At 41.7% G+C, this 144,179-nt stretch overlaps 3 protein-coding genes and 2 long non-coding RNA genes across 15 annotated transcripts; 3 read left to right on the forward strand and 2 right to left on the reverse strand.

Annotated features, from left to right (window-relative positions):
• Positions 1-15,992: 15,992 nt before the first annotated feature.
• TCAF2 (TRPM8 channel associated factor 2) lies at positions 15,993-40,494 on the reverse strand. Of its 7 annotated transcripts, none has more exons than XM_013045657.2 (9): positions 39,392-40,494; positions 37,579-37,729; positions 36,565-37,201; positions 23,790-24,766; positions 23,400-23,497; positions 22,121-22,334; positions 21,565-21,804; positions 20,376-20,713; positions 15,993-18,735 (listed from the first exon to the last, which is right to left on the reverse strand). In XM_013045657.2, exons 3-9 carry the CDS (start codon positions 37,185-37,187, stop codon positions 18,487-18,489), a joined length of 2,739 nt encoding a protein of 912 aa, XP_012901111.1. In that variant the 5' UTR covers positions 37,188-37,201; positions 37,579-37,729; positions 39,392-40,494; the 3' UTR covers positions 15,993-18,486. The 7 variants fall into 7 exon arrangements, with proteins under 7 accessions (XP_012901111.1, XP_044919044.1, XP_012901109.1 ...); XM_045063109.1 differs by lacking the exon at positions 39,392-40,494 and adding an exon at positions 39,183-39,253; XM_013045655.2 differs by lacking the exon at positions 39,392-40,494 and adding an exon at positions 38,962-39,064 and having other exon boundaries at positions 36,565-37,198.
• LOC123387058 lies at positions 39,252-84,628 on the forward strand. Of its 2 annotated transcripts, none has more exons than XR_006601432.1 (4): positions 39,252-39,392; positions 71,207-71,294; positions 81,006-81,951; positions 83,931-84,628. It is a non-coding gene; the product is annotated as an uncharacterized LOC123387058 (long non-coding RNA). The 2 variants fall into 2 exon arrangements; XR_006601433.1 differs by having other exon boundaries at positions 81,006-81,110.
• On the reverse strand, positions 50,691-95,670 carry TCAF1 (TRPM8 channel associated factor 1). 4 transcript variants are annotated; one of them, XM_004772065.3, is made up of 9 exons: positions 95,495-95,670; positions 75,031-75,664; positions 60,089-61,083; positions 59,723-59,820; positions 58,221-58,434; positions 57,669-57,908; positions 56,352-56,689; positions 54,806-55,056; positions 50,691-52,595 (listed from the first exon to the last, which is right to left on the reverse strand). In XM_004772065.3, the coding sequence occupies exons 2-9, from the start codon at positions 75,648-75,650 to the stop codon at positions 52,586-52,588; spliced, it is 2,766 nt and encodes a 921-aa protein (XP_004772122.1). In that variant the 5' UTR covers positions 75,651-75,664; positions 95,495-95,670; the 3' UTR covers positions 50,691-52,585. The 4 variants fall into 4 exon arrangements, with proteins under 4 accessions (XP_004772122.1, XP_004772121.1, XP_012901105.1 ...); XM_004772064.3 differs by lacking the exon at positions 95,495-95,670 and adding an exon at positions 84,251-84,361; XM_013045651.2 differs by lacking the exon at positions 95,495-95,670 and adding an exon at positions 82,073-82,238 and having other exon boundaries at positions 54,780-55,056.
• LOC123387059 lies at positions 95,502-98,660 on the forward strand. The gene is made up of 3 exons (XR_006601434.1): positions 95,502-95,587; positions 95,769-95,870; positions 98,298-98,660. It is a non-coding gene; the product is annotated as an uncharacterized LOC123387059 (long non-coding RNA).
• A 25,799-nt stretch (positions 98,661-124,459) lies between these two features.
• On the forward strand, positions 124,460-125,413 carry LOC101680247 (olfactory receptor-like protein OLF3). The gene has a single exon (XM_004772075.1). The coding sequence runs from the start codon at positions 124,460-124,462 to the stop codon at positions 125,411-125,413; it is 954 nt and encodes a 317-aa protein (XP_004772132.1).
• The last annotated feature ends 18,766 nt before the right edge of the window (positions 125,414-144,179 follow it).

Here is a 144,179-nt window from a genome sequence, read left to right on the forward strand (position 1 = left end):
AGGTAATGGAAAGGAAACCTTGGCTGATTCCTGGAGGAAGGGGATTTAGAGGAAGTAATTTGGGCAGCTGTCATAATTAATGGTGTGTATGGAGAGCCAGGAGCTAGATGTTCAGAACTGCAGCACAATTTCTACCTCAGGAAGTTTAGTTAAGGTGCAGCTGCTGTGACCACTAGCCACCGGATGCTACCAAAAGAATTAATTCCATACTTTTATCCTCCCCTGGTGCATCCACTTGGTATTCAGTGTCCCAGTGGACGTGACTGACTGCTCTGGTTTCAGGCTTGAGAGGAAGAGAGATATGTATTTGGCATTTTTACCTAGTGTACTGTGAAAGAGGACCTTATCCTCCACTCTGACATAGACAGTTTGAGGGGGACCCCAGGCAGAACCAGGATCCGAATGCTGATCAATCAGAACAAAATGAAACCCCCAAACAACTAAACATCCCCTGTGTCTGTTTAAAATTAAACAGCACTGAATGAGTTGAGAATAAATAGTCAATCTGTATGAATTTGGTCAGGCTTTCACTTCTTCATCTGTAGAAGTAATTAGTAAGTCTGTTGTCAATATGGCTTCATCCTAGATACCCAAGGATACATTGAGAAGTAAGGTGTTACTATTAGGGGGAAGTCCCCAGATATTTTATTGTCATGAAGATCATCTGAGCTAATTATATGTCTTTGAAAGAAAAAATATCTTTTATACATTGGTCTCTCAAGCAGCAAGCATGTAAGAAATTTTAAGTCCAGTCAAGATGAAAATCAGTTTGGCTGTGCCGTGGATCATGTTCTGTCTAATCTCTTTTCCTTTATTTGAAAACTACTTTATAATTTCATATAAAACCAAATGCATTTATTTCCCCCACCCCTTTGAAACACATAATTTTGAAGACAGCATTTCTCCCTCTGTACTGGATTAGTCATATCTTCAAACAAATATTTTCTAGTATTTCATTGTCTTAAAAAAAACTCTTTAGACACATGAAAAGATGCCTATATCACTAATAATCAGGGAAATGCAAGTCAAAAGCACAGCGAGATGTCACCTTGCGCTTGTCACAATGGCTAAAATAAAAAAAAAAGATAAATAACAAGTGTTGGCAAGGATGTGGAAAAAAGGGAACACCTGTGTGCTCTTGGTGGGAACAAAACAAAAATTGCGGGTAGCCATGTGGAAAACAGAATGGGACATTCCTAAAACTAAAAAAATGGAAATATCATATGATGTAGTGATTTTACTACTGGGTATTTACCCAAAGAAAACAGAAATACTAAATTGGATAGATATATGCAGCCCTGTGTTTATTGTTATTATATATAAATGTTATTATATATAGTGAAATATTACTTGGCCATAAAAGGATGAGATCTTGCCATTTGCAACAACATGGATGGATGTGGGGGGTTTTATGCTAAATAAATAAATGAGACTGGGAAGCCATATACCACATGCTTTTATGCACATGTGGAATCCAGAAATCCAAACAAAAACCAGGCTCAAACCTACAAATACAGAGAATAAACTGATGCTTGCTGGAGGGAGAGGGGTTAGGGGATGGGCAAAGGGGTGATGGGTAAAATGGGTGAAGGGGAATGGGGGGTACAGGCTCCCAGGTATGAAATGCATAAGTCGCTGGAATAAAGCATAGCATAAGCAATGCAGTCGGTGATACTGTGTTGTGTGGTGACCGTTGGCGCCTGCACTTGTGGGAGCGCCGCATATGGTGTAGAGAAGCTGAGTCTCTATGGTGTACACCTGAAACCAGTACAGCATCATGTGTGTGACCCATACTGAGAAATCAAACAAAACAAAAGAACTCTTCGCTTAATCCTTTATCCCTCCAGTTGTCACCTCTTTCTTTGTTTCCTTACCAAGAAAAATTTATCAAGAGCATTTTGAATATAGGGGGTCAAATTCTTCACTTCCCACTCCTTGAAGCTACCACTTTTGGGTTTCTGATTCAGCCACCACCTCCCTTGAGAAGATCATCTCCACCAGGACTGATCCCAAAGTCACCTCTCCACCCTCCTTTTACACAACTTTTTCATGAGCAGTCAACACCCCATGACTGTGGATGTCTCCCTCTTCTCTGCTTAAAAAAACTTTTTTTTTTTTTTTTATTTCTTGTAGGTCTGTGATACTAGAAGTAGTTTGGATTTTTCTCTTATCTTACCAGGCTAGTCCTTGCCAGTCTCATCCACTTGTCTCAAAATGTTGGCTGGTAGCATTCTCAATGTTTTTCTTAAGGAGTTCAGTGTGATCTAAGTCTTTGAATACCATCCATAGTCTGATGAGTTCTAAACTTCTATTTCAGACCTGACCTCTTCTGTTCTGTCAGACTGCCTAGTTGATACTTTTCTTAATCCCATACGCCCATCTCGCACTATAACAGTTAAAGATATGAAAAACACTGAGGGCTCAAGCCAGGAGCCCAGGTATCATGCTTGATCTCTCTTCCCTGTCCCTGCCACATCTGAGTCCTCAGGCAAGTCTTTTAGGCTCACCCCCAAAATATAGAGGGTTGTATTTTCTGAAAATAATGACTGTTTTGTTTCTTCCTTTCCAGTTTGTGTATTTTTCTTATCTTCATACGTTAGTAAGGACCTCCAGGGATATACTGATGGGAGTACCAAGAGTGAACATTCTTCTCATGTTCTTGAATTTAATGTGAATTCTTCTGACTTTTAACTATTGTTAATCTTTTGCCAGAGGTTTCTAGTAGATACACTGTTTGTTATAGAAAGTTTCTTACTACTCTACTGTGCTGCAAATGTTTAATCCTGAGCAGGTCTTCAGTTTTTCAAGTTATATTGTCTCAAGGTTATGATGTTTTCTCTTATAATCTTTGAAGTCAGTGAACACATTAGTTGTATAGAATTGTATCATTCTGCGTCCTTGAGATTTATGGATTCTCCCAATCTTCTAGACTTGGAGAATTCCTATGGCTACTCCTATTCTGTAAAAGCACTTTGCACCAGGCAGGTTCTTGGTTATTTTTTACCATGTAATACCATCTTCCTGGGTCTTTTAGTGGGGAGCTAGCCTCTGGCTTTCCAATAATGTGTTGGAGTTTTAGAAAAGATCTTGTCTTTCTAGTAATTCAGAGCCACGTTTTTTGGAGAGGTTGGAGCCTGTGCTTAGTGTGCCATCTTGAGGACAGACAGGGAAGGACTGGAGCTTTTTGGTTTATGCCTTAAAGAGATTTGGGAATCATCCTCATTTAGAGGAGTGCCTTTGATCCACAATGTAAAGACCTACAGCAGGACCAGTGAAAGTGACAATTCAGGAAAAAAAAAAAAAAAAAAAAAAGAGCCTCTCCAAAATTAAAGTTGGTTGTAGTTCAGGTGAGGAGAAACAGGTTTGGGAAGAAAGAAAGACAGTATAAAAACGTCAAGACCTAAGGAATTTAATTAAGAGCTGATTATTTTGGGTTGCCTGGGGACTCAGTTGGTTAAACATCTGACACTTGGTTTCTGTTCAAGTTGTGATCTTCGGATTATGAGATTGAGCCTCGTGTGTGTCTCTGGGTTGGGTTCAGAGTCTGTTTGGAATTCTTTCTCTCCCACTGCCCCTCCCCCTGCTCTTGTGCAGGAGTGCACTCTCTCTCTTTGTAAAATAAACAAATTATTATTATTATTTTTTAAATATGATGATTTCCCTTAAAAGTTTCCATCATTGGGGCTGCCTGGGTGGCTCAGTGGGTTAAGCCTCTGCCTTCAGCTCAGGTCATAATCTCAGGGTCCTGGGATAGAGTCCCTCATTGGGCTCTCTGCTAGGCTGGGGGCCTGCTTCCTCCTCCCCGCCTTTCTCTCTCTCCCTCTCTGCCTACTTGTGATCTCTCTATGTCAAATAAATAAAATATTTTTTAAAAAAGTTTCCATCATTGTCCCCCACAAAATTTTTGCTGAAATCATTCTTATTGGTACTGAATCTTGAATATATAGAAGGGGTGGAGGAGGAAATCAGTGGAAAGTTAACTTCTCATCTGATCTGATAGCCAGTATGACCAACATCTATGTAGCAAGGAATGAGGTAGAAAAAAATAGGAGAAAAATTACAGTCATATTGCAGCTCCCCTTCTAGAGGAATGGAAAAATGTCTTTGAATTTCATTAAATATCATAGGCCTGTATAGGATATTAAGTGGAGGTGAGAGTTGGGAAACTCAGTCTTATTTAGCTTCATCTAGTCAACAAATACCTTTTGGTGTGCAAGGCCCTGTGGTATGAGTTGGGGGTAAAGCTCTGAGAAGTACAGACATCAGCCCCACCTTCATGAAATGTACAAGCCAGTTAGGGGAGAGAACATCAAATGAACATTGCTGCAAATGTGTTGAGAAGTAAGAAAGGAACCAGGGGTATGACCGTAGGTATGAGTGTCTATAGTCAGGACACAGCTGGGTGTAGACTTTGCTCTAAGAAGTGGTTTTTAAATTAAGGCCTGTAAGAGGAGACAGAACCATTGGCTAGCCTTACTGACCAGACTCCTGTGTTTACAAAGCAGGAAAAAAAATCTTTACCTGTTTGAAGATTCTTTCTATCCAAGGCTACCTTTAAAATCAAGAGTGTCTCGTTTCATAATCATGGAATTCTAGAGGTGGAGCCCGTGGTCCTCATTGTCTCTCTTTACTATCAGCAAAAAGCTGGCTTGTGTTTTCACTGTGTAGACTGGGGTTGTGGTGGCATACATCCATTGTGAGTAGAGGAAAGAGATGTGACACCAGAGCAAATCGTTGGTGAGAAAAGACAGGAGTCACACTGCTCTATCAGCAAATTGGAGGAAAGAACAAATACTTCAGCTGGACTTTTAGGAGGACTTTTAGGAGGTGATGAATGCAACTCAAAATGGAGGAAGCAAAAGGAAGCAACTTGCTTGTTTAGGAAACAAAAAAGTAAGTGAGTTTAGGTGGACTATTGGTCCTAGACCCTGGAGCAATATCCTTAGGGACCCTGGAGAATCAAAATCCTATGACAAGTGAAAGTGGAGTGTCTCAACTGGCACCACTGTCATTCTTCATTATTGCTCAGCTGTGATCAGTCTGTCATTAGGAGATATCTCATACTAATTATAACCAAGCCTTCATTGAACATCTACAGGGCTCCACGTCATGGAGGTGGAAAAGGGGAAGGGTCCCAGGAATGGAAAAGGAGAAGTCTCTCTTATACTGCCTGATAAGAGAGACCACTGCTTAAACAAGCAACTGATAACGTGGTGTCATTAGGACACAAAAGTAAAATGGGGAGCAAGTAAATAATATCTCAAAGGAACACATTCAGGGAAAGCTTCTTGGAGAAGGTGACAAATGAGCTCAGCTTGAAAGATGAACGGGAGATTTCCTGGTGTATAAAGAAGGCAAAACTATTTCAGGGAGAAGGAGCAATATCTATAACCATACAGAAATGTGAACCATGGTGATGTGTTCTGAAGAGTAGAAACAAATTGGAATTGCTGGAGAATGAGAGGGTGGGAGCTGGAACTCGGGGGAGGAAGATGGGAGCCAGAAAATGAAGCGTCTGACATGCTACCTGAAGGCAACAGGGGGTCACTGAGGGCCTTTTAACTGAAGTGTGTGGTTTATTTGACAACAGTTTGGAAGACATGTCCGCTGGGATCATGCCTAGAGGTAGGAGCCCAGGGATGAGGCTACTGGAATAGTTGAGATGAAGGATATGGAGACTTGAATTTTGACCATGGTAGAGGGAGTGGAAGGTGGGGAGTCAGACTGATGGTGACCTGGCCGTGCACAGGAGTCTCAGCCCAGAGTGATGGGAGTCTAGACAGAGAGCACTGAAGGAAGTCTGTCCCCAGGGACTTTGATTTTCACTTGCCTGTCAATCTTCTGGCTGTTACTGGGACTCTTTCCTCCTGATGCTCAGATTCCTTACTGCCAGGGGGAAATGGTGTTAAGTCCAAAGCTACATGGCCGTCTGAAGTAATCCCAGACTCTTTCGAATTGTGAAGGCAGTGAAAATCTAGAGACAGTTTCCTGTAAGACAAAAAGCATGGGATCAAGAGTCAGAACACTGTCTCTTTCTGGTTAGTTAAAAGGTTGATGGCAAACTGCTTATGCTCTTAACCTTCAGTTCCTGCAGCTGTAAAATGAGGATTGTATTTTCTACAGCCGGCAAGGATTGCATTGAAAAATGGAAGGGGCCGTTTCAGAATGCTCTAAAACACTGTGTACATATTATTTATTTTATAGTGAAACCAGAACTTGGGATTTGAGAAAAGATACCATTTTGAGAAACTTGCTACAAGGTTCCTCTTTCCAAAATACACCCTTGTAATGCATTGTGATAGTGAGGTGAAGTCATCATCTTCTGAGCTATAAAGATAACTCAGGAGAAACCACTGATCTTGCATTTGGCAAAGCTGAAACTCTACCTGAAAGTTGTCTGGTCAGAGCTGTAAAATATTATGGTGTATTTTCAGTAACTCCACCCACTTACATTTCTTTCCACAGAGTTTGTAGGTAGAGGAGAGGAGCAGGACAAATATTATCCATTTAAAACATTTAAAACTGGACCACAGAGAGACACCACCATGCATCCCAGACTCCCTTGTCAAAGGGAGGTTGTGTGCCGATGGCTAGTGTGGGTGACACAGGAGTAGAGGGGCTTCTGAGGTCACAGAGATGTTATATTCCTTAGGAGGGTGGTTTGAAGGTTCCCATACCCCTATTTTTGCTCAATACCTGAAGATATGTTTCCAGAGCTATCTACATGTTCCATCATGCAGGGGTCTCCCTTGTCCATGTGGCTTTTGATCCTTGGCTCCCCACTTAGATCTCAGGGTACAATTAGTCTGAGCCGGGGATATCCAGGACCGTCTCATGAATATAGACTGGGGAGAAGTTGCACATGGAGTCAGTGGTGGGGGAACAGATATCCCATCCAATCACTGCTGGTTGTGGTCCAGCATGTGAAAGGGAACCCAAATGCCTTCGGACATTATGATCCTCTCATCAGGGAACACAGGCACCGACCATTCATGGCACATGATGGGATATCCTGAATGCATCCAACGTGAAGAAAACAAGAGGAAAGAAGAGATGATGTGATGTCCAATATTCTTTATAGAGTACATCTCCCTTCCTAGTCCAGGAGACCTAAAACATCTTGAACAATTCCAGATCAATCAGAGATGCATTTGACTTTATCTCCCTGCCCAAGTTTATTTGCAACCTAACTGGTCTCCTTCCAAGTTCCTTAGAGTTTGATACTCTAATCTCCACTTGACTCTGAAAAGTACACCAAAGAAAAAGAATCAGAGTACAAGGAATCAGAAACAGAAAACAGATCAGCAGCAAGGAATCTTCTCTGATGCGCTCCAGATACCGGAGGCTCCAATTCAAACACATACAGTTATGTTCTTGATCAGTACAAGCACCCGATAGCTACATCCTCTCAGTGTTGCCATAAGCTCTAGGCACACAATCCCAGTTCCAACACACAGGGAAGGAAGTTCAATAACACCTCCCTCCTCCATGCCTGGGACATTCACATTTCAGAAACAGCCAGAGAAGTCCACCTGGTCATCTTGTGACTATAGCTGAAGTCTAGTATGACGGAGAGGAGTCATTTGTGTAGCAGGGTGATGGATGGTCTGGAGATGCTATACATAGTGAAGAAGTTGCGATTATCTTTTGGAATCTCCTTCCTGCTTCCTTTTTGGGAAAGTGGTGCTTGGGTAGACAACATCCCTGAACATTTGAGTGACACTCAGGTGGTTTTTGTTGGATTTGGGTCTGTAAGTGAGACTGAAATGATTTAGGCTGAGACCTTCCCAGTGTCCTCAAGTGTTCTCTTATGTCACCATCATGCTCTGCATGATACTATTTCCCTCTGTTGAGCAGGGAGGTCTGTGAGGGTCTCTGTAAAACTTCTGTCATTTCAATGAGAAACATGATCCACAATGATAGGAAATGGTGACTGGCTGAGGAAAACAAAATGAGGGAAAGCAGAGGTCAGCAACTGCTCTTGGCAAGCCTCAAATCCTTGGAGATTTGAGTTTTCATTTTTGTTCTTTGATCCTGCGTTAGGAACTTGGAAGATCACTACTGACCATATGAGTTCAGAGTGGACATTCTGTGTTGGGCAAGTTGCTTCTGGTGAGAGGCAAGGCAGTGCGTCCTCATGCAGGGCTCAGGCAGCTGTGAGGCCTCACAAGATACCTGGGCTTAGTGCTGCTGATTTGGGAAGAGCCATAGAGCTGAATGCTAATGTTTCAGTGGAAGCCAGGTGCTGAGTGATGAGTTTGGTGAATTTATATGTTCCTTGTAGCTGTTAGTACAGTGTGCAGCATTTTGTATCAGACGGGGATCAGTTTTAATGGATTACAAAGAAATCTGTCTAATTTAAGGTTTGGTTAGTTTTTATTTTAGTTTATGACAGCATCTGAAAGAATTTTCATTTGTCCTTTTTTGCCAAAGCCTTGCTGCTGTAATGGAGGGAGACAGGGCAGAGAGAATGAACTCTGCTTGGGAAAGATGGAGTGAAAAAGTGATCATTGAAGAATGCACATCCTTCAATATTAATAAAAGAGAAGAAAGACTGAAAATAAATTGAACAAAACATCAAGTTAATAACTTAGAAAGTGGTAGCAAAATATGCCTCCCCCAAGAAGCAGAAGAAAGGAAATAATGAAACTAGGAGTAGACATTATTTAAATAGAAAAAAAGTGGAAATAACCAAACTTGAATGTCTGAAAAGATGAGTCTTTGGTGAGACTGATCAAAGACAAAAGAGGTGAGTGCCTGGGTGGCTCAGTGGGTTAAACTGCTGCCTTTGGCTCAAGTCATGATCTCAGCGTCCTGGGATCGAGTCCCTCATCAGGCTCTCTGCTCAGCAGGGAGCCTGCTTGCCTCTCTCTCTCTGCCTCCCTCTCTGTCTACTTGTGATCTCTGTCAAATAAATTTAAAAAAATCTAAAAAAAAAAAAAGACAAAGGAGGTAAGTGAAGGACAAATAATAACACTAGGAATGAAAAGGATGAGAAAAAGAGAGGGGATGTGTAGAATAAGTAATCACACAAGGATGTTCTAAACACCTTGAAGCCAACACATTGGGAAAGTTACAGACATAAATTGTTGGAAAGCATAACTTTCAAAACTGAATTGAGAAGGAAGTTAATAATTCTCTAACCATCAAGGAAATCTTATGAAAACTTCTTAGAAAGAAAATTCCAGACACAGTGTCTGGTGAGTTCTTTCAAACATTCAAGGAACAAATAATTTTAGTCTTATGAAACTTATCGAAGGAAAACAAAAGTAGGAATATTCAATAACTTATTTTATGATGTGGATGTTAATTTGATAAGAAAATGTGTCAAGGACACTAAAAAAAAGGAGAATTGTAGCCCAGTCAAAGGTGTGAATAGAGATGTGAGAATCCTAAGAACACTATTAAACTTATAAATAATAACTTTAACCTGTCACAATGCACATAACTAGTTAGGTTGATACCAGGATGCCGTATTGGTTAAACATTAGAAATTCAATTTATGAACCCACATAGGTTAACAGATGAAAAAAGAAAAGGTAGCATCAGTTGAACAAATGTTTTTTTATTAAACTCCAAGTTCATTCAGTAAAAATCTCTTAGAAAATAAGGAAGGAAAACAAAGTTTCCTAAGATAATCATGGATATGTACAAAACCTATTGTTAGACATCGATTATGTGATGAAATATTCAAACATTTCCCTTTGAGATTAGAGTAAGAGAAGAATGTGCACTGGTACCATTTTTATTCAACATTAAAGGTGCTAGCCAGTACAGACTGTTAAGGTGAAAATATATAAACAATAAAGAAAGAGACAAGTAAGTGTTATAAGGACTGGAAATACATTTTAAAAATGTTTAGTACTAACAGGTGATATGAGTATGAATTTGGAAAATTCTCAGTTTTAAAAGCTATGGAGTTTAGCAGTATTGCCAGAGTTAACACAAATACTAATATTTTGTGATATTGCTGGAGTTAATATATGAACATTAACTGTATTCCTATATAGAATCAATATTCCAGTTGTGAAATGAATATTTTATTCATTTGGAATAATGGAAAAATCCACTTACATTAAAAATGATGGTAGGATTCAAGGGACACTTGGGTGGCTCAGTCGTTAAGCATCTGCCTTCTGTTCAGGTCATGATCCCAGTTTTGGGATTGAGCCCCCACATGGGGCTCCCTGCTCAGTGGGGAGACTGATTCTCCCTCTCCCACTCCTCCTGTTTGTGTTTCCTCTTTTACTACCTCTCTCTCCACCTAAGAAATGAATAAAATCATTAAAGAAACTATGAAGGAGTCAAGAATGAAGTAACATATCTAGAAAACCTAAGGAGATGCTGAGGTAAAGCATGATCATAGACTGAAAAACTAATTTCTTAAAAGATGTCAATTCCCCACAAATTGATCTATATATATATTTTAAAAATTGCTTAGAATCAAATCACAGCAGGGTTTTATTGTAGTAGTAGTTGTTTGCTTCTTTGTTTCGGTAGAACACAGTGAGCTGATTTTAAAATCGAAAGGGAAGCAACAAAGAACCATGAATAGTGTTCTAGAAGAAAAATAAGGATGAATAAATATAAAAATATAATAATATCATAGGATTAACACAGAGATAGAAAAATAAATCAATAGAAAAAGCAGAGAGCCTCCAAAAGACCCACAGTATACAGAACTTGGCCCAGCAGATGAGAAGAAAAGAGTAGACTTCAATGAACCATGCTATGATAGCTGGGAATCCATATTTTTAGACAGTGAAGTTGTGTTTCTATTTCTTGTGATTGAAAAAACATTTGAACTTGAAAATTGCCAAACTCCTGGAAATTAATATAGAAAAGTATCTTCATGGAGTTTGGATAAACAAAATATTTTTTAATGGAGATAAAAGTAGCATTAAATATAAGGAAGTGATTAATAACTTTGACTTGTAATGTTTATCAGAAAAAGTAAATGTTTATCAGATGATACCAGAAGAAGAAAGGGCAGCCTAGAGTGAGAGAAGCTATTGGTACACACGTAACTGACAGTTATATAAACAGAATATCATGACATGTAGAAAACCCAACAGAAAAATGCACAAGAGGAAGAAACAAAATCTAAGTATCAAATTAATCTTTTGAAGCTGCATAACCAGCACAACATAAATTAAAGCCACTCTAATATGCTATTATGTACTCTCATTTTGGCAAAAAGTTGGGGGGGGGAGCAATGCTAATAAGTGTCCTCAGGATCTAGGGCAATGGAAACTCCTCATATATTCAGAGTAGTACAACTTGAACTTGCCATTGTTTGTAACTTGTTTTCATCTAGTACAGTTGAACCTGTGCATATCCTATGGCATGGCAGTTCCATTCTTATGGAATACCAGAGAGACCCTTTCAGATGTGTAGAGACTCATAGACAGTCACAGTAGTATATAGACACAAATAAATCCAATCAAATATCTATCAAGAGCAAAACAGATTGTGTTTTGTACAGTAGAGTATTAGGCAGAAATAAAAATAAACTATAGCTATAGGTATCAGTGCAGATGGATTTCACAAATATAATATTGAATGAAAGAGGGAAGCCATAAAAGTTACATAAAATATAATCTTATGTTTACATAAAGTTCAAAAATCAGTTAAAAGTATAGTATGTATATATATATATATATTTTTTTTTTGAGTGCACTCATTTGTGTATGGGGGTGGTTGGAGGAGTAGGGTGGGGGAACACAGAGGGAGAGAGAATCTTTTTTTTTTTTTTTTTTTTTTAAATTTTATTTATTCATTTGACAGAGATCACAAGTAGGCAGAGAGGCAGGCAGAGAGAGAGAGGAGGAAGCAGGCTCCCTGCCGAGCAGAGAGCCCGATGTGGGGCTCGATCCCAGGATCCTGGGATCATGACCTGCGCCGAAGGCAGAGGCTCTAACCCACTGAGCCACCCAGGCGCCCCTCTTTTTTTTTTTTTTTAAAGATTTTATTTATTTGAGAGTGAAAGACAGTGAGAGGGAACACAAGCAGGGGGAATGAGAGAGGGAGAAGCAGGTTTCCTATTGAGCAAGGAGCAGGTTTCCTATTGAGCAAGGTTTCCTACTGAGCAAGAATCCCGCAGGGATTCAGACAATGTCCATGTTTTCTTTTAACTTGGTCTATCCCAGGACCCTGGGATCCTGACCTGAGCTGAAGGCAGATATTTAACAAAATAACCCACCCAGGTACCTGAGTGAGAGAATCTTAAGCAGTCTCCACGCTGAGCACTGACTCGAGGCAGGCTTGATCTCATGACCATGAGTTCATGACCTGAGCCCAAAGCAAGAGATGGACACTTACTAACAGAGCCACCCAGGTGCCAATAAACTATATTTTTGAAGGTTGTGCATAAAGGGGAGGAAAACTATAAAGGAAAGCATGGGAGGATCACAGATGTCAGGTTAGTGTTCCACCTTGAGGCAAGGAAGGTGTTTTGTTCTTAGAAGGACATAGGAGGGGCTTTAATTCCTGGTGATACTCTCTTAGCCTGGTGCTAAGCCTGAAGCTTCACTTTACAGTCATTACATATGTAATTGTACATATCTCTTATGCACTTTTTTTGGTGAACATGACATATTCCAAAATAGCAAGAATGTTGTGGGGTTCTGACTCTAAAAGATCCAACTTCAGTTATTAGCACACATTATAATTATGTAGATTATAACATGACAGTGTTCCTAAAACTACTTTTATTTTCAGTTTTAAAGTCTGTATTATAACAAATGGATTATGGCAAGTAAAGTTCAAAGTTCTGCGTGCTTCTGAGTTGTAACGTGTTGCTTCTTCTGTCAAATTGTCTGGGTTTAGCAGGATTCAGACAATGTCCATGTTTCCTTTTAACTTGATCTTTAAAAGCCTTAAGACAGTGTCCCAACTCCAACCCCAGACTCGTTATCTCTGGAAGGGTCCAGGAGGATGGAATCTTTTTGACAGAAAAATCATAATATCCTAGTCACGTTAAATTAAATCACTTATTACTTGCAACTTGGAAGTGCCTGCACCAAAGAATCTTGCTTCAAGTATTTTCAGAGAAAAATAGGGTCGAATCTCCCCAAACACTGTTTTTCTTTTCTTTTCTTTCTTTTTTGTTTTCCCTTCTGAATGTAGGATTTAGATGTAATTAGAGGGAAACATTGGCTCTAGTCCTTTAAGGGCAACCACCTGTCCACATTCATAAACCAATTTCCTGCCATTACAGGAGTAGCTGGAGCTCCCCATGGGACATCAACTCTAATTAAGGTATCCACTGCATAATTCTGCTTAGAGTCTTTAAAACCCTCATGTACACACACACACACACACACACACATACACACACACACACAGTTGTCATCAGTATATGATACTAAAATTTTACTTCATCTGGTTATTTGGCCAGTTGTTTTCAGATTGATTTGCTCTGTATTACTTTGGATCCAGTATACCATTTCCCATGGCCCAGAGCTTGACCCCTGCCAAGTTACTGGAAGTGGTTCAGGAGTTCTCTGTGCACTAAGTATTTTATCCTGGAGCCTTTCAAGATCTTCAGGCCTAACATAGTTGCTGCCTTTAAGAGCCCTCATTTAGTCCTACAGCAGGGTCAGAATCCTTGACAGGATGCTTGAAAACAGAGATTCAAAAGAAATAAAGATTCATGAGGACTGAGACTCTGGTTTTCAGGGTAGAGTCAGAATTCCCTGATTGCGGCCCCGTTTAGTGACGTGATTTTGACCCAGATATGGGTGAAATCTCTGGTAAATTGAGTTTTATTTCCTAGTATGCCTTTTAAAAGGGTTTTTTTTTTGTTTGTTTTGTTTTGTTTGGGGGCAGACTTTTGTTAGTCTTAACTATCTTGTGACTGACTATTGTATCATTATTCATTTTTTTTTTTTTTAAAGATTTTATTTATTTATTTATTTGACAGAGAGAAATCACAAGTAGACGGAGAGGCAGGCAGAGAGAGAGAGAGAGAGGGAAGCAGGCTCCCTGCTGAGCAGAGAGCCCGATGCGGGACTCGATCCCAGGACCCTGAGATCATGACCTGAGCCGAAGGCAGCGGCTTAACCCACTGAGCCACCCAGGCGCCCTCATTATTCATTTTTTGATAAGTAGTTTGTACCACTTAATATTCTTTTGTTTTTTGTTTTTTGTTTTTTTGTTTTTTGTTTTTTTACTAAGTGGCCAAGTTTCCTTCTCTGTATGGTTTGAGCCAAGCGGGAAGGCAGACTATACTGGGATCTGACGAGTATCTTATTATTTCTTTTCTCCAGTGGGTGGTCGCTATTTCATTTGTGTCCTAAATGATTAGGCTAAAGAAGCCTGCCCTATGTCGAATGGGTTAACTCCATCAGTTGAAAAGGCTACTCATCTCTAAACCTCTTTCTTAGAAGGAGGGGACTAAGTGAGACAAAGGTAATGTTCATTCTGGAAGGATATTTCTCTGTGGTCTAGATGCCTCTATAGCCAAAATGGTATCTTTGGGGAAGGTTCTTGGGCTTGTTGTAATGATCATCTATTTTATGAAAGTCATAGATTTGATAAGAGGTACTAATTAAAATTTCATATGTGTAGTTGATAAAGGCAGTGACTCTGTTGTATGCCAGGAATCTAAATTCATTCTAACAATATTCCGAGCTAAACAGTAGAGAGAATTTGTTTCTATTTGAGTAGGAGTGAATTGATTTGGGAGATTTTTCATGGATAGGACAAGCAAAACATGACTCCCTTTGTGTATCTCTTTTCAAAGATCAAGAGCCATGGGGTCTTTTGGTGAGACATTTGCCTTGGTAATAAAGATAAACTCTCAAAGGCCTTAAAGATTTGGATAGTAGGTTCCAGTTACACCTTCAGGAAATTGGTGTATTTGTCCTCTTCTAAAAGTTTTATTTCTTGGCTATAAAAAATTCATAGAATATTTTTTAAAAGGTGAAGAGCATATTGACTGTCAGTTGCTTTATGGGAAGAGGAGCCTGGATAGCTCTTTAAATCCAGAACTAGGTAGGGCAGGGACAGAGTTTGCCGCTATGGGAACAGTACAAGGATAGTAGTTGTAAATGCTTCTGTGTAGCCACAAGGAGGAGACAAAGAGCGATATAGGTGACCACAGACTCTACACTGCCTAAGGTCCATTCAAGATAGAAATTACTTTAATTCTGTTTAACGGGGCTTGTTATTTCATTTTAACAATATTTGCCAGAAGTAAGAGTCTTTATGGTGCATATAGTGTGACCACCACTAAAGCTTCAGTGGTTTTGAAATTAATTGCCCATTCTTCTAATAAGGCCGTGGTTCTGTAGTGCTGAGGGGAGATATAACAGAGTCCTTCTTATTGCCTTTAAAACTGTTAGGCTGGAGACGCCTGGGTGGCTGAGTAGGTTAAGGCCTCTGCCTTTGGCTCAGGTTGTGATCCTGGGGTCCTGGGATCAAGCCCCGCATCGGGTTCTCTGCTCGGCAGGGAGCCTGCTTTCCCCCCTCTCTCTGCTTGCCTCTCTGCTACTTGTGATCTCTGTCTGTCAAATAAATAAATAAAATCTTTAAAAAAAAAAAAAAAACCTGCTAGGCAGCCATTACTACTTCCCTAAATTACTCCAGGGTGAGTCTTCCCTTTGGAATTTATCCAGTTTTCTAGGAACGTGGGTATTTCAGATATTGGATTGAATAGCCTATAAGAGCATTTGTGGTTCCTTGCCCCACACTCTGAGATGTGAAATACCATGTTGGGTTTTTAGCAGTTTGAATCTGGTTGGCCATTTGTGGTCAGTAGCCATATACACGTAAGATTCATGCAAGTAGAGCTCAGGTTGCAGCAGATTCGGTAAGCCTGTGTAGTGTGTTGGCGGAAAGTATGAGCTCTGGAGTCCCAGAGAACAGGGTTGGCTTCACCACTTAGCTTTGTATCTGTGCTTCCTTCTCTGCAGAGGGGAGACAGTAATAGTACTTATTCTGTAGGACTGTTGTGAGCATAAATAAATAAATAAAAACACTTAAAACAGTTTCTGGTAAATAGCATTTATTTTTTTAATTAATTAATTAATTTTTGGCAAACAGCATTTACGGTGGCTACATTCACATCCTTGTGAGCAAATATACTCTGAATGCCTGAGATTGTCACAGTGACAAGTAACTGTGAACTTAGAAACAGGCATCAGAACCACTTGTAAGAAGGTGAAGGCTCCAGTTTCCACTACAGGGACTGTGGGGAGAAGTCAGGTTTTTGGCTTGGTCTCTAAGGCAACCTCTTAAACCCAGTATTAGCCATCCATGCACTCCTCCTTAACATCCTGGTGAAGAACTCCAGTTCTGAAGTTGAATTTCCTGGGCTCAAATCCTTCCTCTGCCTATAGGGAGGCTAATCATATGCTGAGACAACCAGAAAATCAGGTACCAGTATCTTTGGAAGTTGAACTTGATATTTAATAAAAATTCCGTAGTTAACATGAGATAAATCAGAAGTTTGGTGAGCTTCCATTTTCTAGGTGAATTTTTGTTTAAATTCTAAGTCTTCATGGAGGGTTTTTCTAATTGCTGGGGTTTTCACTCAAGCCCTGACTCTTCCTCTTACTTGCTTCGTTACTTCCGAAGTTATTTACTTTCCCTTTACATCGTCTTCTCAACTATGATGTGGGATAATAATAGTACCTACTGCCAAGGTCTGTTGTGAGGATTCCATGGGATAAAGCGTAGAAAACACTCCACCCAATGCCTGGGACTGACCGACTGTCATTGTGTGCTCCGTGTCATCACTGTTCTCTCCATTCACACGTTTTTTGAGCGCCTTTCATGGGAAAAGCCCTTGGCAGAGGATAATAGTGGAATAAAAGGAAATTATCCGAGAATCAGGAGGAGGAGGAAGGGACTCAGAAAGACATTCCATAAGTCACTTCTTCCGAGGAGCTATTCTGCTCTGAATGCAGCTCACGGGATGATGGCCAACAGAACAAAAATATGGTTTGTAAGCAAGCTAGAGAAAAATGGTCACACCCCATGGTTAATCCCGGAGACAGAGCCCTAATGAGAACTCCATCTAGGCAAAGAGTTGGGATGGGTTGGAATGGATAATGTGAATGCTCAGGGAGGCTGCATGGTGAGTTAATTTGGTCTGCTGTGCCCAGAATAATCTTGGTCCCGAGTGAGGCCTGTCGTGCAGTCTCATCTCGGCTGCTGTTAACACCAGACACTGCCTTGATTCTGTGGTGACCAGAGGGGTCAGTCACCTCTTCTGTGCAAAGAACAAACAGGCTGGTGGACTTGATAGGCTTTGCTATTGTGACATCTACTTTTGGTTGAAACAAAAGTATTAGAAGATGGAAGTAACCGAGAAGATGAAGAGGCTTTGTGACATCCAGTCTGAGTTTATAGCGTCTCTCTCTTTTTTAAGATTTTATTTATTTGAGAGAGAGAGAGAAGGGGCGAGTGAGCAGGGGGAGGAGCAGAGTGAGGGAGAGAAGCAGGCTCTGTGCTGAGTGTGGAGCCCGATGCGGGGCTTGATCACAACCTAAGCCGAAATCAAGAGTTAGACACTTAGCCAACTGAGCCACCCAGGTATTCTTCTTACCCTCTCTTTTGAGTTTACACAATTATTTGGGTTAGGTCTCACCTAAGAATCCTTCCGAGTGGGAGAAGGGACATAAGACAGGCTAGGATCTCAGTAATGGTCATGCTTGGAAGAACACTGATAATGCATTAAAACTCTTACACAGACAGAGAGTGCGTGCCCACCTCCAGGGGGCCAACTCTGAAATGGGATCCAGTTTGCAGGCTGTCCACACAGACAGGCCACCACGGGCCCTGGTGAAAGCTAAAGAATACCCTTGCGTGTGTATGCATATTGCAGCGGACGAACATGTTTACCGTTATCCAACAGCAGACTTTTATCCCCTTCTCATGTCATGGATGAGAACAGAACCACAGAGACTTTAAGAGATTTTCCACAGAACCAAAGCCAAGTTCAGGGCTCTCTATACCAGCCTGTCTCTCTTGCTATTAGAAAAGTTCTCAAAGCATAAGCAATTAACAGCCATGTTTAGGGCTGGCAGGGGTGAGATCACACTATTATGTAATGCCATAGTCTTTAGAACTGTTGGTCAGGGGGCACCTGGGTGGCTTGGTCAGTTAAGCATCTGCATTTGGCTCAGGCCATGATCTGACTCCCTGCTCTTGGGATGTCAGCTTCTCTCTCTCCCTCTGTCCTTCCCCCTGTTCATGCTTGCTCTCCTGTGCTCGCTCTCTCTCTTAAATAAATAAAATCTTAAACAACAACAACAACAACACTGTTGGTCAAAAGTAGGAGCCGAGAGCCCACGGGACCTTAAGACGCACAGATGTTAAGATCCTCTGCTGGAGGATTAGGATGCTGAAACAAGTCAGTGAGAGCAAAAGTATAAACCAGGGAACAGTAATAAGGGATTTTCCTGAGAATGTTGGTGTCATTTTGTCTTATGACTTAGCTGCCTCTCCCCCCACCACCTTGCTGCACATCTCTTCCTCCTAACGATGCATATATGCCAGCATGGGGTTTTCCTGCCACTCGGGCAGATGGGCCAGGCTGGTCGCCACTTCCTTCTGGACAGGCCACCCCCAGGCCTCAAAGAATGGAGCCAGATTCTTCTGCACCTTTTCCGAAAACTTCTGCACCCACAGATTCATCTTGCCAGTGTTGTCTTTGGGGATGCCAGAGAGCGTCTGGTACTCCGCAAAGAGCTGGGTGAATGGCTCCCACCCAAAGGCCTCCTGGAGCTGAGAAGAGAAGGAAGGGACAGGATGAGGAACCAGTTTGTGGAAGTACCTTCAATACGCACGTCCAGTGTTTATCAGTCATAGTGAGTCTTTCCTCTTGATCATTCATGAGCTTCCCTTCCATGACTTGCCCCCGTGTCTCCACTCTACCCCTGCACATCAAGACAAGCCCATTGGCTCATTCCATCCATCTCTTGACCACAGAACCTGCACACCTTGAATTTTTTAGGGGACTTCACAGGGAAGCAAATATCTGAATAGACATAAATTCTCAGCAAATGAAAGTTATTATAATTACCTCTAACTTAAAAAATTATATTCCCAAGTCCCAAGTGTTTTTCTAGGCATCAGATAGGTCTGAGCCTGATTGAGATGGGAAACCCGGATATCTCACATTTTTGGTCTTTTGAACCCTAAAGGCTGGGAACGTCCAACACATTTCAGACAGAATAAAATCGCTGTTTTTATACAGCCACCTCAGATCTGTAATGATTTTCAAGGCTACTGTTTTGCTCTGTTGTACACTCCCTTTGAGGCAAAACCAGGATAACCACCACGCACATGATAAGGAGCTCAGAAGGAGAGTCTCATGTTCATGGAGGGATAGCCCACCAGAAAGCCACAAACAAGAGGCCCCTGTCAGCTACGATAATAGAGGTACAGAATGAGCAGGGGTCCTGGGTGTCAGACCACTTGCCTTTTTGTGGAGGAGAATTCTGACTCTGGGGTGTAAATCTTAAGGACAGATGACATCTGGGGAACAGGTTTGACAAATCAGTTATGTTAATGTTCAGAGCAGTTTGTTGGAGAAACAGGGCTTTGTGCATATTTCACAGGAAACCCACCTGCCTCTGGACTTCAGTGTTCTTCAGTTGGATTGGTTGGTTATTCATTTCTTCATTTTAAAAACATTTTCAGGTTCAAATGGGGTGACTAAAGTAGAAAACCTTGACAATAGTTATCTCCTAAAAAGCTTCCTATAATGCTGTTGTCCCAGAGACACACCACTGTTCTCATGAAGGGATGGATGGATGCAACATTCACTTAATCCACAGAACTGAGCTGAAGAGAAACAGCCCAACAAAACAACACCCACTTCTGAAGCACTTATTAGGCGACCATGGTCAAGACTGGGGAATGGAAGCGCTGTGCTCCAGCCTAAGGAATGACTAACTCAGAACTTCTGTTCATGACTCGTAGACTAGTAGGCTGTATTTTCTCCACTTGTTTTCTAGATACTTTTCATTTCTTCTTAGTTAATATCACAAAGTACAGGAGGCCAGTAGGACACCTTATTTCCTCAAACTTAGAGAAGTCCCACTATCCAGGTCTTCTGTGCCCAGGCTGGAGGGGGTGGCAAAGGGGGTCCAGGATGCTACACAATGGAGGTCTCTGCTGACCCTCACCTCCCTGCCTTCCTTTTTTTTTTTTTTTTTAAACTTTATTTATTTGACAGAGAGAGATCACAAGTAGGCAGAGAGGTAGGCAGAGGGAGAGGGGGGAAGCAGGCTTGCCGCTGAGCAGAAAGCCCGATGTGGGGCTCGATCCCAGGACCCTGGGATCATGACCTGAGCTGAAGGCAGAGGCTTAACCCACTGAGCCACCCAGGCGCCCCACCTCCCTGCCTTTCTGCTCCATACCTGTAGGTATGTTTCCAGCGCTGTCCACACATTCCAGTCATTCAGGGGGGCTCCCTTTCCCAGGTGTGTTTTGATTCTCTTCTCTCTTTCTGGAGGGCTCAGAGCAGGGTGGGCCTTAGACCTGGGGATGTCCAGGACCGTTTCATGCACATAGACAGACCAGAGGTTGCAGGTGGCCTCAGTGGTGTGTGGTGGGAACTCCCACACCTGTCGCTGCTGGTTGTGACCCAGCTCATGGATGGGTCCCCACAGACCTGTGCTCCTAATGCTGGCCTCATTGATGAGCTCTTGCACTGACTCCAGGTGGCACATGATGGGGTAACCTGAGTGCATCCAGCCTGAAAATGCAGAAGGAAGAGATGAGACATGGTGAAAGTGGGGAGCACCCAGACTATCTCCCTTCATGCCTCTCTGCTGAATAACTTTTCCTCAGCATCCTGCCCCCATTAATGCCAGAGTCTCCATGCTGGCTGGAGTGTAGCTGGCTTGCTCTGCTTGGTCAGAAACGCAGTGGTCCCAGCCCCCTTCCTAGCCTTTCATGTCAGGGTTATGCCCTCCCTGCTCTGGCCCTGAAGACGATGAATACACATTACACAGCCACGCTCAGTACATTCAGGGCTTCATTTTGTGTGTTTCCTCTCATGTGAGTCTGTGACACTATGTCCTGTGTCTGAATTTGAGATCCCTTAGGCTAGAGCAATGTCAGTTCTTCTTCTGTCATGTAAGCCACTGTTGTACAGATTTATGCTCTTTAGCACAGATAATCTTCTTCTTTTAAGGAGAAGAAAACTGAAGTCTAAAGGAACATTCTCACATTTCCTTATTTTTCTCTCATGTAAACCAATCAATACTTAACAAAAACTTTTTTCCTTACTCTTTCCTTCCATTGCCAACTCTGACTTCCATTTGAAGGAATATTTGTTTCTCCTTGAAACAAGGAAGAGATGGCTCATTGTTATCTATGAACTCCTAGTAGCACTATTTAAATATCATTCTACCATCCTGTGAAATCTTACTTTGTAGGTATAAATGATTCACCTTTTCATATGGGAACATCTTTTTCACCCCCATCAAGGTCTATGTCTGTTACGTCTTTTTCCTTTACTGGTAAGATTATGCCTTCCACATATGGGGCATTAAAAAAGAGAAAAGAATGAATAAATGGTGTCCACTGACTAGGAGCACCCACCAGCTGAGATCTGCACATCAGCAACAATCCTCTCAGGACGGCAGAAGGGGAACGGCCGGGCTGCTAGCTGGGCTATAGCGTGCATCATCTCATCCCAGAGGTGGAGTACAGGCTCGGGGTCCTCCAGGTCTTGCAGGTTTGCCGTCGGCACGGTCAAGATGATATTGTCTGTTGCCAGCTCTCCCCAGGGAGCCTGCCTCTCCTGGATACATTTTTTCCACTCCTCCAGAGATGTCTTACCTGGGAATAAATATCACCGGCTTGTCTCACTTTTCCCCAACTTACTTTGAACTCCAGGAGAAGGACACTGAAATAATGAACTATTAACATGTGGATCTACATGCTATGAAGTGAAGGACAGGCCTCCAGATCTCCCCTCAGTTCTGCCCGAAGTCTCCATGGACATGGTATTCCACAGCTCCTGCCTCTGCTTCCATCTTGAAAAGCTCTTCCCCTTCTGTCTGCCAGTCCCTACCCCACCCTTCCTTCGCAACCGGCCCGTAACTATGGTGGCATCCCCAGTGCATCCTCTTCCCTCAGCATTCAGTCCACTCACCCAGCTTGTAGTAAGGGGCAGGCACAACCCTTTGGATGGTTACAGATACAGGGCCCAGTTTGCTGCTCTTTGGCACGATGACATAGAGAAGGCCACCCCAGAGGCAGGAGACAGATTGTATGCTCCTGTCCAAACAGCACTGATGAGTCACCACAGGGGCTCGAGACAGCTTGCTGGCTTTGGTCAAGTTATCTGTGTGGCAGCCAATCTGTACCTGGGGAGGAGAGTCCACCATGTGTAGGAGGAACTCGGTCCCTATGGTGTATGGGTGGGGGCAGGGGTTCGTGTGTGGGCTGCTGTGTGCGTAGTGTTGGTGGCTGTGTTGTGCTGGGTTAATGGCAGGTACTAGAAGAACACCAGCTCCCTTCTTCAATGAGCTATGCATGGAAACCTATGAAATTTTAGTACTCTGATAGTCATCGGGACTAAAAGTCGTATGGAGCCATTCTTCCAGGGATTTAAATGGCTTCACAGAGGATTGTCACCAGACAGATGAGGGAGGATAACCCTGAGGCTGATACTGACTAGGGCCCTACAAAGCCCCTGTACTGGGTCAAATCCAGGCTCTTGTGGCAGGGCCAATGCTAGTGTGCTGATTCCAAAGGCAGGATGAGCCAGAGGGGATCCTGGTCACTGCTTGTGCACCAATAGGAGACCACCCATCCAGAGGCGGTAGGATCTGGCCTGAGTGGGGAAGACTGATTACTGCTTCTGCTTTTGCTGAGGATTCCCCTTTCTGGTCAGATGGGGCTGTTTCCTGTTTTCTGGTCAGGGCTGTTCCCTGAGGTTGCTTTTCTTAGGTTTAATGTAAGCGAGCTCCAGAAAGGCAGCTGACACGGGAGGTACCCTGTAATAGGAAGTGACCCTCAGAGCTAAGGGAGGACAATTTTAATTTTGCCTCTAGAGCCTATCTTTGTGACCAAATGAAGCACACCCCTCAGGTGTGAAGGTAGTGACGTACAAGGCAGAAAGGCCATGTGCTGTTGGCCAAGCCAGTGATTGTCCTGAGGCTGTGACAGGTACTCCTGGCCCCCCTCACATCACCATGGGGAGGTATCATCATGACTCATGGAAATCCAGGGGCTTAGGTTTGAGTACCTGAAATTAGCTCTGGCATTCAGTCCCTCCTTTAGGTTCACTGAAATTGTGCTGCTTTGTCTATGAAATCTGAAATGGGCAGAATAGTCCCTTCTCGGCCTTCTGGTAGCACTGCTGAGGGCTGAGGAAAAGGAAGTGGCTGTGTGGTTTGGGGTTTCTGCAGTGGGGGTTCTGGCCTTACCTTCAGGCCGGCAGAGGCTGCAGCTTCAGACAGCGAGACTTCTGCACTCTGTCCACGTGGGAGGTAGAGCCCCGTGCTCACCCAGGCATCACAGTGGCCTGACAAAAGCCATAGGAAAGGCTGAGTTCTTTACTCACCTGCCTCTGCTGCTCCTGGAGTCTCAGAGCCCCTCCAGGAGGCACAGCCCCTGCCCTGCCTACCTCTGCTCATTCATGCTTTGGGCATGCGTCCCTCCAAAACCCTCAGCAGAACCTCAACGCTGTCTTCCCCAAAGTACACCACAGAAAATGAAGCTGCCCACCGGTACTTCGGTACCTGCAATGTCCTGTGAGCCTGGAACCCCACCTTCCCCCAGGTTCTGATGCTCTGTATGCACTCCCCACTCTGTACCTGGGTTGTTCCCATCGATCTCCACCGTGATGGGGTGTCCTGAGCTGCAGGTGCAGGTTCCAAGTTCCTGCACCAGCTGGGAGCAGTCAGTCCCAGAGCGTGCCAGCTCCGTGGCCAGGCAGAGCACTGCAGCCTCAAAGGAGTCGCCAGCCACAGGGTGCTCCCGGCTCACAGCTGGGAGGCCCGACAGATGCAGCATCTTCTTTATGAATCGGTGCAGGGATATGTAAGCAGGGACTCCCTTTGCTGGGATCTGTAGGAAGGCTGCACCATCTGCTCCCAGCTTTGCCAGCCATTGCTTTTCCAAATTCCTAGCCCCATGGCTCAGTGCAGCCTGGAATTCAGACAGTGCCTTGCGGAAATGGTAGCTCTGCATCTCGGGGGTAGGGGCAGGAAAACAGCCTGCGTGGAGAGTCTGAGCTAGGACACTGAGGCCAAAGCAGTTGAGGATGATGTTACCGGGGAAATGAGCCAAAGCAGAGCGGCCTGGATTCTGGCTGGCCCACCACCAGGCCTGGCCCCCGATCAGCAAGCCCCCACCCTCGGCCACAAACTCCTGCAGCTGCTTAGCCTCCTTGTCACTGTAAGCCGTGCAGCAGTAGACACGCAAGTCCTGCGTCAGATGGGGTTGCAGACTGCACTCCAGGCCATGTTCTGACAGGAGGGTACACAGGTTTTTTAGACTTGTGTTTACCCCAAGTTTACCTGTCTGGCCTCTGCCCAGCCAGCGCACAGCATTGAGCAGAAAGGGCCCCAGCTTGGGATAACAGAGGATGGCCTCATGGGCAGCCAGGACCACCCGGCCCCGGCCATAGCGGGCAGCTGCCAGGAAGCAGCCGAGTGAGGCATCTAACCCCAGCGGGAAGGCGAGAGCCCCGTGAACCAGCAGCTGGGAGGGGACTCCTCCCGTCTTGATGTCCAATTCTGAGATCCCTTCCAGGAGCTGCTGCTGATCCTGCCTGAGATCCTCCCCACATCTGCAAAGTGACAGGGGACAGAGGGGCTACAGTCAAGTCGGAGAAGCACTGAAATAAGCTCACTGGTTGGGGAAATCTGTGTGGGGGTGCAAAGATGACCTTGTTCACACCCATTTCCTCGTTCTCACTAATAACTGCCAGGGTTGGAGTATGTGATGCCATTTACTTTATTGAGTCTACTTTATTGAGTCTTTTAACAACTAACTGATGGCATACCCTTGTCTAATTGACAGTGTTTGTTCTTACTCTGTGACACATAACATAATGGTGCTTCTTATAACTGATGTGGTCACAGACTTGATGGGGTACTGAGGAGTGTGGTAGTGGCCTTACGTGCAAATCTTAAAATCCATGTTCTCCAAGTCAACCCTTCCAGGAATTCTTCCCATGCTAGTGGGTGGTGGATATTCTGGCTTGACTTTTATGTCTTAAGTAATTACACACATGAACAAGTTAGGAAAAAATAGTCCATTCCTAGAGAAAGTAGTTCTACTTCTACATTTCTCAGAGCTAATTTTTTGCCCCCCAAAAAAGCTGTGAAAACATCAAAGTGCTAGCTCTGAGCTAGAAACACAAGTAGATTGTTTAATACTGCACTTAAAGATTTATGGAAACCCATACTCTTTTAACATTCTCACTTATATCTGATGAGAATATTTACCACTTTTATTGAGAAATGGCCTAAGTGTAATTCAGAAAAAGTTGTATTTCAGGATTTTCTAAAAAGATGTTCATTATGAGAGAGAGAGCAGGGGGGAGGGTAGAAGGAGAGGGAAAGTGGACTCCCTGCAGATCAGGGAGCCTGATGAGGGACTTGATTCAAGGACCTAGGATCATGACCTGGGCCAAAGGCAGATGCTTAACCACCAGTCTGAGCCACCCAGACACCCACCAAGATTTTTTAAAAAACCAATTTGTAGATACCTTAAATGTCAAACAACGGGAGATTGGTTAAATAAGTTACAGGTTAACTATAAATGGCATACCATATGGTAAATTAATTAACTATTAGATAATATTGGAAAATGCTTAATGGAAAAATTCTAAAATCAGATTCCAAGATACTGTGCCCTAAATAAGCCAAATTTTGTGAAATGAACCATCAAAAACAAAGCCTAAAACAAATAGAAAACACAAAACCAGACACAGAAGCAGAATCTAAAGAATATTAATCAAAATGTCTTCAGTGGCCATCTTGTCTAGTGGGATTATACCAAATTTTAATTAGCTTTGTAAAACTTTATTGTCTCATAATAAAAATCAAATGTTGTTAAAAAATAGTTTATTTAAGTAGCAAAACATTATTAAAAAAGTACCTCTTGTACAGTTTCTCCTTAATTTCCCTTCAGCATAAAACAGGAGCAAATAAAAAATTGGCATTAATTATATCATGGCTTGCTGTTTATCAGTGAAAAACAACAGGTAGATGTATAAATTAATGTGGACAGGTGTCCAGAACATTCTGCTGAGCAAAAAAATTCTAAAATAGCAGAAATGGCAATGCGGTTTATATAAGACAAAAATAAAGACAATATATGTTAGTGTAAATGTCAAAAAACTCAGGGTAAAACCACAGTAAACTTTTGGGTTATGGGATAGAGAGAGCTGTTATTGAAAGTGATGGTCAAAAGAACTTTAGCCTCACTGGCATTTTTTCTTTTTTCAAATAAGGAGAATGTACAAATGTAATTTCTCAGGTAATTAAGAACTAAAAATTAAGTTTAAAGTGTTAAGGTAACTGCTAGAAAAATAGAAATGAAATATATAATCTCAAATGTGTTGGGGAATTTAAGGAATAGAGAAAACTTAGTCAAGAAGGAAACAAAGAGAACATAAAAATAAAAAGAAGGCAAGAGTAAGAGATACACTATAGTTATCACTATATATGAATGGATTAAATTTCTATATAAAAAGACAGAGGCACCTGGATTAGGCTAAGGTCATCTAGGTATAAGCTGCTTATAAAGACAGACTTGAAACTGACACAGAAGGACTGAAAATGAGGTAATCTACATATCAGCAAAACTGTATCTGAAAAACACAGCATAAAGAAAGCAGAAGTACCAGTATTAATATGAGATGCAACTGAATTAGAGGAGGAAAGATAAAACTTTCATCAGTTTTTAGGGTCCTAAAAACAAAGTGCTGAAAGCAAAACCACTAAAAAGCAAATTAAAATTTGATGAACTTATAATTGTGTTTGGGAAGGTAATGGCTCTCTAGTTTCCAGTGGGTCAGCTACATTAAAAAAAAAAAAAAAAAGAGCATAGAGATGATTGAGCAGAATGAAAAACACACTTGATTAGAACAGAGGATAATGGGTAATATTCTCCTGGACTCTGAGGACAAGACAAAGCCTAGAATGCCATATTTCACTAATTTGTGGCATAAATATACAGAAAAAGCAGACTTTCTCAAACAGGATACGTTAAGTAAAATACCAGTTTTCAGCTCACACACACGCACCGAAGAGCAGATTAGATGATCTGTATCAAGCTTCTCAGAGTGGTAGCTCCCTCAGTCCTGAGGTGTGAGAATGGGGACAGCAGTGTAGGAGGGAAGACAACCTGCCATTCTTCTCTATACATTTCTGTGGTCTGTATGTTTTCACTGAAAGCTTGCATCCCTTTAGAAATATTTTTGTGCAAAGATGGGGTGTTTCCCAAAAGAAAAATGAAGGAAGGAAAGGCAAGCATAGTAGAACATAGTAGATGAGACACCAGGTAATTCTTAGCAGACTGACAATGTTATAAGGGCAATATTAATGATCTTAGGTATCTATCTACCAATATTTAAAATCTTGTATATGATCTATTTACAATACTGAAGTCTGAAAAATAAAGTAGCTATTGCTTTATGAGGCTTAATATATGCTAGGCTTTTACACATATGGATTATCTCTTTTAAACCTGAAATATATTATTCTTGCATTACAAATGAAGCTTAGAAAAGTTGGGCAGCTTGCTCTATGGTTCTTAGCTAATACCTGGTGGAAACAGGAAGCAAATCCAGGGTGGTGGTTGTCCACACAGCAGAGACTCTCCTTTAATTATTGAGTTTTTGGATTAAGCCCACGACTGGGTATATGTCAGGCAACACATATAGGTTGTACAAAGGAGGCTTTAAATAGATGTGAAAGTTGGGGTGCCTGGGTGGCTCAGTAGGTTGAGTGTCTGGCTACTGATTTTATGTCAGGGTCCTAGGATCAAGTCCCACATTGCACTCCAGGCTGAGCAGGGAGTCTGCTTGGCGTTCTTTCCTTCTGCCCACCCCCTTCCTCTCTCTCACATAAATAAATAAAACCTATAAATAAATAAATACACAAACGAATGAATGAATAACAGACATATAGATGTGAAGGTGCAAACAATACAGCATTTATGAAAAAGGAAACACTGTTTCCTCAGAGCTGACAGCACAGGTGGCACTGAGGAAGAAAGGAAGTGAGACTGCTGGTGCTCAGGAAAGACAACAGATTGATGCAGGAAAGACGTTAGGGTTAGAAGCTGACGGCTTTTCAAGAATTCTTGAGATGTCTTTGGAGCAAAAAGATGGTTTTATTAAAGCATGGGGACAGCACCTTTGGGTACAAAGCTGCCCTGGAGTTGTGAGAAGCAATTGATAATATACTTGGAGTTGCAGGAGGTAAGGGAAAAGGGAGGCTTTCAAGAGAAATCTCATAAGCTCCAGAGGACCTACAAGATCCTGGAGGCCTTGCCATTGTCAAGGTTATTTTTCCCTCTAGTCAAACATTAACATTAAGGCCACTGGGAGTTTCCTTCTGGAAGTAGGGTTATTGGTAAGAATGCTTTTTTTCTTGAAAATCACTAAGACATTTGTAAACCGAGGGAGACTCAGTCCTATAGGACTGAGATCCCTATTAGTTAACCATTGGTTTTCCCCTTTCCTTAGTGTTAGAGCGGGCAGGAGCGCCTGAAGAATGTCACATGGATCACGCCTGGAAGTGGGGAGGGGGTTTGTGGGTATGAACTTGTGATTTGGCCTCAGCTTGCCTTTGGCTCCCTCATTATAGATCACAGCTGAACAAGCAGGCGATAGAGGGAGCGGCTTTGTGAACACAGCGCAAAGAGCCCTCCCAGTCCTGACAGCAAGGACAAGAAGGCTCAGTGGAAAGTGAGTCACTGTCCCCTTCACCATACCATGGCCTCATCTGTTCTATTCCTCGTGATGCCGAATTGGCTTATTTTTCTTGAGGTGTTTGGTTCTTAATTCGTTTTCTTTGCTCTGAAATCCTCCCTTTTCATCTCATTCTGTCACTTATTTAACATTTATTTTTAGAAAGGTCTAAACAGAACATTCAGGGAATCTGCGTCTGTTCACTGGGTCACGTGTTTCTTCAGACATGACTGATTCTGTTGTCTTTCCATACTAAATTTCTGTCTCTCTTCTGCTTCCCTTTTAAATTTATTGCAGTGTTTATTTATAGAGTCAGCGTATGGATTTTTTTTTTCCCTGATTAGCGTCAGCAGATCCTTCCTATGCTTTCTAACTTACCCAGGCCCCATGTGTTTGTACGCACACCTCACATCCATCCATCTTCCCAGATAACATGGAGGTTGGTATGTTTCTGCTTTCCACTTCCTTGTGGCCTGAGGGTTGTAGCACAAACTGAAGGACAAAGGTCACCTGGGCCCACTGCTGTGCTCGCTGGGGGCTAGTCCCTCCACTCTTTGGGGACCGGAGGTAGACCTACTCCACCCACCAGGAGTGGAGCACACTGCAGGAGTTCCAGCCACCACCCTGCGGGGACGATGGAGCTCCAGCATCCTTTTCGGCTTCCACCAAATCCTGAAGTAGCTTTGCTGCTTTTGTGCTTGTGTGTAATCTCACCCACTGTGTTCATTCTTCTAGAACATGAGAAGACATTAATGATAGTTCTAGGATTTGTGGTTTCCACTTCTTTCTGGCCTCTGGGGTGGGGGTGGGGTCAGGCGATGCTGCATACCTGCCCTGTACCTGTCAGCCTCACAACTGCCACCTTCCGCTCTTTACTTAGCATTTTTCATTCATTAGTCAGATTGGTGGAGACTGCAACTCCATGGTCCAGCCTCACCTCACACAACGTGGAAACTCTTTGGTACTGTGGTGAGGATCACTTGACTGAACACGAACTCTTCAAGAAATGCGTAAGCTGCCGGCAGATGTTTACTTCTTTGTAAGCAGTTCCCAATATATTCTCCACCTTTTAGGTTACGCCACATGTAAATATATTGAGGCGTTGTTCTAGGAATGATTTTGTTTGTTTGTTTGTTTTTTTAGGAATGATGTTTTTGCTAGACTCTTCTGTGTCTTGGTATTTTGCGTCTGAGTGCCTTTGGATCTGACTTTGCATATTAAAGCAAGTGCCGTGTCCTCCTCAGCTTTATAAGCATAGGTGTGCAGTCAGCTCTTGCCCTTGGGGACAGGACAGGGAGAGTATCTTCTGTTGGCTTTTAGAGAATGCCCCTCCCCTTTGCAGACAGAGTATTTCCTGTCTCCAGCAGGAATTTGAAGTTAGCAAACCTGTTGGGTCAGTCCAGGAGCATTTGACAAGATTTGCTGGCAGGAAGGTTCCCTAAAAACCTCTAAGGGGTTGCCAGGTGGTGGAGGAACAAATCTGAGCCAAGGGACTAGGCTTAAAGTAATCAGGCCTTCTTAGACTTCAGAGCTGACCTGGTTGACCAGATTCAGCTCATTTTTTGGCTGAGCTCCCCCGGCAAAACATTCCTTAACAAGAAGTTAAGTGTGGGGTTAATACTGTATACTAGGCTACCCTTTCTTTTTTATGGTTTTGGATATGTACTCACGTATTCATTAATTTATATAGCATACAAATAATCTCTTGCTCTCTACTACGTTTCACACAGCAGGCACTGAGAATAAAGCAGCAAACAGGACAGGCAAGATCAAGGCATACATGCAGCTTTATTTCCTGGCTGCTGGGCAGGCACTCACAAGGGCACAGGTGGGATATGATGTGTGGATTGTGATCACTGATGTTTAGGCCATAAATGGGGAAGAGTGACATTGGAAGGTCAGTCCTAGATTCAATAGGGTCATGGGAAAGGCTCCTCTTGAGGAGGGGGTTTGAGCTGAAACTGAATAAGGAGAATAAACTGACTTTTGAGAGCTGAGGGAAGACCCAGAGTAGGAAGAGAAATATGAAAACCAGGGTTTAAAAATAACTTTGCTGGGACACTCAGGTGGCTCAGTCATTTTAAGCCGCTGCCTTCGGCTCAGGTCATGATCCCAGGGTCTTGGGATTGAGTCCCACATTGGCTCCTTGCTCAGTGGGGAGCCTGCCTCTCTCTCTGCTTCTGCCTGCTTGTGCTCTCTCTCTCTCTCTGACAAAGAAATAAATAAATAAAATCTTAAAAAAAAAATAACTTTGCCATCAAATTGCCAGTGTTATTTTTTGAATAACTGGATTTGCAAATCTCCTGAAAGTACGTAACAGAAGAAACCTAATGTTACACTTATGGTCTTTAAATTTTTGAATGTGTGTGGCTGATGTATCAGCTACAGCTCCTCCTTGAAGTACCCAAATTAGAAAATACCTAAGTACTCAACAAAAGGACACAGTTAAACAAACGATGGCACATATACTATGACTAGAAACTCCCATTAAAAGGATTGTTGTTAAAAACAGAGAAATGGTTGGGGCGCCTGGGTGGCTCAGTGGGTTAAAGCCTCTGCCTTCGGCTCAGGTCAAGGTCTCAGGGTTCTGGGATGGAGCCCCGAATCAGGCTCTCTGCTCAGCAGGGAGCCTGCTTCCTCCTCTCTCTCTGCCTGCCTCTCTGCCTACTTGTGATCTCTGTCAAATAAATAAATCTTTAAAAAAAAAATAGAGAAATGGTTTTAAACAAATAGAGAATAGCAGTACACAATCGCAAGTAGCAAAATTGATGTATGATGATGGAAGTTACAGAAAGGTCAAGATTGTGATGGGGAGATAATGAGAAACAAACATATTCAAGTGCTTTAATGTCACATTGTTACTTCAGTAATAGTTTTGCAAATAAGGAACGAACTCCAATAACGTGGAAGAGTTATTTTCATACATTACCTGAATGTTCCCAGCACTTCTGTTGGTGATTCAAGTAGAGACTAAACACTACCATAATGAACTGTGGAAACTATAGTTAACACTACTGTAAGCCCTGTGCCCAAAATAGTGTCTAGAACTTAATAGGCACATAGTATGTTCTATCTATCTATCTATCTATCTATCTACCTATCAATTTTTATTTATTTTGAGAGACAGAGAGAGACAGTGTGTGTGCATGGCAGGAGGGACAGAGAGGAGGAGAGAGAATCTTAAGCAGGCTTCTTGTCCTGAAAGAGTCTGTCATGGGGTTTGATCTCATGACCCGAGTTGAAATCAAGAATTGGAGCCACCCAGAGCCCCAAAATACATTTTAGGTGAATGAAAGAATGGACAGGTACTAGAAAGAGGGAAGGAAAATTGACATGTTAGGGGAATTTGCTTCTTTATCTATTTTGTTGCCAATTTAATAAAACAATACAAGATGTGAAAGAAAGACATAGTATAATTTGAGGAAATTTCTGTGTTGTTTAAGATTTTATAAAAAGGCATAAAAAGTAATGTAAAAAAGTCTTCTTTGGGTTATAATTATAGATAATTTGAAGAATACAGAAATGTTTAAAGATAAAATAATCACCTATCACTATTAATATTTTGTTGTATTTTCTTCTAGTGTTTTTTTCTACTTATGTATGTACACATGTTTTATTATATTTGGCATCAGCTGAGTATAGTTTTGTATCTTAATTTTGTCTATGATGAGTATTTTCTTATTCCTTATTGTAATACATCTTTAAGGAGCTGAAGAGTAAGATATGCCATAGTAATTTAAGCAATGTTCCATTTACTAGACACTTAAGAGTTTTCCCAGTGTTTTACTTAACAGTGAAAATATCACTAAAAGTATTTGCTACTAATGGCCCAACTTCTGTCTGACCCTTCCATCTTCCCTTCCCCCAGAGACATTGATTTGGAGGGTCCCTTCCTGTAAACCTCCTGCACATTGTATTGGTCTTTGACTTGGGCTCCTGGGGATCCCAGTTCTGGGGAATTTGGTAATGTTTAGCTGAAATTACATTTACAGTTCTGCTTTGACTTGCCAATTTCATTTCCAGTGATATGGCAAAAATACGAAGACATATGCACATAGGCATTTATTGTAGTATAGATGTAATAGTAAGAATACTGGGGAAAATATTATTAGAGATATTATTTCTAATATTATAATATTAGATATTATAATACATAATATTATATAATAACAAATAATAAATATATAATATTATATATTTATATAATATAAATTATAAATAATATTAAAAACTTGAATGTCTGTCAGTAAAAAACTAACTGGATAAACTGTGCTGCACCTGTACATTTCAGTGTAATAAAATATGTAGTGTATATCTATCGGCTATTATGAAACCGTAATATAATCTGCTTTTTAAAGCTTTTTTTTTTTTTTTTTTGAGAGGGGGTGAGAGCAGAGTGAGAGAGAGAGTGAGCACGAGCTGGGGAGGGGCAGAAGGAGAGGGAGAAGCAGACTCCTCGCTGAGCAGGGAGCCCGACAAGGGGCTGGATCCCAGAATCCTGGGATCATGGCCTGAGCCAAAGGTGGATGCTCAACTGACTGAGCCACCCAGGCATCCCCAGAAAGTAAAGTTAAGTAAAAAAAGTAAGACGTAGAAAGTATGTGTAGCATACTATTATCTTTTTCAAGTGTGTGTGTGTGTGTGTGTGTGTGTGTGTGTGTACATATATAAAACAACAGTGAAGTAAAAATAATTTTTTTTTAGAAAGGGAGAGAAGAAAATTATATAAAGGGAATAGGGACAGAAATTGACTTCTTAAGGTTTTACTTTAGATCCACACAGCTGTGTTACATAATTATAAAATAATATTAATTCACAAAAGCAACTCCTGAAAGCAACAGGAAAGTATCCAAATGAATCTACTTGCGTATCCACTCAGTGGTATTACCACAAAGAGAAGGGCTAATATAAATGTCGTTAAAGGATGGTAATTTGACTTTATGTACCTCATAAAAAATATCATAGGGATGAAAGGAACTGGAAATAATCTTTAACTATGCTGGTAGTACTGTTATTTTGCAACTGTTACATGTGTGTTGTGGCATAAAGTCAATGAGTTATTAAGGTGCTTTCTGTCAGAGCTAAGCTTTCTCATCACGGGAAAATAGGAGACAGATATATGATTGTTGAAATAAAATAAAACTTTGTAGCCCAGAAGTTGAATTTGAAGCAACAGTATGAACTGTTGATGTGTTTTTAAAATACTTACTTTAAAATACTTCTTAGCTCTGCCCACTCAAAAGCCCTGGAAGCAATGATCAACCCAGAAGCAGTGAGCACCTCAGCAGACTTTGGCTCCTAAACACCATTTCCCACTCAAAGAAGGCAGGCTCCTTGGAGAAATGGCTGGTCTTGGGCCTGGGGCAGGAATGTGTAATGTGAGACCTAATCAAGTCCATTACAGTTGTGTCAAAAATTTCAGGAGTTCGGGAGCCTTTTTGTGACTTGGCTCACAATGGCCAAACATCAGATGACCGACAAAGCTACTTCATCATTAGCACTGATAAAAATAAATGAAACACATTTATTATGTGAGTGTTTCAATCCATGCTTTGGAGACCTCTAGAAGATTCTAGGGATCCACTCCAACCAGTGTTTTGAAAACACTGGTTAAAAAGGGGAGAAGAGGGAGAATCCAGGATTTAATTGTGCCTTCCCTACACAGATTGTACCACAGGGCAAGCTAATAATGGAAGAATGAAAGTTCATTTTTTGTTTAAAGATTTTATTTATTTGTCAGAGAGAAAGAGCAGAAGCAGGGGTGTGGCAGGCAGAAGGAGAAGTAAGCTCCCTGCTGAGCAAGAAGCCTGATGTGAGAATGGATCCCAGGCCTCTGGGATCATGACCTGAGCAAAGGCAGGTGCTTAGCCAACTGAGCCACCCAGGCATCCCAGGGAAGTTCATTTTTATAGAAGTATTCTAAATACTAAATGAAAAAATGCTAGAACTTTAAACCTACCATTTTATAACCACTAATGAATTAACAGATCTAGGGCTAGACAATGATGATTAATGACTGCTAATACCACAGTGGGAGAAATAGACATTGTGTCCCATCCTATGGGTAGAAGCCTGAAGACAGGCAGGCAGAGAGAAGGAGTCTAGGTCTCTGTCTCGCCCTTCTGGCTGTGTTTCTGACAATCACTATCTCTCCTCTGAGACCCCACCCAGGTCCCAGGGAGTGTCCTAGCAAGGCACCAGTGTCCACCAGGTGACTCAGCTCCTGGGCTCCAGTGACACTACCATCTTCCTCTGCAGGTGGCGCTATTGCTAAGCCTTTGGTTACCCTTAGAAAACCCTCTCTAAGGGTTTTCAGCCCTTGAATCACCGTAGTCAGTTCCATGTTCTAAGTCCCCCTGGAACACCAGCTAGTCCTGACTGGGTCTGACCGATAAGCCTTCCCCGATGATCTAAATACCCTCCACCCCCTTCTCTGTTACTCTGTCCACTTATCCTGCTGTGCTTTCCTTCTAGCTCTTATCAACACCTGCCAGATTTTCTATTTATTGGTTTCCTCAATTGCCTAATCCTGCACTGGAGTATAAATGAGCAGATAGTAGGACTTGGCCCGCTGAATGGGGCCCGGCACAGGGTAGTGCTCACACAGATAAACCAATGTTCTTTCATCTGTTTGAGAGACACGCATACACACTCTCACCAACCCAGGAACTAGACACCGGAGACAGAGAGGTGAATGAGATAAGGTTTTCTATTTGGCTGCAGGACTGAGTAGCAGGCAGAACCCAGCCTCTTTGGGCCTCAGTGCATTTTAAGAATCCTGTTTTTGGCTTGTGGTGGTTCCAAAACAGACTAGATAAGTATGTGTATTGAGATGAACCTGAAGGGCACCTGGGTTGCTCAGTTAGTTGAGTGTACGATTGAGAGAACCAAGCAGATTCCATACTGAGTGCAGGGCCCAATGCCAGGCTTGATCCCACACCCCTGTGATCACAACCCGAGCTGAAACCAAGAATTGGACACTCAACTGACTGTTCTCTCTTTCTCTTCTTTCTCCCAATCTCTCTCTTCTTATAAAGCCACTAATATCATCATAAGGACCCCACCAGTTAACCCCCCTCACTGAGCCACTTAGGCGCCCCTGAGCATCTGACTCTTTTTTTTTTTTTTTAAGATTTTATTTATTTTGACAGACAGAAATCACAGGGAGGCAGAGAGAGAGGAAAGGAAGCAGGCTCCCTGCTGAGCAGAGAGCCCGACATGGGGCTGGATCCCCGGACCCCGGGATCATGATCCGAGCCGAAGGCAGAGGCTTTAACCCACTGAGCCACCCAGGTGCCCCGAGCATCTGACTCTTGATCTCAGCTCAGGTCTTGGTCTCAGGGTTGTGAATTCAAACCCTGCTTGGGCTCCATGCTAGGTATGGAGCCTATTTAAAAAAAAAAAAAAAAAAAAAATGGAGGTGCTCGGGTGGCTCAGTTGGTCAAGTGTCTGCCTTCAGCTCAGGTCATGGTCTCGGGGTCCTGGGATGGAGCCCATTGTCGGGCTCCCTGCTCTGGGGGGAGTCTCCTTCTCCTTCTCCCTGGCTCATGCTTGAGCTCCCTCTCAAATAAATAAAATCTTTAAGAAAAAAACCTCATCAAATAGTGAGATGGATCTATTGTTAACATGTATTGGACTCCCTGTTGGGAAATACCACTCACCTCACATGGAATGGGATCTTGGGTATCTTCTTAGAGACCTTGAACCGGTCTATGTCCCCATAGATGTCGGTGAAGAATACTCCGGCCACACTTGTCACCTCATTCCCAGGGAACCGGGACAGTACTCTGTCAGGACCATGCTGACTGGCCCAATACCAGGCTTGGCCCCCGATGAGCAAGCCGCCTCCACTTTTCACAAACTGGATCAGCTCTGCAGTCATCGTAGTAATGTAGGCACTAATGCAGTAAACTCCCACGGGAGCCCCCACTTCCGGCTGCACTTGTGCCGGAACCCCAGAGGCTTGCAGGATACTTACTAGTGATGGCAGAGAGGGGTGCACTCCAGTGGGAGCCGCAGGTGAGGGACAGAGCCAGCCCACCGCATTACGAAGAAATGGAGCGAAGCCAGCATCCAGCAGGTAGCCCTCATGGGACACCACCACCAGGCGGCCTTGGCCATAGGAGGAGGCAGCAATGAGGACCTGGCCCTTGTCATTCACCATCACTGGGAAGGCAGCCTCCCCAGTAAGAAGCAGTTCACATGGAATGGGGCCCTTGGGGACATTCCAGCCGGTCACTCCGTCCATGAGAGCCTCAAAAGCACAGGCTGGAGTTGTTGCCATGGTTCAACTAGCTGCTGCAGAGAAAACCAAAGACTCAGCTTGGTCGGAGCTGATGAAGGACTGAGTAGAAACACAGCAACTAAATGCATGCAAACAAAAACCATTTTCTGGGTTCCCTACTGTGCACCTACCACTGGGGTGCAGCAAGGAACACCGCAGACGAGGGCCCCACTATCATGAGTCAGATATTTCAGAAGGGAAAGGACAATAATAGGTAGAGAAGCAGATAAATGCAGTAATGAATAACTATTATGAAAGTAAACCAGTGATGTGTTATCAAGCATCTGGAGAATTTAGATTGTGTGACAGGAAAAGCCTAGATGAGGATGTGACTATGAAGCTGGAACTAACATTTCAAGTGAGATCGAAGTGCTATAGGAGAAGAACACACCGAGTCCAAAGAAGCACCTGGCAGGGTTGCCAGAGAGCACCGGGCAGGGCAGAGCAGAACGTGAGCGGCTCAGGGAGGGGCTGGGTTCTGCAGGGCCTGGTATGAGGTGACAGCTGGTGTGCAGAAGTTGATTTAACATTATGCTGTATCTCTGTGGACAAAAAGATCAGGCAACCTTTCAGAAACTGCATTTTGGAGAGTTGAAACACCTCTCAGTTTATCATGTCTGCCCTAACCTGTATGTGGGTAGCATTCCAGAGGTCTTTTAAAATTCAGTGTGCCTAAAATTGAGCTTATTGTTCCCTTAAAGCAGCTCCTCTTGGATAAATGACTTAAGCCTCAGTTTCCCCACTTATAAAAAGAGAATCGTACACCCCTGGGGGGATTGTTTGTGAAGATTAAGAGAATGCATAGAAAAACACCCTGTTGTGAGTGCACAGTAAGTGTGGAAGAAACACATGGGTCTGCCCCTATGTTGACCTTTCTAGCTTCCCCAAGTGACAAGGGCCATGTCCTGGGTCCCCTGTCTCTTCCAGTCACCTGACTTCTAACTTCAGCAGTCGCCATGAAGGAATTTCCTGAGCGCTCAGATGCCTCCACCTCAGATGCAGGTGCACAGGGGCAGCTCTGAAGTGGTGAGGAGCTGACACCCGGGGGCAGTGGGGGGTGTCGGGGACACGCTCCATGGTGGTGGACCTCAGGTGCATTCTGGAGTTCCTTACAGGAGAAGCTGAGATCCAGCTGCCCGCAGTGGTAAAAGGCTCAGCCATGCACGCTTCACTGCCTTTCCCTCCTTCCTGGTTCTCCCTCCCCACCTCCTCACTCTGGCATTCTGGGCCCACTTCCCAAACAAACCACCCAACTCAAGTCCCTGTAGCAGGCCTCACTTTGGGGGAAGAAACTAAACTGAGACACCAAAGCTCTCCTCTACCTTTGGTTCCTTCCTGCCTCTCTCCTGCTTCCATACGCAGCCAGCGGCCCACCTCACTTTGCATCGTCTGTCCCTGGGGTCTCGCAGCCTGTAGTCACATCTAGACTAAGTGGATCTGGTTTTAGTGCCAGGATGGACTCTCCTTCACACTCTTCCTTAAGCCACCTTACCCACTTCTCTTCGTAATAACCCTCCAGTTTCATCCTCTCCCCATAAGGTAAAAGCTGAGTGCCTCACACTGGATCCAGGGGCTGGGCTCTCCGCCGTTTTCCAATGTTTTTCCTGAGGCAGTCTCCACAAACCTCTAGCAGGCTTGGCATCCCTGAACCTCCCCCGTATTTCCTGTACAAGCACAGCTCCTTTCCATTCCCTAACTTCCTTTCCCAGCCAGCCGCTTGTTTCTCAGTAATGCTCCCAGGAAAGGGAACTCACAAAAGAGAACCAATACCCACATGAGCATCAGAGGGCAGGTGGGTGATCTCCGCTTTCTGGTGCAGCCGTGGGGAAAAGCAGTGAAAGAGGTCAGGACTCCTGAGGTCAGGATCATGGTAACTACTTTTGAAAGAGAAACCAGGAGATGAACAATAGTTCCCCCGACTCTGACTGCAACTCTCTAGAAGTAGATGCGGGCGAGCGCGCAGACACACTCACACCCATCAGATTCCTGACTTACAAGTTCAAAGAGGCGAAGAAATGTGTTTTGAGACGAACAGCAAATAGCACCGGGCTGGCTAAAGGAAACGAACCCCTGGACCAGAGAAGAAAGAAACACGCGGAATGAGGGCATGTTCTTGGACATGCTTCCGACACCCCGGCCGCGCCCGCCTGCCCAGGTGCTCGGTCCCCGCCCCAACCGCAAAGCTCTGCGACTGGCAAACTCACGGTCAGTAGTCGGTTGTGCCGCGCTGGCTCCGGGCGCTGTCGACTTTTGAGGTGGCGCAGTGGATGGTCTGGAGGCTGGGTGGACGGGCTGGGGGCGCGCAGTTGGGGCGGTCCTGGTTCCAGGTGGAGGGGGCGCGTCGGGGCAGGGCGGGAAGCGGCGCTGGATCTGGAGGTGGAGCTGGCGGGGCGCAGCGAGAGGTCGGAGAGCCGGGCAGACAGGGTGCTGCGGCAGTCCGGGGTGGCGGAGTACGCCGGGAACTTTTGAGGACGGCGGGGCAGGGAGCGGCGCGGTTGGGGCGGTTCCGGGCGGAGCCGGCCCGGAGCAGAAGGCGGGCACTACCCTCGGGAGTCGCTTCCGCTAGGCGCCTCCCGACCGGATGCAGTTGGGGCGGTGTGGCGGCTTGCGGGGCTCCTTCGGGGTGCGTGGCTGGTCCTCGCAGGAGGCAGGGTTTCTCAGGCTGCAGGTTTCAGGGCCGAAAGTGGCCCTCCGAGAGTTCCGGGATACAAGAGGGAGGTTTGCAAAGTTGCTGTCACGCTTGACGCGAAAAGCAAATGCCAAGTCCCCAGTAAACCACATTCGGGGAAAACAACGCCCAACCGCAGCGTAACCCGGGGCCCAACGATCGTCGCTGGGAATCAGGCGCTCCCAAGTCCGGTCGTGGGGTGCAGCCGCAGACAACCGCGGCTCCTGCGTTGCAAGGCTGCCCCCTGGTGGTCAGCACCTGCCCGTGCTCCCCGTGTGGGCGGAGAGTGGAAGCTGTCCCGGGAACTCAAGCTAGAGCGCTGGGTTCGCCAGTGTAATAGAAATTAGTGCCACGGATATTCTTGTTGCAGGGTTTCCTTTAAGTTTATTCAACGCAACACTGCTTCCTATCAACGTGAGATTTCCTTCTAGAAAGCGACTCAGCCATCATTTGCCTAGAAAAGTATTTCAGAACCTCCAGACTATTCCAAATCCTCCACCCGACGACACCAAATACCCTGTTTCTGACTCTTCCCCAGGTTGCGAAGCCACACTTACTTGTTGGAGCGCCGATTAACGTCGGTTTCTCTCATAGGCTCTCTTGCTGGGAGTGTAGCGTCTGTCCCCGCTGTGTCCACCATGGCTAGTTTCATTTCTGTCATGTAGTAGGCTCTGGTTGCTTAAGATGTAAACATGTGGTTGGATAAATGAATAACCATCTGGAGAATGTTCAGAAGATGTCTGCTGAATTAGTAAATAACCGAGTCTTTGGAGGATGAGTGGAAATCTGATTGGCAGGTGGAAGTCCAATGTGAGCTGAGTTAGTTGAATTCTTAGGTTTCAGACCAGGAAACAAGCCTTTGGGAAGGAAAGTGGAGTCAGACACTGGGGGAGTGGGTCAGGAGAGGGCCATGTCAAATGCTGACTTTAGGGAGGGTCTCTATGGTTTTAACCAGACTCTTCCTACATCACTCTTTATGGTAAAGTAGCACTCTTCTAGAAGGACTCCCGAGAGTATTTTGGTGTTGATCTAATAGAAGAAAGGGCTTTAAACCAAGGTGGTTTTTCCATGGCCGGAGGGCGAAAAGTACCTGTGGTCATCCAGGTATCTGCCATCTGGGAGCAGGAGTTGGCTGAAGAATGGAAACAGAATAGCGTAGGAAACTGCATGACCATCCGTTTGTTTGTTTGTTTGTTTCAAATTTTTAATTTAAATTCACTTTACTTAGCATGGAGTGTATTATTATTTTCAGAGGTAGAATTCAGCGATTCAGCATTGTGTAGCGTTGTGACGGCCAGTGCTCATTCCATCGCGTACCCTCCTTAATGCCCATCACCCAGTTACCCCATCCCGCCACCCACGTCCCCTCCAGCGACCCTCAGTTTGTTACCTACACTTAAGAGTCTTCTGTGGTTTTGGAAAACAGTGTGGAGATTCCTCAAGAAATTAAAAATAGAGCTTCCCTATGACCCTGCCATTGCACTACTGGGTATTTACCCCAAAGATACAGATGTAGTGAAAAGAAGGGCCATCTGTACCCCAATGTTTAGAGCAGCAATGGCCACGGTCGCCAAACTGTGGAAAGATCCAAGATGCCCTTCAACGGACGAATGGATAAGGAAGATGTGGTCCATATACACTATGGAGTATTATGCCTCCATCAGAAAGGATGAATACCCAACTTTTGTAGCAACATGGACGGGACTGGAAGAGATTATGCTGAGTGAAATAAGTCAAGCAGAGAGAGTCGAGAGTCAATTATCATATGGTTTCACTTATTTGTGGAGCATAACAAATAGCATGGAGGACAAGGGGAGATGGAGAGGAGAAGGGAGTTGAGGGAAATTGGAAGGGGAGGTGAACCATGAGAGACTATGGCTGAAAAACAGTCTGAGGGTTTTGAAGGGGCGGGGGGTGGGAGGTTGGGGGAACCAGGTGGTGGGTATTGGAGAGGGCACAGAATGCATGGAGCACTGGGTGTGGTGCAAAAACAAAGAATACTGTTACACTGAAAAGAAATTAAAAAAAAAAAAAGAGTCTTCTGTGGTTTGCCTCCCTCTCTGTCTTTATCTTATTTTATTTTTCCTTCCCATCCCCCATGTTTGACTATTTTGCTTCTTAAATTCCACATATGAGAGAACTCCTATGGCATTTATCTTTCTCTGACTGCCTTATTTTGCTTAGCATGATACCTTCTGGTTCCATCTACATCATTGCAGATGACAAGATTTCATTCTTAATGATGACTGAGTCATACCACATCTTCTTTATCCATTCATCTGTCAATGGACATCTAGGCTCTTTCCATCTTTTGGCTATTGTGAACATAGCTGCTATTTTCTTAAAGGTCCATTTAAGATGTGGCAAATGAAAGATGCTGGCCATCATGGGTCTGACTGAAAGGTGTACAGGTGCAGCCCTCAGATCCTTGCTACAACCTGGAGAAAAGAGAGACTCCTCCATGAAAGTCAGCATATTCTCATTGGGCCGGAGTTCTGTGAGGTGCTCTGGGAGATGAAATGGTCCTGCAGTCAGTAAATCTCAGAAGACAGTAGACGTGATAGAACTGTAATACCACTAGGATTTATGTAGGTGTGAAAATGAGAAGGAGTGGTTTCTAGTCATCAGAGATGAACTTACAGGGAAGGGGGCGCTAACATTTAGCTTGGAAAAACATGAATGTTGTGTGCGGGCAGATAAGAGTGGAGGGCATTACACCATGAGACCACATCATGGTCCACAGCATGGAGATGTCAGTGTGAAGTCTGATTTGACAAAAACGTGCAAATGTTCACTGTGACTGAAACTTGGTAACAGCGATTGCAGGAGCGAATTAGGATGGTATCCCAGGAGGCTGGATTGGAGTTTGTAGTCTGGAGGGAAGTTTTTAATAAATGCCAGGTAGTGGGTGCCTGGGTGGCTCAGTCCTTAAGCGTCTGCCTTTGGCTCAGGTCATGATCCCAGAGTCCTGGGATGGAGCCTAGCATCAGGCTCCCTGCTCAGCAGGAAGCCTCTTTCTCCCTTTCCCACTCCCAGTGCTTCTGTTCCCTCTCTGGCTGTATCTGTCTCTGTCAAATAAATAAATAAAATCTTAAAGAAAAAAAGAATGCCAGGTGGTAAACACTGAGGCTCCCTCTTCAGCATCTATTCCCTTCCTCACCTCTACTGTCCTTTCTAAGCAGATCCCAGTTTTGTTCAGATAATCTACCTGACCCTTACGAGATCCAGTTGCAAGGGTAGGTATGTATTAGCTGAAGCCAAGCATGCTAGTCTCTCTCCTCCGTACTGCAATGACTGGCTCTTTCTGGGTCATACAAAATAAATAAGCATGAACAATATGATACTTAATTGTTAGGCCTCAGCAAGAGGCATACACAAATCACAACTGTTCCTATTAACCTGTGGTACATCAGCCCATTTTCTTCAAGCAGACAAAAATGCTTGCAGTAATTCCACTTTCTCACAAAGCCAAATGCGGGGGTAACTTCATACATAAGCTTTCTGATTATGGGCTACCATTAAGAGTCACGGGCTTTCTTCAGTTATTTTTAGTTATGAGTTAAACTTAATGTGGTCCCATATATCCTTTCCCTGAAGGGCCCCAAGAATCTGGAAGGGATTAGCCAGCGTCTAATTTAGGAATCAGGGTGGTTGAATCCACCTATGTGCTTTTGCTGGGATGAGTCACTGGAGAGGTTTACTAAGTCACTAAGATGACCCAGAACAGGTGCCTACAGCTGTCTTAAGAGTAAGTACTGTGGTGGCCATGAGAGTGCGCTGCTCAGATCTCCAATTGCGGGAAGCGGGCATGTACTTGACAGACAGCCCCAGCTGGTGCCTCTGTATCCTGGTGCTGGGGCCATGCTGGGTCTCTCCTGGCTGGTGATTAAGGGGACTAAAGGGAGGAAGCAGGCCCATTTGTGGGAGAGCTGGGACTTTTCTGATGGGCGACTGTGGTTGAGGGACTCCCTCCCACTGGCCTTGACGAGACTTTCTGAGACCTGCCTGCGGTGTGAGCCTTGCCTCTCCCGCTCCCTCCTTCATGAAAGGTACAACTACCTCAGTGTCTCTTGGCCCTCTCAGCCTCCTCTGGTCCCTCTCTGTTTTCTCTCAGGGATGTTTCCCTTAATAAATCTCTTGCACATCTGATCTCATCGTGGCATCTGCTCCTTGGAGGCTCCGGGCTAACACATATAGTGTTATAGTTATATCTCCCGAAGCTCACGTGCTCAAGTGCACGTATTAAATTTGTGTTATAATGGCAGTGAAGAGGAACGTCATTCCCTTGAGAGCACTTAGAGAAGCCTCACCCACTACATTTTCATTCTTTGGTACATTTATGATAACCTTTGTTCAAATTACATGGTCTTTCTCTAGGGCAAGTTCCTGCCTGCCTGTTCATCTAAAGCAATGAAGCTATAGTTTGCTGCTGATGTTGACAGGTGGCCAGCGCGTAATCAAACTCAGGAAAGCTTTCATATTCTCCTTTGGTGTCTTTGTGGAATTAACCTGGAACTCTGTTTTCTTTTTGGATCAAAAGTGTACAGAACACGTATGGTAGGAATGGGTAATATCGCCAAAAGGAACAAGCGAGGAGTTATCTTTTGTTTCCAAACTTGTCCCATCTCCAGTTCAGACATAGTGTTTGGTTTTTGACTGAAGAGTTCAGTTGTCTGGGAGCCAGAGGAGCTAACTTAGTCCAAGGCTGAGTGTGCATGTTTTTCTTCTGGCTCTGAAATATCAGAGCCACTGGGTAGGCACACAGCAGACCCAGTTTCTACAACTGCATGCACACCGGTGTGGTTTAGATGTCTTCACACACAAACCCACATATGTTGTCTGGATGTCAGAGGGGCTCGTGTTGGGAGTTGGGAGTGAGTGAAGGCCAATCTCTCAACAACAAAATTCCTACACAGAGTCTCAAAGCTCCTAGTCCTTTGGGACCAGCAACATTATTTTTTATGTTTCTTTACAACATAAACAATTATTTCCAAATGGATTATTCAGAGTTATATAACATTAAGGTCTTCCTTCTCAAGGCTTTTCATTTTATGCTGAGACTTGTGATCCAAGTGTCTCTTAATTTTGATTGAGGTTGAATTATGCAGCTTAATGAGGGAAGAGGGAAAATGGAGTAAGAAGCCAAGGATACCTGAAGCTATTTCTCATGACTCTCTGCACATTTGTCCTCATGGACAGCCATATGTAAGTCTGAGACCTCCATTGCTGTGCAAATTTAGTCAGTTGTTTCCACATCAGTTTTCTCCATATGAATGTGGTTCCAGATTCCACTTGTTACTGGGTCCATGACGCCATCATGAGGGGCCCAGAACTTAGAGGAACATCTTCATTCAATACCTTTGGTAGAGGGCACAGCAACTGCTGAGATGAGCCCCTCTTACTCCTAAATTCCACAGGCAAAATCTCCTATAAAGTGAAGGCTTCTTACCCAGCACAGAGACCAACATGGGGCTCAATCTCATGACCCTTAGATCATGACCTGAGTCAAATGCTTGATCAGCGGGCCACCCAGGAGCCTCTATTTTTTTTCATTTTAATGTTCAAAGTGGAAATAAGTACTATGAGGGCAGATGTTTTATTATGTTTATTATGTATTTCCCTCTGTAGCAGGAACTGGCCTTGTAGTATCTGCTCAATAAATGTCGATTGAATGAATTTATAGGTGACCCAATGACCTGATTGGATGCCCAAATTTGGGACATGTATCTTACGGATTTTATAAAAATTTTATGATTTTATGACTGTTAGGCAACATTTCCATGATCTTTTCATAAAAGAGGGCAGATAAAACATAAGGGATTTTAATTTAACTTGGAAAAGTATTTTCCTAGTGGCTTCAGCTAGTTTTTAGTGTTAAAAAATATTTAAAATTCAGTAAGGTCACAGATCTTTATTATCTTTTTAAAAATTTTTTAAATTTATTTTTTATTTTCAGCATAATAGTATTCATTATTTTTGCACCACACCCAGTGCTCCATGCAATCCGTGCCCTCTATAATACCCACCACCTGGTACCCCGAGCTCCCACCCCTCGCCCCTTCAAAACCCTCAGATCTTTATTATCTTATTCCCTGTCTCACAGAGACTGTAAATGCAAAAGGGGGAGTTTGAGCACTGGAGAAAATAGTTTCTGATACCCCTTTTATCAAAGCATTATGTATCTAATGTATAGGCATCTATAGTTTCTGTTTTAAATTCCAGTTGTTTTTTTTCTCCCCTGTATGGCTCAATTAGCAAGTGCATTTAAACAGATTGTGAAGATTAATGACTGTTGCATTATTCCTGCTAGGTAAAAAGCAAACTGCTGCCCTCGTGCCTACTTTCTGTTCCTCCTGGGAACACTCAGGGATGGGGTGTTTCATCTGAGCAACACTCAGACGTGGGGATGTTTCAGACAGTAAGTAAGTGACCCATCAGTATTGACTTGTGGTCCCAACTTCATCTTGAATTAGAACCAAGGCTTCCTTCCAGTCTAGGGAAGCATTAGGGAGTCGTCCTTTTCAGGGGTCTCTCTTGGGTACCTTGTGATATTAATTTTTTCCCTAATTTATCCCTGTGTTCAATCAAGAGGAATGCATATTTTCATATTGTATAGGAGGAACAGGGGCTCTTCATCCATTCTTTTGGGGTGAGAAAGAAAACAAAAGCAGCTGTGGACATGCAAGAGCTTGTCTGACACACTCACAGCGAGGCACTGTTATTCAATCCCCTGTGCATTAACAATTTATAGAACATCCACCTCAAACAAGAGCACTCTTGAGACCATGATGAAGCAAGACAAAAATGAGGTCCCTGGGCAACCACACAAGACCAAATCCCTCTTTCTTGTCTGAAATGAGGACCTGCTACTTTTTTCAGGAAACAATTATAGCTTTATGAGCACTTCAGTTAGCCCCACCAACAGATGAGATTTACTGAGATGATCATAGAGTTGCTTTTGCTTCCTTAGACTCTCCCCAAAATTATCCACCCAAAGCCCTTTGAACACCCTTTAACTGAGATGCCCAGTTCCTGCTGTGTTTAACCCTCGCTGCAATCTAACTTGTTGAACTACAGCTGTGTTGCTGGGGGGCTCTGGCTGGAGGGCAGGGATTCCATCATCTGTTATGACGTGGACATTCTCTCCACCCCATCGCGCTACACGCTCTTCTTTATTCAGTACCAGAGATCCACCTGGTGTTATCCGATGGTCGCTCCAACAGTACTGACACGACTCAGCTGTTTGCCTTTTTATAGTTTCATTTCAGTTTCCTATGAGGATTGAGATTTAAGTCCGCTCTGCATTTTGATTGTTCGCTACCAGTGGTCAAACTCACAGTGCCACAGGTTCTTGTGAATTGATGTCCAAAGCCTTGGTTGAGGCTTAGTATTGTTTCCTTGGTACCAGTTTGGTCTCAAGGCTGCTCTGACAGTGAGAACAAAAGGAGAAACTCGATGTTAAAACAAAAAACAAAAAGCAAAAAGTTGGCGTTGCCTCTCTCTCCAAATCTTGATAGAGGCTAAGGGAAGAGTTTATGAACTCTTTCAGGTACCTGGCTCTTATTGAAAGCACAGACACTTTGTAGATAACAGGAAGAGGCATTGATATAACCCGTTACATTTACTTGGCCCTGTATTACAGGTTGTGTTGAGGAAGGGAGGGATGTCTTCTGTGTTTGTGCGGTCTCTTCTGGACTGTGTGAGCTCACTGTTTTTATGTTGTACCTTTGATCATTTTGCCCTCCTGGTTCCCACCCTTCCCCTTACTGTCTGCCTCCCACCTATGTTATTTCAGATCTCAAAGTACACTAAATAATTTTGGAACTCTGTGAAAATGAATTTTATGTCAAAATTTAGGCCATTCATGCAAAGAAATTTTTGGCATCTACATGTATTTCTTAATTATGTATGTTTGAATTGGTGGGGCTAACTGAAGTGCTCATAAAGCTATAATTGTTTCCTGAAAAAAGTAGCAGGTCCTCATTTCAGACAAGAAAGATGAATAGAAGTAACATGTAATGGCCCTCATGTACACATATTTGTATTAATATAATCCTTGGCTTCTGGTACTGTCATCATAGCACAATGCATGGTTTATTTTTAATTTACTCATTCATTTATTCCATTTTTTCTAATATACTGAATACCTATAAAACTAAACATCCAACATGATGATAGAACATTAATAATAACTTACTCTACACAATCTTTCCTCACAAAGAAATTCTGCTTCTTTATAGTGTTCAAATATACAAGAATCCAAATGTATCAAAAGAATTTCTATAGCTCTCTTGAATTGGATGTGGAGTGTGTGTGTGTGTGTGTGTAATTAGAAGATGTCTGAAAAGACAAGAACAGACTCTTCTTCAGTGAAGACAAACAAATGGCTAGAAAACACATGAAAAAATGTTCATCATCATTAGCCATCAGGGAAGTTGAAATCAAAATCACATTGAGATACCTCCTTACACCAGTTAGAATAGCAAAGATTAACAAGACAATAAACAACATGTGTTGGAGAGGATGTGGAGGAAGGGGAACCCTCTTACACTGTTGGTGGGAATGCAAGTTGGTGCAGCCACTTTGGAAAATAGTGTGGAGATTCCTCATAAAATTAAAAATTCAGCTACGCTATGACCCGGCAATTGCACTACTGGGTATTTACCCCAAAGATACAGATGCAGTGAAACAAAAGGCCATATGTACCCCAGTGTTCATAGCATCAATGTCCACAATAGCCAAACTGTGGAAAGGGCCCTTCAACAGACGAATGTATGAAGATGTGGTCTACATATACAATGGAGTAATACTCAGCCATCAGAAAAGAGGAATACCGCTTTTTGCATCAATGTGGATAGGACTGGAGGAGATTATGCTGAGTGAAATAAATCAAGCAGAGAAATCAAATTATCATGATTTCACTTACGTGTGGAACATAAGAAATAACACTGAGGATATTAGGAGAAGGAAAGGAAAATTGAATTGGGGGAAATAGGAAGGGGAGACAAACCATATGAGACTGTGGACTCTGAGAAACAAACTGAAGGTTTTAGAGGGGAGGTGGATAGGGTGATGGGTGAGCCTCATGGTGGGTATTAAGGAGGGCACCTATTGTATGGAACACTGGGTGTGGTGCATAAACAATGAATCTTGGAACACTGCATCAAACTAATGATGTATTCTATGGTGACTAACATAACACAATAAACAAACAAACAAAAAGAATATGTCTGAAAAGTAGAAGATCCTTGTCTACCATACTTGGAAGATTGACTTCAAGGATGAGTGTCAAAGAAAGAAATATTTTTCAAAATGGAAGCTGAGCAGGGGACCAAAATCTTCAAAAGAATAAGCATAGATGTGATTTAGTCTTGAAAGAAGGGATAGCATGTGTTACTACTGTCAGCAAAAATAGTCAACATCTAAGACATTATTTGGTTATCTATTGGCTTGCTAAGCATACAGATTAGGAGAGGTTGGGATATCAGCTGGGCACATTGGTTTAGGGACTAAATAGAGTAATCTGTAAGGTCAGTATGTGAGAGCGGAAGGATATTCCTTAGGGAGCTCTATCTGGCCTTGGATTTGGACAATGGAAGAAAGTAAACAGACAGGGAAGGAAGAGCCACCAAAATACTACAAATAGCAAGACACAAGAAATCTGGGAGCCTAAAGATAATCCCCTAGATAGTTGGCTGCTTATCCAAAATATGGTGGGACAGGAGGGGGTAAACAGCAGAAAGCAGATTATGACGTTCAGGCAAAGTGGCAAAGAACATAACAAGGAGACTGACCAGTGGATAGAAATCCTCGGACACCATCTGGTCTCATATAGAACTAAAACTTGCTAAAATTGTAAATGAATAAGAATGCAGGCAAACATACAAACCCATTATGATCTTGAAATGCTTCCTGGAATTGGGACAAATATCATATACCTTTTTGGGAAAGAACACTGGTTGGCCAACTTCAGGCAACTCCTTTTCAGTGTTCTTCACTCAACAAATATTGAAAATCTGCAGAGAGTAAGCTTAATCTCAGATACATGGTGAGATCGGGGGCAGGCTTTGCTTTTTGTGGAACACATGAAGAATTGAGAACATGAAGTATGATTAGCTGGAAGATACTTGGTATGGCTAGAACCAGAGAGTAATGCGGAGATATGATGAACCGGGACACAGGTGGATCCCAATATTGGAAGGCATCATAAGCCATTTGAAGGATGTTGGTTGGGGCATATCTTAGTCAATATGAGGTCACTGGAGATTTTTATTTGAGTTTATTAAAAATTTTTCAAATACATGCACAAGGTAAAAAATTAAATAGTACAGGAGGACTTGAAATGAAAAACACAGTTTCCCACCCCACCCCTTTTAACCCTAGACCCATTTCCTAGAGGCAATGCATTTAACAATTTCTATTTTTAGATCTTCTGTTGACTAACTTGCTAACATTAAATAATATGTCTGGACAACAATTCTTGACTTATTAACTTTAGACAATCTTTAATAATTTCCCATTACAAAAGATAAGGATTTAACTGACACTACCCCTGGCTTTCCTTTGCTTATCCTTTCCCAATTTTTGATAGATACGCCATTTTTAGACTTCTATTGATTTAATTTATAACTTTGGACAGTATATTATCCTCCAGTTCTTGTCCCATCAACTGCAGACTTTATCTTCTCATTCCTACTGTGACTATCTAAGCAGCCCCAGTCTTCCTGCCACTTCCCTTCCACAACCAGTTTTCAACCTCTTTAATTCTTAACTTGTCAGAATTAATTATTTTCCATTTCAGTTCTGAACAAAACAGTAAGCCGTTCATGTTTGGTCTCTAGGCTGATCAGAACACTGAATACCAACAAACAGCATCTGCATTACTTTGGCTAAGTAAATCGTGTTTACTGAGAGCTGACATTTTCTCCCATACATATTCAGTGTTCATGAGCCTGTGCCACTTGTAAGGAGAGGTACCTACCGCCAATGTCCAACTGAGGCTCTTCTTACATCCTGTGAGTTTTTGTTGTTTCACAATTGGACCTGAATGTCTTGACACATTTCCATTTTCTTTTTGCTGAGTAAAGAATGTATGTCTCCATACTCTCAAACATTCCAGCTTCTCAAAGAAACTATGGAACAGAATGCACACTTTCTCCAAAGAGGCTGAGACGGTGTATTCTCATCTAAAATGGGTTGCTAAAATGACACATCCTGCTGGACAACTCTCACTCTAGAGTGAGACAGCCTGCGTGAGATGCATTGTTTTCTGGATTCTATATTTTCCTCTTTCCTTGGGTTTCCTTTTTATTTTGTCAGAGAACTTCCTCAGTGTACTTCCTCAGAAAGGATTCAAAGTAGGTCGACTGAAAAGTTGCATGTCAGAAAATGTCTTTATTTTGACACTACTTGAGGCAGTTTGGCTTGCAATAGTATTCCGAGTACAAAAATCTTCCTTAAGCGATTGCTCCACTGGCTTCTAGCATTCAGTGTTGCTAATGAAAAATCTGCTGCCAGTCTATTTCTTATTCATTTTTTGGATGAGCTAATGGTGATGACTTAACTTTATTTTCTCTGTGGACCCTTTTAATATCTTCCCTGTATACTTAATATTCCAGAAGTTCACAAGATTCTGTCTAGATACAGGTTTCATTGGGAACCCTCAATCTGGAGACTTAGTTCTTTTTGTTCTTCATTTTTTTCCATTTTACTTCTTCACCTATATTTTGTGTGTTCTCTTTTCCAGATAGTCCTACTGCTTAGATATTGATTGTCTAGATCTTTTCCTTTCCTCATTTTCTCTGCTATTTCTTTTTGTTCTATATCTAAGGGGCTTCCTTCAACTTTATTTTCCGGCCTGCCTATTGGATATTTTGGGCAGTTTAATTTCACTTTCAAGGGCTCTTTTTATTCTGTTTCTTCTTTGTTTGTAGCATTCTGAACTCGTCTTACAATTACACCTGCAATCTCTCTGAAGATACAGATTTTAAAATTATTCTTTCCATGTTCACTTTGTTTCCTCTAGAGTTCGTTGTATTTTTCAGGTCTCCAAATTCTAACTGGTCATTTTTCTTATCTGCTCCTCCCGTGTCCTCTCCCTTCAACCCCCGATGCCCAGAGACTGGGGATTCCTAGCTGACTATTTGCATTTAAGAATCAAGTAACTGTTAACTGTTACAGGGGTTGGCATGGGTATCCCCTGCCAGTGTATGGTTGGGTCTGTTTCCTCCAATAAGCCTCTTATCGGACTAGAAGCACTTGGGTCACTTGAGCAGGGGTTTCCATAGTCAGAGAATTAGCTGATAGGCTAGGGGGTCACGTATTTCGACAAAAAGAGAAATTTTATTCTGGGACACCAACTCCTACCTCTCCTCAGGCAGTTTATTCAATTTCTATACAAACAATTACAAGAACAGTAGATTTTTAATGGATACCAATAATGGTCTGCCTCTGTTCTAAGCACAATGGTTGGGGCAGGGTAGGATTGGTTTCACTTTTACAACTGGTATAATTCTTTATAGACTTTTCAGGTGCTCACTTTTCTTTGGGATTATGTTGTTCAGATCAGCTTCTATCTGAAAGATACCTTCAGTCTTTCATTCATTGTCATGCTTCATCCTCTTTCTCTCTTTCAGAAATGTGTTGAGATGTTCTTCACTTATAATCAAATCTGTTCAGTTTTCTTTGCCGAGGTGTTTTCACTTCTCTTTTGCATTTCTTGACTTCAATTTCAGTGGGGCCTGGGGAGGGAGGGGAGGTAAACTTATATGCTCAGTTCATCATCTTATAGTCAAAGTCCCACTGGAAGCATTAAAACAGGGGAGTGACATGAATAGCTTCCTATTTTAAAAAGGTCCCAGGGGCCATAATGCTAAAAATGAACTAAAGAGGGTCAGGGTGGATACAGATATTATTCTAGAGGACTAAGAATCTGATTTCCTTGCTGAGAACATGCAATGTCTGTTCTGGGGGTCAGGTGCTTTACCAAAATGACCCATCATTCAAATCCCAGTGCACTACCAGAATGCTTTCATGGTGCACTGGTGATGATAAATGAAACCTGAAAAAACAGGAATCTAAAAGACCTCATGATGCTAAAGTGGTCTCTGTCTTTGCAAAGTACCTTAGGAGCCTACCTCAAGTACTTTCTTTGAACTGGCATTTGGGAGACTCAAAGGGACTTTCTGTTCTGGTAAAACTCGATGAGGGGTGAGTACAAACAGGCAAAGAGCTGGCAAGTAGGGACATAAAGATCCTTCTGTTTGCTGGCTGGTCTCTTCACTGACTCATTTATTGCACATGCAGAGTACTGTAGTTACAAACACCCATTCTGTAATCAGAGTGCCCAGGTTCAAATCCCAGGTCTACTATCTATTGGCAGTGTAGACTTAGGCAATTTACTTGATCTCCTCAAAACTCAGTTTACTTATTTCTAAAATGGGAGCAATAAATTTCCATCTCATAAGACTATTGTGAAGATTAAATTAAATAATCTATATAAAAGAACGAGTATAGTATTTTGCATTGTAATCAAATAAAATTTTGGGTCAGTCTTATCCAGTTATCTGGTTCAGAAGTCAAGATTTCTCTCTGTGTGTGACTTTATCTGCCAAACTGGAAAGGAACTCTGGGCAGTGATAGGAATCTGTGTCGCCATGGAAACATAAACACCACACCTAAGCCAGATGCCCATCATCTCTAAAGACAAATGCTCTCCTGGATTTGCTCTGATTTTTCAAGTGACTCCCACTTCTGATTTAATCAAAGAAGGAATTCTACCTGAAAGATGGAATTGAATAAAGAGACCAAACTCCAAGTAGCTATTAAGGCCCCCGTTATGAATTTAGAGCCTGTGGATCCTGTCGATCCTAGAGCTTATAAAGCAACAGACCCCAATCCTTCCAGAAGCTGATGTATAATGTGTAGGGTGGGATGGATGGGTCACATTGCATCTGTGAATGCTCTCTAAAGGGGCAGTCTAGCTCTGAAATGCCTGATTAACGTTAATTAGTAATAACGGCAGCTGGCCTTTTCTCAATACCTACCAACGGCCAAGCACTCTTCTAATTCCTTTTAGAGGGAACTTAAATTTAATCCTCACAATAATTCTATGAAATAGATCCCATTTTATAAGGAGTTTGTCCAGAGTCATGTGACCAAGAGGTGGAAGAACCAGACTTTGGATGCAGGGAGTCTACTCTGAGAGATGATGGTCCTAACGTCCCAGCTGAGGCGAGAAGGGTTGTACTCAGCTCACTACTCTGTGGCCCAGCAGAACATATAAGAATCCCTCCACTCACAATCCTCTTCAGAACGATCAGTCTGAGTCTTCAGGACAACCCTGACAGGAAGGCATTTTTGTCCTCATCTCACACAGAAAGAAACGTGAGTAGAGAGAACAATGACTTTCCCAAGAGCTAATGCTAGCTGTGGGCTCTTTCTACTATACCAGACTGCTTTTCAAGCTCTTTGAGTACTGCCCAAGACACAGAATATCAAGGAACTGTCTGAGTATCCTGGTAAATTTGTGTTTCAGTGGATTCTATGGTCAGGTTTTTGGAAAAACTCATCAAAAAACAAAAGTCCAGAGAGTCCTCGGCAAGTCAGAATGAGCACCACCCCCAAGGACCATGGCCCACAGTGGTGAACCAAGGGCTGGCATAGAAGCTCTCAGAACCAGGCCAGTATGGGGCCAGGAGGGAATCTGATAGCTGAGAGCAGAGGAATAAGACTCAAACAGAAGGTCTGTCTCCTAAGAAATTCTGATTCCCCATTTTGCTGTGTTCTTAACCCACTTTCTAGAGATGGAGCTATCAGGTATTAAGATATGGGGGCAATGAGCCAAGAGGGCAAGGCTAGAACCCTAAGAGACAGAGGTCGAGGAGTGAATCCCCATCTCTGCCTACCTCCCCAAACCTCTCTACCTGCCACCTCGCTGGGCACTCCTTACATCTGTGTGAGGAGGTATAATTTCATAATATTTTCCTTCCATTCAGGCAGATAGGCCAGGCTGGTAGCCACTTCCTTCTGGATAGGCCAGGCCCAGGCCTCAAAGAACGGAGCCAGATTCTTCTGCACTTGGTGGGAGAACATCTTCACCCACAGATTCATTTTGTCCACATTGTCTGTGGGCAAGTTGGTCTGGTTCCTATACTCAGTGAAGAGACGGATGAATGGCTCCCAACCAAAGGCCTCCTGTAGCTGGAGAGAGAAAGCAGCAGCAGAAAAAGACATTTAATCCACAGAAGGAAGTCCCAACAAACACTGTCATCAACGAATAGAATGTATTGAACCCCTAAACACTGGCTTTATTTCTGTCAGTGGCCATGTCTGCAGCTCTTGCTGCCGGCCTCATGGGCTGCCCTTCCTGCCTTATCTCAGTAGGGCGTCTGATCGAGCACGGTGCTCAGCCCAGAGCAGACACTCAAGAAAGGCTGGCTGTGGAGACACCTGTTAGGATTATTATCAGTATTTACCACCTATGTCATTACTCCTGTAGCTCACTCCATCATCAAAGTGTCGGCAGGGTAGCACACAAGGATTTAAAGCTGGCCGAAGTGAAAAAAAATCCTTGTATCTTTCACAGCTGCAACATTAAACCCCCATAACTGGGGAACTGTCCCTCTCTCCCTTACCCTGACATAACCTGCATCAGTCACAGGTCTGTGCCAATCTGCAAGGCTACTGGTGTGGCCTCTCAGGAAAAAAATGTGAGCTCGGTAGAAACAGAAGTCGATGCACAGTCTAGGTGGACGGAATGAAGTTAAGTAAGACACGATTTTAGGAAAAGGCAGCTGTCCCGAGGCCACAGGGAGTAGCCCCTGTGAGGCCCGGTTATGGCTCCTTACAGTTAGGACGACACTAGCAGTTCTCTGAAACGCCCTTAGCTGGACTGCACAGGTGAGCAGCTTTTGTCCCTGGGGTGAAACGGCCCAGGGAGGAGACTAGAGTCTCCCGGCAGTTTCGCTCTCATTCCCAGGGCAGTGGGTACACCCAGAGAGGTATTCGGGCAGGTGGAAGAACCCGGCTGGAGAGTGAGTTCCAGAATCCCAGGTGGTGAGACTCTGCATGGTGGCCTGGGAGCTGCTCCAGGGACTGGGGTAAGGGAACTGGGGTGCCGGACAGTCATTCAAAGGCAGAGGCAACCTCATGTGGAGACCAGTGAGGCATCTCGGATTGCTCCTGAGGGAGAAACTGAGGCAGTTTCTAAGGAAAAAAATGGGTCCCATCCTGTGACGCGTGGTTGGGGCGGTGGGGGGAACGGACAGGATGTTTGGTGTGAGATCGCTATTCCATGACATGGTTTGGCTTCAGTCTCTGGTAAGTCTGGCTTTAAAGCCAGCCATGGTAACTCTATAGTACTATCTTTACCTCTGCTTTGGTCCTTTCATGACTCTCCTCTAAATCATCGTGTGAGGGTATGGCTAGGACAATTAAGTCCACTTTGGGGTCCCCACAGTGGGATCTCCCCATCCCCATCCCTTCTTGCCCAGTACCTGTAGATACGTTTCCAGGGCAGTCCACGCATTCCAGTTTTTCACATTGGGACCCTTGCCCAGGTAGATTCGGACTCTCTTCTCCCGAACTGGGGGCCACAGAGCAATATTGGCGCGACCTCGAGGGATGCCCAAGACTGTTTCATGCACGTAAACACACCACAGATTGCAGGTGGCCTCGGTGGTGTGTGGGGGGAACTCCCACTCCTGCCGCTGCTGGTTGCGGCCGAGCTCATGGACGGGTCCCCACAGCCCCTTGGTTCTGATCAGCTTCTCATTGATGAGCTCTTGCACAGATTCCAGATGGCACATGATGGGGTACCCCGCATGCATCCAGCCTGGGAATGCAGGAGGGAGGAAGAGGGGTTAGAACACACCCTCCTGTCTTTACCAAGACTACCAGAACCCCGTAGAGCTAGAAGGGCCATCCACACTGACCCACCAGGTCTCTCCACCATCTTCTCTTTCTGTAACTGTGCCTCCCCCTCACTTTGACCTGAGAGGAGTGGGACTGGTGCACGTTACCAACAATCCTTCACATTTCTTCAGCTTTTCCACTTTTGTGAGGGTGTCTTGTCTTGTGAACCTGTCTCATTATACTCTTTTCTCAATATGGAGAACTCCTGGATGGTGGCTTCCCTTTTTCATTACTTAGATACAGTGTTGCCCACATTGATGCTATTTTATTGTAATCATCTCTGTAAGGCAGGAAAACTGGGGTCTAAAGAAATTTCCATCGTTTTTTTCATTTCCACACCCCTGATTTGTTAGGCTCTTGACCCACTGGCAGAGATCTCTTCTTTCCGTGTCTTCTCAATGTTGTGTCCAACAACTGTGACCTGGGGCGAGACACCCCCACCCCTTTTACTTTCTCCTTGAAGTCCCCGATGGGATCCCTGTGAAATTCTAGCACTCTGTTCCTATGCTATTCCAGCTATTGGAAGACAACCCTTGACATGCCAACTTAGATTGTTCATAATTTCACATACTGCTCATGCACATTCCACAGCGTGCTTTCCTCCGGTCCCATAATCCCATCGTATTTCCTTATGCCATCAAAAGATTACTTTAGAAAGTGTCTGTTGGAGGTACACACGATATATTACTTAAGTATTCCATTCTGTTAGACACTTAGGTAGTTTCCAATTTTTTTGATTGGGGGATTTGGCTGAATCTATTTTTAAAAATACATTATCTCCCCCCTTTCAAGACTTGTATCTTCTATGTCTTGCTAGAAAAACATTTCTACTCTGTTGACTGCCTGCTGCATGGCTGCTGAAAAAAGGCCGTTAGGGGCGGCATGCACAGAGCACCCACCAACTGAGATCTGCACGTCAGCAACGATCCTCTGAGGCAGACGCAGAGGGAAGGGCTCGGCCCCCAGCCGTGCCACAGCCTGCATCACCTCGTCCCAGAGGCGAAGCAGCGGCTCGGGGTTCTCCAGCGTTCGGAGGTTGGCAGTTGGCACTGTCAGGATGATGTTGTCCGTAGCCAGCTCTCCCCAGGGACCTGGATTCTCCTGGATGCGCCTCTTCCACTCCTCCTGGGAGGTCTCCCCTGGGAAGAGAGGCCATAGGGCTTGAAATTCACTTTCCCAAATCCCTCATGTTAAAACATCCAACTTGAACCCCAAGAAGAGAACACCGAGGTCATAAGTGACCATATCACCCCTTTTATCCTTCTTCTAGGAAATCTCCAAGAATGTGGTTTGGTCTTCATCTCCGTGGCCCCAGTGCTGAAAATAAGGAAACTTAGCTTCCTCCCCTCTACCAGCCCGGAGTTTCTCTCTTCCTACAGCAAACAGCCCCAGATGATCTCCTGACCCAGCTCTCCCACTCCCTTGGGGTTCACCCCACAGTTCCCACTCACCCAGCTTATAGTATGGGGCATGCACAGCCCCCTTAACAGTGATAGGCACAGAGCCCAGTTTGCTGCTCTGCGGCACGATGATATAGAGAAGGCCGCCCCAGAGGCAGGTAATGGACTTGGTGGGCTTGTCCAAGCAGCACCGGTTAATCACGAGCGGACCTCGGAACAGCTTGCTGGCTCTGGTCAGGTCATCCGTGTGGCAGCCGATCTGTATCTGGAGCAGAGAGATCCCCCCGCAAAGTCACCTCGGGTGTATGTAGGTGGAAAGGGAGGGCTTCCAGGAGGTGGAGACAGGAAAGGTCACAGGGCGATGACCCCGTGCTAGCCCACACCATTCCAGCATTCTTCGGGGCTGTGTGGACCGAATCGTGTGTAAACGTCCTCCCAGGAGCTTCAGCTCCACAAAAGGTTGTATTGAGACGCTGAAGTGAGAAGCACCAGGTGTAGCACATGGACGAATACTGAGGAGGGCTGACTCCCACACAGGGCCCCTAGGTGTCTCTGAAACCCACAGAATCCTGGGTTGCCTACTTTGTTGTGGTGACTGGTCATCTTGGGAATGGGGCAGAGGGGTCTTATGGACTTCAGCCCTTTGCTGACTGGAGAGAAGCCCCAGGGGGAGGCAGTGTGACAGGCTCAGGAACTGGAGGGAGGACCCAGTTCCTCCCATTGGCCAGGCCCCCCCCCTTCCTGGGCCCGTGGAGTGGCTCCTGTACTGGGTGGAGTCCTGGGATTGTTCTCCCAGGTTTATGCTAAACAGGTTCCAGAACAGAGACCACAGTACAGACCCTACCTGTCACAACGACTCTCCAGGGGGACAGAGCAGGATGGCTACTTTTTCAAACAGAGTGTGTGCATGGGTGTGAAAGTGACAGAGCTGGAGGGAGACTGGGGGAGCAAGGGACAGTCCAGTGTCCTAGGAAAGAGGAAGAAAGACCTTGCTCTCCAGCGAGGGACTGGACAGGCACAGAAAGGGAACTGAGATGGACTGAACACTTCTGCGTGCCAGGGCACTCTCCATTTGGTGCCTCTTATTATTTTAGTTTTGAAAACATTTTATTATTATTTTTTAAAGCAGGCTCCACACCCAAAGTGGAGCTTGAACTCGTGACCCTGAGATTAAGGGTCATATGCTCTACTGACTGAGCCAGTTAGGTACCCATTTGGTGCCTTTCTTATTCTCCACTCTGGGACATAAGAGAAAAGCACAAAACTTAAGAGCTAGGAGTTGGTTAGGTTTGAGTCCTGGGCTCTGAAATGTATCATATCTATTAGCTGATTGATTGGAGTAATCGTGGACACACAATGTTAACATTAGTTTCAGGTGTACTAGATATTTTCAGTCTACCTACACTTGCAGCCTAGTTGTCTCAGCCTTAAAGTGGGGTAAAAGTACATGCCGCGGGTTCCAATAGGTTTTTTATGAGGATCAAAAAAGACAGTGACCGTAAAAGCAAGAATATTTGGGTTCTGCATCAAGTGGAGATGGGGTACGGCCTTACCTTCAGATCAGCAGAGGCAGCAGCTTCAGGCAGCGAGACCTCTATAATCTGCCTTCCAGGAATGTAGAGCCCGGTGCTCATCCAGCAATATCTAGTGCCTGCCAAAGCACGGAAAGGGCCAACTTGATCCCCCCACTGTGACACCATCTCCATCCAGCTCTGCACAGCTCTCTCCCTTCCTGCTGTCCTGACTCAACTCTTGCAACTGTTACCTAAAGCCCCCACCCCCATCTCCTTGAAAGTGCATGGCCAAGAGTGGAGATGGCCTTACGAAGTCATCAGGCCCCACTCCCGCAGCCCCCATGCTGAGCCCTCCACCCCCAGGGCACCCCACACTGAGCGCTTCGTCCCCTCCCCATTCAGTACCTGGATTGTTGCAGTTGACCTCAACGGTGATAGGAGACTCCGAGGGGCGCAGATAGGGGCTGCTGTACATGTCTTCAATTTCTGGCACTAACAGAGAGAGGTCACTTCCAGAATGGGCCAAGCCAGTGGCCAGGGAAAGCATAGCCCCCCTGCAGCAGTCATTGATAACAGGGTTTTCTCGGGTTGCGACTGGGAGCCGATACCGACTCAGCAGCTTCCTCAGGAGCCGATGCACAGACATATATGCAGGGATCTCGTCGGCAGGGATCTGCAGGAAAGCTGCACCGTCTGGCCCCAGCTTGGCCAACCAGCCCTTTTCCACGTTCCCTCTTTTCCTGCCCATTATGACTTGGAACTCGGCCAATGTGGTGCGGAAGTGATAGGTCCTTATCCCTGCTTTAGGCGTACGGAAGGGCCCTGGATTAAGGCTTTGGCTTGTGATGCTGATGCCAAAGGGGTTGAGGAGGAGGTTTCCTGGGAACCGAGCCAAAGGAGACACTCCAGGGTTCTTGAAGGCCCACCACCAGGCCTGGGCTCCAACAAACAATCCCCCACCCTCAGCTACAAATTCCTGCAGCTCTTTGACCCCCACATCACTCACGGGTTCAAAGCAATAGACACTTGCATCACTGGTCAGATGGGGCTCAATGCTGGTGTCTATGCCCCCGACCGCGAGCAAGCCGCTCAGTGTCCTGAGTTCCGTCTGCACCACGATCTTGCCTCGGCGGCCTGCATCCAGCCAGCGAACAGCATTGAGCAGAAAGGGGCCCAGTTTTCCCACGGTGAATAATACCTTGTGGCCAGTCACAACCACCCGGCCCCGGCCATAGCGAGCAGCCGCTATGACACAGCCGTGATAGGAATCTAACCCCAGGGGAAAGGCTAGAGCCCCATGCACAAGAAGCTGGGAGGGGAAGCAATCTGAGTTGCTGATATCCAGCTCTGAAATCCCATGCAGGAGCTCCTCTCTGTCCTCGGAGAGATCATCTTCACAGCTGCAAAAGATACAGGTGTTCTCTGTTAAAGGAGTTATCACATAAAGCTCTGAGAAGAGTTGCCGGCATACAGCAAGTGTCAGCTTTACTAACTAATATAATCACCTCTAGCTCTCGAGGGAGAGCTGGGAGAGCAAAGTAGACACATCTGACCCCACTGGGTGTGCAGGCTGCTCTGAGGGAAGACAGAGGGACATCCATTCTGCTCTGCTCCTTCTTGGAATGCAAATCCTCCAAAGGAAATCTCATAGGAAGCCCTGCTGTGTTTACCCAGTATCATGTCTTAGCTATTCTACATTTAAGTGTTCATTTCAGCCTTTTGGGCATTATATAAATAACTGAATGGGTAATCATGTTTTCATTCTTATAAAGATTATTTATAAATTTTATGCAGCCAGTTTTCAAGTCAAGTCAACAGAAGGCTGAGTTGGTGGCACCACTGAAGAATCACTATTATTTCAAAAGGTGGGGCAGGGGAGCTGGCTGGCTTCAACTCTAGTGGAGACCTTCTTGTTACCTGAACCCAAAGGATTGACTATCTACACCCAAACTCCACCCGTTCATGGATGGCTTACAGGAGGCTCATATCCATGCTCTAAGGTGTTTCTCAGTCCATTTGGGTCTGTCTGTGGACACGAAACCCCTGTAAGAAGACCTCAGGACACCCATATCCCCCAAATGGGAGATGCAGCCCTGGATACCTAGTGGGATCATTAGGGGGGAAGAGGTAAAGTGACCTCTAAAGCCTGGAGATCCCAGAACTGGCTATGCCACTTTTGTTAGGTAAACATTGGCAACATACAGCTAGAAGCCAGTGCATGCGAACACTGGACAATGGGAGTCACGTAGATAGCATCACTGTGTGTCTGTGTTGTGTTCTCTGTGGCTGCAAGAACCCCAGTTAACTGAAGGGAGACTGGTGCGCTTAGGAGGTATGATCCTTTCCTGAAGACAAAGGTATCACCCTACGAGTGACTCTCCTGCTCCTTGAAGCACTAACCACTGAAATCATTTAGCTGGCTCTTCTTGCTCTGTTTCCAAGTTTACTGAACCACCTTGTGATGATAATCTCGCTTCTGATGATCATCTGCCTACACAAAGAAGTCAGGGGCCAGGTCAGGTAGAATGTTCTAGTTCTGTGACGTATCTATTTCTCAAGCAACATCTTGCACAGTCTATCTTTAATTTGGTGATTTTAAATTTAAAAATATTAATTTTTAAAATTTTTATTACTTTGTACCTGTATACAAAATTAAAAGAAAATGTGTTTTAATTCTCATAAGGGGTTCTGTTTATAAATTTCATGCAATCAGTTGTTTGACCACCAAGTCAGTGAAAAGGTAAGCTACTATGTTTTAGATGAATACACTGGCATCAAGGTTTATACAGTAGCCTATTATGATAAGGTGGGTGATACTGAATGGGCAAACTTGAGGCCCAGACACCAAATCACTAGCATATCATCTAGACAATGACCCTGGGTCCTGTTCATGCTGAGCCGGGGGCACCCTCAAAAACATCTGTTTTCTAATAGCCATGTTATTTCTAATAGCCATGACTTTGGTACAGGGGAAGAGAAATTTTTGTTTCATAAAAAAATGATTTTGCTTCATAAAATTTTTTTTTGCTTCATAAAAAATTTAAAAAAATCTGAACTGGATTGTTTACTTTTCTTTCCCATTCTCTTCTGGAATGAAACAGAAGTTTTAAAATCAGAATAAATCCATGATTGCACTGAGTTGTGAAAAGGGCACAATCAGTAAACTGGGTTAGTGACAATTTATTGAAAATATAAATCAAATGGAATCAGACTGATCAGAAATCCATAAGCACAGAAGAATCTGTAACTGCATATATGTGAAAAAAAGATCAAGAAAAAAAGAATAGGGATTATGAGAAAATACGGAGATAATTATTACTGAGAAAATATACTTCCATAACCAATAATAATCAACCTAGAATTTCAATGCCATTTAGCATTTAAATAAACAAGAATCAGCAAATATTTGATGAAAAGTAACAGCATGAAAGAGAAGCACCAAAATAACCTGAGAAAACCAACCCCCAACGAAGTAATAATGATAGATGGAGTGCACTCCTGTTGTACATCCTGTGGGTTTGGACAAAGGCAGACATGTATCCATACTTACAGTATCACACAGAGTATCTTCACTGCCCTAAACATACTCCGTGTTCTGCCTATTCATCTTCTCATCCCACCCCTGGCAACCACTGATCTTTTTACTGTCTCCATAGTTTTGCTTTTTCCAGACATCATCTAGTTGGAATCAGGCATTTAATGTTCCTACCTGTCTGTTCCTGGGTTATTGGCTCATTTCTTTTTAGCACTGAATAATACTTTATTGTCTGAACATACCACAGATGTATTCACTTCCTGAAGGACATCTTAGTTGTTTCCATGTTTTTGCAGTTATGAACAAAACTGCTACAAGCAGGTTTTTGTGTGGATGTAACTCATTTGCATAAATAGCAAGGAGTGTGATTGCTGGATCCTATAGTAAGAGCAGTTTAGTTTTATCAGAAACTGCTAAACTGTCTTGCAGTGGCTGTACCGTTTTGCATTCCCATCAGCAGTGAAAGAAGAGTTCCTGAGGCTCCACATTCTCATCAGCATTTGGTGGTATCTGTGTTTTGAATTTTCAGTTTACTGACATCTCGTTGTTTCATTTTGCATTTCCTTGAGGACACATGATGTGGCATGTCTTTTCATATGATTATCTGACATCTGTACATCTTGGTGAGGTGTCTGTTAAGGTATTTGGAACATTTTTAATTGGATTGTTTTATTATTATTTTAAGATTTCTTAGTATATTTTGGATAATAATCTTTTATCAGATGTGCCTTTTGCAAAAATTTCCTCCCAGTCTGTGGCTTCTTATTCTCTTGACATTGTCTTTTGCAGAGCAGAAGTTTTAAATTTTAATGCAGCCCAGCCTATAATTATTTCTTTCATGGATCTTTGGTATTATATCTAAAAAGTCATAGCCATATTCAAGGTCATCTAGGGCTTACTTCCTGTTACCTACTAGGAGTTTTATAGTTCTGTTTTACATTTATATCTGTGATCTGTTTTGAGTTATTTTGTGAAAACTATAAGGTCTGTGTCTAGATTCATTTTTTGGCTTGTGGATATCCAGTTCCATCATCATTTTTTTAAAAATATTTTATTTATTTATTTGACAGAGAGAAATCACAAGTAGATGGAGAGGCAGGCAGAGAGAGAGGGAAGCAGGCTCTCTGCTGAGCAGAGAGCCCGATGCGGGACTCGATCCCAGGACTCTGAGATCATGACCTGAGCTGAAGGCAGCGGCTTAACCCACTGAGCCATCCAGGCGCCCTCCATCATCATTTTTTTTTTAATATAATTTTTTATTTTTTATAAACATGTATTTTTATCCCCAGTGGTACAGGTCTGTGAATCACCAGGTCCTCCATCATCATTTTTAAAGATTTCCTTTGCTCCATTTTATGACCTTTCCTCCTTTGTCAAAGATCAGATGACCATACTTATGTGTGTCTATTTCTGGGCTCTCTACTCTGTTCAGTTCGTCTGTTCTTTCACAAATACCACTCTTGATTACTGTAGCTGTATAGTAAGCCTTAGATAGTGTCCATCCTCCAACTTTGTTCTCCTCTAATACTGTGTTGAACATGCCAATTTTGAAAAATCAACTTCACGGACACCTAAAATTTATTTAAAGTCTATGTCTTGATGAGATTTTGTTACAGTTATACACTCATATAATCACAATAAAAATATATAGCATTTCCATCACCACAGAAAACTACCTTTTGTCCCATTTCAGTCGATCCAGTCCTCAGGCAACCACTGACGTGCTTGCTTTCAGTGTAAATGAGATCAGCCTTTTCTAAAGTTTCATATACATGGAATCACAAAGTATATCCTCTCATGTTTGGCTTCTTCCACTCAGAATACATTTTTGAGAGCAATCCATGTTATTAAACCCATCAGTAATCCCTTCCTTTTTATTGCTGAGTAGTATGCCGCTGGGTAGATAGACATCCCACATTTTGTTCATCCATTCATCTGTTGATGAATATTTAGTTAGTAGCTTCCAGTGTGAGGCTCGCTACCATGAACATTCATACACAAAATTTTTGTGTGGACATGTTTTCCTTTCCTCTGGATAAATGCTTAGGAATGAGGTGGTTGAGTAGTATGATAAGAGTAGGTTTACATTTATAAGAAATTGCCAAACTGTCTTCCAAAGTAGTTGTATCATTGTACACTCCCAACAGCAATGTAGTAGATTTCCAATGGCTCCACATTCTTGCGAACTCTGTGAGTCATTTTAGGGACAATTCTAGTGTGTGTGTGTCTGTGTGTGTGTGTGTGTGTGTGTGTGTGGTATCTAATTGTGATTTTAATTTGCATTTCTCTGATGATAATGATGTTAAGAATCTTTTCGTGGGCTTTTTGTCCTTTCATCATTTATCTTCTGTAAAGTATGTTAAAATATTTTTTTTTTACTAGATTGTTTATCTTCTTATTGAGATGTAAGAGTTTTCTATGTATTCTAAATGCAAGTCCATTGTCAGATATAAATACTGCAAATAATTTTTCCAGTCTGTAGACTGCCTTTTTTTTTTCTTAATACTGTCTATTGAATTGCAGAAGTTATTAAAAAAAATTTTGGTGAAGCTCAATTTGTCAGTCTTTTCCCTTATGGCTCTTGTATTTTTTGTGTCCTCTCTAGGCCATCTTTGCCTACCCTAAGGTCACAGATAATCTCTCCTGTGCATTCATTTAGAAGTTTTTAACAAACAAAAAATTTGAAGTTTTTGAATTTTAGTCTCTGCATTTTGGTCCAGATCTTCTGAATTATTTGTTTTGTATGGAGTGGGATAAACATCAAGATTCACTTTTTCTCCATAAGGGTGTCCATTTACTCCAGAACCATAAGTTGAAAAGATTATCTTTTCCTCATAGAATTACCTTGGCACCTTTGGAAAAAATAATTTGAGCATGGATCTGTGAGTCTATTTCTGAATCGTGTAGTCTGTTTCATTGATCTGTATCCCTATCCTTATACCAATACCCTAGGATTTTGATTACTTTAGCTTTCTCATAAGCATTAAAATTGCGTTATGTTAGTTCCTTTCATTTGCATTAATTTTAGAGTCCATTTGAACTTTGGTTGGGATTATTGCATTGAATCTATACGTGATTTGAGGGAAAGCTGACATCTTAAAAGTACTGAGTGTTCTGATTCATCAATGTGGTGTATTTCTCCATTTCTTTAGGTCTTAATTTCTTTCAGTGACATTTTATAGTTTTCAGGGTATGGGTCTTGTAACATATTTTATTAACTTCATTAGTATTTCACAATTTTGTATCCTGTTTTAACTGATACTGTATTTTTTTATTTCAATTACCAATTTTTGGCTGCTAGTATACTAAAATGTAATTGATTGGGTCACCTGAGTTGCTCCATTGGTTAAGTGTCTGCCTTTGACTCAGGTCATGATCCTTGAGTCCTGGGATCAAGCCCTGCATTAAGGCTCCCTACTCGGTGGGGAGCCTGCTTCTCCCTCTCCTGTTCCCACTGCTTGTGCACACACACACACACACACACACACACTCTATCAAATAAATAAAATCTTTTTAAAAAATGTAGTTGATCTTTCTATATTGACCTTGTATCCTGCAACCTTGCTAATTTCAATTATAGCATTTTTTAATAGTTTTAAGGAATTTTTTTACATAGATGATGATGTTTTCTGCAAATAGACATAGGTTTACTTCTTAGTTTCTCATCTCTGTGCCTTTTTTTTTTTTTTTTTTAACTTGCCTTACTGCACTGGTTGGGACCTTTGGTACAATGCTGAATAACAGCAGTGAGAGCAGGTATCCTTCCTTGTCTTGTCTTGTTTTCAACCTTAGGATATTTCACCATTAAGCAAGTTCTTATAGATTTTTCAAAAATGGCTCATCATATGGTAGAAGTTCCTTTTTATTTCTAAATAAGATATTGTCATGATTTGGTATTGAATGCTGCCAAATGCTTGTTTGTGTATGTGTGTGTGTGTTCATGTATTGAATTATATGGTTTTCTCATTCATTCTGTTAATTTGGTGAATTACTTCCATGTTAGAATGTTAAAACAGCCATGTATTTCTAGGTTAAGCCATACTTGATCATGATGTAGTAACCCTTCTATAGATCCCTTTAATTCTTTTTTTCTTTTTTTTTTGTAATTTTTTTTCAGTGTTCCAAGATTCATTGTTTATGCATCACACCCAGTGCTCCATGCAATATGTGCCCTCCATAATACCCACCACCAGGCTCACCCAAACCTCACCTCCCTCCCCTCCAAAACCCTCAGGTTGTTTCTCAGAGTCCACAGTCTCTCATGGTTCATCTCCTCCTCCAATTTCCCCCAACTCACTTCTCCTCTCCATCTCCCAATGTCCTTCGTGTTATTCCTTATGCTCCACAAGTAAGTGAAACCAAATGATAATTGACTCTCTCTGCTTGACTTATTTCACTCAGCATAATAATCTCTTCTAGTCCCATCCACGTTGATACAAAAGTTGGATATTCATCCTTTCTGATGGCGGCATAATACTCCGTTGTATAGATGGACCATATCTTCTTTATCCATTCGTCTGTTGAAGGGCATCTTGGCTCTTTTCACAGTTTGGCAATTGCTGCTATAAACGCTGGGGTACAGATGCCCTTCTTTTTACTACATCTGCATCTTTGGGGTAAATACCCAGTAGTGCAATTGCAGGGTCATAGGTTAGCTCTATTTTTAATTTCTTAAGGAACCTTCACACTGTTTTCCAAAGTGGCTTTAATTCTTTTTACAATATTTTACTAAAAATGTTTGCTTCTTTGTTCCTGAAGGATATTGTTCTTTAGTTTTCTTGCAGTGTCTTTCTCGGGCTTTGGCATCAGAGAAATACTGGTTTAATAAATCAAGTTGCAAAAATTTTCCTCCTTTTCTATTTTCTTTAATGCTTTATGTTGGGTTAGTATTATTTGTTCTTTGAATGTTTGATATAATGCATCAGTGAAGCTATCTAGATGTGAAGTGTTCCTTATTGGGACTTTTTTTTCATTGTTGTTGATTTTAAATAAAATTTTTATTTTAAGATTTTAAAAAAACAAAAATTGCAAATATAGTACCAAGTTATATAAGCCCTTCACCCAGTTTTCCTAATGTTAGCATGTTAACAATCGTGGTATGTTTGCCAAAACTGAGAAGTTAAAACTGGTAAAATGCTATAAACTCCAAATGTTAGACAGATTTCATCAGTTTTCCCACCAACATTTTCCAAGATCCAAACCGGGAAACCACATTGTATTTAGTATTGGGATGTTTTAAAATACAATTCCAACTCATTTAACATATATTTTCTGTTTCTTTTTGTGTCAATTTTAGTAGTTTGTCTCTCTCTGGAAATTTGTCCATTTCATTTAAGTTGTCAGATTCATTGGCATACAATTATAGTATTCTTTTATTATCCTTTACTGAATGTAGGATCTGTATTAATCAACCATATTCCATTCCTAGAATTTTTCATTTGCATAATTTGTCTTGATTTTGTGATCATTATATAGAGAGATTTATCACTTTTGATTTTTTTCAACTAACCAGCTTTTGATTTTACTAATTTTCCTTATTATTTTCTATTTCCTGTTTCATTGAATCCAGCTCTCATCTTTATCATCTTCTTACTCTTTCCACAAATTTTGGGTGAGGTTTTCATTTTTGTTTAGCTTCCTGATATTGAAAACATATGTCACTGAATTTAAACTTTAATAATTTCTAATAAAAGCATTTATATAAGGCATACTTTTCTCTTTAAGCACGACTTTAACTGCATTACACAAATTTTGACATGTTGTGTTTTCATTTTTATTCAGGTTAAAATATTTTCTAATTTCCTTTGTAATTTCTTTTTTGACTTGTAGGGTACTCATGTATTTTTTAACTTATAAATATTTAGATATTCAAGATATATTAGAAAATAACTTTATTGTATACTAATAGGTAAATGGTTAAGTAACTTATGAAAAAAATCCAACTGTGAAATGCTCTATAGCTATTCTGGAAGATGATGTATGTTTATCAGGTGCACATGGAAAAATGTTCAAGATACATGAAGTGAAAAATCAAGTTGCAGATCTCTCTCTGTTTCTCTTTCTGCTTCCCCAACTCTACCACCCCCTCCCACTTACAAACACACACACATGCGCACACACACACACACACACACACACACACACAAATGGAAGAAAAGATAGAGTCCAAACTTTGGGGAAAAGAATGAATTAGTGCAGGCAGAGGGAGAGGTGGAGATGAAGCTGTTTTACTTTTTACTTTGCATACTTATGGATTATTTCAGTTCTTTTTCAACAAGCATGTATTTTGATATATATGCTGCCAAAGCAAGCACTACAAGCATGTATTTTGAAACTGAAGAACGGAAACTGTTCATAAAAAGGCAGAGAAATCTGAATTGTGATTTAGCAATTACTCTTCTGAAGTGCCCTATCTTCCCACTTGGACTTGCTCTCTAAAACTTCTTATTTTTTGAGAACCAGCTAATGCAATTTTAGTCTACATAATTAAGCATGAAGTGAGAAGGGTCGAGTAGGAGTTAGGGCACTGTTTACCACCCCCCTCAATGCCTGGCCATGATCCTGACATAAAATTCTATAGTTAGCATTCTGAAAATCCCTAACATGTAACAAGCAATGACCTCCAACAATTTGTGGATCCTTGTTATAAATAAGCTTATTATTAATATCCACTTCGATATTTTGGCTTTCCAAACTGCTTGGGAAGACATAGTCATGATTATCTTCCATAAACTGATAGTTTTCTTGCTTCATTTGAATTAATTTCAAGTAGATTACTCAATTTTCAAAATTCTGAAATTTTAATGATCTGGAATTCAAAGTCTTTGTGTGTGTAATATCCTCTTAAGATCTTTCAAAATGAAGACAGTATAAATTGTTATCAATGTGTAATGTTCATCAATTCAGGTTTCACAGGGGTGTTTTCAAGCCGAGGAATTTGGAGCATGCAGACATTTCAGGGTATGACCATTTGTACAACATTCTTCTCTATGCACCTCTGATGACTTTCAGTATAGATGGGAATCACTGTAGATGGAAAACCAGTCTCAATGATATATAGTCAAAAGGAGGACAAGGATGTTCACTCCAGCACTTTCCATTTAGAGGGAAAAAGAGGTGGAAGGATATGCCAAGGTCATGCTGCATTTACTGGGAGTAAGATCCCGGGTTTCCAGATTCCAGTGAAACTCAGTATCACAGCCCTCTTCCTACAACAGTTGTTCAGTTTTTGTAATTCCTTCCAGGTCTGAGTACAAGAGATGTTTATGTGCTTTTCATTCTCAGGTCTTTGGAAATTATTTTCTTGACATAAGAAATAATGCCTGGGATATAGAATATACTCTGTAAATACTGGCTATATAAATGGATGAACAAAATACAGAGTTGAAACTCTTTAATAGAAGCCCGAGATTTGGGTAAAAATGAGACAAAGGACTATTATTGCATAGAGGATTAGAAAAACTATTCGGGTTGATTCTTGTAAAACCTCCCTAAGATTGACCAACTGACAAATTTTATCTGCATCACATGTCTAATTGGTGGAGCCAATTTGGTCTCTGGTACCTGTTTTATTAAATGTACGAAGAGGTAAAATGTGGCAGTGAGTCATGATGATGCTGTCTCGGTTTGGCGGAGGAAGTAGGTAAAAACAGGAGTTAACATGCCAATACTTAATACAACTGGGACAACATAAACGACCATAATGATGAATGCTAGGTAAGCGTCAATGATTGGGAATGATATTCAGGACATCATACTCTTATGTACCATAGGCTGGATGTGGAAATAATTAAAGTGTTCTAGGTATTTGAGGGTGTTTCTTAATTCATTGAATCCTCACAACCATCCTGAAAGGTAGCCATTATTAATCCCACTTCAGAGATGAGGCTTAGGGAGGGTGACTGTGACACCGGGTTATACAGCATGTATCAGACAGAGCTCGGAAACTTACTAAAGCTGTCCTTCTCTAAAATCTGTGCTTTTTCCAGATGATATGAATCCTGAGTCCTGCAATGAGATTGTGGGTAGTTTATATCAATGGACCCAGTGTTTTGTCAAATGAATACTTAATAGAAGGTGAGTCTCCTTCTGCACATAAAGTGCAACACCATTGACCTCAGAGCTGGAGGCACAGTAGAGACACTGAGGATGAAGATGATAAGAGAGTAGAAATCACCTGGGAAACAGACTACAGGTGGTTTGGTCTTGCAGAGGGCATGGAGACTAGCATTCTAAATGCAGATGATGACACTTTTCAGGCAGGAAGTGAGGGCAGCAAGTAGGAGACTCATGTCCTAACATCTGTCGGTATTCTCACCAGGCTAAAAGATCATATGGTTTTATTACTTAGGGATTTGTTTTTCTGATCATAAAGTGGACTTCCTCTGATAAAAATTTGATTCATCTTGGTAAGATCTGCCACACTTTACTCTTAGAAGGGTGAGAGGATCCCAAGATCTTATTTAGAATTTAGTAAGAAATATGCAAGTAATAAGATAATCTGTCTAATAAAGTTATCTTAATTCATGCTCTCATGTTTAAATGAGGGTTTAAAAATAAATAAGATCCTTTGACAGAGTAACTAAATCCATAGGGGTTTTCAATCTGAACTTTGCTAAGCATGTGATGGAAATAATCTTCCTTCCTGAATTCTAATAAAAGCATCCTGGTATCTTGCATTGTCTAATGTTTCTAAAACATTCTGAAGTTATTCTGTATAGTACTACCTATTACAAGAGTGGAGAAAGATCCAAATGCTCAACAGCAGGCAAATGATAAATGAGGCATTCTCATGAAGTGAGTCAAATATAACTTGGAAGATTATATAGAATGAAAAATATTTGTGAGTGGAATTCAAAATAGTATGTATACTAAGATGATAACAATGTAAAATATGGATGAATGGGGAAAATAATATGTAAAAATGAAGAGTTATGTTGTGTGTTTATGACCTATTACTTTTTTTAAAAAATAGGAGATATTGAAAAATATTGAAAAATGGTTTAAAAGAAGAATCATAATTCAAAAGTATTGGCAATTGGTAACACATACACACATAGACATATTCATATGTATATCAGAGTTTTTAAAAAGGTAAGTGACAAAAAGTGAATCATTTGGAGAGTTAAATTTGGTTTTACGTTTTCTGTTTATGTCATAAAAAGTATTTATGCATTGACAGATTGGAAGGTGTTTAATATGACATGAATTGTTTTTTTGTCTTAGTGTTCCTAAATGTGAACTGACTTAATGAAATATACACCTTATTAATAAAATTTCATAGAAAGTCTGGAAAGTAAAAGTTTAAAAGTAAAAATCATCTACCATTATTCCATGACCCAGAGTTCTACCCATTAATGATATTTTGACCCTTTCCTTCTATAATATTTTCTGCACATAGCTGTATTTTTTGACCAAAAAGTAGGAACATACTGAACAACAGATTACCATCCTATTTTATTTCATTTAATAATACCCCCTATAAGATTTTTTTCATGCCTTAATTATTCTTGGAAACATAGTTTGAATGGTTGGTTATTAAATCTATAATTTATTTAGATATACTATTCTTCCCTATTACAAATAATGCTGAATTGCATATCCTTGTATATGAATCTATCTGATTCTTTTTAGAAGTCCTACTAAAAGACATATTAAAGGTTTATTAAGGCCTAATTCACATAAAGTAAAATCACTTGATTTAGGTTTATAATTACGGATTTTGATATACAGTTTGGCAACCACAATATCAGGTGGGAGAAAGATCGCTCAATGTCTACATTTCAGCTTTGGCTATGTGAGAGCGAATTTTTTTTTTTTTTTAAGATTTTATTTATTCATTTGAGAGAGGGACAGAAGAAGAGAGCACAGCTCGGGGGTAGAGCAGAGGGAGAGAAAGAAGCATGCTCCTTTCTGAGCAAGAAGCCAGTGCAGGGCTTGATGTCCCAGGATCATGACCTGAGCTGAAGGCAGATGCTTGACCCATTGACCCACCCAGGTGCCCCAGTGAGAGTGAATATTAAAACTATGGGGTAAGGAAGAGAGGGTTTTTTGTTTTCTCTTTTTCCATACTAATCTCAACCCATGCATTTGATCAGTATTTCACATTTCTCTCTCTCTCTCTCCCTGGGGTAAGGAGGAGAGGGTTTTTTTGTTTTCTCTTTTTCCATACTAATCTCAATCCATGCATTTGATCAGTATTTCACATTTCTCTCTCTCTCTCTCTCTCTCTCTCTCTCTCACACACACACACACACATCCTCTTTTGCCTTTTACTTTTTACTCCATACTTCTGTCAGCCAGTCAGCTCAGGAAAATCACTACTGCCATCTTCAATCCATCCACAAGTCAAAAAATGACCCACCTAATTATGGGCAATGCTATGCTATATCTAGCTGTATAAGCAAAGACAGTCGAGAGTTGTGATGCAGTCTTACCTAGTAAATAACCAATACTGATAACCCACAATTTCCACAACAGAGTCTGCAAACTTCCCTTATAAACTCTGATTTTTTTTCTCAGACATTAGTCTTCAAGGTGATTTTACATGTGTGCACACATATATATGAGTACACATACACACACGTACAGCCTAACCCCCCAAGTTGAGAATCATTCATGACGAGAGATGATTTAGATATAACCAAAGAAAAAAGAGGTATGGTTTTGGTAGAGAAAAACATCTGTGAATACAAATAGGGGGGTTAGATTGTTTAGAAAGAGAATTACGGTCAGGTCTTACCTCTCTATTCCTTAGGATGAAGATCACTGGTAAGCTGAAAATTTGATCAGTTTGGTCAATCACTATCGCAACTGAGGCACAATCACTATGCCTCAGAACAAGTGTGTCTTTCCTCATTCCACATGTGGGGTTTTCTTTCAAATGTCCCATGCCAAGAAGAGGCCATGGCCCATTCTCTGTGTGTCTATACGGACCCTGAAATCCCTTTCTCACCCAATCCTGCTTTACTCTGCTCTCGCCAATCAGAAATTCCAAAGCTCTCTACTCTAGGGATGCTGTGAGTTTTAACATACAATAGGGCATGGACTGGTACACTTCCTATACTCCAGCTCTTATCTCCCCCATTCATCCATCCAGTCATCAGCCAACAAGTGTTTCCTGAGCACCTACTCACTTGTTCCACGTTCAGCACTGTGTGAGATACTGGAGTACACTGTGAACAGAACAGACTGGGCAGTGCTCCTACAGAACTTCCATGTAGCCTGCCTCTATACCCATCACCTGTCTCCCTCATTCTCCAACATCAGGTCTTTTGCCTGCAGATGTAAAATCCTCCCCTAACTCCTAGATTTAGCACAAACAACTCATGCCATCTTTTCTTCTCTATCACCTTCTGAATCTTCTAGTTCTTATCTCCATCCCAATCCCATCTGGCTAGACATTTCAAAGCCTTTTTCACAGCTCTTTAGACTTTGTCTTATGGGGTCCCTTTATGTCTGTTTTCGTTTTCCTCACATTTCATTTCAAAGCAAACTTCTGCTGTGACCCTGGAATAGCAACACCAGTTCTGGGATTCAGCAATATATTTTAAGCTAGATGCCAGGGAACATAAAGGTCACTAAGAAGTTTCTCTGTTCAAAGAGCTAAGTGCTCTAGTCTGGGGAGGCAGCAACAATGGGGACCTTAATTGATGCAGGGTGATCTGTTTGATTATGGGTAAACTCTGCTTGATTTAGGGGGAATCCATGCCTAAGTGCCAAGGGCTCGTCTGTTAGCTTGGGAGCAACCTAAAGACAAGAACCATGTCTTTTTTAATGTGGGACCAAATCCCCACTGGGGTAGTGCACTCACCTAACTAAGACTGGGATCTTGGGCATCTTCTTGGAGACTTTAAAGAAACTTGTGTCCCCTTTGTTGTCGGTGAAGTACACGCCGGCCACACTGGTCACGAGGTTGCCAGGGAATGTGAAAAGCACCCTTTCGTCGTCGCCCTGGTTGGCCCAGTCCCAGGCCTGGCCTCCAATGAGCAAGCCCCCTCCACGTTTCATAAACTTGACCAACTTTTCCGTCATGGTTTCATTATAGGCATCAATGCAGTAAACCCCGAGGGAGTCTTTCACTTCTGGCTCAATCTTCGCCTCCACCCCAGATCCCTCAAGGATTTTGGCCAGGGGTGCCAGGGATGGGTGTACACCAATGGGAGCCCCAGGGGAAGAACAGAGCCAACCCACTGCATTGAGGAGAAAGGTAGTGAGCTGGGCCTCTACCAAGTAGTCCTCATGGGACACCACCACCAGGCGACCTCGGCCATAGGAAGAGGCAGCAATGAGAACCTGGCCCATGTCATTCACCATCACTGGGAAGGAGGCCTCTCCAATTAGAAGCAATTCACATGGGATGGCATCTTCAGGGACATCCCAGCTTGTCACTCCATTCATAAGGGCCTCAAAGGCAGCAGAGGGAGTCGCCATGGCTGGATCGACTTCTGTAAGAGGAAAGCAAAGACTCAGTTTGGTAAAGAATAGATAAACAAATAAACAAAGGAGCCAAATGGTTCACTTCTCCCCTAGCAGGGGCAATTCTTCCCGTGACGCAAAGGAGACAGACTCTGTCAACTGACTCAGGGACTAACCAGGGGTGTCAAGGTATCCAACCCTGGAGACCTCATCACACCCTTCCCAGTCCTCCTAAACTCTTGCGGCCAAACGGAAAGAGCTTGACACTTTTCCATTGCAGAAGGAAACAAACAGAAGTGGAGAATGTGGGCAGTATTGTGCCCCCAAAGAGTTACCTGTAAATCCACCTCTAGTACCTGTGAATGCAACCTTATTTGGAAAATAGTGTCCTTGCAGGTAAAATCAAGTTAAGATGAGGTCATGCTGTATTTGAATGAGCCCTGATTTAATGACTGGTATCTTTTAAGAAACATCTGGACACAGACAGAGACACACAGGGGAGAACGCTAAGAGAAACTGGAGTGATGTGTCTATATGCCAAGGGAGGCCAGAGGTTGCTGGTGAGCTCCAGAAGCTCTGGAAGAGGTGTAGGACAGATTTTCCTTCAGAATTTCCAGAAAGAATGCCTTGCTAACACCTGGACTTCAAACTTCTCTGCCCCTACGACTGTGAGAGAAGCATATTTCTGTTTTAAGTCACCCAATTTGTGGTGATATGTTACAGCAGCCACCAGAAACTAACACAGTGGTGCCTCATGCTGCCCCTTGTCCCCCTCAGCAACCACGTTGATCTTATTCATCCCAGCTTGTGGAATCCCAGAATATTGGTCTAGAAGGTCTGGGTCCTCAAAGGATCTTCTTTGGTCGCAATCATAGGTTGGGGAAGGGGAAAAAATAGGTCCTCTGTGGCTTGAATCCAGGTCTCCATCAGCTAGGAATTATGGCAGATTCTTCTTCCTTGTACCTTGTACCTGGAGAAAGGTGTGTATGTCTATGGATGTGACCTCACATAAATCCTCCGCTTCTTTACCAGGAGCTCCCTGCTCAGATGCTTGATGTCTGTCCTCCACTATGTTCACTTTACTGAAACAGTTCCCCCGAGAGCAGATGTGTTTTCATAATTGGGACATCTAGTGGTTGGCGTTCTCACTGACAACTCAGGGGCACCGGCCAATACTGCTGTCCTGTTCCCTGAGACTCTCACCGCCCGTAACGTTATGGCCAGAGCCAACGTCATCATCTTCAACCTGCTGACCCATTCACTTTCTATCCTTCCCTGACCTCTTCTGAAAATTCAGGTATTTCTTGTGTTTATCTTTGGTTCTTAACATCTATCTATTAATCGTCAGAAAATATGTTTGTTCCCAAGATAATAGGCAAAGCAGTTACAAGCTCAGGCTCTGGAGGGAGGCTATCTGGGCCTGAATCTTAGCTTTGTTTGCTTACTAACTGTGAGATAGGGCAACACATCTCAGACATCACTTCCTCATTCATTAAGTAGGGACAAAAGTGTCTAGCACATAAGGTTGTCCCAAGGATTAAAGGAAATAACAGGTTAAATATCTCTCAATTATTCATTATATATATGAGTGTGTATGTGTGTGTGTGTGTGTATTTACATATAATTATTTGGTAAGAGTAAGCTATTTAACTTGCAAATGTGCATAAGAGAGAATTCTTTTTTTTTTTTTAAGATTTATTTTATTTTACAGAGAGTGAGCGAGTGAGTGGGGGGAGGGGCAGAGGGAGAGAATCCTCAAGCAGATTCCCAGCTGAATACAAAGCCGAACGTGGGGCTCAGTCTCATGACCCATGAGATCACGACCTAGACCCGAAACCAAGAGTCAAATGCTCAACCAACTGAGCCAGCCAGGCATCCCATAGAGAATTCTTATAAAGTGAGCAAAAGCCAAACCTAATAGATGTTGTAAATACTAAGCTAAAAATTTAATGATTCCGATTTTATAGTTTTCACATTTTGGAGCCAGTGCTAACAGTAATATTAATTATGATTACATTTAGTTCTCAAGTGTTTCCATGGGTCCTTGAGAAAGTCCTGGGCACAGGCACTGAGCCTTCCTCAGGTAGAGATGAAAAGGCCCTGGTTCTGAGGTAATGAATAAACTCATGATCCCTCCTGACAGAGCACTCTACCACTGCAGTGGTCTCTAAAACTAAAGAAGTCTTAAATTTAGTCTTTTCCTTCCAAACTAGCTCCTCTTAGGCACATTACATGAGCTCAATGTCCCTAGCTGCTACAGAGGGTGACATTGACCTCAGAGAAGTTTTGACATGATAGAACAGGCGGCTGGTTCACAAGAGCTTGTCCTTTCCCTGCTCTTCCTGGTGTCCACAAATAGCCAGGACAGCAAACTGCACAGAGTCACAGTAGTGCCCTTCTCCCTCCTGTCCCATGTCCAGCTGGTCACAGTCCCGTCAATGTCATCGTACATGGTTTCCAACCATAGTGCCAGGAACCTAGTTCAGATGCTCAGTAATTCATTCCTCGACTAAACTGACCCAGTTTCTGAGTCACCAGGGCCTGATCTTGCCTCTAGTCTTCTAAAGCCGCTGATAGTATTATTTCCCAGAAGAGAACCCCCTCCCAGAGCTTTGCTTTTCCCCACAGGGCTAAATCTGACACCTTCATCTTGGGGTTTGAGGTCTTCAGGGCTGGCTGCTCCTAACATTTTCCAGCCATGTCTTTGGCTACCTAACCTCTCCGCAGCTTCCAGAACACTTGGCATCCCTGGACATGGCCTGCTTTCATTTTAGAGTCTCTTTTCATGCTCTTTCCTTCCTGTTCCCTCTCCCACCTCTTTCTACCTGTTGAAATCCTACCCTTCTAAGAGAAGTTATTCATAGAAGAGGAAATTTAAATGGCCAATTAGTCTATGAAAATATGCTCAATTTCACTAGTCAGACAATTGAAAATAGAATGCATGATGTTGCCTATAAGATTATCAAAAAGGAGGAAGGAAAAGGAGGAAGAGAAGGTGAATTAGATAAAGGCAGATAATAATGCCCAATGTCCAAAAGGCCAGGAGGATGTGACCACAATTTGCTGGAAGGACCAAGACACTGACGGTAATCAACAGTAGGCAGCCCCACTTCAGAGGTGAGATCCTCGGACCAGTAATCCCTTTTCTGATTACCTTTCATACAGAAACAAGAGCCGCAGGATTGAAGACATATGTACAAGGAGGCTCACTGCCACACAAAACTACAATTGGAGACAGATAGGTGACAAGGAATATTTTCCAGAACCATCTATGATTTCTGTGGGTGCATCTCTCTAACCCAAAGCCATACCTATCCCACTTCTGCATGCTACCCCACCCCACAGCCTAGTGTTACAACATAAGACCCTGGGGCATAGTCCTCAGCCAGCCACGCATACCTACACCCTAAAGAGCTGCCCATCAGACCCCTCCTCTCCGGGCCCTAGTCACTGCCAGGGCTGGTACTCCAGAAACACTCAGAGCAGAGAACTCACATTTTTTGTCTCACCAACTATATTTCAAGCTAGTTCATGGGGGAGCTGTCTGTGGAAAAGTGACAGAGGGATGAGCAATTGGCCTGGAGATTTGAAAAGTAGGGCACCAGAATGAAGAGGGCTTTTCCTATGGAGTTGCCTCCTTCTACCTGCCAGGGTTTGGTAAGGAACACTCAGTTTCCCCTGTCCTGCTCCACAAGTGAGACTGTAATCCAGCCTCGGCCTGATACCAACGGTGCATGCATGGCAAGCCAACATCTGCAAGGGAGAATGTTTGGATAAAGGAAGATAATCTGGATCATAGAATATCACATCACTATTACAAAGAATGAGTTAAATCTGTTTTGCATCTATGTAGACAACCCTTGATATACTTTAAGTAGAAACCTCACATCATTGTAATTTTAGGACACAAGCCCATTTTTGTAGGGATAAAGACAATAACAATAGTACTAGTAATTTTAGTAGGAGTAATCACAATACACTGCTTATTACAAGTTTCTTTCATAAAGTATTTACTCCTGACAAAAAAACCTGTGAGTTTGTACAATCACTATCTATTTTATAGGTGGGAAACAGCAAACAAAACAAAAAATGTGATGGCCAGAGAATGTGTTACTTGCTCAAGTCACATAAGTGTGAGTAGTGGATCCTGGATTCAAACCCCGAAAATCTTGTACTGAGTCCACATTCTTAAGTTCCAGAAATATACAAGCCTGTTAAGGACCAGAATTTTATACACAAGAGAAAAATCTATGGAGGCCATATTTCAACATGCCAACATTAACTGCATTAGCAAGGGAAGAGGTGAACAGTATTCTTTCTCCTTAACCAGGTCTGCATCCTTTGAATTGTTGTATATATTACTGTTACAGTTCAAAATACCACAGGTAGGGGCGCCTGGGTGGCTCAGTGGGTTAAGCCGCTGCCTTCGGCTCAGGTCATGATCTCAGGGTCCTGGGATCGAGTCCCGCATCGGGCTCTGCCTGCTTCCTCCTCTCTCTCTCTCTGCCTGCCTCTCTGCCTACTTGTTATCTCTCTCTGTCAAATAAATAAATAAAATCTTTAAAATACCACAGGTAATAGAACTTCAAACAAGCAAGTAAACACACTTTAAATGATGGAGTATATACATTAATGGATTGCTCAACTGATCATATCTCACCTAAAATGCATTTTTTCATCAGCTGCGCATTTATCTACTAAAAAAGTTGATTTCCTTCTCTGTGGGGTTCTTTGAACTTTGCAGCTGGTTCTGTTCCCACTTTAACCAGCTATCTCCATGACTCCAACACTTGACTTTTTAACCGAATGCTTCCTGTTTATGCCGGAATCCCTGTTTGCTACTCCAGCGTGGGGACTGCAGAGGAACACAGCCTGAAGGGGGGTGGGGTAGGGTGGGGAGATCCCTTTTATTTCTCTCCCTCTCTTCATCCTTGGTTTTCCTTCCATGGCTTCTGCTTTCTCTCCTCTGTGCCAACTCTGGCCTCTTTCAGCTTGCTGGAAATCAAGACACCTCTAAAGCAGAAGGCACAACCTGTAACTCAGGCAGAGAGCTTTATAAATCCCCTCCTCCTATCACAAAGAGCCCCATGCAACCTAAATGGGGTTTCCCTTTAAGAGTTGTATTTGGAAGGGAAGGAGGGTAGCAGGCCTGTCTTGGGTACTGCACCACATCCTGCTTTATAGTTGGATTTCAAATCCAAGTAGAGTAAGTATCAGAGATCAGGGGTATGTGTGGTTCTTTAAAAGTAAGCATGATTTAAAATGCTGTTTTTCTATTCCCCTATTCCTATCCTACTACATTCCCTTCTCAATTCCTGAGTCCCCCAGGGCCTCTCTCTCTCTCTTATATTTGCTCATTCCTCTGACCAGGGAACTCCCAGGAGAACAGCATCATGGGGAGCACAAGCCCTGGAGTGTTGACCAGCCTGCGTCCCAGAGGACAGTGTCCTAAGAAATGGACAACGCCGGACACAGGTCGTTCTTAAATTCGAGGGATTGTCCATACTGAGTTCCGTCGTGGGATCCTCTCTCCTCTCCAGGCCCTCACTCCAACCAGACTTTCCTACACAGGCCCAGAGCCAGTCCGCAAAGAGCTTGTCCGTGACGTCAGAGGAGGAATGGAGGGGGCCTGGGGTGGGGAGGGTAGTAGGGGGAAGAGGGGAGCAGAGCGGAAAAGCTCTGCTTGGCAGGGAATGCTCCAGACCCACTGGCACCGTTTGGGTGAGGTAGGGGTACACAGACCACTGCGCCTCTTGCATTTACTTACACACACACACACACACACACACACACACACACACACACGTCTCCTTGGCAGGGAATGCTCCAGACCCACTGGCACCGTTTGGGTGAGGTAGGGGTACACAGACCACTGCGCCTCTTGCATTTACTTACACACACACACACACACACACACACACACCCACCCACCCACCTCCGGGGACTAGTGAGAGTGGTAAGGGAAGTCAGACCTAGAGCCAGTGTTTGCAAAGATCAAAGGGCAGTAGGACAGAAGTGATGCTCTGTCACCAGCCACCTGTGTGACCCTGAGCAAGCCCCGCCTCCTCCCTCGGCTTCGATGAAGCTGCGGAGGAGGTGCTGTTCTTGAGGTCGAGCCTGTACGAATCTCCACCACACAAAGCACGCAAACACAAACATCAGATGTCAGAACCCGGAGAGGGGCAGCAATGCGGCAGCGGCGACGCGGAGCCCAGAGCAGAAAACAGCATCGGGGGCCAGGACACAATCATCGAGGGACGGGTCCCAGATCCGGCGCCCCCGGGCCCGCGGCGCGCCCCTCCCGCAGGTCCCGCAGGTCCGCCCGCGCCCCCTCGCGCCCCCTCGGCCTCCGGCACCGCCCTCCCCTAGAGCCAGGCCGAGTTCCCCGCCAGCCACCCCTTCTCCAGCCTGCGGGGCTTCGGCAGAGGGCCACTCACCGGGTCTCGGCGGCAGCTGGGGGCAGGGCTGGGGGTGCAGTGCGGACGCGCGGTGCGGTGGGGAAGGGGCTTCCCTGCAGGCAGCCCCGCGGCGCGCAGGCGAGCGAGCTGGTAGCCGGGAGGAGGCGCAGCCGGGATTGGGTAGGGGGGGAAGGAGGGGTTTCTCCTTCCCACTTCCTCCCGGGCGCGAGAGCGAGCCCAGGGGGCGGCGCTTGGCAGGGGACAGCGCTTCTTTGTGTCGCCGGCCCTGCTGGCTTGGCATTGCAGCGGCCCCCATCCGGGCAGAGTGGACGGCCGTTCTATTACAGACAAACTTCTCTGACTATTCGTTACTAAGGGAAAGGCTGAATAAGTGATAGGACACCTTCTGTGCGATATTATTCAATTCTTAGGAAAAGCTTAGATCTCCATTTGGTTGTGGGCAGGGGGTTTATTTGACATACTGCGAGAGGGGGTAAAAATTATACAAAACTGTTAGCTGTGCTTTCATTTTTATAATAAAAAATCGCCCTTTACCTATTTGTACTATGATGGGAGAAGGGAGGGCTACATCTCTACCTGTTAATATCTGACCTGAGGAAGAGCACAGGGCAACTTTTATATAGCTCTGCATTGTTTGCATTATTGTCTATGTTACTTTTGTAAGTTAAGAATATATTACATTTCAAATAGACAATAGGTAGCTAGTGTACATTTCCGTTCTATTTCTTTCTTGAAGTCTTCTCTGATCACCAGTTGACAGCCGCTCCTCCCTTCTGTGAACTGTGAGTTCTACTTTGTCCAGGACTTCATTGTCCTCAGGTACTAGATCTAGCGTGTGAAATGCAAGCTAGGACAGCAGTTAAAAACTCAGACTGTCATCAGATGTCCTGGGTTCAGATCTCAATGCTACAATCTACAGGCTGAGTGGCTTCAGCAAGTTACTTAATTGCTCTGCCCTCAGTTTTACCTGTACGATGGGAATGATAAAATTAGTACCTATATTACAGGTTTATTTTAAGGCCTAAATTAGGTGACTGAATACTTGTAAAGTTCTTAGATCAATGACTGGCATACAGTAAGACTGGACCAGTGCCTGTTAAATAAAACACTCAGGCTGTCCTAAGACTCAATACTTCATGTTCCAAGAAAATGCATACTTTTAAATATACTGACTAGAGTTTTGGTCCAAATCCAAGTCCTATTTCCTTTCTGGAGCCCCCTGCTACCTCCTTTTCCTCTTTCCTTTCTTCTTTAAATCTTTCCCCAAATTGAATCATATAATTAATAGCCAATAGGGGATGTGGGTTGGTGAGGTCAACGGCATAAAACATAGAGGGAATGACAGGAACAGAAATCAAGAGAACCTTCAGGATCCTGCCCAGTGAAGGACCACTTGAGTGACAGTGAGCATGTCCTTTAGTCCTTTAACTCCCTCCTGACAGAGCTCAGGGTTCTGAGCTAATAAACAAGGAGGACTGGAGACTTGCTTGCTAAGTCCCTGTCCAGTCTCAAATGACAATAGCACTGCAAGGCAAACCCCCCAAATACTGAGTTGTCTGGAAAATTTTTAAATGCAAAACAAAAACACACCTATTGCTTACATAAAAAGAAAAAATAAAAAGACAAAAATATACGTGAGAAGGATAGACCCTAACTTGCATCTGAGGATGGACATGAAATTTGACAGGGAAAGGATTTTAACTGTCAGGTTTTGTTTCTTAGAAAGGAGGACACACACACACATACCAGTGGTGGGGGGAGACGCACATACACACCCACGGGGTGGGGGGCAGGGAGAGCAAGTGTGCCGAAGCAAAGGTAATATAATGTCCGCATCTGGTAATTCTGTTATATTATTTTCTTTATGTATCTGCAGGCTCGAAATATTTCATCATGAAAAGTGTTGTAAAAGGGCTGAAATTCCTGGAGAAAAATGAAGCACGCAAGAAATATGAGCCAGAAGAACCAGACACAGAGATGGAGAGACCACAGGGAATCTTTGGAAAACATCTGCCTCCCTAGGCCTAAGCGGTCTCAGGCCCAGACCCTGACTACCTTCGCAGCCCGACAGGCGCCCCTCCCCCGCGCTCCTCCGGACCTCGTCTGGGTCGCCCCTTCTCCCACTCCGGTGGCGCGGAGTTGCTCCGCTCGCCGGGGCCTGCTCCGGTTCCGGAACCATCTTTGGACGATACTCACCCGTTATCCCGCAATTTCCACACCGGGCTACTCTGAAGGGGTTAGGGACTGCTTTGCAGAGACGTGACAAGGAGACAGGCCAGTCAGCCTGCGGATTCGGTAATTGGTGGAGGTGGCGGCGGCAGGCGTGCAGGGGTAGTTGGGCTGCAGTGCAGAGGGTCTGGGGGGGAGGGGCACAACCCAGGAGCTGATTGGCGGCTACGGCGGAGGGCGGAGCCTGGCCGGCCGCCCCCACTCCTCAGAGGCCCTGCTTTGTGTCTGTTTCTGCCAGAGAATGCAGCCCCAAATCCTGGAAGGAGTCCCCGCAGAGCTCTGGGAGTGCGGGAGTGGTACGGAGCGATTTGTTAAAAAATAAATCCGTAAACTATTTACCAACAAGGGAGGGGTTGATAAATATAGATTTGTATATAAAACGATACATAACTATTTACAAGGATGAGTTAAATATACATATATGTGCCAGGAGTTAGGCTGTATCTATGTTTATATTTTTAATGAACATTTAACAAGGTATTAAAAATAGCTTGCATTTTTGTAAGGAAAAATTTATTACATATGCTTATATAAACAGAATCAGTTACTTCAGAGAGTTAAGAGTAGATTAGTTTTAAGTATGTTTTCTTCATACACCCCTAACATTTCAGTAGGAATATATATTATTTTGTAACAAAAATGGATAAATTTAATAGACTAAAATAGATGAAATATCCTTGCACAAATAGCTGGTAGTGACACTTCCATAAATATGATTTCTCTCTGTGTGGGGAATTCTTGAACTTTCCCCCTAGTCCTGTCTCATTTTAGTCAAGTAAGAGCAAGATATAACACCTGACTTTAGAGCCATAAGCTGACTATATGGTCCCGCCTTGAATCCATGTCTTCTCATCCAGCTTGGGGAGCTCAACTTTAGAAGCTGGGAGAAAAACCACTTGCCTCTTTTATGGCTGGTCCCAAAGGCCTGAAAGATTGGTGTGGCCTCTGTACATTCTGCTGTTTCCTCACCCTTCACTCATCACTGAACTGGCCCTTATTCTGTGGGTGCCTAAGAAGAAGGTGTCCCTGACCAAACCATTCTCAAGAAGTGACCGTTAAAAATGGTCCCCTACCACAAAACAGTGTCCAGGCTGGACCTTCCACAGGAATGTGGATTCAGTGGTAAAGGGTAGATTCCTATATCCTGTATCACTTCAGGGTTTCATTAAAAGTCTCCAAACTAGAGTAAACATAAGTCAAGAACTTTATTTTATTCTTCTTCAGATTCTCCACTTCATCATGTGGCCACGAACACGTGTTTGGTAATGTCTGTTTGGTGGATGAATGGACAAGATACATGAATGTGGGATGAGGAACTCTTAGCACACTCCTCAACAAGACAAAGAGGAGCTTAACAAAATGAATCAAATCACACCTTTCCTATGTTGTAAGTTTTCTCCTCTTCTTCATCTTCTCTTATTTAATCTTCAATAAACACTTTGCTTTCTTCCTGTATCTGCTAAAATTTCAGCTAGTTCTAGCCCCTCTCTGTTTCAGACTTCACATTACAAGCACCATTTTAAATCCTATATCCTTCTAGAGTTTCTGTTTTTCCAGTTTCTACTATGAGATTGTCATGAAATCCTGAATGTAATGAAATAACTTTTGAAATATTACATTCTGTAAATACTCAGCTAAATAGGCATGAACAATTTATTAAAAATCCATACTAATAAAATATTATGCAGTTCTTAAAAAGGACAAGCTCAAGTCATACCTTGAGTAATGCTCTCCATATATATTTTCAGCTAAAAATTTGTAATGCTTCTATTGAGTTTTTAATGTTTATTTATGCAGGAAAAATATGGACATATTTGGTTATCTCTGGAAGTGGAGAGGGTTGGCTACTAATTTTTTTCTTTAGACTTTTTGTATTTTTAAGATGTTTCAAATATAATTTGGGTGTAAAAAGGACTATTTGGTAATACCACTCTTAGGCTTATACCAAAGAGAAATGTATATATATGCATCACCAAAAGACACATACTAGGATGTTCAAGGCAGCGGCATCCATAATAATCTTAAACTGGATACTACCTCCTTTCTTTCTTACCCCTAGTGCTGCCCGGGCACTATCTTCCATTACAAGTGTCTTAAAAACAAAGAGAAGATTATTTTCAGATAAATTTGAGAATTTATTTTCAAAAGATTTTTAAGGAAATTCTAAAGGATGTATCTCAAGAAGAAATACAATAATCTTAGATAAATTACCTGAAATGCAAGACAAAATGATAAGAAATTTTTAAATCTGGCATTGAGAGAATACCTTATTTGGAACAACCCTTCCACTGAAAACTCACAGCAGTAAAAGTTGGACAAAATATAGGAGACAATGGAAGATTCTGAAGAGGAAACAACACAAGGAGAACTTGAGAAGCTATAATCCCAAGGGAAGAAACACACAGGACATGAGCTCCACATCTGCTGGGGATTTTCCATTTAGGGCATTTTCTAGTTCATAATGCAGAAAAAGTGAGGCCAAGCAAAAAAACTGTCAGTCTTACTGATTCAAGATTCTCAAACCAACTGAACTCATAGGACAAGATTTCACACGAGAAGGTATCTCTGAGAACTGAATATAAAAAAATCTATGTACAAATTCCCCTTAATTTGTCACTGGCTGACTCTTAAGCTATGCACACACAGAGAGGGACTGCTACCTCCAAAAATCCACCAAAACTTGTTGAAAATGGTGGTTAAATGTTAAGCAGGTGACAGTTATTTCAGTAGCTATACTGTTCTGGTAATAAAGCAGTGGAGGTCAAGAAGGTCACAAAAATAATATACTCTTGTCAACACACTCTGCTTTCAGTTGAGACATGAGAGGATTCATGGCATATCAAAAGAATGACACCTTTGGAGTAAAGATTATGGTCTTGAGTAAAGTAAAAACTTAAAATACTTCAGTTTTTAAAAAGCTTAAAACTAATGTTTGATAGCATAAAAGTAATCTTCTGGTGCTTTGTCATTTCTCATCCCCCCAAAAATCCTCTTTGAGTAACAATAAAATCAAGTATAACTTTATAATTTTTCATTCATGATGTCCTTTACCCAATAAAATATTTAGGGAAAGGCTAAAAATCCGATTACATTGCCAAGAACTCAGAAGAAACAACAAATAATAGAAATAGACTCATAGGTGATTTGGACATTTGCATTCTTAGGGATTGACTTTAACTGAGTCAATATGTTGAAAAATTATAGAAGCAAGGCTGGAGAATTTCACAATATGTTGGAAAATTATAGAAGCAAGGCTGGAGAATTTCACTATAGAATTAAAATTCATAAAACTCATATATAGAAAACCATAAGAAAACAATCCCATTTGCAATATCATTATAAATAATAAAATACCTAGGAACCAGTTTAACCATTAGGTAAAAGATCTATACACTGACATCTACAAAACATTGAAGAAAGAAAGTGAAGACACAAATAAATGAAAAGATATTCCATGTTCATAGATTAGAAGAATTAGTAATGTTAAAATGTTCATACTAACCAAAATTATCTACAGATTTAATACAATCCCTATCAAAATTCCAATGGCATTTTTTACAACACTAGAAAAAAGAAATCCTAAACATCCTATGAACCAGAAAAGAACTCAAATTGCCAAGGCATGCTTCCGCTAGAAGAATAAAACTTGAGGCATTACATATGCCTGATTTCTAATTATATTACAAAGCTATAGGAATTAAAGTATTATGGTACTTGCATAAAAACAAACACATAGGCCAATGGGAAAAAAATGAAGACTCCAGAAATAAGCCCACACATTTACATTCAACTCACTGTCAACAAAAGTACAAAGAAACAGGGAAAGGATAGACTCTTCAATAAATGGTGTTGGAATAACTGGATAATCACATGCAAAAAAATGTAACTGGACTCTTGTCTCATAGCATATATGAAAATCAACTCTAAATGTCTTAAGGACTTAAATGTTAAGACCTGAAATTGGAAAGCTACTAGAAGAAAACATAGGGAATAAACTTCTTTTTTTTTTTTTTTTAAAGATTTTATTTATTTATTTGACAGAGAGAAATCACAAGTAAATGGAGAGGCAGGCAGAGAGAGAGAGAGAGAGGGAAGCAGGCTCCCCGCCGAGCAGAGAGCCCGACGCGGGACTTGATCCCAGGACCCCGAGATCATGACCCGAGCCGAAAGCAGCGGCTCAACCCACTGAGCCACCCAGGCGCCCCAAGGGAATAAACTTCTTGATATTGGTCTGGGCAACAAATTTTTGTATATCACCCTAAAAACACAGGTAATGAGCAAAAGTACACAAGTGGTACTACTTCAAACTAAAAAGCATCTGCACAGCAAAAGAAATAATCAACAGAAGGAAGGGACAACCTATGGAATGTGAGAAAGTGTAAACTTTATATCCCCAGTAAGGGTTAATACAAAAAATAATTAAGGAATTCAAACAACTCACTAGCAAGAAAATAAATAATCCAATTAAAAAATGAGCAAAGGACCTAAATGGACATTTCTCAAAAGAAGACATACAAATGGCCAATAGGTATACGAAAAAGTACTCAAATCCACTAATTATCAGGATATACAAATCTAAACCATGACATATTATTTCACACCTGTTGGAAGGACTACTATCAAAAAGATAACAAGTATTGGTGAGGGTAAGGGGAAAAGGAAACACTTATGTACTGTTGATGTGAATGTACATTGGTAAAGTCATCATGGAAAACAGCATAGAGGTTCCTCCCCAAACTGAAAACAGAACTACCATATTATCCAGGAACCCAACTTCTGGGTATATATTCAAAGAAAATGAAATCAGTATCTGGAAGTGATGTTTGCACCCCCATGTTCATTGCAGCATTATTTGCAGTAGTCAAGATATGAAAAATCAAAATGACTTAAATCATTATCCAATGAATGAATGGATAAATAAATTGTTGTATATATGTACAATGGAATTTATTTAGCCATAAGAAAAAGAAAAAAACCCGGCCATTTGTGACAACATGGATGAACTTTGAAGGCATTATAATGTTTCAAAATTTCAAAATAATTCAAAGACAAATATGTGTGACCTCCTTTATATGTAGAATCTAAAATAGTCAAACTCAGAAGCAAAAAGTAGCATGGTGCTGGGAGGTGAAAGAAATGAAGAGAAGTATAGATCAAAGGCTGCAAAATTCAGGTATATAACATAAATAAGTTCTGGAGATCTAATGTATACTACAGGGACTATAGTTAATAATATCGTATTATATACTTGAAATTTGCTAAGATAATACATCTCAATTGTTAATACACACACACACAAACAAAAGGTAAACTATGTGAGGTGATCAATATATTAATTAGCTTGATGTGGTAATCATTTCACAATGTATACATATATCTAAACATCACAATGTGCATCTTATATATATGAAATTTTCTCAATTATACCCCAATAAATATTATGAATTAAATGTGTTATACAAAAATTCAGCCTAAAACATTACAACACATAATTTCCAAATAAGATTAGTAGTAAAATGGGGAAACAAAGGAATAAAAGAGATAGATAAATCAGACAAAAAGTAATTAGCAAAAAAAAAAAAAGAAGAGAGAGACAAATAAATCTGTTTGCCCTACTAATCACAATAAATATAATTGGAATAAATTATTCAATGGTAAGTTATAAATTGTCAAACACTAATTTTATTTTTTTATTTTATGTACTTATTTTTCAAAATTATTTGTTTGGGAAGGGGAGGGGTCAAGAGAAAGGGAGAGATTCTCAAACAGAATCTCTGCTGAGTGTGGAGCCTGATGCCGAGCTCAATCTCATGACTCTGAGATAGTGACCTGAGTCAGATGCCCAAACAACCGAACCACCCAGGCACTCCTCAAGCAATAATTTCAAAACCAGCAATGAAAAACTACAGGTAAGTTTGTGACCTATATATGACTTAAAACAGATTTAGAAAGATTTAAAGTCAAAGGATGAAAGATAAATCTTTCTTAAAGGTAATCACCAATCAGGATCAACACCAGTCAAAGAAACCTTGACTTTATAGCTGAGCAAATTAAGAGTTTAAGACTAAAAGCATTAATAGGTAGCCATAATAATAAATCCTTTCATAAGGTTAAAATTTTCAGTTTACTCCAATGCACTAATAATAGCCTCAAAATACATAAAGTAAAACTATACACACCTACAATGAGAAATTTCAAAATCTACCATCACAGTGAGAGATTGTAACATACTTTTTTTTTTTTTGGTAATTGACAATTCAAACAGATAAAAAATTGATAAGATATGGCAGATCTGGATTGTATAATTGCCACACTTGTTAATTAATTAGACACTACACATTATCTTCAAGTGCACAAATGTAACGGACTATGTGCTAGGTCATAAAGCTAGCTTCAAAAGTCTAAAGGAACTGATATCAAACATTCTCTGACTACATAATGAATTAGGCAACATTTACTGCAAGATAATAAAAGAATCTTCATGTGAGTAACTAGAAATTAAAATACATTGTTGTGAAAAAACGCATGGCTTAAATAAGAAACCATAATGAAAATTATAGATACTTATAGCTACATAATTGCAAAATATTCATGTCAAAACTTGAGAGATATAGCTAAAAAGCAGTGACACAAATTTAAGTGCTTAATGAGTTAAGCATATGAGCTAAGCATATACTTAGAAAATAAATACCAAAAATTCAAAGAATAACAAATAAAATAAATAACAATTAATGAAAAAAAACTAAGTTTTATGTATGTGTGTATAAGTAAATGAAAGAGCTAATAAAGTAGTCTAAATTCTGGCAAAATTAGTCAAAACAAAATGAGAAAGTGTACAGGTCATAATAATGATAAACTAAACATAATCAGAATATTATGAATAATTTTATTCTATTAAACTTGAAAATATATATATATATAACAGTTAAATATCTTAGCAAATAAATTCATGAAAGTTGACTCATAAGAAAACCTAGATAGTCCTCTAATCCTTAAGGTAATTGAACCAATAAGTTTAATACCTTTTGATAAAGTAAACTCTGGGGTTTTGCTGGTGATTTGAGGAGATATTCAAGGACCAGATAATTCCAACCTAGCCCAAATTCTTCCACAGAATACCAATAGTGAGACTATTACCCATCTTATTTTATGAGGTGACATCAACAAATAATAAAGTTAGAACCAAAGAAGATAATTGCATGCCAATCTCAATTCACATATATAAATGCAAATATCTAATGCTTATGTCTATATCATTATATAAAAATTACTGCATATTTACCAAAGATAGTTTATTCCAGGGATGCAAAGTTGATTAAATATTAAAGACTGAAGACTATCTTCATCATATTAACATATTTAAATGGAAAAAAATATGAGAAAAATCAATAGCTATAGAAGAAGCATTTTATAACAAAACATCTACTCATTTTAAAAAAGTGCTTCCCAGAAAAAGAATCCAACTTTCTTATTATTGAACAAGGCATTTATAAACTAACCATTGCAAATGCCAAAGTTTACATAATGAAATCTTTCTTTTTATCTTAAGGATAACAAAAAGGATAAAACCTTTATTCAACTTTATACTGAAAGCCCTAGCCAATGCAGTTAAGACAAGAAAAAGAAATTAAAGGTATAAGGATTGGAAAGGAAGAAACAAGACTGCCAATTTTTAGGCGATATGACTGCCTGTGTAACAAATCTGAAAGACCTTAATATAGGTAAATTTAGAATTACTAATGGAGTTTGTCACATTTGATATAGAGTTAATATATAAAAGGCAACTGATTTTCTATACATCAGGAACAATAAGCTACAAAATATAATTTTATAAAAGAAAACATTTAAAATCACAGTAAAAATATAATGTGTTTAGAAATAAATTTAATAAACCTAGCAGAAGGAAAACAATAAAAAATATTACAAAAAACATTAAAAAACATTGAAGTTGAACTAAATAAATAGCATTATGTACCAGTTCATAGATGGAAAAATGCAACATCTTAAAGAGGACTTCTCTCCCCAAATTGATATGCAATATCAACCAAAATTCCAACGGGTTTGTTTGCACGTGTGTTCCTTGTTTTGGAGAACTTGATAAGTTTATTTAAATATTTATATGGAGGCATCTGGTTGGCTCAGTTGGTTGAGTGTCTGACTCTTGGTTGGTTGGTTGGGTCATGATCACAGGGCCACATGGTTGAACCCCACATCAGGCTCCATGCTCAGTGCAGAGTCTGCTTGAGATTTTCTCTCTCTCTCTCTCCCTCTGCCCCTCCCCCTGCTTGCATGTGCTTTCTCTAAAACAAATAAATAAAATCTTTAAAAAATATATTTATATGGAAGATCAAAGATCCAAGAATTGCTAAAAACTCTTGAAGAAGAATTAAAAAATGGGAAGAATTTTACTACCATATTTTAAGACTTCTTATAAACCTAGAATCATTAAGGAAATAGATAACTACAGGCCTAGGAAACTTAAAACAAATTCATGTATATGAAAAACTGAATTCTTGCAGATCACTGGTGCTGGGACAATTGATTATTCATATTGAATAAACAATATAACAATCAGTTTCCAGGTAGATTAAGACAAATTGCCAAATGCAAAGCTATAAATGCTTTAAGAGGTAAATATACTAAAATTAATTTATTGGCTTGAGAACATAACTTTCTTTTTTGTAAAAGAAAATATTGGTAACTTGAAATTAAAATTCAAAACTTAGTTCATTGAGAGAGATGGACATAAAGAGAAAGAAAAACTAAGTACCAAATTAGAAGAAGATATTTGCAGCATATATAGCTGACAAAGAATTGGTTATCATCCACATTATATAAGGAAAGCATTCCAATGAGGCAATAAGAAAAAAAGCAAGCAACCCAATATGGAAATGAGTAAAAGACAGGAATCAGGATTTCAGAGAGAAACCACAATATTTCACCAATGTCTGAAGAGATGGACACTTCATTAGTTATCAGAGAAATGCTAATTAAAATCACAGTGGAACACTATTTCATGTGCACCGACAAGTTAATGAAATTTGATAATACCAAGTTATAACAAGTATGTGGAGTAATAGAAACTCTCATGTCTTGCTAGAGGGAGTAAAAACCAGCTCAATACTTAGGAAACAGATTGGAAATAACCTAATAAATTTGCACGTACACAAATCTTATAACTTGGTAATTCTATGCCTGAGTATGCAGTTGAGGGAGCCAGAGTGAGCCTGTGGATGTGAACCAGAAGCCACGTGTAGGAATGTTAGAGAACATTATTTGTTAATATCCCTGTAGTAGGCAACCTTTAAAATGGCCCCCAATAATCCCTGCCTCCAGATATTCATGGTTTTGTGTAAGCCCTTTCTCTTGAGTGCTGTCTACAACTACTGATTCACTTCTAATAAACAGAAGATCACATGTCACTTTTGAGATTAGGTTACAACAAGAATCTGGCCTTCATCTTTATCTCTTCTTCTCTCAGGGAGCCTTTATCCTGAGGAAAGCAAGCTGCCATGTTTTCACTAGTTTCTAAACAGAAGCCCATTTGGCAAAGAAATCATGTGTCCAACCAAAGCCAGTGAGGCCAAGAGGCTTGCCAACAGTTACTTGAAGGAGCTTGGAAGGGGTTCGTTCCCTCTACCCTCAGCCTTGAGAAGACTATAGTCCCAGCCAATGCTGCTTACAGCCAGTGAGAGATACTGCCTCAGACACTCTCCGTCAAGCTCCTCCTGGATTCCTGACACACAGAGACTGTAGGATAATAGGTTTTTGTTTTAAGCTGCTAAGTGTTGGGATAATTTGTCACACAGCAATAGATAACTAACACATTTCCCAAATGAGCAACAACCTAAATGTAGAATGGATAAGTTATAGTACACTCCTACCATAAACAGTGAAAATGAAGGAATCATCAAGGGTGAATCTCAAAAACGAGTATCTACAGTATAATGTCATTAATATGAAAATTTTAAAAATAGGGAAAGCAAACATGTCTATGTTTTTGAGATACACACACAAATCACAAAACTATAAAGAAAAACAGGGAAATGATTAATCCAAAAATCAGCTGTCACCTCTCATGGAAGGGAGAAGGGCTTAAGCAGCTACTGTGGTACTGCAGTGTCATTTTTCAGTCTAGGAGATGGTCAGGCATTCTGTTCATTATTCTTTAGACTGTTCTTAGATGTTTTATATACCCCTTTCTAATAAATTTTTAAAAAAATCAAACCAAAGCAAAAAAGAAAAGATATTGAAATGAAGTCGGTGGACAAATAACTAATTTGGAGTATGAAAGGATGGATGGATGGATGGACGCACGGTTTGCTAGACAGGTCATTCGGTCCTTTCTGTCTAATTGAGCTTGCACTTCCTTCAAGAAGTTTCATTACTATCTGATTCATAAGTCTTTTTCTCCTATACTTAAAGCCTTCTCCTTTGATTGCAGGTTTACCCAACTCATTGGCCAGCTCCTGCGGTTGACCTGGGAACTGTATAATCCAGGACTTACAGCTTCAGGCCAAACACATTCCAGACTAAACGTTCTGCAGGCTTCACTGCACCTACTCTCACCAGCACCACCCCTCCCGCACCCCGCACCTCCCTCACCCAGCGCACCTCCCTCACCCAGCGCAGACACTCAGAGCCTTTGGGCACCTAAAGCCCTGGAGCATGTCAGGACTTTGACCTTTCAAGGGTCAAAGTTGGGGGTTGGGGGGCGGTGGGAGTGGTCCTGCAGAGACCAGCAACACCCAGATAATTTAAGAGCAAGGCCCCTGGAGATGGGTATCATTACCTCCAGGGTTCCTTTTAGCTCAAATCTCAATAGCTCCTCGCAGAGCACACGCACCAAAAAAGCACAAGAAAATGGGGAAGGGGAAGGTCATCGCCTCCTGACAAGCAAGGGTGACAAACACTGCAGCAAGAAGAAAATAGAGACCGAGTTGCAGGAAGACAGCAGAGAAGAATCCGAGAGGTAAACAGCAAGAAATTCTATTGAACACGTCTGCCACCCTCCCCTTGGGGACAAGCGGAGGCCCCGTACCAGTCCCCATTCTTCTCTACCCCACAGCACACACGGTCTCCTCGGGCATTCCCTCCGTCTCCGGGTCTCCCCCATCCCACCCCACCCCCGGGTCGCAGCGCTCCGGGGCGGTGGCCTCTGTCGATCCCAGGCCTCTTTGGGTCCAGAATCCATCGCTGACTCTCACTTACCGTTTGCCCGGCTTTTTCTGCGGCGCGGGTTCGGGGCGGAGAGGACTGGCTCGGAAGGGCAGCGGCCGTTCCCTAAGGCAAGGAGCTTCTCAGGTGAGAAGGGAGTGGGCGGCGGAGGAGGCTGGGGACGTGGAAAGTCTCAGGCAGACACCCGGGCGAGCGGGGCAGGGGAGAGGGGGCGTCCCAGGAGCTGATTGGTGGCTGTAGCGCTGGGGCGGAGCCTGGCCCTCTTACCCCGGACCGTAGAAGCTTCGCTTTGTATCCATTTCTGCAGGGAGATGCTGGCCGTAGATCCGGAATGGGGACCCCAGCACCCGTCCAGGGAGTGCGGCAGGGCAATCTGTTGAGAAATAAATCTGAGACAATTTATGAACAAGTGAGCAATTGATATAATATATTTTTATAGGCGATAATACGCGATTATTTTTAAAGACGAGGTAAATCTACTACGGGTCCTAGATATTTTTAATTAAAAGCGTCAAGTTGCATTAGAATGGAGGATATGATTACATTCTTTTAAGAAAACCATCTTACATTGCTTATACACCGGGCAGAGCTAAGAGAGAAGGAGTTGCTATTGATACTTACCTTCATAACCACTGAGTTAGGGCGCCTGGGTGGCTCAGTCGTTAAGTGTCTGCCTTTGGCTCAGGTCATGATCTCAGGGTCTTGGGATCCAGCCAGGTATCAGGCTCCCCGCTTAGTGGGTGCTCTGCTTCTCTTTCTGCTGCTCCCCCTGCGTGTGCTATTCTGTTAAATAAGTAAATAAAAAAAATTTTTTTAAGCCACTGAATGGGGGCACCTGGGTGGCTCAGTGGGTTATAGCCATGATCTATAGCCAGTGGGTTAAGGTCATGATCTCAGGGTCCTGGTATCGAGAACCATATCGGGCTCTCTGCTCAGCAGGGAGCCTGCTTTCTCCTCTCTCTCTGCCTGCCTCTGCCTGCTTGTGATCTCTGTCTGTCAAGTAAATAAAATCTTTTAAAAAGCCACTGAATTATTTTAAAATAGCACTTGTATTGTTTCGTAAGTTAAAAAAGAAAGAGGAAGGTGTTAAAAATTTTTGCTAATCAACGAATAGGTGACAGACACTGGGCATGAGAGAAAGAAAGCTGTGGCTGTTACAAATCTAGACTCTGAAGCGTCTGGCGAGGCTCCTCCTTACAATCCGCGGAGTGCATTCCTTTCCTATGGCTGCAGTAACAAATGACCGCTAATTTAGTGACTTGAAAGAATACATTTATTATCCTACACTGCTGTAGCTCAGAAGCCGACCAGCTGCAGTCAAGGTGTAGACAGGGCTGTGTTCCTTCTGGAGGACCTGCGGGGAGAAATCATTTCCTTGACTTTTTCAGCTCCTGGAGGCTGCCCAGATTCTTTGGTTTTTGGGATCCATCCTCAAAGCCAGCCATCTCTCCACCTGGATCTCTCTGCCTGTCCTCCTATTTCTCTTGCTTCTCTTTCACTTATTTCTGAGTGACTTTGACCTGTTAGCTCCCTTTCTGCCCTGGATCCCACAGACCACCTTCGGTTCTGAAGCTCATTTCCCTTTTTAAGCTTATTTCTCTTTCTGTTCATTTTCTCTTCTGCATTTGTTCATCTAAAGAGTTAATTCCTTCTTTGCAGGTAGAAAGTGTAGTGGGTAGAGCACCTTGTCAACAGAACACTTGGTTGTGCTCTCTTACTCCCACTTAAAGCTCTGCTGCTTTTTGGGGTTGTAGAAACACACACGATACCCTGTGTGTGATACTGGCATTCTTGACTCTGAGGCCTGTCAGTCCTAGTACCCCACCTCTCCGCCTTTCTTCTCCAGCTCCTCACCCCAGGCCTGACTTTCCTTCCAGGGCCAGAGCCAGTCCTTAAAGAGCTTGTGGGTGACGTCAGAGAAGGAGGGGCGAGGAGAGGGGGATAAGGGAGGCAGCTGTGAGAGGGGAGAAGCTGAGCAAAACAGCTGGGCGCCCCCATTGGCAGGGAATTTGCTGGCTGAGGTAGGTGATGTCTGCCAGTATGGGTGGAGGAGGTTTGCAGGCTGCTGCCGCCTTGTCTCCCCCCAGACACACACACACACACACACACACACACACACACACACACACACGGAACAAAGCCTAGAAATGTCAAGGTCATGCACCTTCTCCACCTGTGCTAACCCTTTCTTCTGTCTGCATTCAGTATTCCTTTTTAAGAATGTAGGAGATTGGACAAGATGCTTTAGCTCCCAAACTCTGTGACCAATTGCACAGCAAAAAAACCAAAAAAACCAAAACAAAACAAAAAAAACCCAGCTAAAAATCGTGGGTTTTGTGAGTGTCAGGGGAGGGAGTGGGGGAGGGCAGGCATGTGTGCTATTGACTCTGAATTTCTGAGAGGAGGAGGAATATGGCAAGAGAGAAATGCAGCTGCCTTGGCAGAGAGAATGAGAAAGAGAGAAAGCTCAAGGCGAAGGCAACTTGGGTCTTTTAGGAGCACCCAGTCTGCCTCTATAGAAGCCTCCAGACACCCTGGATGCTTCCTCTGTCTTTCAGCCTTGGAGGACTTTCTAGTCAGAAACTACCCCTCTGTGTACGGGAAGCCAGTTGCTCATTTCTGGAAACCTCTGAGAACTGAACCCTACGTCTGTCTGCCCTCCATCTGTGGTCCGGCCTGGTGGGGCAGTTCTGAGGGAGGCTAGGTTTCCACAGGTAGCTTGTCGATTTCCAAGGAGAAAGGGACAGTGGTTGTACCCGTGAACAGAAAGGCTGACCCTCTCCTGAGTCAGAAAATTCTTCCTTCCTTTGAACTGATCCTCCTGTGCTTTTTCCAGAATCTTGAGCCTGTTGGCCTCTGGACTGGAACTCCACCATGCGCTCTCCTGTCTGCAGCTGGCTGATTGCAGAGCTCCAAACTCCCTGGCCTCCGCCATCGCCTGAGCCAACTCCTTGCAATAAATCAATGTCTTCTACCCCTATCTATACAGATTTACCTATCTGTAGCCCCTCACTGGGGCTTTTCTTTATTTACCAGGCAGGCCTTGCTCCCTGTGTGTTTTCCTAAGCTTTTTTTTTTTCTCTCCTCACCACCCCTAAAAGCACTATATTGCATACCAAAGGGACTTCTAGTGTGGGAGGGGGACATTTTAGAACACTGAAAGTAACTCTTCACTGTAGTCTGTGATAAAAGCCTCGAGAAAAATAAATCAGCTACTGGAGGGCCTTTATGGTTGATTCCATCTCTCCCCATTTTCTCCCCATGTCCTCATATGTCCCTCCCTGTGGGCTTTAACAGGGACTAAAGTCAATTTTTGAAATGGAATTATTACAAACACAATGGCAAACAAAAACATGTTTAAAGCTTATGATTGGAACATTTTGTGTTTAGAAATCAAGTGTAGGAACTTCACTGAGAAATAAACATAATCCAAATAGGAACAGTAGGAGAATGGGGGAAAACTGAGGGAAGATTGGTAAAGCAGATTTTTTTAAAGAACAGTTAAGTGCTGTCTTCTGTTTTAAGGACAATGACTTCCTTATTTTTGTGAAAGTAATGCAGTGCATTAATAGATGGGAATGCAAGAAAAAAGGAAGGATTAAAGTGTATATGCTATTTTTATTTTTATTTTTTAAAGTTTTATTCATTTAAGTAATCTCTGCGCCCTACATGGGGCTCGAACTCATGACCCCAAGATCAAGAGTGGCACCCTCCACTGATTGGACCAGGCAGGCACCTCTGCACATGCTATTTTTAATTTAAAAAGTCACTTTGGGCTGCTGTAACAAAAACATCATAGCTGGGTGGCTTGAAGAATAAATATCTCTTTTCTCACAACTTTCTGGAGGCTAGGAAGTGCAAGAGCACTTCCTCACATGGCAGAAAGAGAGAGCATGGATTTCTTCATCACCTTTCAAGGGCACCCTTATGACCTATTACCTCCCCATGGCTCTCTCTGCTAATATTACTGATATCAGGTTGGGTTAGAATTTCAACATATGAATTCGAGAGGGCCACAAACATTCAGAGAGGGCACAAGTTGGGGGCGGGGGGTGGGGGGAGACAGCAGAGGGAGAGGGAGAAGCAGATTCCCAGAGCTTGATTCCAGGGCCCTGAGATCATGACCTGAGCTGAAGGCAGATGCTTAAAACCTACTAAGCCACCGAGGCATCCCAACAGTGTAACTTTTAAGTTAATTTGGATTCAACTGAGAAACCAAAGAATTGCTCAGGTAAGTGCTTCTCCACAGCACAAATATCTGAAATATTGCAAAATGTTCTGAGTTTTCTGCATTTGATTGGATGTATTCTCTTCTGGGTTGCAGCACTTTTGAACCCCAAGAAGCTGCTAGTGCTGCAGCTTTCTTTGGCGTCTCTGCAGACTAAATTGGAGGTAGAGAGACATTTCTACCTTGAAGGATTTTACTCTTTTTCCAGGGCTACCCACCTCATCAGTCCATTATCTCAGGATTGGCCAATAACAGCAAGAATTCTTAGCATTTTATCAACTCCCCTTCTTCCCTTAGTACAGTTTCTCAGGTTGTGAAGGAGCCTTAGGCAGAACTAGCGGGGGATGGTGTTTAAACATCCTTCCAAGATGAAGAATCTTATTTTTTTGCAGAGGATTTGGAGCCAGGCATCCTGGCTTCAAACACCCATTCTTACATAAGACAGAGCTTGAGGAGAGCCTAGTACGTAGAAGGTCTCAGTAAATGCCATGCATTTATTAAATTATATTCACTGTTGAGTTTCGTGGAATGATGTCATATCCCCATTCCCTCTTTGATTTATACTAAGAAGTAAATTTTTTAAGCTCTTACAACTTTCTTTTTTAATTTTAATTCAATTAATTAACATAAAATGTATAGTTTCAGAGGTAGAGTTCAGTGATTCATCAGTTGCACATAACACCCGGTGCTCATACATCACATGCCCTCCTAATGCCCATCACCGTGTTACCCCATCACCCCACCCCACCTCCCCTCCAGCAACCTCAGTTTGTCCCCTACACTTAAGAGTCTCATGGTTTTTCTCCCTCTCTGATTTATCTTACTTTATTTTTCCCTTCCTTTCCCTATGATCCTCTGTTTTGTTTCTTAAATTCTACATATGAGTGAAATCCTATAATAATTATAGTTCTCTGATGGAGTTATTTCACTTAGCTTAATACCCTCTAGTTCCATCCACATCATTGCAAATGTTAAGATTATATTTTTGATGTCTGAGTAATATTCTATTGTATATATTACCACATCTTTATCTATTCATCTGTTGATGAAAATCTGGGCTATTTCCATAGTTTAGCTATTGTGGACATTGCTGCTATAAACATTGGGGTGCAGTGCTTCTTCAGGTCATTATGTTTATACCCTTTGGGTAAATACCTAGCAGTGAAATTGCTGGGTGATAGGGTAGCTCTATTTTTAACTTTTTGAGGAACTTCCATACTGTTTTCCAGAGTGGCTGCACCAGTTTGCATTCCCACCAGCAGTGTAGGACAGTTCCCCTTTTTCAGCATCCTCAAAAACATCTGTTGTTTTCTGAGTTACTAATTTTAACTGTTCTGACTGATGTGAAATGGTATCTCATTATGGTTTTGATTGCTCTTACAATTTTCTTCAAACTAATTTCACTAGGTATTGATGAAAAGGAATTTTGTGATCTGGCCTCCTTTTGCCATTTTTACAGGGAAATTCCTGTTTCTGCCTTCTAGCAGAAGCCAGCATGTATGCTAACCAACATGTTCCTGGAAGGATTCCCCTGTTTTCCTTTGTTGAATTATCAAATGTTCAGCTTTTACATTTAACTTAAAAAAATTCATAGGGATTTTTTTCTCCTGGTCACTGAAATATATAGCCTCCATACTCTAAATCTGTGGCCTCTCTCCCTTTGTCTGTCTCTCTTTAATCCCATTTAGGAAATTGAAATAGGCTGATGTGGAGAAAGAAAAGCAAAATATGCTATCATCCTTCTAAATGAAGAAAAATAAGCTATTTTAAGGGATCCATTAACAAGTCTTGACAGATCTGACACAGGCCCAGACACTCTTAGGGGGCACTTGTAGACCCTCCTTGGCTTACATGGTGTTCCCTAGTGATGACACTATCAGAGCCTCCAAAGCCACCCATTTCCTTCAGCTAGCCTCCTGCTGGGCCCCAATTCCCTCAGATCAGGGTCTGGATTTCAAGTGTATAACCCCTGGGCAAGTCAGATTCAGGCTGACCATTTGTGGAGGAAGCTCCCATATCCTGAAGACAGACACTAGGAGATGGTCACAGCAGAGCCAGGGGCAGCAGAAGCCTCCCAACCCATCCACCCCTCCTCAGCCTGGCAGATGTTCTGTCCTCATCCCTTTTCTTCCAGGGCCTAGATGCTAGGCTAGAAGCCCCAGAGAGGCTGGAAGCTGACCTAGGTTCATGCATTCTGAAAGACAATAGACTCCAACAGATCCTTGGGTGTGAGGAAACCTCTTTGCTCAACCCAATCATACCCCTTGAGCTAACCTCCAGTTCTGCCCCTAACCCACTCTAGGCCTGACCTGGAAGCCCTGAGGAGATCTAGCTGATGGCCAGGAGATGCTCATGGTGATCTCTTTCTACCTGGAAGGTACTGGGTCCTGTCCTCAACCTCTGCTCCTGACAAAGAGTAAACAAAAAAACCATAGCCCCTATGTTTTCTTTGCTTGTAGATAGAAAACTAAAATGCCCACAAAGTTGGATACCTGTTGGATTACTGAAAAATATCCTCAAGAAATGGACGGGTGTATTTTCATCGGCAAGTGCAGCAGGGCTGAAAAAGTCAGGCACAAACCCAGGTATGTAACCACTGTGATTATGTGAGGTTTTTACATTAGAACTGATATAAATCCTATTTATAGCTGATGTATTTTGTTCACCTAAAATATCTTTTTTTAAAATTATTACATTTCCTAACTGATCATACTGGTCTGAAGGAGTGCTACTGATTTTTTTTTTTTTAAGATTTTATTTATTTATTGGGAGATACAGACACAGAGAGAGCACAAACAGTGGGGAGGGGCAGAAGGAGAGGGAGAAACAGGCTTCCTGCTCAGCAGGGAGCCCAACTCTGGGGGATTCCAGGACCGAGGGATCATGACCTGAGCTGAAGGCAGACACTTTATTCACTGAGCCAACCAGATGCCTCTCTACTGATCTTTTCTTTAAAGAAACTATTAAGTGTGATATTGGCTGTTGATTTAAAATGGAGAGATAATACGTATCATGTTAAAGAAATATATTTTTATTTCTAGTGTACCAAATTAGACTAATAAGACTAATAAGAAATGATTAGTCTTTCTCTGGGATTATGAGTTATGTGTTGGATTGGGTAACATGAAGGCTGTTCTCTTGTTGTGCATTACCCTACAGTGTTTGAATACCATCAGGCCATAGAACTGAGCTAATGGCATTGGTTACTCATGGCAGCTGAACTGTTGGAAAAATAGTTTCAAGAAGCTGAAGTAGACTCTGTGAAAGTGATAATGGTACTTAAAATGTGTTCTGAGGGCAACAAAGGATTCCGTGCTCTCATTTCTAAAAATTAAGGCTATAATTTACAACTGATGGTTCAATTGCAGAGTCAGGATTATTCTGAGTTGTGAAAGATGCCGGGGAATGATAGCTCATAGCTTGATGGGTGATGTGTGCTGGTGAGGATAGTTTGATGTCAATTAACATATTTTGGAGGATAACATTAGATCAATGGATAATATGACAAATCCAAACAGAATGGGATTTGCTGGTTTCATTTTGAGAATCCTGGGCTTTGGGTCTATGATGGGCAAGAGGACAAGCAATCACATCCCCCTGGGGTCACATTCACATCTTTCAGTACAGAAAGCCAAGGGTGTTTATAAGGTACAGAAAGGCAGGGCAGAAGTAAGGAGTTTAAACTATGGAACAAATACATTAAAGAGACAAAGGACACTTAATGGCAGGCAGAATCTAAAGGTGATGCCTGAACTGAAAGCTGTGAAAGCAATAGCTCAGCGCATTACTAGGTATTGGTCTTAGGGTCTGTGGAAGGCTGGAGAGGGCTGAGTAAATGCATGCCAGATTTCTGACTGCCTGTCAGGGGACAAGATTACAAAAAGTTTTCTGTAAGGCAATAATCGAGACCCTGAAAATATGGCCTGGTTCAGGCAAGCACAGAGTCCAGCTTGACTCATGACTCTGCTTGCAAAACCAGCCTGAGAACAGCCTGGAATTCTTTTTGCTGATGTGTAATGGAAGAGGCAGAAGAGGAAAGCAGAGCCAGGGAGAATTACGAGACTCAGGATGGAACAGCTGAGCCTGCATCTTGGACCCTGGCTCACGTCTTGGAGGATGATGAACGAGCTGACGGGTTGAACAGGTGGCTCTACTCTTCTAAGGACAGAGAGCCCCAAAACCCATGTTGCCCCAGGGAGGATGAGGTAGAAAGAACACCTCAGTTTTTGTTATTGATGAAAACCCCAATGTTCAGGAGATCACAAACTCTACTCTCCTGGAGGGACTTCACTTTCATGTTGAAGTTAAACAAAATGTCTTAATAGCCAACTGGATGATTTCGGCAGAAAGATGTTGGACATTTGAGTCAGAGTCTTGCGACTCATTATTGATCCCATAGCCCTCCTGACCTTTGGAGATCCATGATTCCCAGGAAGGACTTGGCAGTGCCCATTCCAAAGTATCATACCTGTTATATTTGTCATTGTTTCAGTCTTTCATGTTATGACCTTGACACTTTTGACAACTACAGGCAGTTACTTTCTATATCCTCAATTTGAATTTCTCTGCTATTTCCTCATCTTGAGTTTCAGGTTATGCATTTTGGCCAGAGCATCACAGAAGCAACAGGGAATTCTTCATCCTATCAGATGTCACATTATTTCAACTTCTCCCATTACAAATGTGTTCGTGCCCATTCCTTGATTAAGGTGATGTCTGCCAAGCAGTTTGTTTAGCAAAATCTCTCATTTAGCTCCCCTGTAATACAGTCTTCCAATGCCATATTAATTTAGTGCACCTATCTTATAACCCCATAAATTCACTTTTTACAAAACGTGGTAGCAGTGGTATACCTTAGGCTACTGGCCTGGCTTTATTCATATCGGCATAGTTTTCGTATCGTGTTAGCCTTTTTTATTTGATTATTTAGAAGATTTCTGTTTGCTTTTTTTGATGGGAAGGTAAGGAGAAGGTGGGATGACTAAAGTGGTTGGGAGAGGAAGGGCTGTGTCCGCATCTGCTGTCAGAAGTCAAGCTAGGACCCAGGGTCATGAATCAAGCTTGCACCCAAGCCTGGGTGCCAAGTGTATAAGTGCTGGCTGGTGGGTCACTCTTCTCTGTCCTGCCAGCACGTGGAACTGGTGAGTGAGTATGCTGAGCTCCAGGGGCTATGCAATGGAAAAACATATGGAGGCAGAGAACCTGGAGAATTGGGCCTGAGCTCTGTCATTAACTTGTTGCGTGACGCTGAGCAATCCTCATTCTTCCCTGGAGCTCAGTTTTCATGTTGTGGAAATGAAGAGACAATTTCTTTCAACACAGCTAAAGAAAAAAGGAATGTGTCAGGATGATGATATTCTGAGATGAGAAATAAAGTACGAGCATAACACAAGTGAAGTAAAATAGAAACAGATAATCCTCAAGGAAACTTTGGCCCCTTTGGGTTCAAAGAGAGTCTTTTCCTTGTAGACATACCTTCCTATGCTTCACAAGTTCACAAAGATCTACCATTGTAGCTACGTGCACTGTTTTTGACTGCACTCCCCTCCCTGCCGCCCTGCCCAAGGAAAGGTCCTCCTGCCCTCTCAGCCTCCATGCCTGGTAAGCTGGTCTTGCATATTCCAGAAACCCTGAAAGGTAAAAACTCCTTTGTCTACGCTACTTACAATTTCAGCTCAGAACATGCTTAGAAGTAGGGTCACACTCAGAGAAATGCTAAGGACAGATAAATAGGCTAGAGTTTTTAAAGTAGGAAAAGAGAGTGAAAAGGAGAATTATTGTCCATGGAAGCCCCCATTCTTCCTTCTGGGCTTCACTGGGGGCCCGAGGGGCTGGAACTTTGCAGGGGAGGTGCTCCTGACTCAGTAAGATTTATAGACGTGTCTTGTGGAGCTCCTAGGCTCGGGAATTCACAGGCTGGGTGAAAAGAAATTACAAAACCACTTACAAATATTTTAGTCTCGTTAAAATGTGACTTTTTTCCTTTTAAAGGATCTTATTCTTTCTTAGCTGTTGGTTTTGACACACCTTTCTCACTGAAGTGCTATCAGAGACATTTTGCACAATTAGAGGTTGCTAGTTCCAAAAGGCTTCTGAGAATTATTACCAAGGGGCTATCCGGGAAAGAAGCAAAAAGAAGGAAGGAGTTTGTTTTGCGTTAAAATAAAGAACTACAAATTAAAAAGCTGAGCTGCCGTCTAGGAATGGAAAGAATGAGTCATGGGCATGGCTTTCCAGTGGTATTAGGAACCCTGTGCCCTTACATGCTCACAAAACTTCTCTTTCTGTTTCAGGTGGGAGGGGCAAGGAGAAAATATTTCCTTTAGGCAAATACCTAAAAGCCACGAACCCAATCTGTTCTTTCATTGAGCTTCCAATGCCAAACAATACAAACTGACTACTCTGGTACCTGAAGACGCAAGCAGTTTAGGAAGGCTGGTTGGAGAGATCATTGTTTTCTAAAGCCCAAAATAGCTTTGCTAGCCATCCATGTGGTTCACTCTGTTCCAGGGACATATTCTCACCTTAAGGTAACCTGGGGGTGCAGCTTAGGGGTCTGGGAGTGAGGCATGGTTGAGGTCTTTACATTTCAAAGATTATTTGAAACCTCTTTCTTTCTGTGCCAGAAGACTCAAAGAATATGTAAAGGAGAACAAAACAAAATGAAACCGTAATTTAAATTATTTTTCCATTAGGAACTTAAATACCTAGATAGATAAAAATAAATCTGCCATCATAACAAGGTCCAAAGAAAGCTACTCTTAGCATTATTAAATATTTTCTTCCTTTTTCAGCCCCTAATTTTAAAAATACACAGCTGTGCATGCTGTGCTGAATTCATTAATCAAATCAACAACTTGAAAAAATTTTTAGTTTGAAATAATTATAAATTCACAAGAAGTCGTAAAAAAAAGTGTAGGGGTGCCTGGGTGGCTCAGTGGGTTAAGGCCTCTGCCTTTGGCTCCGGTCATGATCCCAGAGTCCGGGGATCGAGCCCAACATAGGGCTCTTCGCTCAGCAGGGAGTCTGCTTCCTCCTCTCTCTCTGCCTGCCTCTCTGCCTACTTGTAATCTCTGCCTGTCAAATAAATAAATAAAAATCTTTAAAAAAAAGAAAAACAGGGACGCCTGGGTGGCTCAGTTGGTTAAGCAGCTGCCTTCAGCTCAGGTCATGATCCCAGCGTCCTGGGATCGAGTCCCATATCGGGCTCCTTGCTCCGCAGGGAGCCTGCTTCTCCATCTGACTCTGCCTTCCACTCTGTCTGCCTGTGCTTGCTCTCGCTCACTCTCTCTGACAAATAAATAAAATCTTTAAAAAAAAAAAATAAAATAAAAAATAAAAAAAAGAAAAACATTTATCCGCTCCCTATTTTAAAAAAAAAAAAGTGTACAGGAAGTCTTGCATACCCTTCACCTAGTTTTTCTCAGATTTCACGTTTTATATGCACTCCTGTGTGTGTGTGTGTGTGTGTGTGTGTGTCTGTGTGTACAGGTCTATGCCATTGCATCTCACATGTAGACTTGTGTTTCTTTTTATTTTTTTTTTTTTAAAGATTTTATTTATTTATTTATTTGACAGACAGAAACCACAAGCAGATGGAGAGGCAGGCAGAGAGAGAGAGAGAGGGAAGCAGGCTCCCTGCCGAGCAGAGAGCCCGATGCGGGACTCGATCCCAGGACCCTGAGATCATGACCTGAGCCGAAGGCAGTGGCTTAACCCACTGAGCCACCCAGGCGCCCCTAGACTTGTGTTTCTTGATTGTGATCGAGATACAGAATTCCACCACAAAGCTTCCCTCATCTTACCATTTCATAACTACCTGCACCCTAACAACATATTATAATTTTGTGTACTCTCCATATGCCAGGCCCTGTTTGGGGCACCCAGAATGCAGTGTTGAACAAATACAGATCCCTGCTTTATTGAGAAGAGACAGAAAATAAACAGTTCTTTAAAATAAACAGGTATGTTAGGTGATGAGTGAAAAAAGTGAGACCCAAAAGATTAGACACTGGAGATTTCATTTTAATGAATTGCAAGAACAGGAAGCCTAGTATCTGTTGTGATAAAGACCAGAAAGAGGTTGCCCCTGAGGGAGTATATAGACTACAAAGGAGCAAGAGATGTAAAATGTGTTTCTAGAAATGTTTTATATCTTATTTGGGTGCAGCTTATGTGGGTATATATGTCAAGACTCACAGCACTGAACATTCAGATCTATACATTTTATTCTATAAAAGTCATACCTCATATTTATTTATTTATTTATTTATTTAGCTAACATATAATATAATGTATAATATATAATAACATATAATATAACATATAATATGATGTATTATTAGCCCCAGGGGTACAGGTCTGTGAATCGTCAGGCTTACACACTTCACAGCACTCACCATAGCACATGCCCTCCCCAGTGTCCTTAACCCAACCACCCTCTCCCTATCCCCCTTCTCCCGGCAACCCTCAGTTTGTTTTGTGAGATTAAGAGTCTCTTATGGTTTGTCTCCCTCCCAATCCCATCTTGTTTCATTTTTTCCTTCCATACCCCCAAGTCTCCAATATTGCCTCTCAAATTCCTCATATCAGGGAGATCATATAATTGTCTTTTTCTGATTGACTTATTTTGCTCAGCATAATACCCTCTAGTTCTATCCATGTCGTCGCAAATGGCAAGATTTCATTTCTTTTGATGACTGCATAGTATTCCATTGTGTATATATACCACATCTTCTTGATCCATTCATCTGTTGATGGACATCTAGGTCCTTTCCATAGTTTGGCTATTGTAGCCATTGCTGCTGTCTCCACATCCTTGCCAGCATCTGTCATTACCTAACTGGTTAATTTTGGGCATTCTGACTGGTGTGAGGTGGTATTTCATTGTGGTTTTGATTTCGATTTCCCTGATGCCGAGTGATATGGAGCACCTTTTCATGTGTCTATTGGAGATCTGGATGTCTTCTTTGCAGAAATGTCTGTCCATGTCCCCTGCCCATTTCTTGATTGGATTATTTGTTCTTTGGGTGTTGAGTTTGATAATCTCCATAGATTTTGGATACTAGCTCTTTATCTGAAATATTGTTTGCAAATATTCTCTCCCATTCTATCAATTGTCTTTTGGTTTTGTAGACTGTTTCCTTTGCTGTGTAGAAGTTTTGGATCTTGAGGAAGTAACAGTAGTTCATTTTTGCCCTTGCTTCCCTTGCCTTTGGCGATGTTTCTAGGAAGAAGTTGCTGCAGCTGAGGTCAAAGAGGTTGCTGCCTGTGTTCTCCTCAAGGATTTTGATGGATTCCTCTCACATTGAGGTCTTTCATCCACTTGGAGTCTATTTTCGTGTGTGGTGTAAGGAAATGGTTCAGTTTCATTCTTCTGCAAGGGGTTGACCAACTTTCCCAGCACCATTTGTTTTAGAGAGTGTCTTTTTTCCACTGGACATTCTTTCTTGCTTTGTCCAAGATTAGTTGACCGTAGAGTTGAAGATCTATTTTTGGGCTTTCTATTCTGTTCCATTGATCTATGCATCTGTTTTTATGCCAGTATCATACTGTCTTGGTGATGACAGCTTTGTAATAGAGCTTGAAGTCTGAATTGTGATGCCAGCAACTTTGGCATCCTTTTTCAATATTCCTCTGGCTATTTAGGGTCTTTTCTGGTTCCATATAAATTTTAGGATTATTTGTTCCATTTCTTTGAGAAAAATGGATGGTATTTTGATAGGGATTGCATTAAATATGTAGATTGCCTTACGTAGCATAGACATTTTCACAATATTTGTTCTTCCAATCCACGAGCATGGAACATTTTTCCATTTCTTTGTGTCTTCCTCAGTTTCTTTCATGCGTACTTCATAGTTTTCTGAGTATAGATTCTTTGCCTCTTTGGCTAGGTTTATTCCTAGGTATCTTATGGTTTTGGATGCAATTGTAAATGGGATCAGCTCCTTAATTTCTCTTTCTTCTGTCTTGTTGTTGGTGTAAAGAAAGGCAACTGATTTCTGTGCATTGATTTTATATCCTGACACTTTACTGAATTCCCTACAAGTTCTAGCAGATTTGGAGTGGAGTCTCTTGAGTTTTCCACATAAAGTATCCTATCATCTGCAAAGAGTGAGAGTTTGACTTCTTCTTTGCCTATTCAGATGCCTTTCATTTCTTTTTGTTGTCTAATTGCTGAGGGTAGGACTTCTAGTACTATGTTGAATAGCAGTGGTGATAACAGACATCCCTGCTGTGTTCCTGACCTTAGTAGAAAAGCTCTTAGTTTTTTTCCATGAGAATGATATTCGCTATGGATTTTTCAAAGATGACTTTGATGATATTGAGGTATGTATCCTCTATCCCTATACTTTGAAGAGTTTTGATAAAGAAAGGATGCTGTACTTTGTCAAATGCTTTCCAGCATCTATTGAGAGTATTATATGGTTCTTGTTCTTTTATTAATGTATTATATCACATTGATTGATTTGTGGATGTTGAACCAACCTTGCAGCCCTGGAATAAATCCCACTTTGTCATGGTGAATAATCCTTTTAATGTACTTTTGGATCCTATTGGCTAGTATTTTGGTGAGAATTTTCACATCTGTGTTCATCAAGGATATTGGTCTGTAATTCTTTTTTGATCGGGTCTTTGTCTGGTTTGGGGATCAAGGAAATGCTGGCCTCATAAAACTAGTTTGAAAATTTTCCTTCTATTTCTATTTTTTGGAACAGTTTCAGGAGAATAGGAATTAATTCTTTTTTAAATGCTTGGTAGAGTTCCCCTGGGAAGCCATCTTGCCCTGGGCTCTTGTTTGTTGGGATATTTTTGATGACTACTTCAATCTCCTCCTGGTTATGCATCTGTTCCAGTTTTCTATTTCTTCCTGGTTCAGTTTTGGTAAGTTTATACATTTCTAGGAATGTCTGTTTCTTCCAGATTGTCAAATTTGCTAGCATGTAGTTGTTCCTAATATGTTCTTATAATTGTATTTCTTTGGTGTTGGTTGTGATCTCTCCTCTTTCATTCATGATTTTATTTATTTGGGTCCTTTCTCTTTCCTTTTTGAGAAGTCTGGCCAGGGGTTTATCACTCTTAATCCTTTCAAAGAACCAGCTCATAGTTTTGTTGATTTGTTCTACTGCGGTTTTTTGGGTTTCTATTTCATTGATTTCTGCCGTGATCTTTATTATGTCTCTTCTCCTGTTGGATTTAGTCTTTTTTTGCCCTGCTCTTGCCAGGGGCTGGGCTAAGTTCACCATCTGGAGCTTTTGTTCCCTGAACACTTCCCATTGAGTTCTGGAGGTTGGGAATGAAGATACTGGCCTCCCAATCTCTGGCCAGGAGGAGATTGGGAGCTGAGAGCTTGCGCCCTCCGAGAAGAGCACTCAATCACTCCCATCTCCCTGGTCTCCAGCCGCACTCCGAGCTTACCTGGCCATGACCAAGCATTTCTGTATCTGGCACAGAGCCCCATTTGGAATCTGCAAACCCAGCAGAGTTCCTGCTGCTCTGCTCTTCCTGTGGCTTTCCCCAGTCTGCTACTTGTGGGGTCCCTGCTCAAAGGGCAGTGGACTGATTGTGTCACAGAACACAGTTTAAGGTAATCCTGAGCTGAGAGCTCACTCCTTGGCTCCGTCTCTGTAGTTGGCTTCCCTGCTCTAATACCTGCGAGCTCTGCTACACTCAGACACCCCTGATCATTCTGTGACCCCACGGGACCTGATACCACACTGTCTCTGTGAGGACTCCACCCCAATTAGCCTCTGGAGTGATGTCCCTCAGTGAAGCAGACTTTTAAAAGTTTGAATTTTGTGCTTTATTGCTTCACCGCTTGCTGGGAGCCAGCCCCTCCCCCTGCAGGCTATCTTCCTGTCGCTTCAGATTACTTCTCTGCATGTCCTACCTTTCAGAAAGTGGTCAGTTTTTGTTTCTAGAATTGCCACTCTTCTATTCAGTCTCCTGTTGGGTTTGTAGGTGTTTGGAATGGTTTGATATCTATCTAGCTGTACTCCTGCTACCTGATGTCATCTCAGTCTGCTATTCCTCCTCATCTTGACTCCTCCATATCTCATTTTTAAAAAGTAACATACAGTGATAGAAAATACTGCACTAATATTAATCCTTAAGCCACTGAGCATATTAGGTTCGAATGTTCAAGGTAATCAGTTATAGGCAAATGATTAGTCATTTGGTCAACTTTTATATTCTAGATTCCAGAGGCTACAAGTTGTCTTTCAAGTGTGTCTTGGTTTTGACCATGAAAAGCAAGGTGATATAGTTTTTGCAATGTAGTCCCCAAGCAAATGCACATTTAAAATGAGTTTGGATGACTTCACTCATGGACAGCCTTGCATTTTGACCTTAATTCTCCTTATAGGATGCTTTTTATTACCATGTTCTTCAAGCTGTGGATTAAAGGATTTAGCACATTTGAAAATGCTATAGAATTTGAGTTTATGTCATTTTAGTTCAGAAAATATAGACAGCTGGCTTTGGCATGTATAACAGTCAGCAACCTGGAAACAAACATGCTAAGAAAGTTCAGGTGAGACTTGAAGGAAATAAAAAAGATTTCTTTGGTATTTAGTGGGTCTCATCATCAAAACAATGGTGATAATTAATATATTCCTTCTTCATTTATTCATTCCTTCATTGAATACTTATTGTGAATTTATGTATTCTAGATGTGTTCTAGGAGCTGGTGATAGATCAGTGAGTGAAAGAGACTAAAATCTTTTTCTCATTGTGCTTACTTTCTACTGGGAAGAGATTTAACAAACACAATAGTAAGAAAAGGATATGTTAACTTAAAGGATGTTCAAAGATGATCAGTCTATAGAAAAAAGAAAAGGAGGAAGATCAGTTGTGTAGAGGAAAGGGAGATCTTGGTTGTCTCAGTGAGAATGCAATTATTTGGGCAGATCTTTAAAGGAGATGTTGAATGAGCCATGTGGGTATTTGGAGAAGAAGGTCCTGGTCAAAAGAGTAACCCAGGCAAAGATCTGAGGTAGAAAATGCCAAACATGGTCAGAAAACAGTAGGTGCTGAGGAAGTGAAGGAGATGAGGTCAAGTTATGAGGGTGGCTGAGGTAGAACCATCCAAGATAAGAGTCAAGAATTTGCTAATGAGCATCAAGGCAATGCATAATTAAGCCACATGAATTTCACCTCCCAGATTTCAAATTCATTTCCTTTTCTCCATGGACACTACCTTGTTCAAGTCCAGCCTGCTTTCAGTTCTCTCCAAGGATGACCATACCTCTAACCTGGTTGGCCCTCTATCTATTACTGTATCCAACAATCCTCTCTCCACACTGTAGCCAGGCACATATAATCATGTCCTTTTGGGTTGTGAGAGACTAAAATTTTTTATATCTTATGTTTTGATTTCACTCACCTATCTAGGCTCCTGTGGTAACACATAGCTCTGTGATACCTCCCACAGCCAGAGCTGTAGAGAGACCATTCTTTTTCACAGACCTCAAGTTCTTTTTCACTTCTCCACTCCCCAGGACACCCTCTCCACACACATCATATTAACTCCTGCTTATATTTTATATATCAGCGATTAAGTCCATTTTTTCCAGAAAAATTTCCCTGCTGCCTATCATGTGAATGTTCAGTTTGCATATTATGGCTATTTTGCTGACTGTAATTGTGCTAGATTAGTTATTTAAGGTTTATGAGTTTTGCACTGTCATGAGTTTCTGTTCTTAGAAAATTTGGGGAGCTAAAACTGTATCTGCTAATTTAAAAATAGTATTTGAATATTACACTAAAATGTTTTGTTTTGGGAGGGATCCAAACTTTTAGACACATCTCTTATAGAAGAACTATGGTAAAGAATTTGTAGAAGTTGTTGGTTATTAATTCCAAAGGTTTTTGAGAAGTACTCTTAAATGCCAAGAAACTTTAAACCAGGGATAGTCAGAAAAATCCATTTGACAAAGGGAAGGGAATTACATCTCATTTCTTCAAAAAGGAAATAGAAATCCCAAAGGTCTTTACAACTGGAAAGAACTAGTCAAGGTGCTTTCATGATTTGAGGAGTGACATGCCTCTACAGACCTAACAAGCTATCTTCTGGGTTTCAGGTGAGTAAGACAAAAAGATTGAGAGGATTGAGAGGGAGGGAAATACTGAAGACTTTCCCAGAAAATAAAGGTAGCTAGAAAAGCAAACAAATATATCTTTTCAATTAGCTCTACATGCTTAAGCTAGAAAAATTGACCCTGCCAGGGACAGAAGGCTGGCTTTGAAAGCTGTCCAGAGAGGCAATTGCTGACAGACAGCTTGAAGTGCTTTTCCTGATTCTCTGTGGTGAGTCATCCTTTTATAGGGCAAAGCTCTCATCTTGGTGCAAAACAGGTCATGGCAGGTGAGTGAGTTGAGGTTGGTGCCTTGAAGAGTTAATCTTCATCACCTTTCTTTGAAGGCCTCCTCCCTGTGGTTATAGCCTTAGCCAAGCTTTTAAAGGAAAAAGCAGATAAGCAAACACAAAAGGAAACCCTTTTTTTCTCCTTCTCCTGTTATGATAGTGAAACAGAAAAATGGAAAGAAGGAAAAAGCCCACTCATTGTACTATTCCTATTATTTGCCAAATTTCCATATATCTTCATCCAATGATCATAGTTACAAGCAGTAGAGGAAAAGTTTAGCTAATGTAAGCAGAAAACACAGTTATTAAAGGGGACTAAATAGCTCACAGATTCTCTGAAATCAGGCATGGAATTGACCAACATTATGAAAAATGGTCAAAAATCCTTCTGTGGAAGTAGTCCCTGGCAGACACCACCAGCCTTTCCTGGCTCTGAGAGTGTAGTGTGTGCTGCAGATACCCCTAGTGCACCAGTACCACTGCTGATTCTAGAAATGACATTTGCTCTGCCACCAGTGCCAGCCTCACAGTGTTTAACTCTGGGAAGTTCCTCCCTTTTTGGATTGTTGGTTCCTTGTCCCAAATCCAGCATAAACACCCCCAAGTGACAAAGCCTAGGTCACACTCTGTGCTCTTGCTGCCAGGAATGCTGAAAACATGTTAGCCTCTTTTGGGGTTAGGATACCCCAAACACAGAAGAAAGGTTCAGACACTGGTTGAAAAAATATCATGAGAGGTTAATTGATTACATTTCACAGCTTCAGCTGTCCAAATGAGCATATCACCTTCCTCCCATGTTTACTCCACTCTTCCTCTAGGTTGTCAAAGTCCTGCATGGGCAGTCTGCTACCTGTATACTAATGTGAACAGGAAAGGAGGTGAAAGAAGAAAATTAGCAACAGCCAGGAGGAGAATAGCTGAAAACACTGCACTCCATTTTGTGACTGGAATATAATTACAGTATGACTTCTGTCCACTTTCCATCCCATGATCCCTCACCTTCCCCCAGCTGCAGAACTTGTTGACCTTCTTCACCCAAAGGGTCATCTAGTCTTCCTTTTAAGAAAGCAGAAATGTTGAGAGTGGGCATTAAGTATGTGGAAACATATCATGATCCTCAGAGTCTACTGGTTAAATTTCTGTTTTTCTCTTTTCCATTGCATTGACTGTATATTTTTCAGGGCAACATTTTCTCAGCCAGTGCCAGTACATTAAATCCTAGTGGGCCCCCTGGAGACCACAGGCATTCCTGATTAGTAGATGCTCACGAAGGACAATCTGGACACACAGGAGAGAGGAAAGGGCTGTTGACAAAGGGCGACATAAAAGGAAATGCTGCACTAGAGCCATGAAGGGGAAACTTGTTTTTAAAGTTGGGCACTGAGAAATATTTGAGAATAAAAATCTGATTTAGTATTTAATAACCATAAAGGCATCCTTAAAGTTTGTCTGTAAAACAAAAGCCCTTTGGGGACATCTGGGTATGAAAGGTTGTCCTGTTTCTCTGCTGGACCATAACATTTAATCTCCACAGGGCTTTAGGTTATTTAGTCACCAGGGTAGAGGTACTTAAATGCATGTGTGGAATCTTAGAACATCTGTGAACACATGTCTTTTAGTCAAAAAAACTCGATTTATCTATTTTCTCTATGCATACAAAAGCAAATCAAGGATTTTGGTAGATTTTTAATCTTAAAAGGGATGCATTTAAGTGATTTTTGACATGACAGATCTAACTATAAAAAAATGCTACTCTCTGATTTACCTTTCGGAACCTAGATCTGAGTGTTCTGGCTGTGAAAGAAACAGTTCCATATGCTGGTCACAGATTAGAACAGTTTCTCATCCTTGTTGCTATTGATGTTTTGAGCCATATACTTTGTTGTAGGGGACTGTCCTGTCCATTGTGGGGTCTTTGGTAGCACCCCTGGCCTCTATCCACTAGAACCAAGTGTCCCCCAGTGGATATAATTCCCCCCCCCCCCACCCAGTGGAGAACCACTAGGTTAGAGTATATACAACAAAGCAACCTACAAGTTATTGTTTCCCAGTGGAAGACGTCCCAACTTTTCAGCAATTTACTTTACCTGAGTAATGTGTTTATGTGGTAAGACTTGTGAATCCTCAAGCATTAGACCATTTCCTTATTTCTTTTTCTCAACAACACAAGTAAAGGCAGGAACCACTTTCACATGTTAACTAATTTGGTGCTCAGTGTTATCCCTGGGGGAAGATACTTTTATTAGGCCTATTTCAAATAAGAGTCACCAGAGCCAGAGAGGTTAAGAAACATCCTTAAGACCACACTGCTAGTAGGGCATAAAGCCAAGATTTTAAAAATTGATTTTTATTACTTTATTACATTTTTAAAAATTACTTGTGCCTGGCAAAACTTTTCCAATAGTACCAAAGTGTACATTATAAACTATAAATTTCTTCACACATCTACTGCAGTCTTCTTTCAAGGCACACATAGTATATATGTGTGTATAGTCCCCTTAAACACACTCAACCTCAAAATGATCAAATCACAGCCAATCTTGTTTTATATAGAACCTCACCATTTCCCCTTGCTTCAATCATTCTGAAGTGATATCTTACTTGAACTTCTAAAAGATAAAAACTTCTTAAATTTATAACCAAAATACTATCATTATACCTAATAAAATTTTAAAAAATCCCAAGTATTAATTATTTACTAAATGTTCTCATGACTACCTTTCTTTCACTTGCATCCTGATTTTTAAAAATATTATTTTTAAAATATGCATATATACATATATATGATATACATATATACATATATATGTATATATATTTTATTTAGAGAGAGTGAATGGAGGGGGTGGTTCAGAGGAAAAGGGAAAGGGAGAGGGAGAAAATCTCAAGCAGGTTCCTTGCTGAGGAATGTAGGGCTCCATCTCACAACCCATGAGATTATGACCTGAGCTGAAACTAAGAGCTGGATGACTGAGCCACCCAGGTACCCCTTATATCCTGGTTTTTAAAAAAATATTCTTTGTACTATATATTGGCTACATCAGGAGCAAACCTAATTAAAAGAAAATGAAATTAGAAGCAAACTGAATCTCCAGTCTGGATCACATTCTGTGTCTGGTCTGTTGAAGCTGAAGGTCATGTGCAGCTCCTGGTCCTGCTTGTGAGCTGACACCAAGCAGCCTCTACTTTATGCTGTTATCTTGTTGTCTGTTAAATCCTTAAAAAATGAGTATTATGTTTATCTTCAATTTTACCATTTCTAGCACTTTTCACATCTTTCTGTGAAATCTTTCCAAATTCTGTCTGGTATCAAGTACCCTTTGTCTGAGAAATCTCCATGAACATTTTTTGTAGTGTGGATTTTCTGGAAGTACACTCTATTCTGGTTTGTCTGATGAACTCCTGTTTCTCCTTCTTCTTTAGAAGATATTTTCTCTGGGTATAGAAATTTGAGTTGACAACTATTCTTTCTTATCAGCACTTTCTAATCATCACTCCACTGCTTTCCAGCCTGCATAGTTTCATTTTTTAACTTATACTTTTTAAGATTTTATTTTAAGTAATCTCTACACCCAGTGTAGGGCTCAAACTTACAACCCTGAGATCAAGAGTCACAAAGTCAACTGTGTCAGAGTCACCAGCAACTGAGTCGGCCAGGTGCCCCAAGCCTGCATTTTTTTTAAGATTTTATTTATTTACTTTACAGACAGAGATCACAAGTAGGCAGAGAGACAGGCAGAAAGAGAGAGAGAGAAGGGGAAGCAGGCTCCCTGCTCAACAGAGAGCCCAATGCGGGACTTGATCCCAGCACCCTGGGATCATGACCTGAGCCGAAGGCAGAGGATTTAACCCACTGAGCCACCCAGGCACCCCCAGCCTGCATATTTTTAAAGAGAAGTCTTTTAATTCATGTTTTTATTCTTTTGCATATAACATACCTGTTTTTCTTGTTACTTCCAAGATTTTCATCTTTTTTCTTTAAAGCAGTTGGAATATGATATCTCTAGTTTTTTTTTAATTTGTTTGCTTGTTTTTGTAGTTATCCTCCTTAGTGTTCTCTGAATTTCTTGTATCTGTGGTTTGATGTACTTAATGATTTATGGAAAATCTCCCATCACTATATTTTTAGATATTTATTCTTTATTCTTTTATTTCTATTCTCCTTCTGGGATTCCATTTGTATATATGTTAGTTTGATTTGTACCCTCTTATGGGCAGCCACAGCACTGCTGGCCATTTATCCTAATAAAATGAACATTTATACTCACACAAAAACTTAAATATTAGTGTTTACAAATACTTTATTTATAAAACACCATCCAGAAACAATCTGGTTCTCCTTCATAATGTGGGCAATTAAGTAAAAGTTGGTGCATACACATCATAAAATATTCATCAACAATAAAAAATAATAAACAATTGATAGATACAACTTGGATGAAGCTCCAGAGAATTATGTTGACTGAAAACGCCAGTTCTAGAAGAAATATACTAGATGATTCCATTTATATATAATTCTTGAGCTGCCAAAATTCTAGATATAGAGAACAGATAGTGGTTATCAGATGTCGAGGAGAGGGTAGGGGCTTCACGGAAGTGGTGTGGTTATAAAAGGACAACATGAGGGATTTTTGTGGTGATGGAGTATCCTTTATTATACTGATGCTAATATCTTGTGACATTATAATACCACATTGGCATATCATTAAAATTTAATACGTATATAGTTATATGCTTTTATATATCATATTATCTTTTGACATGGCAGTGTAGCTTTGCAGGATGTTACTTACCATGGGGAAACTGGGAAAAGGCACAAGGATACTTGTATAGTATTTCTTAAAACAGCATGTATATCCATAATGATCTTAAGTACAATGTTTAATTAAAAATAAACTTTTAATCCCTGCACAATGTATACATAAATGACATCATGTTGTGGACTTTTAATATTTTGCAATTTTGTCAATTTTATGTTTAGAAACCTAAAAAAAAACGTTTGAAGAGGGGTAGAAGTTTCACTCTTCTGTTTTATGGATCTTGGATGATCTTAATTCTTTTCCATTTTTTTTTCAGTAGTTACTAATACTTCCTTTATCAACTTTCTATACATTTAGATTTTTAAATCTATCTATGTGATGCTGTTATTTTTGGAGCTTAAATAGTATCATGAGGAATGTGCTAGGATGTCCATCAGACTTGCAATGATCACAGAAGCCTACTGGACATGGTGTGTACATCAAGGGAGGGAAGCACATCTCTTCTGTTTCCAGAAGGAGAAGTAAGGGCATCTGGAGCCAAAAGCGGAGAATTGGTGTTTCTAGCAGACTTAGATGCAGCCTCGGTCACTGCTCCCTGGATTGGGGCCTTGAAGGCTAACATCAGGTTTGGGCTCTAGGAGGACATCCTCCAACCTCAGAAGGCTAGCTTCTCTGACTGTTTGGAATGACCTAAGGCTATAATGAAGATGTGAGAGGCAGAGGGATGGAGAAGAGCCTTCCACAGGGAGAAGGGCAGGGTGGAGACCCTGTCCTGTGCATTGGGAGTGGTGGCAGCAATTAACACTGTCACACAGAAGGCTCCTGGGGGGATGTGTCAGCCCTCCTCTGCAAATACAGCTGCTGCCAAAGCTCATTAGGTCTGCGTGTGAGCTGTTTCCGAGCTCTTGTCAGCGTCCTCTTAGTAGTGTCCCTAGCAATGGCAACTAGTCCCAGGTGACTGAAGCACCCTGGGGACCCAAGGAATTTGGGGTATCTCTTCTATGTGTCCAACCCTGTGTTGGAGGGAGAGCTCTTGAGACCAGTTTGAACCTAGAGGAAAGCAGGCACATCTTCTCTGTGAGCACTGATGAACATCTGAATGGCATCCACAGCCTGTGGGAATGTGGCCGTGGCAGGGACAGAGACAGAGATGATGTGACTTGTTAGGGACTTGAATAGGAGGCACAAAATATGACTGGTGAGGTCTTCTCATCTTAAGTATTATAGCAAATGTGGTTAAATGGCTGTGTATTTTGCAGGAGCATGAAGCTTGGGTATAATTTTACAACAGGATTCTTAATTCTAAAGCTTAGTACTGATGTAGAGAGAGAAAGAAAGAGGGAAGAAGACCACAAGTATGATGATATCTTTTGTTAGATATTGATATTGACTAGCAGGTGGTGGCAATATTAGAATATAACATTTTCAGGCAAGAAAAGATACATTATCAATTGCTTTAACTCCTCCTATCTCAGGTCTTTCTGAATAGTGGCTCTCACAATATTGTATTTTTCTTTAAAAAAAAAAAAAGATAAATGAAGATGTAAGGCAATTAAGGACTTACTCAAAAATCTTTGACACTGAACTGGAGGTAAGATTCAGGTGTCCTAACTCATTCCAGGGTTGGTTTTTCTAGAACTGGCTGCAAGATTGCACTGTGGAGACTTGCCAGACAGAGGCAACTATATTGCCATGAAAACCCTCATCTTAGCCACAGGGAATAAGCAGTATAAAGAAGACAAGAATTTACATGATACCATAATAAAACAATGTCACCAAAAGTGAATGTCAGGTTCATACATGTTTGAGAAACTTGGTCTTGGTAATTAATCTCGGATTAAGTGAAAAGTCTGGTTACCAAATCTGGATAGAAGAAGTTAACAAGACCACAAAGAGAATACATTTTTTTTTTCTTTCAGGATGTCAAACCCCTCTTTGAGATACCAGCCACCCCAGCCACCCATAGGTTCTCTCTTTTCATACATGAGGATGATGCAAGCATTCCTACTCTGGATGGATGCTCTCAGTGCCTACCTCACCAACACTTCAGTCAAGAGTCAGAGAAATCTCTCCCTAAATGAAAGTGCCATTTCCATAGACAGGCCAACTTGTTGAAGGTATGGCTTCGAGTTATTTTGAGCAGTGTGAGAGAACTATCTGTAGGTTGTGGGACCTGCCTTCATGTGTTCTGCTTCTGTATTTGGAACTTTCACTTGTCCCAGACAAGACTGTTTAGCTCCCCAACATCCAAGTTCATGTCAGTTTCAGGGAAATGGATGAATTTTCTTTATTTAAATTAAAAAAAAAAACAACCCATAACTGATTAAAGTGGAGCTTTCTAATTAGTTGCACTAAGTTAGATAAAATGTGTTTTATTAGGAATCTGAACATTTGTTTTTTGTTTGCATATCTCTGTTGTAGAGAAAAAGAATTTTGGATCTATTTGCTGTTTGTATTAATAACTGGATAATGAGAGAAGGCACATGGAGGTACTTTAACTGGGGCCAAATGTTCTGTTTTAACAATGAAGAGTTGATGTCTGCATCCATGCCTAAGACCTGATTTTCCCTATAATTTCAGTGTCATTTCTGATCTCTCCTCCATTTTTAAGGGTCTCAGTTTTCTACTGTTATGTGACCTATTTTAAAGGTTCCATATATAATTTATATTTTATATTTTAAGTATAGGTAATTTATATTTTGAGTCAGGTAATTTATATTTTAAAATGGTCAGGTAATTTATGTTTTAAAAAATCCCATTTAGAATAATTACACCTGTAAAATTCACAAAAAAGATAATTTCCACACCAAAAAAATAAACACAGATGTTATTTTTATTTTCTTAATCTACAGGTATTTGAATGGACTGTATCACGTAGAAAACAGACATATTTGGATATCAATTAACCAAAATTTAAAGATTTTAAATCCAAGGCAAATGACTTTTTTTTTCCTTTCTTTTTTTTTTAATAATTTATTTTTTTAAATTTTTTACGAACATATAATGTGTTTTCCCCCAGGGGTACAGGTCTGTGAATCTCCAGGTTTACACACTTCACAGCACTCACCATAGCACATACCCTCCCCAACGTCCATAACCCCACCCACCTTCTCCCAACCCCCCTCCCCCCAGCAACCCTCAGTTTGTTTTGTGAGATTAAGAGTCACTTATGGTTTGTCTCCCTCCCAATCCCATCTTGTTTCAAGGCAAATGACTTTTTAGAAATATATATACGTTTGATGGGTTAAAAGTAATTAGCTCATGTATCCATGAAGGATATCTAAGTATTAGCAACAGTGGACAATGGGTGGATTAGCGAGATTCAAAAGCAAGTAATTGCACTGACCAGATGGAGGGAGTTAAGACAGTGGTGGTATATTAGCAGTGTGAATGAAGTCGAAGGGAGAGATGGGAGAATTGTAATTAAACAATGAAAGAAGGGGATTTATCCTGTGGAATGTAAGGAAGAAGGAAAAATTAAACATGATTTCTTGGGAGAGAGGAGGAATTTTAGTCTTTTGCTAGAGACAAAGGAATCTGGAGGGCATACAGTTTGTGGACATACGAGTTGAATGAATGGTGGGATATTTAGGAATCATTCATTATGCTGTTGAAGAAGCATCTGGACTTTGCAGAGATGTCTAGGAGGTCATTGTGGGCTTGATATGGAAGATCCAGTATTAGATACAAGTCCTCCAAGCAGAAGCTATAGGAAGAGTACAAGCCCTGTGCACAGAACCTTAGAAAATCCTCACAGTAATATAGGAACAGAGTTCGAAATAATTATCAAAGACTACAGACAAAACCATTAGTTTGGAAGAAAATCAGGACAGAAGAGCATCACAGAGTGGAGAATTTGAAGGAACAAATAGTTCAGTTGTTTAAACAATAAAGAAATAAAGTAGAATAAGATATCTGAATTTGATGATTACACAGCCATGAGTGCCCTTGAAGAATGCAGCGTTCATGGACTAGTGAAAATGGAAACCAGATTTCCATGGCCTGAAGGCTGAATGTTGTGAGGAAATAAACCCTGCTAGTGGATACCAGTCATGTAAGAACTCTGGGTGTGAAAGGAAGAGAGAATCGGGATGGTAATTATGTAGCAAGGATTGAGTTTCTATAATGAGGGAAAAAGAATCAACCAGGAGCAAGAGAAACCCAGGATGGTAGAAAGGGGAATGAACAAAGGTTTAAGAACCCACTTGTGATCAATATGAAATGAAAGGTCAACCAGCTATCTTCACTAAATGATGGAGACCAGCCTATTCAGTCACTAATGGCAACTAACTGTACTACTACTAACTGTAGTTTTGCCAGACATTTGAGTTCACCAATGACGCTTTCAGTTGGCCATATTTTCTCACATTCTACAAATTAAAAAATATAAAGCTGAAAGAGGCAAAGTAGCTTGCTCTATCTTTCAGTAAGCAGGAGAGAAGAGATTTAAAGCAAGAATTTCCAGGCTCTAAAGGTCCTGCTTTCTCTGGGGTGTGACACTGTCTCTCATTTGTCATGAGACAAAGGCTGTAATAAAGAGATGTGCTGGGTGGGCGAGAGGAGCAGAGTGACTCATAGGCTGGCCTGTTGTCCAGGCAGCTTGCACAGGCAACAGGGGGACAGTGATGGGAAGACAATCTATTCTGTGTCTTTTTCTTCCTCTTGAGCATTAGGAGAACAGGAAAGTGTAATATGGCCCTTGAAATCCCAGCGTCTGGCAAAGATGACACTTAGAGATATTTGCCAAATTAATCAAAAACAAATGTCTACTTCCTATGCAGATCTGCTAAATAGTCAACAAAAGTTAACAGATTTGTTTTCTCTTCCTCTTTTTATACTAGAAAGCCAAAGCAGTCATTTACATACTGCCCTTTTTACTGAGACCATCCACAAGGGCTGGAGTTGTAGAAAAATACAAAGCAAGTCAGAATGAGTGGGAAAAAAAGGGTAGCAAAATGAAAAGAACAAGATGAAATGACCATTCTTCTCTCTCTCCTTGCAAAGACCAAAGACACCAAATTCTCAAAAGACCCTTATTTTCCCACCTTCCAGATTTCAAATCTACTAAAGGTTTTGCTTCCTTTTTTTATGTCTGAAATTGTGGACAGGATATGAGAGGAGAACCCAGAAAGGGTTACTCTGTCTCTGCCAGAGTGGGGCTCCTGCTATAACTCATGCTCATAAATGGAGTGCTACTGTCAGAAGAGTTTATGAAGTACTTTCCTCATAGTTATCTACATTTGAACTTAAACATGCCTGTGAGTTACGCAATCTTGCCTGTTTTGTACGTAGAAGTTTAAATATCTAACTCAATCTCGTCTCTGTTAAGTCATTAAAATAAGATTCATATACAGGTCCTTTAATTCCAGATTTTTCCATGAGACACCAGCCTTATTTCTTTCTTTATACATTTCATCATATTTTGTGCAATAAATATGGGTAGGGTTGTCCTTGAACTTTGACCCATGTTTACACAATGGGTGTTAGGATCAAGCCTATCATCTTGGCCCATATGATCAAAAATATCTAGCTATGGCAGATCATTAAGATGTTCATTCTCTTAAGAAGTTATTCTTATGGTTCTTTAATTCAAGAGATTCTCTTCTCTCTGACTCTCTGCAGACTACTAATCTTCACATTTGTTAATGGAAACAGACAACCAGACATGGGTGAGAGAGTTTATTCTCCTCGGCCTGTCCAGTGACTGGGACACACGGGTGTCCCTCTTCGTCCTCTTCTTGATCACATACACGGTGACAGTGCTGGGGAACTTCCTCATCATTCTTCTCATCAGACTGGACAGCCGACTCCACACTCCCATGTACTTCTTTCTCACCAACCTCTCCCTCGTTGATGTCTCCTATGCCACAAGCATCGTTCCTCAGATGCTGGCGCATTTCCTTGCAGCACATAAAGCAATCCCATTTGTGAGCTGTGCAGCCCAGTTATTTTTCTCCCTGGGCTTGGGTGGGATTGAGTTTGTTCTACTGGCAGTGATGGCCTATGACCGCTATGTGGCCGTGTGTAACCCCCTGAGATACTCGGTCATCATGCATGGAGGCCTCTGTATTAGGTTGGCCATCACATCCTGGGTCAGTGGTTCTGTCAACTCTCTCATGCAGACTGTAATCACCTTTCAGCTGCCCATGTGCACAAACAAATATATTGATCACATATCCTGTGAACTCCTAGCTGTGGTCAGACTGGCTTGTGTGGACACCTCCTCCAACGAGATTGCAATCATGGTTTCTAGCATTGTTCTGCTGATGACACCTTTCTGCCTGGTTCTCCTATCCTACATCCAGATCATCTCCACCATCTTAAAGACCCAGTCCACAGAGGGAAGAAAGAAAGCCTTCCACACCTGTGCCTCTCACCTCACAGTGGTTGTTCTGTGCTATGGCATGACCATCTTCACTTACATCCAGCCTCACTCCAGCTCCTCTGTCCTTCAGGAGAAGTTAATTTCTGTCTTCTATGCCATTTTAATGCCCATGCTGAACCCCATGATTTATAGTGTAAGGAATAAGGAGGTTAAGGGGGCCTGGCAGAAGCTACTGGGGCAATTATCTGTGTTAACATCAAAACTGGCAACTTGATGAATCCTGAGCATCACTTAGAGAAAGGAGCTTTGTCTGTGTTTTCTTCCACTTGGCTCACATATGGCAGTCATCATCTGCATTGCCTTGGCAACCAGGAAGGAGATGACGGTACATGTACTGGTGATGCTGGGTAGGAGGCTGGAGGTTGGGTTGGGGCATGGGTGTGGGTATATTTTTATGTCAAAGCAGCATGTTCAGTGGAGTTCAGCACAGCTGTAATTGGTCTTCCCACCCCTACTCAATCTCCATTCACATGGCCTGAGAGTACTGTTTGCTGTTTTGATTTGTTACATTGTTTGTAATTATGGACCTACTCATGGATCTTACTTTGGACCACTGGTTCTTACTTACCCAAATTTATTTATTTATTTGTTTGTTTGTTTTTAAGATATCTACTTATTTTTCAGAGAGTGAGAGAGAAAGAGCATGAGCAGGGGGAGCGGCAGGCAGAAAGAGAAGCGAGTTCCCTGCTGGGCAGGAATCCCAATGTGGGCCTTGATTCCAGGATCCCAGGATCATGACCTGAGCTGAAGGCAGATGCTTAACTGAATGAGCCACTCAGGCATCCCTACTCATCCAAATTTTCTATGAAGTTACCATGTTTCCACTGGGGGGGAAAGCATTTTCACATTTTATTATTTTTTTAATTTTATTTTTTCAGTGTTCCAAGATTCATTGTTTATGCACCACACCCAGTGCTCCATGCAATACATGCCCTCCTTAATACCCACCACCAGGCTAATCCATTCCCTACCACCTCCTTTCCAAAACCCTCAGTTTGTTTCTCAGAGTCCACAGTCTCTTATGGGTTCATCTTGCCCTCAGATTTCCCCCAATTTACTTTTCCTTTCTTTCTCCTTATGTCCTCCATGTTATTCCTTATGCTTCCCAAGTAAGTGAAACCATATGATAATTGACTTTCTCTGCTTGACTTATTTCACTCAGCATAATCTCCTCCAGTCCTGTCCATGTTGATAAAAAAGTTGGGTATTCATCTTTTCTGATGGCTGAGTAATCTTCCATTGTATATAAGGACCATATCTTCTTTATCCATTCGTCTGTTGAAGGGCATCTTGGCTCTTTCTTTTTTTTTTTTTTAAAGATTTAATTAATTTATTTGACAGAAATCACAAGGAGGCAGAGAGACAGGCAGAGAGAGAGAGGAGGAAGCAGGCTCCCCACCGAGCAGAGAGCCCAATGCGGGACTCGATCCCAGGACCCTGAGATCACGACCTGAGCCGAAGGCAGAGGCTTCAACCCCCTGAGCCACCCAGGCACCCCATCTTGGCTCTTTCCATGTGTACCCCAATGTTCATAGCACAAAGGCCACAATCACATTTTCACATTTTAGACTCAAATACTGCACAGCATATGTATCCACATCCAGTAACTGTGTGAGTCCCTGTTCTGAGGAAAGAGATGCTATCAAGGCTGCTAAGATGTCCTTTTGCTGGACCTGCTGCCTGTGCACATAGCATGTTGTCTGAGTGTGGGAGGTACCTCAGGAGAGGAGCATCAACTGAACATCTTGCTTTATAGTGATAGGAATATAACTAAGAGTTTGTACAAGGCAAAGCCATGGGAAAGCCACATCTGGGGCACTACAAACAGTTTGAGAGGAATTAATTGCATATATAAGGAGTACCACTTTAATGTTAAAACCATCCCATTTCTGAAATAAGTATTAGCTCTTTTCCTAGACTTTATATGCAGAATAACACATAAATTTTTACATAATGTATAAAATTTAAAAGAAGTAGTGAATCTTAGAAAGTACAGATTCCTCAGCCAAAGCCAAAGAAAGGTAAGACAACTTTATATGCATTAGATGAATCAGGGAAGTTATGCACTGTCTCCTTCTAGTCTCTATATTGAACACCTTCTCCCGTCTCTCCTCCCATGTACAGCAGGACCCTAGTTGGCCCTTGTATCCCAGTGAGGTGGAGTCATTAGAGTAAGACTTTGGGGGTGATTGCAGAAGTCTTCCTGTATGAAAGAACCAGAAAATGTTTATCTGGAGACCAGAAAAGTAGTACCAGTTATTGAAATGACGACAACCCAAAAGAGGACAGCCAGTGAAAAATACAGAGCTGGACGAGAGCACAAGAGTTCAAAAATTCCCTAAAGCCATGATTACAGGGCAGAGAAGAGGAAATAGTGACAATGTAACAGGCAGGAAAAGAGGGTCAGAAAACAGAGGGCACTGAATGCCAAATTATATTTTAACTTTATTTAATATCACTGTGTAACTAGCAAGGATTTTTAAGCAGGGATATGACTTGATAAAATTTACATTTTAGAATTACTACTCTTGCCAATGACTCAGAGGAAGAAGAAGTTAGAGGCCTGGAGACCAGCTGGCTGAATGCTCCAATGACACTATTGAGACATTAGAGGATGTCTCAATGATTTAAAAGAGATTTCAGGGGTGCCTGGGTGGTGGCTCAGTGGGTTAAAGCCTCTGCTTTCGGCTCAGGTCATGATCTCAGAGTCCTGGGTTCGAGCCCTGCATCAGGCTCTCTGCTCCGTGGGGAGCCTGCTTCCCCTCCTCTCTCTCTGCCTGCCTGCCTACCTGTGATCTCTGTCTGTCAAATAAATAAATAAAATCTAAAAAATAAATAAAAAGTAAAAGAGATTTCAAAGGACATTGCACTTCTGCTGGATGGCAGTTCCAGGTATGGAAGGAGGTATGGACTGCATACCCCCTCCAAAACCTCATTATCCTGGGATAAATATTATGTAAATCATGGAGTAAAGTGTAAATTTTACCACCATGAACAACTATATGTAAAATGGTAGGAGAGGGACACCTGGGTGGCTCAGTGCTTTAAGCCTCTAAGCCTTCGGCTCAGGTCATGATCTCAGGGTCCTGGGATCGAGGCCCACATCCAGCGCTCTGCTTAGCTGGGAGCCTGCTGAGCCTGCTGGCTCTCTGCCTGCCTCTTTGCCTACTTGTGATCTCTCTCTGTGAAATAAATAAATAAAATCTTTTTTTTTTTTTTTAATGGTAGCAGAAAGAGATAAAGAAGCAGAAAATCAGTAAAAAATCAAAGGTACCCATGACACACAAAGAAGGAAAGTGTGAAGATGCCATACACTCATTTCTGCATCCGGTGGACATGTTCTGACACTTCTTCATTGTTTATCGCAGCATCACTTTGCTGGCCATCTCCCATGCCTTTGCAGTCGCCCCTTCTTCCCCCTCTCCAACGTCAGCAGCCCAGGTGACCTCTCTGGTCCTGCTCCTCTGCTTCCATGCTCACTGATTTTTTTCTCAGCTCAACCAAGTCAACTCATAAGCAAACTTCATTTCTGTTTCTGTGTTCTTCATATCCAGCCTATTTACTTAATTTCTCTGTGCAGCGTTCAATCTTTATGGAAATTCTCATGCACTCATGACCCTGTCCATCTCTTCTCCTAGATCCTTAAACTTATTTGTGAAAGTTATTTAAAACCCCTGTGTGATTGTTCCTATAACCAAGTACATCTGATTCTGGTTCTGTTAATTCCTTTGTTCAACGACACTGGCTTTTTTTTGCCTTTTCCTCTGACCTTTCGTTTGGACGGGCAACTGAGTATTTTGAGCGTAGAATAATAAACTAAGATATGTAGCATTATGCCTTGAAATGGGCACATCTCTTCTGTCCATGCTGTGGTCTTGCTTGGTGAGGAGAGTGTGGGAGTCAGTGCACCCAGGGGTTGAGTGGGGCTTGAGTTTTGTTTTGCTGTGATCATCCCCCTCTACCAACAAATTAAGTTTCTGTATCAGGACTTGTGCTTAGTGTGGGATGTCCAGGGCTTGGAGGGCTTTTCCCAGTGTCGCTGAACCACCCTAAGTTGTAGGTTCTGCTGTGATGCTGCAGGTAGAGAGAGCATCTGTGCACAGGCTGCTCCTGCCCCCTGGTCCACAGCTGTGAGTTGTTCCTCAATCCTGCTGGCCTGGGGTGGATGGTGGGGCTTTGTGCCTTTGTCCTGGCTCTTTCTCAGTCTCGGGCACATCCTTTGCCCCTGTGTCTCAGGGTTGGGGTCTCCTTAGTGTTATTTCCACCTCTGCAGCCTGAGGAGATGGCTCACTGTGGTTTCCTGTCCTAAGGACCCTTGCGAAAAAGTGTTTTGTTTTGCTTTCTGTTCTCCTCCCTTGGTAATGAGTCTCCACCTGTCTCTGAGGGAAGCAGTTTGCTGCCCTTTCTCCAGTGGCTCAGGCTTTTGTTCAGGATGCAGGGAGAGCCTGTGCCCAGAGCATGCCTTCTCCTGCTGGATAGCTGTGGTGCCTTCAACAAACCTGCACCATGAAGGAGACTTTCTCTGCTCTCCACTTTTCCCTGAACATCCTTGCGGTGTTGTCCCAAGTGTGTGGAGAAAATCTTGAGGACTGGTGGGCGCTCCTCTTTTTGCTGTGGCTCTCAGCCATTCTATGCTTCTAGTAACCCACCCTCAAACTTTAGCCATTTGTTAAGGCCATTCTCATGGGCTTGTTTGCTGGTCTTGTTTACCACCAGGCTCTGGCCGGGTGAGTAAGAGCACCCACCCTCTCTCTCCATGGGTGTGCCGCTCTTCCCTGAGATTTCATGCTTTTGGGTTGCCTGTAATCTCAGCTCTCTGATGATTCTGAGAATAGCTATGATTCTGTGGTTTAACCTTTCTTGTTTTAGGAGGGAAGCATTGTTCTTTCCAGGTTTTTACAGCCTAAATAGAAGCTGGAATATGCTCAAATACTTTATATCTTTTCCTTTAAAGGAGATTGTGTTCTTTAGAGCAGTTTTAGATTCATAGCACAGTTGAGCAGGAAGTACCGAGTGTTCCCATATATTCCCTGTCCCCCTCCCTGCTTTGCCCCCAAAACATCCCGTACCAGGGCACTACATTTTCACTTACCTTTATTTTTTTAAATTTTATTTTAGTAACATATAATGTATTATTTGCTTCAGGAATACAGGTCTGTGAATCATCAGTCTTACACAATTCACAGAACTCACTATAGCACGTAACCTCCTCAAAGTCCATACCCAGGCACCGCATCCCTCCCACCTCCCTCCCCTCCAGCAACCCTCAGTTTCTTTCTTGAGATTAAGAGTCTCTTATCGTTTGTCTCCCTCCCCGGTCCCATCTTGTTTCATTTTCCCCCCTCCATTCCCCCAAGACCCCCAGCCCTGCCTCAAATTCCTCATATTAGAGAGATCTTATGGTAATTGTCTTTCTCTGATTGACTTATTTTTGCTGAGCATAATATCATCTAGATGCATCCATGTCATTGCAAATGGCAAGATTTCAGGGGGATTTTGATGGCCGCACAGTATTCCACTGCATATATATATATATACATATATATGTATATGTGTGTGTCTATATATATATAGACACACACACACACATACACACACATATGCCACTTCTTAATTATACATTTTTCTCTTGATGGACATTCTATAGTTTGGCTGTTGTGCACATTGCTTCTATAAAACTCGGGCGCATGTGCTCCTTTGGATCACTACATTTGTATCTTTAGGGTAAATACCCAGTAGAGTGATTAAAGTAGTTCGGTTTTCAATAGAGGATAGCTCTATTTTCAACTTTTTAAGGAACCTCCATGCTGTTTTCCAGAGTGGCTGCACCAGCTTGCATTCCCACCAACACTGTAGGAGGGTACCCCGTCTCTGCATCCTTGCCAACACCTGTCGTTTCCTGACTAGTTAATTATAGCCATTCTGACTGCTGTGAAGTGGCATCTCACTGTGATTTTGACTTGTATTTACCTGATGCCAAGTGATGTTGAACACTTTTTCATGTGTCTGTTGGCCATTTGGATGTCTTTTTTGCAGAAATGTCTGTTTATGTCCTCTGCCCATTTCTTGATTGGATTATTTGTTCTTTGGGTGTTGCGTTTGATAAGTTCTTTATAGATTTTGGATATTAGCCTTTATCTGATAGATCATTTGCAAATATCTTCTCCCATTCTGTCAGTTGTCTTTTGGTTTTGTTGACTGTTTCCTTTGCTGTGCAAAAGCATTTGATCTTGATGAAGTCCCAGTAGTTCATTTTGGGCCTTGCTTCCCTTGCCTTTGGCGATGTTTCTAGGAAGAAGTTACTGCGGCTGAGGTCAAAGAGGTTGCTGCCTGTGTTCTCCTCAAGGATTTTGATGGATTCCTGTCTCACATTGAGGTCTTTCATCCAGTTGGAGTCTATTTTCGTGTGTGGTGTAAGGAAATGGTCCAGTTTCATTCTTCTGCAAGGGGCTGTCCAACTTTCCCATCACCATTTGTTTTAAAGAGTGTCTTTTTTTCCATTGGACATTCTTTCCTGCTTTGTCCAAGATTAGTTGACCATAGAATTGAGGGTCCATTTCTGGGATGTCTATTCTTTTCCATTGATTTATGTGTCTGTTTTTGTGCCAGTATCATAATGCCTTAATGATTATAGCATTCTAATAGAGCTTGAAGTCTGGAATTGTGATGCTGCCAACTTTGGTTTTGTTTTTCAACATTCATCTGGCTATTTGGGGTCTTTTCTGGTTCCATATAAATTTTAGGATTATTTGTTCCATTTCTTTGAAAAAAATTCATGATATTTTGATAGGGATTGCATTAAATGTGTAGATTGCTTTAGGTAGCATAGACTTTTTCACAATGTTTGTTCTTCCAATCCATGAGTATGGAACATTTTTCCATTTGTTTGTGTCTTCCTCAATTTCTTTCATGAATACTTTATAACATTTTCTGAGTATAGATTCTTTGCCTCTTTGGTTTATTTATTCCTAGATATTTTATGGTTTTGGGTGCAATTGTAAATGGGATCAGCTTCTTAATTTCTCTTTCTTCTGCCTTGATGTTGGTGTATGGAATTGCAACTGATTTCTGTGCATTGATTTTATATCCTCACACTTGCCTGAATTCCTGTATGAGTTCTAGCAGTGTTGGAGTGGAGTCTTTTGGGGTTTCCACATGAAATATCATATCATCTGCAAAGAGTGAGAGTTTAAGTTCTCTCCTGATTGGGATGACTTACTTCTTTTTGTTCTCTGATTGCTGAAGCTAGGACTTCTAGTACTATGTTGAATAAGCAGTGGTGATAGTGGACATCCCTGCCATGTTCCCGACATTAGGGGAAAAGCTCTCAGTTTTTCCCCATTGAGAATGACATTCGCTGTGGGTTTTTCATAGATGGCATTGATGATATTGAGATATGTACCTTCTGTCCCTACACTGTGAAGAGTTTTGTTCAAGAAAGGATGCTGTACTTTGTCAAATGCTTTTTCAGCATATGTTGAGAGTGTGATATGGGTCTAGTTCTTTCTTTTATTAATGTATCATTTCACATTGATTGATTTGTGGATGTTGAACCAACTTTGCAGCCCTGAATAAATAGAATTTGGTCTTGGTGAATAATCCTTTTAATGTACTTTTGGATCCTATTGGCTAGTATTTTAATGAGAATTTTTGCATCCATTTTCATCAAGGATATTGGTCTGTAATTACCCTTTTTTTTGATGGGGTCTTTTTCAGGCTTTGGGATCAAGATAATGCTGGCCTCATAAAATAAATTTGTAAGTTTTTTTTCCGTGTCTATTTTTTGGAACAGTTTCAGGAGAATAGGTATTAATTCTTCTTTAAATGTTTGGTAGAAATCCCCTGAGAGTGAGGCACAGTGCTCCTGTGTTCATAAGGAGAGATGAGGGTATTCTGGAGCCAAAGGGGATGACTGTTTTTTCATAAGTTTTGTTGCAGACCTAATCACTGCTCAGTAGAATAGGGGCATGAATGCTAAATGTCAGGTTTGGGCTATAGAATATCCTAGAACCTTAGACATCTGGAATCTTTGGCTTTTTAGAATGACCTTTGGCTTTAGGAGGTTACTGTGGTTGAAGAGGATGAGAAAGAACATGTTTCAAAGGGACAAGAAGGGCAGCATGGATGTCCTACACTTTTGAACTGGGAGTGGTAATAGTGATGGACACTCTAATGTGTAAAGCTCCTTAGGGGAGTCTGTCAGCCCCACATTGCTAGTTCAGACACTGCTGCACCTCATCTGGTTTATGTTGGAGCCAATTGTAGGGTATGTGTGAACTTTCTAGCAGCTGTTTCCCCTCACAATTTAAACTAAGTGAGTACTTAGCTAGGAGCACAAAGAGTCTGGGGCTTTTCATATCTCTGGTCCATGATTTTGTCAGAGGGAAGCATTCTTAGAATTAACATAAACTGAGATTGAAGTAGATATATCTATTTGTCAAACACTAATCAATGCTTGAGAGCTCTAATGGATGTACCAACAGAGGGTGGGTATACACGGGGGTGTCTAAAGGGACAAAAATAGAACTGATCTGATACTTGTTAACTGACTTGTTAGGGAGTTTGGATCATGGATGTGACCTATGGATGCTGCAGTCTTCTCATCGTACATAGTATGACATATTTCATAATGTGATTCTGCCTTCCTGAAGCTGGGGGCTCAGGTACATTTCTGTTCTAAGGGTTCTCATATCTGAATTATGTATTCACAGAGAGAGAAAGTGAGATTAGGAGGTGCAGAAAAAGATGATTAATATTTAGAAATTGTAATAATCAAGACAGTACGGTACTGGCACAAAAACAGACACGTAGATCAATGAAACAGAATAGAGAGCCCAGAATGGACCTTCAACTCTATGGTCAACTAATCTTCAACAAAGCAGGAAGAAATATCCCATGGATATTTCCCAATAAATAGTGTTGGGAAAATTGGACAGTCACATGCAGAAGAATGAAACTGACCTCTTTCTAATGTCATACACAAAAATAAACTTGAAATGGATGAAAGAACTAAATGTGACACAGGAATCCATCAACATCCTAGAAAAAGAACACAGGCAGCAACCTCTTTGACCTTGGTTACAGCAATTTCTTGTTAGACACATTTCCAAACACAAGGGAAACAAAAGCAAAAATGAACTATTGGGACTTCATCAGGATAAAAAGCTTTTGCATAGTAAAGGAACAGTCAACAAAACTAAATTGGAGAAGATATTTGCAAATGACTTATCAGATAAAAGGCTAGTATCTAAAATCATAAAAAACTTATCAAACTCTACAACCACAGAACAAATAATCCAGTCAAGAAATGGGCAGAAGACATGAACAGATGCTTCTCCAAAGAATACATACAAATGGCTAACAGACACATGAGAAAATGCTGAACATCACTCAATGTCAGGGAAATAAAAATCAAAACCACAATGAGATCACCTCACACCAGTCAGAATGGCTAAAATTAACGACTCAGGAAACAACAGATGTGGGCAAGGATGTGGAGAAAGGAGAACCCTCTTACACTGCTAGTGGGAATGCAAACTGGTACAGCCACTTTGAAAAACAATATGGAGGTTCCTCAAAAAGTTAAAAATAGGGCTATTCTACAACCCAGCAATTGCACTACTAGGTATTTACCTGAAGGATACAAACATAGTGACTCAAAGGAGTTCATGTACCCTAATGTTTATGATAGCAATGTCCACAATGGACAAAACATAGAAAAACCCAGATGTCCATCAAGAAATGAATGGGTAGAAAAGAGGTGGTATAAAAATATAGTGGAATATTACTCAGCCATCAAAAAGAATGAAATCTTGCCTTTTACAACCATGTGGATGGAACTAGAGGGTATTATGCCAAGTGAAATAAGTCAGGGAAAGACTAATACCATATGATTTCAGTTACATGTGGACCTTAAGAAACAAAACAAAGAAACATGGGGGAAGGGAGGGAAAAATAAAATAAGACAAAACAGAGAAGGAGACAAACCACAAGAGACTCTTAACTATAGGCAACCAATAGGGTTGCTGGAAGAGAGATGGGTGAGTGGATGGGGTAAATATAACTGGTTAATGGGCATTAGGGAGGGCACTTGATGTAATGAGCACTGAGTGTTATATAATTGATGAATCACTAAATTCTACCTCTGAAAATAATAATATAGTGTATGTTAACTGACTTGAATTTAAATTAAAAAAAAGAAACTGAAGATACTCAGGAGTACTTCTTCACCATATTTGGGGAACACCTAGGGGACAAGCCCAGATCTGTAATATGATAGGTATTAATATTAATGAACATGTAGTAGGAGTCTATTAAACTTCCAAAAAAGATGAATTGTTAGTAACAATGAAGTCTCTTTTCTCAATTTTCCTGAAGAGTTTGTATACCAAGTTTTTTGACTTTCCTTTCAGTGTTAGGAAACATAGGATGAGTACGTGGATTATTGAAAGTTCTACAATACTCAGAATGTGAACTGGGGCTAGACTTGAGGTTTCCTAGCTCTCATTTTGGGGGTTAGTTCCTCTAGAGCTATAGGGTTTTCATTGTGGAAAGAGTATAGAAGGAGGGAATTATACTTCTGTAGTCTCATTGCTGGGGACAAGTCATACAAAGAAGCTGAACATTTATTGAATGAAATCATGATAAAATACGTCAGCAAGGTGATTTGAGGATTTCATATATCAGAGAAACTGAGCCTCAATATTTGGTGATTATATGAAACACCAGGCACCAAATCCAGATGGAAAGTAGCAAACTGGTTGCTTTCCTTTCTTTTTAAATGATTTTATTTATTTATTTGACAGACAGAGAGAGAGAGAGATCACAAGTAAGCAGAGAGGCAGGCAGAGGGAGACGGGGAAGCAGGCTCCCTGCTGAGGTGAAAGCCTGATGCGGGGCTTGATCCCAGGATCCTGAGACCATGACCTGAGCCAAAGGCAGAGGTTTAAAGCACTGAGTCACCCAGGTGCACCTTGATTGCTTTCTGAAGATATAAAACCATTAAAATATAAAACATTAGGTTGGTGCAAATATTTCTGCCCATGATGGATATATTAAGTATATACAACTAAGTGTTTGGCCACAGCTCAGATGAATCATCCTATAAATTTAAGAGACATTTATATTGATAGTCAGGTGTGTGAAGTTATGGTTCTTGTGTATTTTGAGCAGCATGAGACAAAACATGACTGTAGGTTGTGGGACTCAACTTGATGTGCTTAGTCTCTGTATTCAGGATTTCTGTCTCTTGTCATGAAATTGTAGAGGACTCCAAATAGGAACCCAATATGGTTAAGACTTGATGGAGGTTTGCAAAAGATGTGCATAAACTTTCACAGTAGAAAAAGCTTTTTCCCCCTTAGCTGTAGGGCATTATTGATGTAATGAATTGGGGGGGGTCAGTATATGGGTAGTAGGCTTTCCCATAAGCCTGTGTTTCAGATTGGTTTTTTGAGGCTGATCCAACGTTTTGCCCATTCATGTGGTACATACCTCCCGAGTCTGTTAAAATCAATAATTCTCCCTTCATAATGTAGATAAGGAAGGCAAAGATAATTTCTTGAAGAAGCCAGTCAAAAGAAGTGGGGAAAGTTAGATAGTTTCAAGTGTATAAAGCACTCACTGGGGCAGGAAAATGTGATGTGGCAATGAATAGTGCAAGTAGAAAAGAAACCCATGTGTTAAGACCTAAGGTCCATGTTTGCAGAGTTTAATTGAGTATTTTGGAGTGTGCGTCCATAAAGTAACAATGGAAACTAAATGCAATTAAAAATGATTTAAAGTGGGGACAGCAGCAACTGCAGACATCTCCAGAGAACCACAAGGAATGATCCTGTCTATGAGCATAGCATAGTGAAAATTCTGTTAGTGCTTGTTAGATTTTGTCTGTGGGTCACATTTCTTGTCTTACTTGATGAGCAGTTGCTCATAGTTCTTCAAGGGCTTATCAGTTCTATTAGAGCAGGTCTGGGGAGGGTGTGGTAAAAAGCTTTACTACATTGAAAATCCATATTGTTACTTGGGGCGATATCCTTCCTCTAAGGCATTCTGCAAAGCTTAGTGAGCTCAGCATGGAAGGGGTGCCCATCTGGAGGTCTACTAGTCAGAGTTTAAGTAAATTATGACAGATGAATTAAGATGTCTCATTTCCATGACTCCCAAGTACCACATGTTTACAGATTTTGCCAAAAATTACTGCCTGAGTTAACCATTAGAAATTCATTTAACTCGGCTCAAGATCTTGACTTTACTGACATTCTTTTTCAGATGTGGGGAGAGGAGGGCTATTTTATTTTATGTTTTTACTTATTTGGGAAGGACAATTTTAGAGCATGGACTATTTTACTAGAAGGCAGACCCTGGTGTAGAGAGTTACAGAGATGGCAGGAAAGTATTTGTTCATAGTGTTAGAAGACAGACATGGGGTAAAGGGAGACAGGAATAAGCTAAGGTTAAATTTTATCTACCCCATAGACATAAAGCCAATACTTTTTTGTTTATTTTATTTTACTTTATTTTATTTCTTTTCAGTGTTCCAGAATTCATTATTTATGCACCACAGCCAGTGCTCCATGCAATATGTGCCCTCCATAATACCCACCACCAGGCTCACCCAACCCCTCACTCCCCTCCCCTCCACAACCCTCAGTTTGTTTCTCAGAGTCCACAGTCTCTCATGGTTTGTCTCCCCCTTCAATTTCCTCAACTCACTTCTCCTTTCCATCTCTCAATGTCTTCTGTGTTATTCCTTATGCTCCACAAGTAAGTGAAACCATATGATAATTGACTCTCTCTGCTTGACTTATTTCACTCAGCATAATCACTTCTAGTCCCACCCATGTTGATACAAAGGTTGGATATTCATCCTTTCTGATGGTGGCATAATACCCCATGGTATAGATGGACCATATCTCCTTTATCTATTCGTCTGTTGAAGGGCATCTTGGTTCTTTCCACAGTTTGGTGACTGTGGCCATTGCTGCTATGAACATTGGGGTTCGGATGGCCCTTCTTCTCACTACATTGGTATCTTTGGGGTAAATATCCAGTAGTGCAACTGCAGGGTGATAGGCTAGCTCTATTTTTAATTTCTTAAGGATTCTTCACACTGTTTTCCAAAGTGGCTGTACCAACGTGCATTCCCACCAACAGTGTAAGGGGCTTCCCCTTTCTCCACAACCTCTCCAACACTTGTTGTTTACTGTCTTGTTAATTTTGGCCATTCTAACTGGTGTAAGGTGGTATCTCAATGTGGTTTTGATTTGAATCTCCCTGATGGCTAGTGATGATGAACATTTTTTCATGTGTCTGTTAGCCATTTGTATGTCTTCTTTGGAGATGTATCTGTTCATGTCTTCTGCCCATTTTTTGATGTGATTATCTGTTTTGTGTGTGTTGAATTTGAGGAGTTCTTTATAGATCTTAAGTGTCAGCCCTTTGTCTGTAGTGTCATTTGCAGGTATCTTCTCCCATTCTGTGGGTTCAGCAAGCAGCATTGTCTGAATTGTTCACTGTTCATCTTGTTTAGGTAACATATACTTTCAATTGAAAATGTTATCAGGTGATAGGGACTGAAATAATAATAGGAAAAACACTTGTAGTTGAATTTATAGAGGCAGAGATGTTGAAAAACATCAGTTTTATAATCCAGAAAATATATCCATGGAATTGCTAATACATTTCTTTTTTTAAGTAGTTTATAAAGGTTGACTAAAATTTAACTTAAATTGGGTGTATTTTCTCATGTAATGGGAGTTGTGGTTTGAGAAATGTCTATGTCTACTTTTATTTCTCTGTTATGAAGAAAAGAACACTTTAGTCTTGATATTTATATAACTAGTAGATAATGAGAGAAGGCACGTGGAGGTAGTTTTAATAAAGGTCTAAAAATGTAATATTCCAACTGTCAAAATTTGGTCTTGCATTCCATGCCTTACCCCAACTCTTTCTGCACGGTCGTGCCATTCACATACAGTTCACAATAAGATTTGGTACTTCATAATTTAAACCTCCCACTTGATATCATTTTATATTTAAACATTTCACTAAAAGGACAATGTTCCACATAAAAGTAACAGATTTCAGGTGTAAGTAACTATACTTTAAGGAGATAATCATTCATGAATATTTCTATGGCAACTTTCCTATTAAGTCATATAGTGTGCTCAATTTTTTTTTGAGTTTAATTTCTAAGATTATTTATTTATTTATTTATTTTTTTGATTATGTTACATTTTAATTTTTTATTTTTTATAAGCATATATTTTTATCCCCAGGGGTACAGGTCTGTGAATCACCAGGTTTACACACTTCACAGCACTCACCAAAGCACATACCCTCCCCAATGTCCATAATACCACCCCCTTCTCCCAAACCCCCTCCCCCCAGCAACCCTCAGTTTGTTTTGTGAGATTAAGAGTCACTTATGGTTTGTCTCCCTCCCAATCCCATCTTGTTTCATTTATTCTTCTCCTACCCACTTAAGCCCCCATGTTGCATCACCACTTCCTCATATCAGGGAGATCATATGATAGTTGTCTTTCTCTGCTTGACTTATTTCACTAAGCATGATACGCTCTAGTTCCATCCATGTTGTCGCAAATGGCAAGATTTCATTTCTTTTGATGGCTGCATAGTATTCCATTGTGTATATATACCACATCTTCTTGATCCATTCATCTGTTGATGGACATCTAGGTTCTTTCCACAGTTTGGCTATTGTGGACATTGCTGCTATAAACATTTGAGTACACGTGCCCCTCTGGATCACTACGTTTGTATCTTTAGGGTAAATACCCAATAGTGCAATTGCTGGGTCATAGGGCAGTTCTATTTTCAACATTTTGAGGAACCTTCATGCTGTTTTCCAGAGTGGCTGCACCAGCTTGCATTCCCACCAACAGTGTAGGAGGATTCCCCTTTCTCCGCATCCTCGCCAGCATCTGTCATTTCCTGACTTGTTGATTTTAGCCATTCTGACTGGTGTGAGGTGATATCTCATTGTGGTTTTGATTTGTATTTCCCTGATGCCGAGTGATATGGAGCACTTTTCATGTGTCTGTTGGCCATCTGGATGTCTTCTTTGCAGAAATGTCTGTTCATGTCCTCTGCCCATTTCTTGATTGGATTATTTGTTCTTTGGGTGTTGAGTTTGCTAAGTTCTTTATAGATTCTGGACACTAGTCCTTTATCTGATATGTCGTTTGCAAATATCTTCTCCCATTCTGTCAGTTGTCTTTTGATTTTGTGAACTGTTTCCTTTGCTGTGCAAAAGCTTTTGATCTTGATGAAATCCCAATAGTTCATTTTTTCCCTTGCTTCCCTTGCCTTTGGCATTGTTCCTAGGAAGATGTTGCTGCGGCTGAGGTCGAAGAGGTTGCTGCCTGTGTTCTCCTCAAGGATTTTGATGGATTCCTTTCGCACATTGAGGTCCTTTATCCATTTTGAGTCTATTTTTGTGTGTGGTGTAAGGAAATGGTCCAATTTCATTTTTCTGCATGTGGCTGTCCAATTTTCCCAGCACCATTTATTGAAGAGGCTGTCTTTTTTCCATTGGACATTCTTTCCTGCTTTGTCGAAGATGAGTTGACCATAGAGTTGAGGGTCTATTTCTGGGCTCTCTATTCTGTTCCATTGATCTATGTGTCTGTTTTTGTGCCAGTACCATGCTGTCTTGATGATGACAGCTTTGTAATAGAGCTTGAAGTCCGGAATTGTGATGCCACCAACGTTGGCTTTCTTTTTCAATATCCCTTTGGCTATTCGAGGTCTTTTCTGGTTCCATATAAATTTTAGCATTATTTGTTCAATTTCTTTGAAAAAGATGGATGGTACTTTGATAGGAATTGCATTAAATGTGTAGATTGCTTTAGGTAGCATAGACATTTTCACAATATTTATTCTTCCAATCCAGGAGCATGAAACATTTTTCCATTTCTTTGTGTCTTCCTCAATTTCTTTCATGAGTACTTTATAGTTTTCTGAGTATAGATTCTTTGCCTCTTTGGTTAGGTTTATTCCTAGGTATCTTATGGTTTTGGGTGCAATTGTAAATGGGATTGACTCCTTAATTTCTCTTTCTTCTGTCTTGCTGTTGGTGTAGAGAAATGCAACTGATTTCTGTGCATTGACTTTATATCCTGACACTTTACTGAATTCCTGTATGAGTTCTAGCAGTTTTGGAGTGGAGTCTTTTGGGTTTTCCACATACAGTATCATATCATCTGCGAAGAGTGATAATTTGACTTCTTCTTTGCCGATTTGGATGCCTTTAATTTCCTTTTGTTGTCTGATTGCTGAGGCAAGGACCTCTAGTACTATGTTGAATAGCAGTGGTGATAATGGACATCCCTGCCGTGTTCCTGACCTTAGTGGAAAAGCTTTCAGTTTTTCTCCATTGAGAATGATATTTGCGGTGGGTTTTTCATAGATGGCTTTGATGATATTGAGGTATGTGCCCTCTATCCCTACACTTTGAAGAGTTTTGATCAGGAAGGGATGCTGTACTTTGTCAAATGCTTTTTCAGCATCTATTGAGAGTATCATATGGTTCTTGTTCTTTCTTTTATTGATGGTTTGTATCACATTGACTGATTTGCGGATGTTGAACCAACCTTGCAGCCCTGGAATAAATCCCACTTGGTCGTGGTGAATAATCCTTTTAATGTACTGTTGAATCCTATTGGCTAGTATTTTGTTGAGTATTTTCGCATCTGTGTTCATCAAGGATATTGGTCTATAGCTCTCTTTTTTGATGGGATCCTTGTCTGGTTTTGGGATCAAGGTGATGCTGGCCTCATAAAATGAGTTTGGATGTTTTCCTTCCATTTCAAGTTTTTGGAACCATTTCAGGAGAATAGGAATTAGATCTTCTTTAAATGTTTGGTAGAATTCCCCCGGGAAGCCGTCTGGCCCTGGGCTTTTGTTTGTTTGGAGATTTTTAATGACTGTTTCAATCTTCTTACTGGTTATGGGTCTGTTCAGGCTTTCTATTTCTTCCTGGTTCAGTTGTGGTAGTTTATATGTTTCTAGGAATGCATCCATTTCTTCCAGATTGTCAAATTTATTGCCGTAGAGTTGCTCATAGTATGTTCTTATAATAGTTTGTATTTCTTTGGTGTTAGTTGTGATCTCTCCTCTTTCATTCATGATTTTATTTATTTGGGTCCTTTCTCTTTTCTTTTTGATAAGTCGGGCCAGGGGTTTATCAATTTTATTAATTCTTTCAAAGAACCAGCTCCTAGTTTCGTTGATTTGTTCTATTGTTTTTTTGGTTTCTATTTCATTGATTTCTGCTCTGATCTTTATGATTTCTCTTCTCCTGCTGGGCTTAGGGTTTCTTTCTTGTTCTTTCTCCAGCTCCTTTAGGTGTAGGGTTAGGTTGTGTACCTGAGACCTTTCTTGTTTCTTGAGAAAGGCTTGTACCGCTATATATTTTCCTCTCAGGACTGCCTTTGTTGTGTCCCACAGATTTTGAACCGTTGTATTTTCATTATCATTTGTTTCCATGATTTTTTAAAATTCTTCTTTAATTTCCCTGTTGACCCATTCATTCTTTAGAAGGATGCTGTTTAGTCTCCATGTATTGGGTTCTTTTCAAACTTCCTTTTGTGGTTGAGTTCTAGCTTTAGAGCATTGTGGTCTGAAAATATGCAGGGAATGATCCCAATCGTTTGATACCGGTTGAGTCCTGATTTAGGACCGAGGATGTGATCTATTCTGGAGAATGTTCCATGTGCACTAGAGAAGAATGTGTATTCTGTTGCTTTGGGATGAAATGTTCTGAATATATCTGTGATGTCCATCTGGTCCAGTGTGTCGTTTAAGGCCTTTATTTCCTTGCTGATCTTTTGCTTGGATGACCTGTCCATTTCAGTGAGGGGAGTGTTAAAGTCCCCTACTATTATTGTATTATTGTTGATGTGTTTCTTTGATTTTGTTATTAATTGGTTTATATAGTTGGCTGCTCCCACGTTGGGGGCATAGATATTTAAAATTGTTAAATCTTCTTGTTGGACAGACCCTTTGAGTATGATATAGTGTCCTTCCTCATCTCTTATTATAGTCTTTGGCTTAAAGTCTAATTGATCTGATATAAGGATTGCCACTCCTGCTTTCTTCTGATGTCCATTAGCATGGTAAATTCTTTTCCATCCCCTCACTTTAAATCTGGAGGTGTCTTCAGGCTTAAAATGAGTTTCTTGGAGGCAACATATAGATGGGTTTTGTTTTTTTATCCATTCTGATACCCTGTGTCTTTTGACAGGGGCCTTTAGCCCATTAACATTCAGGGTAACTATTGAGAGATATGAATTTAGTGCCATTGTATTGCCTGTAAGGTGACTGTTACTGTATATGGTCTCTGTTCCTTTCTGATCTACCACTTGTAGGCTCTCTCTTTGCTTAGAGGACCCCTTTCAATATTTCCTGTAGAGCTGGTTTGGTGTTTGAAAATTCTTTCAGTTTTTGTTTATCCTGGAAGCTTTTAATCTCTCCTTCTATTTTCAATGATAGCCTAGCTGGATATAGTATTCTTGGCTGCATGTTTTTTTCGTTTAGTGCTCTGAAAATATCATGCCAGCTCTTTCTGGCCTGCCAGGTCTCTGTGGATAAGTAAGCTGCCAAACTAATAGTTTTACCATTGTATGTTATAGACTTCTTCCCGGGCTGCTTTCAGGATTTTCTCTTTGTCACTGAGACTGTAAATTTTACTATTAGGTGACGGGGTGTGGGCCTATTCTTATTGATTTTGAGGGGCATTCTCTGAACCTCCTGAATTTTGATGCTCGTTCCCTTTGCCATATTGGGGAAATTCTCCCCAATAATTCTCTCCAGTATACCTTCTGCTCCCCTCTCTCTTTCTTCTTCTTCTGGAATCCCAATTATTCTAATGTTGTTTCGTTTTATGGTGTCACTTATCTCTCGAATTCTCCCCTCGTGGTCCAGTATCTGTTTGTCCCTCTTTTGCTCAGCTTCTTTAT

Source organism: Mustela putorius, unplaced genomic scaffold, assembly GCF_011764305.1.
Source record: "Mustela putorius furo isolate JIRA1106 unplaced genomic scaffold, ASM1176430v1.1 tig00003845_pilon_pilon_pilon, whole genome shotgun sequence".
Taxonomy (NCBI): Eukaryota; Metazoa; Chordata; class Mammalia; order Carnivora; family Mustelidae; genus Mustela; species Mustela putorius.

What these genes read in the sequence shown, in the direction of transcription:
- TCAF2 (XM_013045660.2), bottom strand. Translation starts at nt 37,187, where the DNA reads ATGGCAACAACTCCAGCCTGTGCTTTTGAGGCTCTCATGGACGGAGTG. An exon ending in TGCCCCTTACTACAAGCTGG is followed by an intron (nt 21,805 to 22,120) that starts GTGAGTGGACTG and finishes ATTTATTCCCAG; the next exon opens with GTAAGACATCTCTGGAGGAG. An exon ending in CGCTGGAAACATACCTACAG is followed by an intron (nt 18,736 to 20,375) that starts GTATGGAGCAGA and finishes TTCTCTTCTCAG; the next exon opens with CTCCAGGAGGCCTTTGGGTG.
- TCAF1 (XM_004772065.3), bottom strand. Translation starts at nt 75,650, where the DNA reads ATGGCGACTCCCTCTGCTGCCTTTGAGGCCCTTATGAATGGAGTGACA. An exon ending in GGTCAACTGCAACAATCCAG is followed by an intron (nt 59,821 to 60,088) that starts GTACTGAATGGG and finishes GTGCTTTGGCAG; the next exon opens with GCACTAGATATTGCTGGATG. An exon ending in TGCCCCATACTATAAGCTGG is followed by an intron (nt 57,909 to 58,220) that starts GTGAGTGGGAAC and finishes CTCTCTTCCCAG; the next exon opens with GGGAGACCTCCCAGGAGGAG.
- LOC101680247 (XM_004772075.1), top strand. Translation starts at nt 124,460, where the DNA reads ATGGAAACAGACAACCAGACATGGGTGAGAGAGTTTATTCTCCTCGGC.